At 50.6% G+C, this 143,072-nt stretch overlaps 1 protein-coding gene across 5 annotated transcripts; it reads left to right on the plus strand.

Annotated features, from left to right (window-relative positions):
- The first annotated feature begins 17,805 nt into the window (after positions 1 to 17,805).
- Positions 17,806 to 95,698, plus strand: Sipa1l2 (signal induced proliferation associated 1 like 2). 5 transcript variants are annotated; one of them, XM_042686217.1, is made up of 22 exons: positions 17,806 to 19,493; positions 29,268 to 29,401; positions 30,296 to 30,484; positions 32,337 to 32,511; positions 33,680 to 33,783; positions 39,008 to 39,165; positions 40,797 to 41,373; positions 45,248 to 45,522; positions 55,519 to 55,776; positions 57,158 to 57,241; positions 58,823 to 58,923; positions 59,601 to 59,704; positions 61,461 to 61,849; positions 67,439 to 67,663; positions 71,080 to 71,233; positions 72,945 to 73,164; positions 76,703 to 76,834; positions 84,577 to 84,630; positions 85,125 to 85,242; positions 85,761 to 85,842; positions 87,396 to 87,561; positions 95,687 to 95,698. In XM_042686217.1, the coding sequence occupies exons 1-21, from the start codon at positions 18,017 to 18,019 to the stop codon at positions 87,540 to 87,542; spliced, it is 5,157 nt and encodes a 1,718-aa protein (XP_042542151.1). In that variant the 5' UTR covers positions 17,806 to 18,016; the 3' UTR covers positions 87,543 to 87,561; positions 95,687 to 95,698. The 5 variants fall into 5 exon arrangements, with proteins under 5 accessions (XP_042542151.1, XP_042542150.1, XP_042542152.1 ...); XM_042686216.1 differs by lacking the exon at positions 95,687 to 95,698 and having other exon boundaries at positions 87,396 to 88,044; XM_042686218.1 differs by lacking the exon at positions 95,687 to 95,698 and having other exon boundaries at positions 71,083 to 71,233; positions 87,396 to 88,044.
- The last annotated feature ends 47,374 nt before the right edge of the window (positions 95,699 to 143,072 follow it).

Consider the following 143,072-nt stretch of genomic DNA (forward strand, 5'->3'; position numbering starts at 1 on the left):
ATTATTATTTTTAATGATGATCTTCCTGTGTTGCCCAGGCTGGCCTGGAAATCAGTTGTGATCCTCCTTTCTCAGCCTCCATGTGCTAGGATTACAGGTATGTGCCACCATGCCTAGCTCTTAAGTGTGCTGGATGTGAAAATGGCTGTTTCCTCTTTGTGATATGTGCATCCCCAGCCCGTAAGTATTCTAGTGTATTGGTGTAACGAAGCTGTATGTGAGTGACACCAAGAGAAAGAAGAAAAGGAAGTCTCACAGTACAGTTTACACGGTAGTGGGGCCTAGCGGCTCTGTCCTATGGCTCCAGCCCCCCAGGAAGTTACGATGTAGTTTAAAGTAATGGTGGGGCTTCACTGATTGTCAAGGAGTGAAAACATAGATTTAGTAACTCAGGAGAAAAAAGAAGTATTGGATCCTTCATTACTGCTAAGTTGTAAATACCTAGACAATTACATGGGCATTAAGAAACAGGGGCTGTATATCAAACTACTAATCCTAGTTAAGCTTTTCTGTTTCCTGCATTGTTCACTTTTTTAAAATTTATTTTTTATTGGCTTACATTGGTTATGAGGGGGAGGGAGTTATTATATTTCCACACACAGTCTTCCAGTCTCACTGCTATCCTACTCCTCCCCACCCCACCCCCCAACTCCCCACAGCCTCCCCAGCAGGTTTCCTTGTTTTGGTTTCACAGTTGCAAAAAATCTATTTTGATAGATAATAGTTAAACTCCTTTATCCTCCCTGCTAGCCCTGTTTGACTTTTTAAGTTAGGTTATATATCAGAATAAAGAGAAGTATGTTTTTTTCAGTTGTTAATTTAGCCTGAAGCACAATCCAAGGATAAGAGGTTAGCGGGGTAGGTATAGAAAACCACAGCTCCAGCTGGGCACTGGTGGCTCACACTTGTAATACTAGCTACTCAGGAGGCTGGGATCAGAGGATTGCAGTTCAAAGCCAGCCTGGAAAGTCCATGAGACTCTTACCTCCAATAAACCACTAGAAAACCAGAAGTGGCGCTGTGGCTCAAGTGGTAGAGCGCTCACCTTGAGCTGAAGAGCTGAGGGACAGCACCCAAGCCCAGAGTTCAAGCCCCATGACCAACAAAAAAAAGAAAGAAAGAAAGAAAAAAAATCACAGCTCCTGTGAGGTGGTTGTAGTATAGAATCTCCACCAACTCTTCCACAGTTCCCCACTGGGGAACTCAGCTCCCAAGTTCCTAATCGTAGATCAGGTGTCGGAGGCAGGTCTAAGATGTATGTAATGGACATTAGAAGTGATGGCCAGGAGAGCTGGTTGTCAGTGGCCAGGCTTCCGCCCCAGGGATGTTGAAGTTCCTCCTTCAGCATTCTCCTGCATGGATGAGCAGTGCCCATGCCCAGTGAACCATTGAGGCCCTGAGATGGTCAAAAGAGTAGCTATGTGCTGGTGGCTCACACCTGTAATCCTAGCTACTCAGGAGGCTAAGATCTGAGAGGATCGTGGTTCAAAGCCAGAGCACTAGCCTAGAGCAACAAAGCTCAGGGACTGCACTCAGGCCCCAAGTTCAAGCCCATTACCAGCCAAAAAGAAGATCATGAAGACAAACAAGAGTTGCCGTCAGGCTGTGGTCATCTTAGCATTACTGCGCTGATGTTTCTGAGAGCATCAGCCTACTCGGCTGATGTCCCTCTGTCCTGAGTCTGTATGGTGTTTCCAGGGGACCGATCCCACCACTTCTTGAAGGAGCCCACGTGTTCAGCTCTGAGTGCGGGGTCCCCACCTTGGAGAAAGGATGCTCTGTTTTGGAGCTGCTCTGGTTGAGATCATCATGATGGAATTTTCAGCATTTTGGGCTTGTTTCCTGTCGATGAGTGGAGATGTTCCCTGGTGCTCAGATAACTCACTGTGCATGAGGAAGCATGCAAGGACAGAGGCGCTTCATGCAGCCTTGGTATTGGTTTCCTCTCGCACCCCTTTGTTTGCTGCTCAGCTTGTGACCAGGCATGCCACCTACTCTTAGGAGGAAGTTGGGATCCTCATTGTTCCTCCACCTCTTTGTGGTAGGAAATCTTTACAACTCTCAGGTTATGTGGAACCTCCTGCCTGAGGTACCCCAGCCTGTGGAAGCGATGTGATTGTTCTTTATATACAAAAACAGAAGTTAATTTTTATTCAGAGGAAAGTATTGTGTTGATTATATAAAGGCATGCATGATCCTTAGTGTGTCCTGTGTGCATGTCCCTGTTGAAAACACTTGCTGTGAAAATGCTCATTTTAGAATTTGTTCTTCTGAAAGGTTGTTCCATGACAGATGTGGAAATTACTCAGATTGTTTGCACAGGACCTAGTTTTCTCTTATGAGAGGCAGGGGGACAACCTAGCAGGGACATGGAGGCCTCTTTCTGTCCCCTCTGTTAGCAGTGTGTTGCAGCTATGGGCTGGCCTTTCGAAAGCCTTTTTTTTTTTTGTCGATCATGGGGCTTGAACTCTGGGCTTGGGCGCTATCCCTCTGCTCTTCAGCTCAAGGTGAGCGCTCTACCACTTGAGCCACAGCGCCACTTCCGGTTCTAGTGGTTTATTGGAGATAAGAGTCTCATGGACTTTCCTGCCTGGGCTGGCTTTGAACCGTGATCCTCAGATATCAGCCTCCTGAGTAGCTAGGATTACAGGCGTGAGCCACCGGCGCCCAGCTGGGCTGGCCTTTGGATAGCTGGAACATTGGTTGGCTGGACAGAGGTACAGCGCAGCACACGTCACATCTCTTCTAGTACATACTGAGCCTCACAGAGGAGCATAACTCACAGTGTTCACTCAAAATAGCTCCTTACACATTCTTGGAAAACACTGCATTTCTGAATCTGAGCAAAGTGGGTGGTGGCAAAGCCTGATTTGTGTCACCCTGGCTCCCGGTGAGTACACACATGGCCTGCTCCATTCATAGGTATAGATGAGCCCAAAAGAGGTTCAGCTCTTCTTGGGGCCCAGCCAGTCCTGGGCGAAGCAGACCCTTATCACCAGGACTATAGAGAGGGGACCTAGGACACACCTGCTCCTTGTCAGTACCGAGGCTGGGCAGGCCCAGAGGAGGGCATTTTTTGCCCATCACAGGGTGAGGTTTGGCCTGAATTCCTTTGACTTGGTGCTTGGCCCTCCCCATCAGTGTGGAATAGAGAGCTGGGGCAGGTACCAGCAGGCTCTGCTTGCCACGCTGAGATCTGGGTTCTGTTCATTGGCAGGGGAATAGAAGCATGGGGAAGGTTCAGAACTACCTAATACAGCTAGATGTGCATGTAGGAAGGCTATCTGGTACCGAGTGGTGTGGTGCTTTAGAGTGCTGTGCAATACATCATTGTATGATTGGACCTTTTAGAGGAAGGGTAATTTCTGATCAGTGAAATATGCACATCTTTAACCATGGCAGAAATACAGCTCTGTCTGTAGGCAGCTTTCCATTACTTTAATAAATACCTGAGGTGATCAGCTTATAAAGAGAAAAGGTTTGTTTGGGCTCACAGTTTTGATAATTCCAGTCCATGATCGGTTGGCCTCTTAAATTCCTTCCAGAAGAGCCAAAATGGGGACCAAGGCTTTAAGCACAGAGGCCTCTGGGGGACAGCCAGCATTCACACCATAGTACTTACATGTACATAATGGTAAGACAAGTGGGTGCTAAGCCTGACCTTGGCAGTCCCAAAGGTCAGACAGCCTGCCCCTGTCACAGGGTCTGCCTGCAAGTGGAGCGGTGATGGGACCTCACTGCTGACCACTGCCCACCCCTGTCACAGGGTGTGATGGGACCTCACTGCTGACCTCTGCCCACCTGTCACAGCGTGTGATGGGACCTCACTGCTGACCTCTGCCCACCCGTCACAGGGTGTGATTGGACCTCACTGCTGACCACTGTCCACCCCTGTCACAGGGTGTGATGGGACCTCACTACTGACCTCTGCCCACCCGTCACAGGGTGTAATGGGACCTCACTGCTGACCACTGCCCACCCGCCACAGGGTGTGATCGGGCCTCACTGCTGACCGCTGCCCACCCTCACTGTTGACCTCTGCCCACCTCTGTCACAGGGTATGATGGGACCTCACTGCTGATTGCTGCCCACCCGTCACAGGGTGTGATGGGACCTCACTGCTGACCTCTGCCCACCCCTGTCACAGGGTGTGATGGGACCTCACTGCTGACCTCTGCCCACCCGTCACAGAGTGTGTTGGGACCTCACTGCTGACCTCTGCCCACCCTGTCACAGGGCGTGATGGGACCTCACTGCTGACCACTGCCCACCTGTCACAGGGTGTGATCAGACCTCACTGCTGACCACTGCCCACTCATCACAGGGTGTGATGGGACCTCACTGCTGACCACTGCCCACCCGTCACAGGGTGTGATGGGACCTCACTGCTGACCACTGCCCACCTGTCACAGGGTGTGATCAGACCTCACTGCTGACCACTGCCCACTCATCACAGGGTGTGATCAGACCTCACTGCTGACCACTGCCCACCCGTCACAGGGTGTGATGGGACCTCACTGCTGACCACTGCCCACCCGTCACAGGGTGTGATGGGACCTCACTGCTGACCACTGCCCACCCATCACAGGGTGTGATGGGACCTCACTGCTGATCACTGCCCACCCATCACAGGGTGTGATGGGACCTCACTGCTCACCACTGCCCACCTGTCACAGGGTGTGATCAGACCTCTCTGCTGACTGCTGCCCACTCTTGTCGCAGTGGAGCTGTGATCAGACCTCATGCCTGTGAGGGAGCTGTGCTGGGAGCTATCACCAAACTTGTCTCCTGCCAAAGAGGCACAGCATCAGACTTCGAGGGATTTTCAGTTAATTAAAATTTAAGATATGGCACTTTCCAAGGCACTCTATTACCCCATGTTTCAGATCTGTGCATTTTGGCACAAGACTAATGTGCAAACTGGAGATTGTTGCTAGGACTCTCCTTCCATAGCTCTGGGGCTTTGCTTTGTGCTGTGGGTTTGATGATGTCATTGTCAACATATGAGTAGTTCTTACTTCCATTGGTCAGAATAGGACTTGTCCCAAGAAATTTCGTATTTGTTAATTCCTTGGACTGCCAAATTAGTTCCTAATTTAATTATTATGCACTGTGCGATAAAACTGTAGTATAAAGTAATTGTCTCAATTTAAAGTATGTTATTTGAGCTAAAACATTCTATCAGTGTCATCCCAGTATAGTAGGCCATGCCTGTAATCCTAGCTACCTAGGAACCAAAAATTGACAGCATCATGGTTTGAGCCGTCGGACACCCGCCCCCCCATCTCAATGGCTGAGAGTAGTAACACATGCCCATGTAGTAACACATGTTCAGGATGCATACATATGACCACTCTTGGGACAGGACAGGACAGGCAAAAACACAAGCCCCTTTACAAAAACAACTAAATATAAAGGGGCTGGAGAATGGCTCAAGTGGTGAAACACCTGCCTCACAAGCACAAAGCCTTGAAATTCAGATCTCTAGTACTACCAAACAACAGCAGCAGCAGCAAAAATACTTCAAGCTATTAGATGTCTCAGGTGTTTGGATTCAAGAAATTGGTGCCTCATGTTTCTATATCATCTCAAGCTCTTCCTCCTGTCACAGACGTTTTGGGTATAAGGGTTTTGTTCACTGTTTCAAGTGAGCTTGTTGGCACTGCACACATGCTCTCTCAGCCTCAGCCTTGGGTAAGTTGTTTCATCAGTCTGTGTATAAATTTGCAATGTGGTGAGGCCTGGGCTGTCTTTTAGCTCAGTTTCTAGCCTGCTTTCTCTGGCCCCGAGGCTCGGCAAGGCTGAGGTCAGATACTCTCTGAAGCTAGTGAGAGGAAAAAGCTCCTAGTAGCATTGACCCAAGAGTCCTGGGCAGCTGTGTTTCATCCTTGAAGCTAATTGTATCCTTGGACTCCTCAGGGGTGTGTGGTACATGAATGATGTGCATGTAGAGAATATGGGAAAGAACATTCTGCTTCCTGGCTATGGGGACACAGCTGTGTGGCCTGTGAGGGACAAGGAGGAGGAGGCACACTTGCAGGCTAAACTGGCCTAGTGTAGTCTGAATTCCCCTGCTCTATCTACAACCTGCCAGCACGTGCTCAGGCCCATCTGATTCTAGTACCCTGACTCTGGGCACCAGGCCTCCTGCTGTCATTAGAATCTAGTATCCCCAAGTCCCCTTGCAACTGCTGCAGAAAGCACATCGCTAGAGAGAAAGTAGTCACTTGTGACAACAGCATTTACAACTTTTATGTGGAGCAAGTCTCATGCATGTGTGTTCCATTGTGTCTAAAAGCTATAGAGCTGATAAAAATGATTACTAGTAAGTTTTCTCTGCCTTTCAACATTTTTGATTTTGAAAGGGTAACAAGCTATGGTACAGTTTCTCCTGTGAGGTCTAAACCATCTGATGAAATTGTCATGACTGGTACTTGCTCACAGGTGACCTGGGCTGGCACGTGGATACAGTGGATACGTGGACATGGATTGGCATGTGGACACAGGCAAGCACATGGATGGGTTCACGCATAGATGTGGGCTGGCACATGGACGGGGGTTCTCACATAAACGTGGGCTGGCACATGGATGGGTTCACGCGTAGACGTGGGCTGGCACATAGATTGAGGTTCATGCATGCAGACGTGGGCTGGCACATGGACGGGGGTTCACGCATAGACGTGGGCTGGCACATGGACGGGGGTTCACGCATAGACGCGGGCTGGCACATGGACGGGAGTTCACGCATAGACGTGGGATGGCAAATGGACGGGGGTTCACGCATAGACGTGGGCTGGCACATGGACGGGGGTTCACGCATAGACGTGGGCTGGCACATGGACGGGGGTTCACGCATAGACGTGGGCTCACAGTGCGCTGCCATGGTGGAGGCAGAGTTGGATTTTGTCCTCACAGATGTGTAGTGGTTGATGCAAGTAAAAAGGCAGCAGAAAGTTAAGTTCCTTTTAGAACCTGAAGTACAAAATTTGTAACTGAAGAATGTTCTATAGAATTTTATTTTTCGTCTTTTGCCCACTCTCAGGTGTTTGGCTTGCAGAAAACTGCAATTTTGGTTTTTGTAGAGACTCCCTCTTACCAGTGAAGAGCATTAAAGTTTAGCTTTGGCTTGTGTCATTTCATACTACAGATGTTTTACAACCAAACCAGGGAAATGTGAAAAGAGAGATTTATAATGGAAATGTTGATTCAATTTGAGCTGAAGCCAGACGTTCACAAGGGAAAATTAGATTAAACAGTAGATATTTAGAGAGACTTTAAATTGTGACAGCTTTGCAAAAGCACATGTGTGGCTGCTTCCCAGGCTAAGAGTCTAGCTCTTTGACATTCCAGCCACTTATTAATTTCTCCTTTATCTGTCTGTGCATTAGCAGACCCCAACTGTCTACCATGGAGTCTGGTGACTGGAGCTATATCTTACACATTACTGTGGGATCAAAACCTGGTTCTGGCAATGGATGAGATTCTTTCCTGTCACACTGCATTATATTTATGACCATAAATTGCCATTTTAGATTAGGAGTGTACAGCTACCAGTTACCGCTGATCTATTCCATTTGTCAAGCCCTGACATACTAATTTATTTTCATAGACTGTTCAGATGTGGGAGGCTGTGAGGCATTGGGATCTGTGGACTTAAAGGCTGGAACGGTGAGTCTTAGACATTCAGTATTACAGGACTCTACCTTGCAGGCACCAGCTGGGCCTCAGGGTGGAGATGACCTACAAGTCTGTGTGGGCATTGAGACCAGCCAGATGTGGCCTTCTGTTGAATCTGAAGCTCACCTGTATCAGACACAAATTGTCCTCCCACTGCATGGCTGCCTGCTCACTTTGCTGATAGAGCCCTTGGGTGTGTAGAAGTTGTTAATTTTGGTGAAGTCCAATTTCTCCAATTGTTCTGTTGTTTGTGTTTTTGGTGTCATATCTAAGAAGTTAACACCATGTCCAGTGTCATGAAGCTTTCTCTAGTGTTTTCTTTTAAGGTTTTGAAGTTTGAGCTCTTTATTTTGACTTACTTTTTGTATACTGTATTAGGTAAAGATCTAACTTCATTCTTTCACACGTGGATGGCCATCTAGTTTCCCAAATACCATTTGTTGTAAAGATTGTCCTTTTGCTGTTGAATGATTTTAGCAACCATATTGAGAACAGGTTGGTTGAGAACATATGCGAGGGTTTATTTCTGGGCCCTCTGTTCCATTTGTCTGTGGTTCTGTTACATTGCTATTGCTATGTGGTTTTTATTACTGTTGTTTTGTAATACATTTTGAACTTAGGAAGCCTACACCCATCCACTATCTTTCTTCCAATTGCTTTGGCTGTTCAAGCTTCTTTAAGATTCTGTCTGGATGATAGGATTGATTTTCTTTTTCTATTTTCACAAAACACTAGGATTTTGAAAGCTTATATTAGATTTTTAGTGCTTTAGACAGAATACACATCTTCACAGCATTCAGTCTTGCATGTACTCAGAGTATCTTCCATTTATTTGTGTGCATATCTTTATACAGCCTGTCTTCCTCAACAGGGAGAGGGCAGAGGTGGTGTTGCCACCACCTCTCACCCTTGGCCCTCTCATTGTTTGACTTAGATAAGAGTCTTGAGTGCTGAGAATGTTGTTATATTAGGCATCAAGATCTGGCAGCGGTTGTGTGACATCTGTTCTTTGTGGCCCTCCGGCTACCTTGGATGTGGGAACATGGATTGGAGGGTCCTCCGATTTGCCTGGCACATTGCCTGCTGGCTCTTCTATTTTTAGATGGAACACGAGCCCTGGAACACCAGCCCTGATGGACCTTCTTTCCATTGTCTGTCTCCATTTGCTCATCTCAGACTCCTGGTCTGGTTTTAGGCCAGTGCCCCTGGCTCTCTGTCTGGACTCTGCCCAGCTGAGCTCTTCAGACTGTGTTCCTGCAAAGCCTGCATCCAGGAGATTCACGCAGATTCAGGAAAATCTGCCTTCATAGAAAGTCCACACAGGACAACCTCAGGGCAACCTATCTCTAGCACTGCTTTGGAATTAATGGCTTAATTTTTATATTATTTTTTAAAATATTTTCCTGCTTCCAAAATCTCAATGAATCAGCACAGGTGTTTCACCTGAGCAACTTGTTTAAAATGGTGTGGGTGCCCCCACACCCAAGCTCATGAGTCAGGATTCCTGGAAGAGAGACTGAGAAGCACGTAGACAGTTTTGGAAGCTAAGTTTTTTGTTTTAGTTTTCATCCCTGTCACCCCTTTGAAATCTGTGCAGAAATGCAGGCAAGTTGGCTTATTGCATGTCTGTCCGAATGCCTGAGAGTAGGGCTGAGTGTAGAGTTGAGTGTGGTGTGCGGTGTTACTTGTGTGTTGCAGGTTTGAACTTTGGCCTGGAGTGGTGAGGCCAGCCTTTTCCTGCTGGGAGCCCTGACCTCCCAGTCCCTCCCTACCTGCTTCCCAGCTGGCCACCACCTATCTCTCCTGTCCTCCTGAGGAGCTGTCCTTTCGTCAGTGTCCTCACTGCCTCCCCTACTCTCCCAGCCTAGGTGACTGCTGACCACACTCTGCCCCTCATCCAGCTTTCTGTCCTCATCATGGCAGATGGGGCTGCTAAACCTAACTGAGACCTCTTTCTCCGCTCAGAACCATCCAGAATGAAAGCCAAAGCCTTCCTTGGTCCTCTGTGAATTTGGGTCTGCTGCCTTTCTGTGCTCCCGAATTCAGTATAGTTCCTACACTTCTGTCTGTCTGTCTGTCTGTCTGTCTGGGTTCTGTCTTTGACTTTCTCCAAGCTCTTTCCTGGGTTACCTAACTTGTTGACAGCCCCACACCCTACTCCCAGGCTGACTTTCGTGCTCCTTTATGGCCCCTCTCCTTAGCAGGTTGCATACTATGTGTTCCTCTTTCTTCCATGGCTTCTACCTGAAGTAAGTCCTATATCCTCTCAAGTAGGACCTTTGGCACATCAACTACCTCTCCAGATGCCCCAAGGGTAGATCATGTGAAAGTTCTGTTGCAGAAACGTTACAATGATGAAACTGGTACTGGGGATTGGGACACAGGATGGATGGCCAGGCCAGATGTGAACTGGGACTGATGTTTGAGTCTGTGCGCTTTCCATCACGGAGGAGCTACGGTTGTTGGCGGAAGGACATCCATGCAGCAATGTCCAAGAAGAATGTCGCAAGGTGAAAGGAATGGTGCATTTTGGAGATGAGAGGACCCTGGAGGTGTTCTTGCGTCTTGTCTGGCCAGTTGAACAGGTAGATGGGAACTAGATCTGCATAGAGCCTTCCATGCCTATTAGGGCTCAGAATTTTGCTGTATCTTGAAGCAGTAGTTTTAACACATAAGGCTATTGGAGTTCAAAGACTTGGAAAGTGCTTGCAAAGTACTTGGCACACAGAAAGTGCCCAATAAGGCTTGTAGTTTAGAGTGGTCACCATAGGAGAAACTCTGGTGTTTCGGACTCATGCCAGAGGTTTCTAGAGCTTTCCAGCATTTGATTTCATTTCTTCAAAACTAAGTAGGAATATTGTGAATTAATAAATGGCCTGACATTCATCTATTTAGTCCAAGTGGAAAATAGCTCAGTAACTGAGAAAGAGGAGAACAGAAAGGCTTTAGATCCATGCATTAGCTTTACTCTTTTACCTTTTGGAATTGTATTTCAGTCCCACCTGATGCCTGAGCATCACTGGCTTAGCTAAGTCCCAGGAGATCTCCACGTGCTGCCACTGTGGAGTGCAAAGGAAAAAAACGTGGCCCGAGAGGAGGGGGATGGTAGGTCACAGCGGCTCCAGAGGCAGGGATTCCTGTTCTTCATGATGAAGCTCTGGCTAGACAGGAACCTTCAGGAGTAACAGGTCTGTCTACCTCAGTGACAGGGCGCAGAATCGCTGTGAATCATCACTGACCAAACCTTCATTTCTCCCAGACCCTGGGTGCTGTGAGCAGCCAGACTTGGTGTGCTCATGATGCATGCCGTGCAGGGGCCAGGCCACTGCCGGAGTACAGCAGCCACAACTACCCTGTCTTCTGCAGCTTGAGCTTGCCTGCTTTCAGTCAGAGTCAGCCACACCTTTTCCTCCTGAGACACAAAACTGCTTTCTCCTGAGGCAGAGAAAGATATCTTGTTCTCCTTCCAATTTGGTGTCTCCTGCTAATTCTCTGGCTTCGCACACATGCCGGCTTCTAATCTTGCAGTAGGAAGCCAGAGCAGCAGCAGAAGGTCCTTAGAGGATGGCCGTCCTTCATCCTGACTGTGCTCTGAAACCCTCAGCTCAGGCTCAGCAGCTTCATTTCACCACAGAAGCCTACATCGAGCCACTCATCCTCTGGTGAGACTGGTCTTTGATAAGTTGGTACTTTGATGGGTAAAACTTTATAACTTTAGTTTCTTTTTTTGTTGTTGCTTTTTTTTTTTTTTTGTGCCAGTCAAAGAGCTTGAGCTCAGGGCCTAGGCCCTGTCCTTGAGCTTCTTTTGCTTAAGGCTGGTACTCTGCCTCTTGAGCCACAGTTGTACTTCTGGGTTTTTTGTTTTTGCTTTTTTTTTTGAGTAGTTTATTGGAGAAATTCCTGCTAGTGCTGGCTGCAGACCACCATCCTCAGATCTTAGCCTTCTGAGTAGCTAGAATTACAGTTGTGAGCCACCAGCACCCCACAACTTCATTTAGCTTTAAATTTCGCTCTTTTCATAACATAAGTCCCAGTGTCATTGATGGTCTTTAAAAATGGGGCAGAGACTTGGAAATAGTTAACTTTGGTGATGCTAGAGTGGATACCTTGTACTTTTGACCCACTGCTATTTTTTTTTTCTTGGGTAAACACATTAGCTATAGCGTTTACTGAAGCTCCTGAGGCAGTTTCTCAATACCTCTTACCTCATAGGTGTTCAGAGAGTGAGTCCACTTTGCATCACTTGTAGAGTGTAAAGTGTAGCACTTTGAGGGTCCCACACTAGACCCTTGTGGCCTGGGTTGTGTATGTGCAAGGCAGGCCCAGGTGACACTCTCAGAACTCAGAGCCATACGGACCAGAAGTGGTGTCACAGTGTGCCAATTTTGCATCTCCCCGCTGGGTCCCTGTGTGTGCAGTGGTCAGTGCAGAGCTGGTTCATTAGGATAGGCATGTCACTGATCCTTGTTGGGATTTATAGTGGAAGCATCTTAAATCTCAAATCAGGCTCCAGCTCACCTAGTTTTATTAGGACCTGCTTCAAGTTCCCTTCTTAGCTACCCTGTATCAGTAAGCTTTTAAGTAGTGTTTTTATGTTTTTAAATGAAAATTACAAGACCCACAGTAGATGGTATATAACAGAACTTTTTTTCTTGCATTGCTCATTTCATCATATACAAGTTCTTCAGCTTAAGTTGGATTGAAGTGAACTGCTTGTTCTGATTCACCTGGAACCCAGGGCCATACTGCTGAAGACACTGTTCACTGAGACGGGTGGCATCAGTAGATTTTGTGGGAAGCAGCTAATAACCCAGTGCTCTTCCTGTGTCTCTTTCTACTACTCCATGACTATCATTGTCTATTTAAACACTCAGATCTTCTGTTTTCTGATCCAGGCAGTGGCACCTGAATGCACATGACTACCAAGGTTGACTCTTATGTTACAGACATTCTACAGTATTCAAATGTCTGAGGACTAAATCTCCAGGCCAGTTCTACCACAAACATACCCAATCATTTTACTGCCGAGCTTCCATTACTGTTTAGTGACAGCCCATATGTCACACTGCCCCCTGGCCTCCTGCCTCACTGTCAGTGGTCTGTTCAGTGTGAATGAAGATTGTGGGCTGATTGTAGCTCCTTAGTCATAGCGAACTTCGCCAAAAGTCAAGCCCAATGCAATTGGCTGTGGCTTAGGCAATTGGACCCCAATGTGGTCACCCCTTGTCTCCCAAGGGGACAAATGGGTCATTCGCTGCTTCCTTGTACTCTGACATGTTGGGATTGGGGTCCGTGGGGTATGGTTGTGACAAGCATTCACTAGTTCACTCAGGTTATGAATGTGTTACATAATTCTAACCAGTTTTTCACACTAGTTCACTTGGGTTATGAATGTGTTAGGTAATTCTAACCAGTTTTTCACACTAGTTCACTTCGGTTATGAATGTCCTATGTAATTCTAACCAGTTTTTCCTTGAATGAAACTTATAAGGTGGGCATTTTGTCATTTCTTTTTTTTTTTTTTTTTTTGGTCTCTCGTGGGGCCTGAACTCTGGGCCTGGGCGCTGTCCTTCAGCTCTTCATCTCAAGGCCAGCATTCTACCACCTGAGCCACAGTGCCACTTCTGATTTTCTGAGTGGTTTATTGGAGATAAGAGTCTCATGGACTTCCCTGTCCAGGCTGGCTTTGAACCATGATCCTTAGATCTCAGCCTCCTGAGTAGCTAGCTAGGATTGCAGGTGTGAGCCACCGGTGCCCGGCACATTTTGTCAGTTCTAATCCATTTGAGGACAATTATGCTTAAATATCATGTGTTCTCCATTGCTGCCCTGTCCCTTTGCACATGACTAACGGGACCATCAGCCTGCAGACCAACCCTTCCCTCAAGCTCTCACCGACTCCCTTCTGTTGTTGGGCCCTTCCATCCCAGCTCCTCATTGCAGTCATGTATTCCTCACGAGGCCTGTGACACAGCTTATTTGTTAAGTGCTCACCAAGGGCCTGTCACATGTTCATTTTTACTGGGGAAGAAAAGCCACAGAAATTGAAAACAGCAAGAAAAATTGAAAACTACTGGGGACAGTGCCCTTGACATTAAAAATCCTTTCATGAGAGGGAAAGATAATTCTACAGCACCCTTCTAGTAATCCCTGTTGGTGTGGGGTTGTTCTTAGGTAAAACTGTTTCCTCCACTCCCATGCTGCAGGGGTTGGGTCTGGGGAGTCCAGAGCACAGGATGTGCCTGATGCTGGTGAGACAGTCGCCTCACTGCAACTCACTGCACCTCACAGTCCTTCACTGACTCCACTGGGCTTGTCCATGCCCTGCAATTTGTTTTATTTTTAATATTCTTACTACTTCAGCAAACCAACTCGTTTTTTGTTGGGTCTTCGTCCATCCCACGAAAGAGGGACGGGGTCCGAGGAAAGGTGTCTCAGAGATGTGAAGCTGGGGCCCCCCAGGCACCTGATCCTGTATATATACCTTTCTCTATGACAGCCAGAACTGGAGTGCCCTCACTCGATGGTTCCTTCATCCAGAACCAGGGAGCCTCTGAGGAGAACAGGCTGCGTGGTCTGCTGCTGTGCCAGCCTAGGTTAGGACACCATTAGAAGAAGGGACACGGAAGACCAAAAAAATCCATAGCTTTCCACCAAAGCCGATGCTCTCATTCCCAAATGTGTTAAAAGCACAGTAGATGATTTACAGATTTCTTTGGGAAAGCATTTGCTATAGTTGCTAGCAAACCTAATTAAAATTCAGCACAAATTTACCTATTTTAATCTATTTTTAAGTTTTATGTTTTAAAATAATCTTTGATTTTGTCTCATATTGGTGTGCTTTCCTTTTTTAAAGGAATCAATATGTGGAATATTGTACTTTTAATATTAACTGGTAAGTAATAGCAAAGCTATAAAGCACAGAGACATGAAAATTTAGAAGGTTAATTTCCAAGTAAAAGTCTTGAAACCCCTAAGAAATTTATCTTCTTTGTGAGTGGCAGATCTGTGAGTATGGTGTGGATTCAAAGCTTCCCCTGGAATATGGCGAGGCTTACGTGCTCAGCTTTGAAGGGGAGTGGAGGAAGGGAACCGGAGGCGGGGATGGGGGGGGGGGGGGCGGGGGGACAGGGACAGTCTCCTCACTGTGCTTCTGTCCTCATCCTCCCTTGCTTTGCCTCCATGTGGAAAAGACAGGCAGGCAGGGCCTGCCCTAAGGTTTTTAGATAGCATTTATTTCATGAATGGGAGAGTAAGGAGTTTCAGAGCACCATTAAGGTGGCTCTTGACATTTCTTGTATGTTATATCGTTCGTCGTTAGAAATTGATTGTATTTGTTTACTTCATTGGTAATGAAGCTATTCAGATTTTTCATTCTCTGGGTCAGTTTGGGGAATTTTCATTTTCTGGGTAATTACTAGTTTCCTCTGAGTTTTCAAGCTTGCCACTGTATAGACAGTTGTTTCTGCTATATTTATTTTATATTTATTTTAATGTCTTTTTCATATATGTTCATATCATCTATCTCATTTTTAAACCTGTATATTATTAGTTCTAACTAGTTCACTTGTTGTGGGTTTGAGAAAGGCATATCTCCGTGTGTGTGTCTGCTATGTCTGTCTGTTTCTGTGTGTCTGTGTTGGTGTCAGTGTGAGTGTCAGTGTGTCTGTCCTGAGGCTTAAACTCAGGGCCTGGGTAATTGCTTGTGTGCTCATGGCTAGTACTCTACCCCTTGAGCCACAGCTCCACTTCTGGCCTTTTGGGGTTAATCATAGAATCAGAGATAAGAGACTCACAGATTTTCTTGCCCAGGCTGGCATTTGAACTGCGATTCTCAGATCTCAGCTTCCAGAGTAGCTAAAATTACAGGTACAATTATTTTTAAAGTAGATTATCGATTTATTTATCCATTATACTTTTTAAACCACTAATTTCTGGTTTTCTTTGGTACATTTAGTTATTCTCTTTATAATTTCTTAGTAGTGAGCACTGAATTCCTGCTTATATTTCCATCAAATACACAGTTCTGAAGGTTGAACTAGGTGCTAGTTAGGACCAGATTATGTACATAGAATATCTACAAATTAGGGCTGGGAAGATGGCTTAGTGGTAGAATTCTTCCCTCGCATGCATGAGGCCCTGGGTTTGATTCCTCAGCACCACATAAGCAGAAAAAGCTGGAAGTGGAGCTGTGGCTCAAGTGGTAGAGCGCTAGCCTTGAGCTGAAGAGTGCAGGGACAGTGCCCAGGCCCAAAGTTCAGGCCCCACGACTGACCGAAACAAACAAAAAGAATATCTACAAATTAGTGCTGTGTAACTAAAATTGAGGTTTATGTTGATGCCTTTTGAGAATTCCTGTAGCTCTGTTCTGACTGTTGGAGGTAATTTTAAGTTTAAACTTTTGTTGTTGTTCCATAAGTGGCAATTATCTCTAGAACCAATAAATTCAGACGAGATCGGACGTGTTCAGGGTGGTATGGCCATAGACAAGAACCAATAAATTCAATAGAAGCCACTCCCTCCCACCCAACCCCATAGTGAATCAACAAAATTTAATAGATGAGGGACGAGCCTCTGTTACTTTCTCAGTATCCTGGGACAGATTTGAGAATAGAATAATTTGTATAGGAAATAACTGTAATTCATAAGTCCTTTGAAACATAATAACCCTAAGCAGAATGGTTAAGTGCCATCACTCACTTGTAGTCTGAGTGAGCAAGGGTTTCTGGTCCATCCCTGCATCTGATTATCTTACCCTCCTGTATGTGCCTCATCATGACGACCGTGTTTCCTCAGTTGTGAGAACACTCTCAGTCAGCAGCGTACTCTGTCTACAAGGATAGGTAGTAATAGGGAGAGGAGTGATTGACATTGTAGGGAATCTCTGCTCTTCCAAGAGATGTCCAGTTGTAGCCCCTTACCTCTGGAGTAGGAAAGTGTCCTGTGAACTGGTTGGATTTTAGCATTTTTCGTTGTGTTTGCATCCTGTATGGTTGAAGAGTATAGAAGATGGGCCTTATTATCCTTTTTCACCATCCTACTTGGCAGAAGAAGTTGGACAGGGAACCAATGACTCATGCCTATACGCCTAGCTCCTTAAGAGGCTGCAATCTGTAGGACCATGGTTCAAAACCAGGCAAGGCAAAAAGAAAATGGAAAAAGTCCATGGGACTGCAACTCCAGTTAACCAGTAAAAAGCTGGACTGGAGATGTGACTTAAGTGGTAGAGCACTAGCCATGAGCAAGAAGGCACGTACAAGGCACTGAGTTCAAGCCTTAGTACAGGGTTGGGAAGGTGAAGGGCAATGGGTTATTCATAGGTCAGTGAATAAGATATTCAACCTGTCATGAGCTGGGGAAATATGTTTTTAATCTAAGACTACTGAGATGAAAGAAACATTCGCAGCTGAGGAGTTGAGATCAATCAGGTCATGTTTCTCATTAGCTACCTGTTTTTTTGTCTCTGGTGCCTTTAGTTAATAATAATACATATCATTGATGAGTACACTTGTGGCATAGTCAGAAAGCTGCTCTTCCAGCCACCAAGTCCTTGAGAGCCTTACCTCCCTCAGAGGTCTGTGAGGTCCACCATGGTTGTGAACATTGCTGATGCTTGGCGTTGTTCCTCTGCTGTGGGACACTTGCGCTACTTTGGAAGTGTAACTGTAGTACATTGCACACTGTACTCATGTCACCCTTGTAGCATGGCTATGTAAGGTTACTATTGGCACACAGCTGAAGATCAAGGCTCCTGGCTACTGGGAGCTTTTGTGGGACAATGATCAGTGTTCAGCTGTGGTAAGATGCCAGTGCTCCATGGCTATGGAGGAAGTCTGCTGGGCTCAGAGGGGATGGGGTCAAGAGTGCCAGGCTCAGAGGTAGATGGAGTTGGAGACAGTCTTGCAATGTTGCTTGGTTCCACGTGTGAGCAGTAGCCAGCCCTGCACAGAGGAAGACCCGAGCTCCAGTGTGGTGACTGGTGCAGCAGAGACAGGAAGCTTCCTGCTAGCTTGGGGAAGCGGAGAACACAACACAGACTGTAAAACATCCACCTTGAACTGTAGCATTGCTAATGGTTTTATTAACTATTTCATGTCTTTTCACTCAGGTGAGGAAGTATTCCTAACCAGATGTCTCAAGGAAAAGAACAGAGGATGAGTTGTGGGGATGAGTGAGCAGTGCCGTGACTTTGGAGAGGTTGCATCTGTGGTTGCCGTGTCTGCGGTTGGCTCTGCACTGCAGACCACAGCACTCTGTGTGCTTATTCTATGCTGTGAGTGACACTGGAACTAGTTTTGTACCAGTCTTTCTGGTGAAATGACTTTTTGCCTTTGTGGACATGAGTGACTCAAGACAGTTGCAAACAGAGAAGCACAAACGTGGCAGAACTTCCACCAAGCTCAAGGACACTCCTGGAATCATGCAGTCAGATGATTATTTTGCTCGAAAATTTAAAGCCATTAATGGCAACATCGGACCTGCCACATCCTTAAATATTTCCAGTCCCAGTGAGGGGGGTGGTCCGGCCAATGGTACTCCAGCTGTGCCCAAGATGGGCGTGAGGGCCAGAGTGTCCGAATGGCCTCCCAAAAAGGACTGCTCCAAGGATCTGTCCTGCAAGACACTGTGGGAAAACCGGTCCCAGTCCAGCTATGAAAGCGTCACCTCCATGCTCCAGAATGGTCAGAATGACCAGGGCGATGCCCAGCATGAGGAGCAGCTAGATCTGGACTTGGTGGAGGCCAAGTACACCATTGGAGACCTCTTTGTCCATTCTTCCCAGAGAGGACTCCACCCCATCCGGCAGAGAAGCAACAGTGATGTCACCATTAGTGACATTGATGCTGAGGATGTGCTGGACCAGCGTGCAGTGAACCCCAACACAGGGGCCGCCCTGCACAGGGAATATGGGAGCACATCATCCATCGACAGGCAGGGCCTGTCAGGAGAGAACTTTTTTGCGATGCTCCGAGGGTATCGGGTGGAGAATTACGACCCCAAAACAGTGAGCCCCTTCGGATTCCCTGAGTTCTTCCCCTGCAACCCTGCCATCTCCCCCAGCCTCCATGCCGCAGCGCAGATTGCTAGGGGAGAGTTGGTCCGCATCTCAGGACTGGACTACATGGATAGTGCCCTCCTGATGGGGAGGGATAGGGACAAACCTTTCAAACGCAGATTAAAATCAGAGTCAGTGGAGACATCGCTCTTCCGAAAGCTGCGGACTGTTAAAAGTGAGCACGAGACCTTCAGGTTCACATCTGACCTGGAGGAGGGCCGCCTGGAGCGGGGGGTTCGCCCTTGGAGTTGTCAGCGCTGCTTTGCGCACTATGATGTCCAAAGCATCCTGTTCAACATCAATGAAGCCATGGCCACCAGGGCCAGCATGGGGAAGAGGAAAAACATCACCACAGGGGCTTCTGCTGCATCACAGACCCCAGTGGCTGCCAGCCCAGCGGGTGGCTGCGAGTCCCCTCTGGGCAGCAAGGAAGACCTCAACTCGAAGGAGAACCTGGACGCCGATGAGGGTGATGGCAAGAGCAACGAGCTGGTCCTGAGCTGCCCTTACTTCCGCAATGAGACTGGTGGGGAGGGTGACCGGCGCATCGCGCTCTCCCGGGCCAACTCTGCCTCCTTCAGTGCTGGCGAGAGCTGCTCCTTCGAGTCCTCCCTCAGTTCCCACTGCACCAATGCAGGTGTCTCAGTGCTGGAGGTGCCCAGAGAAAGCCAGCCGGTTCACAGGGAGAAGGTCAAGCGCTACATAATAGAGCACATCGACCTGGGGGCTTACTACTACCGCAAATTCTTCTATGGGAAAGGTGAGCCTGGCCACCACGGCCTCCTCAGGCCCTTGTACCCTCACGGTGTTAGAGCAAGTTCTCAGGCCTGGCTGGTCACATTACTTACCCTTACTGCTGTTTGTTACAAACCTGTACCTTGTCTTGTTTGTGGAAATGTGTCTCTCGTCTCTTTCTGCCTATCTCTTGTCTATATATGTCTGCTAATTTGTGGGCATCACAAATTTAGACTTCTGCCCCTTCTGCTAAGCCTCCCTGATTGGCTCTGTCCCTGCTTTGCTGGTTGTTCCTCTCAGTAATCTCTGAGTTGATCTTAGCCTCACCACTTCACAAGCTAAATATGCCAAATCCTGGCTAAAAGAATATATGAATTGCTATAATAGGCAAACACCATTTCTTTGTGGTTTGTAAATTGGATTACATGTGAAGGTACACCTAATTGTTTAGTGTTATTTCATAGTTCTTCAGTCCTACATAAAATAATTTGCTGTAGTTTCTTTCTTCAGGCTCTGAAGGGTACAGTCTTCAAGTCAGCCTTTAGATCTATGTAGTTGTTTATTCTGCAAAAGTCATTCTGTGTCTGAGACCTGCAGAAAAATAGATTCCACATTGGTCAGGAACATATACTAATCATACGTAGTGTTTCACTGTTGTCTTGGTGCCTTGGTCCCTTCCTTTAGGTGCAGCTTACTTTCCAAGTTTTCCTCTGGGTTTAATTCTATCCTCCACCCTATTTCCCACCCCTAGAGACAACCTGACAGCACCACATGTCGGGGTAGCCTGACCAGGCCCCTCCTCCTGCCCCTTAGTGGTGAACTGCCCTGCCCTCCTATCTCTGAGTGCTTGCCTGCAGTTCTGGTCTGGTGTGGAGTGGCCAGGACTTCAGGAGGTCACTGTGTCCACTTAGGTTGTCCATAGACTTACTGCCACCACGAAGCCACCTCATTACCTTTGCCTATGGACTGCACACATGAAGGAAGTCATTGGCCAGACTAATGTCAATTATTAAATTAATTCCCTTTTCTCTGTTTTGGCATGAATCCAGGTTCTACCCAGCACTCATATGACTCCAGGGAGTCATGTAAGTCAGGGTATTATGATACTGGACAGCAGTAAAGCCCAGTAAGTGCCTGCCTCCACCAGGACTGTACTCACTGTTCTTGTTTCCTGGCTCTCCAGTCTCATGGCAGGGTTTTCCATTTCCTAGCTCTCCTGTCTCCTGCCACGTTTTCCGTTCCCTGGCTCTCCAGTCCTGTGGCAGGGTGGCTGAACCAACTTTGTCAGCAGGTCTTAGTTCCCAGTGGTGCCCTCTTCCCTCCCCCGAATCCCCACCACTCTCTGCCCCCAGCCACCGCCCTGGCTTGGGGTGTGCATCCCTGTCCCTCTAGGAGTTGGGTCTTTCAGTACTGCCATCCAGGAAGTTTGGCTTGTGTTTCAGTCCGTACTGTGAGCTGACTGAGACCCTCTCAAGGGCTGCGGCCATCCAGGGCAGCCTTATCAGACATGCTCTGGGCTGCTCACAGTAGAGGAATAGGCTTCTTCATTAAGATTGCTTACATGGATGGACTTGGCTTCCACCGCTAGCCATGAAACAAAGTCTCTTAGATTTATTACACACTAAAATCCTCTAGTGAGTATTCTGGCTGGCTGAGTTTTATATAGTTTTTGGTTCATCCTTTAAAGTATCAGAATATAAAGGTTACTTATGTTCCTTTGTTTTGCACATGCTTAGTGTTAGTGTCCCACCCAGACTGCATGCATCAGAGGTGTCTTTGATGGAGGGGATGATGCCACCTGCCCCAAGTTACCACCAGTGGAGTCGTCAGGGCCTGAGGTCTTCTCTAGGAGGTGGTTTCTGGTACAGTCCGGAATTCTCATCTGTCACTTCCCTATAGTTTTGCAAACTTCTCTGCAGGTGACTTATTTCCCCTGGCTTTTCTGATTTGCCACTTAGGATTTTGAGGGCATTGGAAATGAAATCATTGGACTGGTCAGATTGAGTATCCAAAACAGTAAGCACCATGGAAGAATCTGTATGGATGCCCACCGGGACGCATGGTGAATGTAGACATGGGGAGGTAGGGGGCAGGCATCAGCTCCAGCTCTGGCATAGGGCTTGGCAGAGGCAGGGCTGAGTACGAAGCCTCCAGCACCAGGGTACGGCATTCCCCCAAGCTTACCTCATCTTCAGCATTCTGGGTTGAGTGTTGGAGAAGGACTCAGAGTTCCGGGGTAGCAGGAGAGGACCAGGCCAGCCCTGCCTTTCATGCCACTGCAGCTCTGGACATACCCTGCCTCTCCTTTGCCTGAGGCCCTTTGTGACTTGAAAGTGCATTTATTGCCACTGACGGTCATTCTGTAGAGCTTTAGGGACCAGGGCAGTGGCCTGGGGCACTGAGTTTCTGGATGCTGGCTCAGCCCCAGCCCAGTGACTGGACTTGCTATGGTGTACAAGTGCCTCACCAGCCATGGGAACATTGTTTGAAAAAAGGCAGGCACTGAATGGCCCAGATGCCACTCTGCAAATAGTGTCTCTGCACCCGTTTCTCTTCTCCCTTCCAAGTCCTTCTCTGTGGAAGCTTTTGAGGATCTCGGGACACCTGCTGGAGCAGTCTCTTTCTGTTCTGTGTTCTGTGTGAAACTTGGCTCCCAGTCATTGGGAAAACTTTAAAGTACAAGCTTTATAAAGCAGCTCTTTACTAGTCAGTTATATAAAAAAGTGTGTTTGTAACACAGTCCCTGAAAGGCCTTTTAATGGCCCTGTAAATGGATCATCAAGGAGTGGCTGCCACCATAGACTAGCAGTGACGCTCATCCAGCCTCCAGCGATACAACTTGTTTGGGGGTGTTAACAGAGGCAGGCGCAACTGGTGCACAGTAGCATCCCTCTGCTGGCTGGCACTAACCGGGGAGTCTGTGTCATTTCTCCTTGGCTCTCCTCTCCTGAACAGACCAGGCACTTCGAAGTGCCATGGATGGAAGCTGCCCTGTGCTGGGCCCCACACCAGTCCAGCAGGTACCTGCTGCTCAGTTATCCTCACTTTGTTCAAATCCCGCTGGGCCAGAAGCCCCAGGGTTCCCTCCGAGTCTCGTTCTTAGCCTTGATTGAGGATGTGGATGGTGAGGTTTAGAACTTACTTACTCAAAGATGTTCCCCCTTGCCCTTCCCTAAGACCTGATGAGGGGCTGTGAGATGTAAGGCAGTGTTGCCCAACCCTGAATTCAGCCTTCCTGCTAACCTTGCCTGGGGGTTTTCTGACAGATGCAAGGAAAGAATCACGAATAGTTGAGGAGGTGAGGAGGGAGCTTGAAATGTGGGTGGAAATTTAGTTTGACCCTGATGTTTTCTGTCCCTGCTGCCTAGTGCCCTAGGATCCTGGTATGTGTGACTCCGCCCTTCCTCTGGGAGTTTTTTTCTTACACACCCATGTGCCATCGGGGACTCTGATCTTTCCTTGCTGTTTAGTGTCATAAATCCTTTGGAGTAGGAGCACTTTGGGATTTTTTTTTTTTTGCGGGAATTTTTCAGAAAGAAGAATGTCTAGCTACTTCTAAGTAAAATGGGGTTCCTACGAGACCCATGCCAGGTCATAGTGTAGCATATGAGACTGGTCACCACAGCAGCCTTTCTGCCCAAATGCCAGCCTTGGGATTTGCAGACCTATCCACCATGTCATTGGTACTAGAGTGTGTCCTGTCATGGTATCTTTGTTGGCCAGGGGCTCTTTCTACAGCCTCCTGTCTGAATTTTGCATCTGTTTTCTTTATTTCTAGCAACTGCTCTTACCCAGCTCTTTGCATACCCCTTACTCCAGTGTTAGACTTTTCATTAGATATGAACTGGAGCACAATAGACATGTCTGCTAGATAATCCAGTAAAGTGAAAAGAGTTCCATAAAATGTGTATAACAGTCCCCTCGCCAACTTAAATGTTGTGGCTAAGAAGTCCTTTTGCCATTCAGTGGAAATACCCACTACAGCAACCTTGGAAGCTCACTCTTTTCATCAGAGGCCTCTGGATGGGGACAAGGTAGGACATACCTGGATTCACATTCCACTCACATTTAGGACAAATCCTTGAACTTCCTGGTGCCCCAGAATGCCCCAGAAAGCCCCCCAAAATGGGCTTAAAACATCATTTAAGGATTTCTTACAAAAGAACATAGGACATTTCTTTCTAGAAAAACAGCCTGGTCTACGCCGAGGTGCAGCATCCAAAGGGCAGCATTGGGCTTCAGTGGCTAAGAGGTTGGAGCGAGGCAGAGAGGCCATGTATCTGAGGCCAAGGAAGGCATCTGGTGAAGCTCTGCACTGCATTCTGCTCATATTCACCACTAACACAGAGGTGCAGGCAGAGTCTGCCTCTGCATAACAGATGAGCCCACTGCTAGTGTCCCATGGCTGCCTTTGCTTTGAATTTCATGCCTGGTTTTTTTTCTTCTTGTTTTATACAGTCATTGGCAAAAATTAATAGGGAATTGGACACTATTAAGTTAATACCGATGAGAAGAGCACTATCTAACAATGGCGCTATTCTAAGGGAAAAATCTCCCCCCCTCCCCCGTCCCTCCTCCCCCAAGGACATAGTGAACTCTGTGCTCAGCCTTTCTCCCTGGCCTGAATGGCTGCCACAAACAGAGGTCTCATTGAGTCCTTGGAGCTCCTCAGGGATGGCCTTCCCAGCTGCGCCCAGAACCCACCACCAGGGGACATTGCCCCCTCTGTTCTGGGGGGGTGGCCTGTAAGGTGTAATGAGCAGAGGGACACTAGGCACCTCCTGTAGCATGTGGGACCCACCTCCCAAGGGCGGCTGCCATGCCATCATACTGACCCTTTACCCCAGCAGGCCGTGGCTCTGTTGTGGAGGAAGAGGAGCCAGTGTCCTGTTGTGCTCCAAGAAGAGGAATGGAGCCTGTTTTCTGTGTAGGTCAACTCACAGGCTGACGAACGAGGGGCTGTAGCTTGTCCTGCTCCAGCACAGGAAGTTGGAAATGAGGGTCTTGGAAATGGAAGTCTCAGGACAGGGAGCTTAGCTAACCCTGCCTTGTGTTAATTCACTTGCAGCTGAAAAGTGACTGAAAAGCTGACCAGCTGCCCCTCACCCAAGTCCTCACCTGCCACATCCTTTCACACTCCAAGTTCCCTTCCACCTTCAAGCACATGCTGCCTGACATTACAGATTAGTAAAGGAGGCCTTGTGGTGTCATCTTGTTTTCCTTCATGTCATACCTTTGAAAATACCATCCTCGGGTTCAGGGTAGGCTGGTCCCTCTCTGCCAGCTGTATTTTCTTCCCTGCATTGCTTGCTTTAGAAAAAAACTGTGGCCCCTAAGTTGTCAGCTTGGTAACATCTGACCCACTGCAAGAAAACACCCGTAAGTTACCTCTGCTCTTTATGAGGCAGAGTCTAGAGGATGATTCGGAGCAGGCAGCCTTGCTGCCTTTGCAGATGTGCCGTAGCACTGTTGCTAATGACATGGTAGAGCTGCCTGACCTTTCACCCCTCATCCTGGGGTGCAGAGTGCTGTCCCTGCCAAATACATCTCCTTTGTACACTTCAGAGACTAGAGCCAGCCTTGGGCCAGTGTCCCCAGGTACCTGCCACCTGCTTTCCCTCTTTGTACTTCAGATTGTTTCTTTGTTTTGTTTCTTCTTCAGTGAGCAGCCAGAATGTACCACAGAGAGGCATTGAATCTCATTTCCCACACTGCAGTCTTGTTAAGCATTTTTTTAAAATCTTGTCCTGTGGTATTCACACGATATGTGGAATTTCATTCAGCTTCTCAACAGTCTCTTCACAGCTTCTTTTCTGCCAGAGAACAATTTCATTTGCTTCACCCTCAAAGCAATTTTATGGAAATCATCAGCTCAGAAATAAGACCAGGCTATTGGGTGGTAGGGGGAGATCAGGATGCACTTGGCTCCCAGGGTCTGCTCTGTCTTCTATTTAGGGTGGTGGGACCTTCCTGGGTCAGATTAAAACATAAGATCTTTTGTAAAAGGAATGTATGTACCCCTTGAAAGAGTTTGTCCTCTCTGCAGACGTGGAAAGGGGCATGGTTTCTGTGTCTTCGTGGGTTCCTATATAGGAGCTAGACAGCATTGTTCCTTATTGAGAAGATTTTAATCTCTTTAGAAACATACACAGGCTTTCTCATGCATTCCTGGTTGGAACCAAAAGGCATGGCAAGTTCCACTGGCCAAGAATAAGAAAGCATAAAAGCTGAGCATCCTGCACAGCAGTGTCTCCTGCATAACGCCTGGACAGCAGGAACCTCCCCTCTCGCTTGCATTCAGAAGTAGGTCGTGTCCAGAGACAAGCATGGAAGAAAGCCACGGCTAGACATGATCAGAGAGGAAGACTTGAAGGGCAAACCTAACTTTCACCAGTTGCTTATTATTTTTGGTAATGGGTAATACACAAATTAGGGCTCTCTACTTTTTAAGTATAATGACTGATGACAGTTATTTAGTGAAATATTGTAGATACCCATGAAAACTGGCCTCGAACCTCTCTCAAAGCCATTAAAAGTAAAAATCCACCACTAATGTTACTGAAACTAGTTTCTACTTCATACATATTTTTTTTGCAATTTTTCTTCCACAGTTAGATCCTCATTAAAATAAATAAATAAAAGTGAAAGTCATCTTTGGACTAACTTGGAACCACATTGGACTTTTGAGCTCAGAAGCAAAATGCTCACAGTATCTTTCTCATGCACCCTCTATTTTTGTTTTGATTTAGCTTTTCTGGCAGGAACCTGCTTGCTTTTCCAGGCCAATGGTGACAGTGCTGGTGTGAATGTATTTTAGTTTAGGCTCAATACTGAGATTAAGGAAACTAAACCACAGTTAATGGATGTTGGAGACAAGCCCACATTCAAAGCCAAAAGCAGGCATCTTAGAATTGTAGGTATTTACTGTGACGTCAGTGGGGTTGGCCTGCTAGTTCACTGTGTGAATCAAAAGCATGTGTTCTTTCTCCTCCTGCTAAGTGCCACTAACATGACTAGCAAAGGAGACTTCCCAAGATGGAAGAGGTCAGGGTCAGCAAGGAGGAGCAGCCCTCAGTGTCAGGATCCAGGAGGATGGAGGAGGAGGTCAAGGCCAGCAAGGGGGAGAACCCTCCGTGTCAGGATCCAGGAGGATGATGGAGGTTCAGGGCCAGCAAGGAGGAGCAGTCCACAGTCTGGCTCCAGCATAGGACAGCAGGGTCCAGGCTGGAAGGTAGAAGTTGACTTATGAGCACAGAGTTCTACTGGCCTTGACCAGAGCACTGCTATAAAGAAAATTTGTGGAATGAGATTAAGTGGTGATTTTTGCAAGTGAGGTGTGAGAAACAGTGATGACCTGGGCAACAGGTGAGGTCTCCCCAGAATGGAGTCATCCGATGGTCTCTGTGGCCAGAAAGATCACGATTTAGTTTTGGAAGATCCCTTCCAACCTCAGGGCCCACCTGCTCTTTCTGTGCTCTCTCCTCCCTGCTTGTCAGAATGAAAGTGTACTTCACGTACAGCAGAGCTTGCCCTTCTCAGTGTGTGGCTCTGAGAATCCAGCCTGGCACTACCCCTCAGTAATGATGTCGCCCAGCCCTCACACCCTCCAGAGTCCCTCCCATTCCGCTGTCCCTACCCTCCCCTCCACCAGCCTGGGTGATGACAGACCTGTTTTCTGTCCCTGCGTCACACCGACAGTGGCATAGTTTGCGTGGAGGGGTGCACTAAGATGTGAGGGGTCAGGTGTACGGGGAGGGGAGTCAGTTTTTCTCACTCCAGCAGTCTTGAAGCTCTTTAGGTAACTTGTGCAGAGCCCATCAAGTCACGTAATGTGGAGCTGCTGTGGCTGGAGGTGTGTTCTAAGGAGGAAGTGCATGCCTGGCCCCTGGCTATGTGTCCAGGTACCTCAGGAGCCGTTTCCTCAGGGGATTGGGCAGTGATAGAAAAGGCAGAAGTTCTTGTCTGGAGAGTGAACTGAGACTAGGAAAGTTCTAAACTGTCTTGGCATTGAGTTAAAGATGTGATCTATAGGGTCCTGTGTAATGCCATCATTGATGCCAGCTTCAGGAAATGATAAAATGATGCTGTTAGAAGCTGCTGTTTTCTGAGTATTTTGTGGCTGTTGATTAAGCTCACAAATGCCTATTCCTGGCTTAGCTCTTAGACCTGTATTGGGTGTTTAGTTTCACAAGAGTTAGGTCTGTTAACACTTATCTTGCCTGCCATCAACATATACCATACCTGAGGGAGGTATTTATCACTTAAGAACCATTAACTCAGTCAGTAATTCACCTTTCAGCCTATCACAGCCTCCCTGCTGCTGCAGCCCTGGCCGGCTGAGAGGAAGAATAAGGTATCGATCTCACCTGGTATCCAGGCAGTAGGGCAGTGTTTGCCTTTCAGCACCTGAGGAATGCATGTGCATGGGCTTGTGTTGTTTTCTCTGAGTGGAGCAGGACCACTGTCCTGACACTCCCCCACCTTACTATCTCAGAAACTCTTCTGCCCCTGTAAAAAAGTGTCAAGAAAGAAATGTGAGCATAGCTAAAAGCCCTCAGAGAGCTCAGAATGTGCCCTACATCATGTTTCCTTGTAGCTAAGAGCCAAGAGTGAGGCAAGTCACCCCACCTATACTCTGACATTGAAAATGGACAACTGGCGTGTTTTGCACGCACATAGGGTGAAAGTCCGTGCTACGACTATGCCCTGAACTGTTCACCAAGAGGTGAAGGAGCGGTGTGTGTCTGAGGGTGTGTCTGCAGCTCTGCTGCCAGAAGCAGGGACCAGCAATGTCAGGGCTGCTCCAAGCAGGAAGGTATCTAAGCTGCCTTGGTGGACGTGTGGGTAATTGCTCCCTGTTTTGCATGGTTGGACTGCGTCTGCAATGCTCTTTGGGCCATTTCTAAGGAAATAAAGTTTGGAGGTTGCAGTGAAGCATTTGACAACTCTAGTGAGCACACTGGCAGGAAAGGTGTGTGGTGGTCCCAGGGTTGCCCACAGAGCAGGGGTTTCTATCACTGTAAGGGCTCTGCCTAGATTAGCGTCATGAGCAGAGATGCTTTCAAGAAGGTTCTCGTGTCCCTACTGCCAAAAGTCCTTGCATATAGTTACTGCATAGGTGAGGCAGAGGCCAAAGTGAGTCCTGTGGGATCCAGCGCGTGGTGACCAGCACGCCCCAGCATCCCCTCTGCGGGACTGCATGAGTCCAGATCTCTGTCAAGGACCAGTGATTTATGGGAAAGAAAAGATGGCCCATAGCCTCGTTGGGGAGTCATTGGATTGGTAGGTATAATTCAACCTCAGCATCCTAGCCCTCTGTGCCTCCTGCTGCTGATTTTGCTGTGGCCATTCTAGAGATACAATGTGAGGGTGTCACCTTTGCCCCTGCTCTGATAGCCAAGATTGCATTGGCCTTCAGTCCCAGTGGCTCCTGTGGCTAACAAGGCAACCTCTGGAGCCCTTCCTGAAGACCCAGGGGGAAGATGCCGGTTCCTTCTGAACAGCTAGCCTGGATGGCAGCCCCCTTTCCCAGGGTGCTATTCTCGGAAGAGCCAAGTGGCACATTGTTTTGGTAGAAACCCCTCCCTCCTCCCCCTGCTGGGAAAGCAGGACAAGAGTAGGGTGGGCTGGGGGGAGGTGAAGTGAGGCAGAAAGCACATCTGAACTGGAAACAAAACCACCTGTGGGAGAGGGGAGCGCGTGAGCCTTGGCCCTTTCCAGAGACCGCCGACTGGAGGCATCCACACTGCTCTTCATTGCTCTCTCCCTCGTCTGATGCCTCTGTTCTTTCACATTATAGAACACCAGAACTACTTTGGAATAGATGAAAACCTAGGCCCCGTGGCAGTCAGCATCCGGAGGGAGAAGGTGGAAGAGGCCAAGGAGAAGGAAGGACCCCAATTCAACTACAGGGTGGCTTTCAGGACCAGCGAGGTAACAGAATGTCTCCATTTTGACTGTCCTGGTAGAACTCTGAATACCACTAAAACTTCTATTAGGGGGCATTGGCATTGTGTTTATTAGTTAATGTTAATTATCAAACACTGAAGGTCATTGGAAAGCGTCTGAAGAATTTTATTCCAAGTGAAGGATTTGCAAACCTGTCATGGGAAGTTCCATGACCTGTCATAGAAAGCTACCACCTTTCCTGTCAGGAAGAGTAACGTGACAAAAACAGAAAGGCCTGGGCTGAAGCACAGGAGACACAGTTCACTTCAGCTTGAAATCAGTTGTAGACCTAATATGGAGTCCAAAAGCTTGGGACCGGGCCCATGTCTGACTAGTGAGTCTCCCAGTTGGGCAGTGCTAAGCACCACACTGCACAACCCTGGCTGGTCTTGCTATGCATGAGAAGTGAGATTATTCCACAGATGGTACAGTGTGGCAGGAAGAATTAGATCCCATCTACGATGTGTTTTGTTCTTTCAGCCTGTTGAATCTCAGTTAGCACTGTGGGTTTGTTCCTGCAGCCCACCATATCTGGCATATTTTCTGTTTTGGTCAACTGCTTCCAGAACAGAGAGAACAAGAGCTTTCCCCAGTGTCCTGCAGGTCGCCTGAGCACATAAGCACATATGACCCTATGCTGAGACACAGGTGTGTACCCTGGTATGTGCAGAGCTTCCTGTGGCCTGGGCTTGATGCTGGGTGTGCATAGATGAGATGAGCCCTCTTTCAGAGTGAGCCAGTTCAAGTTATAGACTAATACTGTCTGGTGCTAGTAGCCACAGGTGGCTGAAATTCACCCACTTAGGAAGCAAACAATTAATTGCTCCCCATGTAGGCAGCCAAGAACAGGCCCTAACCAAGTCTGCTGTTTGCCTGCAGCTGACCACCCTGCGAGGAGCCATCTTGGAGGATGCAGTGCCCTCCACGGCCCGGCATGGCACTGCGCGGGGCCTCCCCCTCAAGGAGGTGCTGGAGTTCGTCATCCCGGAGCTGAGCATCCAGTGCCTGCGGCAGGCCTCCAGCTCCCCCAAGGTCCCAGAGCAGCTGCTCAAGCTGGACGAGCAAGGGGTGCGTGCAGTGTGAAGGGTGGAGTGCGTGAACCTGTGTCTTGCTTCTCCAAGTATGGAAACGCCCATCCGTCTTGCTTTTAAGCCCACTTATTGAGCATTTTTTTGGCCTAGTTTTTCCAGAATGCACCTGACTTGTAGCTTAGAGAGTCAGGGTGTCTTCTGCCAAGTTGTGGCTTGTTTCTTTCCCACCATGGCTTCTGTTTGTCTCACACATGATTTGCAGAGGCTGATGGCAGCTTTGTGCAGGGTTTACAGATCTCACTTTGGCCCTCCCATCTACTCTTGCTGAGGTCCTGTCAGGGTCACACTGGCAAGTGTATGCCCAGGGTGGGAGAATTAGACTCCAGCGGACCAGGACCTAGTCCTTAGGGATATCCTATGGGACACTTGTGGCTGTGTTGTGGCTGTATCACTGATTCCAGTGGTCACTGTCACCAGTGTCAGTGGTGACTGTGAAAGACCCTGCACTGTCTCCTGAGCCATTCACAAGTGACCACTGGTTCTAACGAATTCATAGGAGGAGCTTTCTTGTACTTAGTGTATGTTTGGAAATGATGGTCACTACTGAGGAAATACTTGACTACAGCCATTAACACTGGGAACAAAGTATGGGACCTGCACATGGTCTCACAGTCTACTCAGGTCAGAACCATTGTCTTCACTGTGTTGATGGAGCCCCGGGGCCCAGGCTCTCTACACACCTGGCACCAGTCAGCTTAGGAAGCTGTTTGCCTCATGTTGTGAGCAGGGGCAGGTTTCTTCATGGTCCTTAGAGCACCCAGGACACAAAAGGCTTATGGAGGTCACCCTGGCAGGCACTGAGCATCACACACCTCTTACACGACGTGCTCTTGGGTCATGGGAGAGACCGAGCTCATTGTGTTGCTGCTCATGGAACTTAAGTATCATTTTGCCTTAGTTTTCTGCCATAGTCAGATACCGGTTTTTATTAGAGGCTATATGTGAGTGATAAAAATGAACAGTGGCATTATGGATTGATGCCTTTAAGGATCTGTGATGACTGAGGATCTGTCAGTCTTTGAGGCTCATATTACTTGCAGTGAGATGAAGAGCTCTGATTGCATGAGTGAGAAGTCATTGTTCCTTGTAAAATGAGAGCCTGTAAGTGAGATTTGGTTTCTCTCTCACCTGGGGAGGAACCCCTGCCTCCCAGCATGGCATATCTACACAGCATGTCCCCAGCCAAGGTGGGCTTACTGCAGGAACTCTTCAGCTGCTACTAAGACCCTGTGTGGCACATTGTATCTTTAGCAGATGTTTTCTTTACAAACTAATAAGAAATGTGAGAAATGATTGTTATTGTACAATCAAAGTTACTTTTATGGAAACAAAACATTGTTCTGTTTATAGATGACATATATCACAATTTCCACAAGATTCTTGCCTTTATAGACCTTGATTTGATTTCTTTTTTTCTTTATAGTATTATATATTCTCATGAATGTTCAAATAGATTATAGAAGAAAAATGCACTAGAACCTGGGAGGGGAAACTTTTTTTCTTAGTCACTTTGGAAGATATTTCCAGCCATTAGTGTAGCATATTAGATTAAATATGTACACAGTGGGCATAAGGAGATGCTTGTACCGGACTGTCTGCCTTTGCTGAAACCATGAAGCTCTGGCCACTATTCTCTTCCACAGGGTTTCTACCTCCAACTCCAGCTGTGTGGGGTGTGGGTTTGGTTCTGGTTTGTAACAGCCTATGTGGGAACAATGCTTATGGGAACAGTTCGGACTTGCTTTTCTGGGAACAGAGTTCTAAACTTCTATACTTGTAATTTTGCTGAAAGTTAGTATGTCTACTCTTAACATTCCTTCCCATTTCAGCTGAGCTTTCAGCACAAGATTGGAGTCCTTTACTGCAAAGCAGGCCAGAGCACAGAGGAGGAGATGTACAATAACGAGACTGCTGGACCAGCCTTTGACGAGTTTCTTGACCTGCTTGGCCAGAGAGTAAGGCTAAAAGGGTTCAGCAAGTACCGGGCCCAGCTGGACAATAAAAGTGAGCTCTGTGTGTGTGTGCATGTTTGTGTATATCTGCATACATGTGTGTATGTGTGTACTGTGTGTAGCTATCTGTGTGTATGTACTGTGTGCATGTGTCTATATGTATTTGTTTGCTCTGTATATATGTGTTCTGGGGGGGCATGTGCACCTGTCTATGTATGTGTGTGCACTGCATACACTGTATGTGCACAAATCTATTTATACTTGTGTGCACTGCATGTATTTGTATTGTGGGCGCTATGTGTGCATGTGTATGTGTACATACACAATATGGGACATAAGTCTCCGATGCTGGGCACAGGAGCACATTCTCCAGACCCAAGTGTGTCACATTCAGAACTAAAAAGGTCAGGCCTTTTCTTTGTAACTAGTAGATTCCTTCAGTGTCTTTCTTCATATCTCTGTGATCTGAGAGATGACATCATCCAGAGACTCTGCTGAATTCTGACCCTCCTAAGCAGAGGACGCCCAGGGGTATCAGTGCTTGAGGTCCTACCATACATAACGTAGATGGATTGTGAATTTGTCAAGAATTGTTCTGCTTTTCCAAAAGATGACTGACTAGCTCCATGGTGAGCAGAGTTCAAGAGTCGCCATTTCTTAATGTGTGCTGATGTGGAAGACTCAGTGAGAGTGCCATCCGTTAACGTGCGGCGGGGCACTCCTGCATGTGGCTGATGAAAAAGGAACTTACCATCTTCAAGGGAAGAACTTTTTAAAATAATAGTTTCATCTTCATTCTCAAAGTCAGTCAACCCAGTTGCACATTCCTGTGTTCTAGTGCCCCAAAATGACTACAGATAACTGACTGCTCATGTGAGGGTGCTGCCAGACTGTAGGCTGCTCTACGCCCTTCTGATACTTGTGCCTAAAACCGCTGGCCGCTCTCCACCAGGCCAGCTCCACCAATGCTTCCTGAGTGGAGAGCAGAAGGGAGTGGCAGAGACCACGTGCTTAGCTGAAAGTTCATGAGGAAGACCGAGCAAGGATGTTGGATGGGAGCTGCTAGAAGCTGACTGTGGGGAATGCAGGACAGACCCTGTCCAGGCTCTGCTGGTTTGCAATTTGGTGTGATAGTCTCAACTCAAGCACCTTTTATAACCTTCTGTGTCAGAGCTCATATTCCAGACTTGCCTGACTTGCTTTGTCATCTTTATTTTCAGCTGATTCCACAGGAACGCACTCCCTGTACACCACATACAAAGACTATGAGCTCATGTTCCATGTGTCAACCCTGCTTCCGTACATGCCAAGCAACAGGCAGCAGGTACGTCCTCACAGCCTCCCACTCCCACTCGCAGTCTGCAGACAACAGTAGTGTTTTCTTGACTACACTGACCTTCTCTTGCTCTCTTATCCATTGCAAATATTTAAGCCTTGGTGTGAGTGTTGCTGTTCTTTCTTGTAAGGAAACACAATTCTGGGCTTACCTCTATTGCTTGCTGTACAGAATCTTAAGAGCAATGTGTCAGCTTCATTAATTACAAAAAGGACAGACCTAGGTTTCCTCATGTGGCTGAAAACTGACTTGCAGAAATACTACTTCTAGTTGCTAGTGATATTTTCTTCTGTCTTGATTGATTTCCTTTGTTTTAATTAGGTTGATTGACCTCAATGTGTTAACCCTTTTAGAGAAGAGAAACCATTACCTTCGAATGCTGTCTGTAAGAATGAAGAAAACTTGGGGCTAGGAAGGTGGCTCAGTGGTAGAGCGCTTGCCTTGCATACCTGAAGCCCTGGGTTCTATTCCTCAGCACCACATAAGCAAAAAAGAAAAAAGCCAGAAGTGGCACTATGGCTCAAGTGGTAGAGTGCTAGCCTTGAACTGAAGAGCTGAGGGACAGTGCCCAGGCCCAGAGTTCAGGCCCCACGACCGCACCCAAAAAAAAAAAAAAGAATGAAGAAAACTTAAACAATGTATAAAACATCATTGAACAGTTAGCTGACTTTGGAAGTGTAGATAAAAAATGGGTGGAGCTGGTTGTTTTGCAAACCTTGCTAGAAGTGCTGGAAAGGCAGTGAGTGTCCAGACTGCAAGACTGAGGACCCCTGGGCAGGAGCCACCTTTCCACCTCATATGGAGTCCCTGGGCTCTGCCAGTGAGCACAGGGGCACTGAGAGCAGAGCTGCCTGAGCTCTGCAGAGATCTGCTGGGCAGTATATCTCCAGATGCTGCCTAGCTGCTTGTCTGATGGACTGAAGCACCAAGACCAGTTAATCTTTCTAGTAAATGAAACCTATTGTTTCAGATTCTTTTCCTGTTTCTTTTTTTTTTTTTAAACACACACACACACACACACACACACACACACACGGAATCCATGAATAGAGTCAAAATTTGCACTTTTTTCTCTCCAAAAAATGGGACCAGCCACCTCCCTCCCCTCCCCATCACTGTGTAAGCAGCACCTTAGATCTTACCTTACCACTGGGGTAAGAACTTGGGCCCCAACTGTTCAGATTCTTCACAAGAGGGAACGAAAGCTCTGCTGTTCCTTTTTTTCTTGTGGTGATTGCTAACTGGGTTTTATTGTGTTCTGTCTAACACTCAACCCTGTGTCCTTCTTGGATTTTCTATTATGTTTTCTACTATCTTTTTTCCTACAGCCTTCAGAGTTGCTAGGTTCTATATCTCTGGTTTTGCATTACAGCCACTAGATCACCTATGTGTTTTGTGGAGTTTGGTTTGTTTGCTTTATAATAACTGGGGCTTGATCTCAGGGCCTCATGCATACTTCAGCAGGCAGGCACAAATTTGTGTGTGCTTTAAGAATGTTTGCTCTTTAAAAAAACTGATTTCCCACTATGCTGAACAGATTCAGTAGGCATTAAAGAGGCTGATTTAGACCAGGCCAGTTGTCCTGTAAGCCCAACAGTCGTTAAGCCTTGAGAGGTGTGCTCAGACACAGAGAGGGTCTGCAGGCCATCAGAGTGAGCAGAGTGGGAATGAGGCCAGTCTCACCACGTTGGCGAGCTCTTATGGTACTTGAGCCACTGGACTCAGCTAGTCCAGCCTTCCTTTTGCACACAGCATCTCCAGAGTCTTGGAGTCCCTTACTGTTTCTAGAACTCAGAACTGACTCCTAGAGTGTTTTGTTCTGTGGCAGTTCTGTGGCCTGCCTATAACTTACCTTCACTCTACATACAAAAGGCTAGAGAGTCTGGAGTTAGCATATTGGTGGGGCTCATCATAGTAGGTAGATGTGTTAAATTTCCCAAGCTAGAGATCCAAAGAGAAGTTGCCATGTATCAACAACAAACGATGTGACCTAAAGACCTATCTAGTTAAAACGTTTGGCTTCTGACTTCAGGGGATTCCATGGTGGCAACTGTGAGAGGCTGGCGGATGGAGTGGGCTGGGACACAGAGTAAATCATTTGCTCTGATGCTTACCTCACTTACGTCCCGTGGGACAGTCTTTATTAACTCACCATCACAGATGAATCCTGTAAGGTGGTTCTCTTGGTAGCACTAAAGTATTGTCTCTAGCTACCTGTCTGGAAAGAAATTAGCCCAGGAGACATCATTCATTAATTCTCCAAACAATGCTTCCTGCCCCAGTGGGCTGTGTCTGCTTGAAGCCACGCTCCTCCCCTTCCCTTCCATCATAGAGTAGTGAGAAAAACACACAAACTAAATACTAAGGAAAACATTCATTTTTACAAGGCTCATGAAGTATCATGTTTGACTAATGTACCTGCTAACTTCCAGGATGTCTGATTTCTTTCATCTCTAAAGTGGAGAATCCTGTGAAAGGACAGAGCTTGTTTCCTCGTTTCTCCTTTGAAGAGCTTCGGAGTTTACTCTTATTACTCCATTGGCTTATAACCCCTGCCACCACTTTACACATTTTCTTGCATTGATGTGCACCGATAGAACCATGATCATATTCTCTAGACTTTAAAAACATTTGTGGATCCATTTTACAAAGCAAAGAGCTTATGTTCAGAAAAGGACAGAGGCAGTGGGCTTGTTGCCAGAGTAACTAGACACAAGTTCTCTTAACCTGTGTTCTACATATTCCTGTGATGAAGTGTAAAATAGTCCTCCGGGGAGGGATGATGGCAAGCACACATGTACAGTAAGCCATTGGGTGACCACAGATACAGGGCACGTGGCCGTGGCCATGACACAGTGGGCACAGCCACGGAGCACCAGACATAGCCATGGAGCATGCGGAGCTGAGGGGCACTGGGTAAGTCCTGCCCTCTACATGTTAATGGAAAGCCCTCAGGCACAGAAGTGCAGCACAGCGATCACTTCAGGAGGAGGTGGTGCAGTACAGAGCCCTTTCCTGGCTTCTGCCTCTCTGAGCCGTCTTCTTGTGACCGCGTGATGTGCAGTATGGGCCACTGTCCTGTGAGCTACACATGGACTATGACTTCATTTCAATTAATGGAGAGAGAAGAAAGAATTCTTCTTTTTGCCTAGTACATAGGATTAGGCAATCAGTTTTTAACTTAAATACTCATTTGAATGCTATATTTTACTTAGGCTAGGAATGTTTTTTTAAAGCTGTAGACTAAGGCAAGGTGGTTCATTGGTTCTGTATTCCAGTATAGTGATGTTTGTAGCTATACCTGAAATAAAATGAGAATCTCCACAACACAAATCAGTGATTGCACTGGCCTGCAGAGAACTCTGAGGGAACAAGCTACATAAATCACAACTGAGGGACTAGCAATGAAATCCTTTTTGTATCTGGGTTGAAAAGGTTTTTAAAGTTGAACTTGATGCTCTTTACAGTGAAATACGCTCTGTAGGTGCCAAATAAACTCAAGGTGAGGTCACTGCCTTTGTGGTTGCTGGTTAAAGAGTATACTGCACTAGCATCAGGCTCCTGGGAGGAGGATCACAGTGTTGAGTACCATTCTGTGTCCTTGCTTGTGTCCGCATACAGAGTTCCTCACCTATTAATGCATTAGCCTGTGTTCACAGAGAGGCAGTGATCACAACTTTCCTGTGTGTGTCCTAGCTCAGTAAAGTAGATTTACATGGCTTATATATTTGTTTATCAAATGCGCACTGGGTGCCTGTTCTCCAACAGGCTTACCAGTAGAAGCCTGGAAACCAGGTCAGCAGGGCATGTCCCTCACTATCCTCAGGGAGGCTGGGACCCAATGTAGGAGAAGTGAGAGAGTATAGCCCCTAGGGAAGAATCAGGCCTGGTATGCAGAGAGCCACAGTGTGGTTCCACTGGCCTGTGAATCTGCTTGTCATTGCTCTGACAAAATATCTGGGAAAGTCAACCTAGAGAAGGAGAGGTTGATTTGGCTTGTATTTCAGAAATTTCTGTCCATGGTCAGTTGTGGTGAGGTGGAAGGACATAGTGAAGGGAGGCTGCTTGCCTCACATCAGCCAGGCAGGGAGAGGGGCAGAGAGACCCACCAGACATAGTCCTGGCTGACCTGTGCCCTCCAACCAAGTTCTACCTCCTGAAATTCCTCCACTTCAGTAATGCTCAATCATTGGATGAAACCTCTGATGAGTCCCTCCCAGGCCCCTCCCACTCCAGGGCCCCAATCCAGTCAGCCCTCATGCCCCTCCCACTCCTACAAGTGCCTTCAACACAGGGTCTTCTAGGGGCCATTTCACACCCAAATTACAGCATCAGGGAAGAGCGGAAATTTCTTCAGGATCCTTCTCTCCTGTAGATGTTGCAGTTTCTGAGATTATACAGGATGGGATTTTCTGGCTACCAAGCTAGTCGAATTCTGTGCTTCTAGATGGCATTAGGTAAACAAATGAAGAGAGGAAGGGGAAGAGAATGCAGTCATAAAATTCAATGCATATCCTACAAAATTAAGAAAATTGAGGGAAGGAGATCGGAAGGGTGTGGGGGAATTGGTGAAAGGGTTGACACTGATCAAGATGCATAGCATTCATAAACTGCTTCTCTGAATGGCAGCTTTTTCCTACAAGTGTTTAAAGATAACAAAAAAAGCCAAGTTTCAGTCATTAGTTTTGATACGTTAGCCACCAGAGATGGTTTGCAGTTTTGTTTGAGAAGTGCCCATCAGTCAGGACTGCTATGCCAGCCGAGGCCTGCGTGCAGCCGTGCAGACCCTTCAGCAGATGCACCCTCCCCCACATCACTCACATCTTCAGGTTGAAGTGAATGTGCTGTTTTAAGATCAGAGGAAATAGACACAGAAATTAGGGATAAACTTGAGTATTTAGGATTTGCTTTCCCAGGGTCTCCCGCACACAACCCGCTTTGCTGTATCTATGCCACCTTGAGCTCTCGCTTCCTGGGACCAGCTCTGATTTTCCTCATCTCTGTCTCATTGGGTAATGAGAGCTCCTGTGTGTTCTTTTTTTTTTTTTTGTCAGTCATGGGGCTTGAACACTGGGCCTGGGCGCTGTCCCTCGGCTCTTCAGCTCAAGGCTAGTGCTCTACCACTTGAGCTACAGCGCCACTTCCTCCTTGTTCTTGTGGGTTGTGTTGAAGGAGGTCTGCTCACCACTGTGCGTTCATATCCTTCCTGCAGCTTCTACGGAAGAGGCACATTGGGAATGACATCGTCACCATCGTCTTCCAGGAGCCTGGGGCGCTTCCCTTCACGCCCAAGAACATCCGCTCCCACTTTCAGCACGTCTTTGTCATAGTAAAAGTGCACAACCCCTGCACGGAGAATGTATGCTACAGGTGAGCCCACTGCTTCTCTGTCCCTCCCCAGCAGGCCTCTGGACACATCTTCAGCTTGGGGTTATTTGTCCACACCTGCAGACTTACTATTTCCCACTTTATCTCTCTGCTACCTGTTCTGTCCCCTTGTAAAAGAGAAAGAGAGGCCTGGTCACTTCAAAGGGTAGATAGTGCTTTCCCTCAGCTCCCTGAAAAACTCCACCTTGCCAGGCCCCCACAATATGTTGGTTCTGGCCTCTGGGCTATGTTATGCGGCCATTAAGTTTGCCTCTCCTTGAGTACATGAGTCCTTCAAGCCTTCCCCACCCTGCTGAGACCAGGAAGCCATCCTTGCTTTGGTGACCTGGATCTGAAGTCTTGTGTATGACTTGGCTCCTGAGTGCATCCTGGCCAGGCTTCTTTAGCTCTTGGCCTGGTCTTGGGCTCTGAGCTGTACATGTTGGCAGGTATGCACTTGCCATCATAGTTTGAATCCAGCTCTCTGCTTGGCCTGGGCAGGTACTTCGTTTTTCTTATCCTTCCTAAAATTGAGAATTATATGTCTCTACTTTATGATGTGGTTACACAGAAGACATAGCTTACATGGAAACAAACCAGGAGAGTTTCTGGCATTTGCCCTAAGTTGTTTTTGTTTTATGATCTCAAAGCAGTCATTGCTAATTGAGCCAACTAGGATCAGGCCACACATGCCCAGAGTCCTTGTGGAGAATGCAGACCTGTGAACCTGCAGAGCTCTGTCCACAGGCAGGAAGACCAGTCTATGCTTCAGACATTGCTGGCCTGCACCTAGCCCATCTGAAAAGAGCAGACTGAAAACTACTAACCACTGGACCACTTTGTCCTCCTAGTTGTTTATCAGCCAAACAGGGTCCTGACCTGCTATGCATTGCCTACTGAAATAGGCCTAGAAGTAGACATGAGGCCACGTTTTCCTTGCACGGGGTTCTTACATATCTCTATGCTTGGGCTATTGGCCCAAGTGCTCAAACCTACTTTAAGAAAATCATAGCCTATGTTCTGTACAAGCACTGTGCCTAATAGACAGTCCTGGTGCAAACATAGTAAGCTGGCTGCTTCTGAGATCTTACCCCACAGGCTGTACCTATACAGAATGTTCTAAAATGCACCTTCCTCATAGATTGGAAACCTATGCCTAAAGTTTATTGTATTTGGTACTATATTTTTTGGCTTCTTACTGTTTTTAGGTCAAAACAAGTATTTTTAATTATTTTCTATCTTTATGGCTATATCATGAGCTCATTAGCAAAACGCAAAATGTGAAGGTCATAACTTATTCTCATTTAAAGTTTTCTGGTTCTAATTAAATTGCTACTGAAAGAATGTATGTTAAAACCAGCATATATCTGCCACAGAATAAAGAGTGCAGTGCTTTATCTTTGCCATGGCAGAAGACAGCATATGCAGTCCTTCCGAGCGGGCCAGTGGCTTGTGAGGAGCCACACTGGTGGTGAGATACACGTGAAAGTAGTGCCTTAGCTATGGCCTCTCACCTGCACCCACCAGGCCTGAGGCTGGAGAACAGCCCTACAAGTTCGCGGGTCATCTTGACACTGGGCCTTTGGAAGGGGAATGTTGCTCCTCTCATCTTCTTGTCCTGTTTTCTTCCTCAGTGTTGGAGTTTCCAGATCAAAGGATGTGCCATCATTTGGCCCCCCAATCCCTAAAGGTGTGACTTTTCCAAAGTCAGCAGTGTTTCGGGACTTCCTTCTAGCCAAAGTAATCAATGCAGAAAATGCAGCCCATAAATCAGAAAAATTCCGAGCAATGGCCACCCGAACCAGGCAGGAGTACTTGAAGGACCTGGCTGAGAACTTTGTCACAACTGCCACAGTAGACAGCTCTGCAAAATTCAGCTTCATCACCCTGGGCGCAAAGAAGAAGGAGAGGGTGAAGCCCAGGAAGGATGCCCATCTGTTCAGCATCGGGGCTATCATGTGGCACGTGGTAGCCCGGGACTTTGGCCAGTCTGCAGACATCGAGTGCCTTTTGGGGATTTCTAACGAGTTCATCATGCTGATAGAAAAGGACTCCAAGAACGTGGTCTTCAACTGTTCCAGCAGGGATGTTATTGGGTGGACGTCTGGACTAGTGAGTATCAAGGTGTTCTACGAGAGGGGAGAGTGTATCCTGCTGTCTTCAGTGGACAACCGTGCAGAAGACATACGAGAAATTGTCCAGCGACTAGTCGTAAGTACCTGGTCTGTGTCTTTCACCATCCTTGTGTTTCACTCCCAGATTCCCAGTAGGTGCCATTGGGGACACTCTTCTATATTTGCAATGCATGGGGAATCACCTGCTGCTTCCAAGGTGTAGAGTCTATGGGAGTCACTGAGCAAATACAGTACCTGTCCTAAAGGGATTAAAAAATTGCTCCAACTTTGAAAAGAACACTGAGATGTATTTACTGTCATGTGATGGAGAGCCAGAAGCGTGTGGGTGTTCTCCCTGTCTGTGTTCACTGACCTGACACACCTGCCCAGGTAACCGGTGGATAGAGTCTCTGCCTATCTGAATGCCCGGATCTCTGTTCACTGCCCACACTACGTGTTTACACAGGGCAGTTCTTTCATTGCTAACCAGATCAAGTGATATTAATCTCCCTGCCACGGAGTCTAAGGATATTTTGCAGAAATAGCCATTTAGTTAAAACAATTTAAGGTACAAGAAATCCAACTTAAAAGAGGTTTTTTGTTTTGTTTTTTTGGGTCCAGTCGTGGAGCCTGAACTCTGGGCCTGGGCGCTGTCTCTCAGCTCTTCACCTCAAGGCTAGCGCCCTACCACTTGAGCCACAGCGCCACTTCCGGCTTTTTTCTTTTTGCTTATGTGGTGCTGAGGAATCGAACCCAGGGCCTCATGTATGCAAAGCAAGCCACTCTACCACTGAGCCACCTTCCCAGCCCCTTGGTTTTTTTTTAGATGTGATTTTTAGTCCAAAACCCCAACATTGATCTCTCCCTAGTTTTAACAGTCACATTCCTGCTCCTGATTTTTACAAAGCAAAATTTAGATTTTAGTTTGAGTATATGCAGTAGAAGCAGCATGAATATATCCAGCTATTTCAAGTTTTTAACTATTTGATATATGAAGGTGATATAAGACGAAAACATGCTTTGACTATAAAATGTCTCCTTTGTACTTCAAGGAGGATATATTATTATTTTAATTAGAAAATATTTAGTCACTATGAATCATTTTAAAAGGAGAAATTACACACCCACTCTGGTCCCCTTTCCTCCCACTGTTAAAAATCTCCATCTGTTATTAGAAGATGCTGTTTTATTAAAATCAGTGTCTTGTCAGCCTTGGGGAGACAGTCTCCTTCTTTTTTTTTTTTTTTTTTTTTTGTGGAATATTTTTTTTTTATTTAATTTAATTTTATTTGTGAACATACTGTACAGAGGGGTTGCAATTACATGGGCAGGATAATGCGTACATTTCTTACCAAGCATTGCAGCCTCCTCCTTTGTTTACCCTTCACATCCCTTCCCAGCCTCCCCCCCCCCAATCCCAATCCTTCTCCTTCCCCCCCCCCCCCCCCCCCGCCCCCCGACAGTCTCCTTCTTGAATGAAACTATCCACAGTAAAGGACCAGTCAGCATGTGCAGACTAAACTGTGAGTGCATGCGGGCAGGGTCTGAGGTGTCAAGGACTCCTGTGAACCTTGGGCTGCCCTGAGGTTTGGGTGATTTTAGATTTCTTTGTTTTAGCACATCCACTGCATAACCACAGTTGTCCTTCTGAAAATGCAACATATATGCTACTTCTCTGACCACCAAAACACGCCTGCCATAGATGTTCACACCTAGGTTTATTTGCTTTCCACTCCGTGGGCCCACCCTGCCCCGTCCCTGATTGCCTAAGCTGCCAGAGGTCAAGAATAAACCCTACTCCAGCGGAGGGTGACTCATAACCTGACACACTGGAAACAAACCAACCCCACACATGAAGGGAGAGGAACGAAGGACTAGAGCAGCGTGGCAGCAATGACCCCCATAGAGGATGCACAGAGATCTGGCAGTTGCCTTCTATGTCCATGTAGATAAGACTCAGGGGAGGACAACTGAAGGGCCCCCCTGGGGTCCACCTGAGTCCACGAGGCCCCACTCAAAGAGCCGTGCTCTTCAACCATGATGAATTTCTTAATAACTCTTGGATCAGGCCCCTGCATTTTATTGTGCACCAAAACCTGTGAATGTGTTCTATACAGTCCTGAGCACAAGAACAGAAAGAAGACTGCTTCCAGTGGTGATAGGATCTCCAGAAAGGTAGAGAGCATACCTTTCAGACTTTTAGGCTGTTCAGAAGCAAAGAATGATACATAAAACTGAAGTAGAGGAGACAGCAGGTGGGCAATTGGAAGAGGTCAGAAGAAGAGGCAGAGCCAGAAGAACTCAGAAACAGCCAATGATGGCTGTTGTAATATATGAATGTTAAATCTCACCTGACAATCTCATTGACATTTGAAAGAAGAAAAAAAGGCAGGATACATTGTGAAGATGTCATCTTTTGGTAGGATTGTGTCAAACAAAATTGAAAAAGAAGTGAGGGAAAGCTTCATCCGTGCTTTACATACTCTGAAAGTGCTTTTTCAGCAGTGTTCTTTTTACAGTTCATAACTTGGAAAATGTGAATGTTTTCAAAACTTTATATCCCCAACTAACACTTGTAGTACCTTCTTTCATTGTGCTACATCCAGAATGTCATGCTTGTCTGAGAGAAGCAATCATTATGTGGCTTTGGGTAACCATGGAAACAGGATGCTGATGGGGGCAGCCATTCCCGCCCCACAGCTGTCCTCACAGCCCAGGGCTCATTAAACAGGTATCTGTGTGTTCAGAGCATGGTTCATAGAAGGGGAGCATTTATTAAACTGAAACTTCTATCCCGCCCCAGGCCTTTGGAGATGGGCTATGATACCTCCCAGCTTGAAATTTCCCTCAGAAAAGTGATGTCAGAGTCCTCAAACGGTGTTTAATGAGCCATGTTTTCCTTTCATGGCGTTGCACTTAGCGCTTAGTCAGCGCCTCTGAGGGCTACGTGGTCTAATTACTGAGCTTGGAGCCCCAGGAGGGTGAAACCAGCTCTCCTCTCATGCTCTGCCCGGGGCACTGCACAGATTCCTACTCTTCAGGATGCACACTGGAGCTGCTTCTTCCTGGGGTTGTCTTTGGCCCCCGGAGATAGGCAGAAGCGGGAGAGACTGCAGAGCAGGGAGAGGTCGCAAAAGGGGGAAAGATGACAGAGGAGGGACAGATGGCAGAGGGGGAGAAGAGATAGAAGGGGAGGGGCACCAGAAGAGAGGGGGAGGGGGAGAGGTGACAGAGGGGGACAGGTGGCAGCAGAGGGGGAGAGGCAGCAGAGGGGGAGAGGTGGCTGCAGGCACAGGTGCACCCACTGTCACTACACACTCTGGCCTGTTTAGTGCCCCATTAACAGAGGGCCATGCTCCTGGCTAGTAGTACAGGCAGTCCCTTCAGAAGAGAGGCTTGAGGGGACAGAGCAGGATTGGGCAGGCAGGGTGCTACGCAGAGAGCCTTGTCAGCTTGGCCATCTGACCTCGCTGGGCTCCTGCCTGAGTCCAGAAGCGACTTGGAGAAGGCACTTTGGGCCCCATTATTTTTTAAGTGAAATAAAATTGTCCACTTGGTTTTAGTGTTTGATGGTTGAGACTTACATGGTCTTGAAAGTGTTTTAAACATTCTCTCCACTGCTGTAATCTGAAGTGACATTTACATCAGCTAACCAAAGAAGGAAGCGGAGGGAGTAAAGCTAAGAAGGTCCCAGGCAAAAGTGTTCAAGCAAGGGCAGGACTCACATGAGGAATCTGAGCCTTTGGGGAATGGAGCCAGCGTGGTGCTTTGGTTAACTCCCTTGCACCTACTGCCCAGTCCCCTGTGGCAGGCCCCAGATTTAAGTGTCCCTGACTTGCTACCTTGGCAGTCAGCTGGCCTGGCACACCCAGGGGAGAGCTGGGGTGGAGTCTGTCTGTGTCTCAGGCAGTCCCCAGAGCAGCAGCTAAGGCCTGAGCATGAGGGCATCTCACCATCTGCTTTCCCCATAGATCGTGACGAGAGGCTGTGAGACTGTGGAAATGACCCTGCGGAGGAACGGGCTGGGCCAGCTCGGTTTCCATGTGAACTTCGAGGGCATTGTGGCTGATGTGGAGCCCTTTGGCTTTGCCTGGAAGGCAGGCCTGCGCCAGGGCAGCCGCCTCGTAGAGATCTGCAAAGTGGCCGTGGCCACACTGACTCACGAGCAGATGATAGACCTGCTGCGGACTTCCGTGACTGTCAAGGTGGTCATCATCCAGCCCCACGATGACGGCTCACCTCGGAGGTAAGCACAGGGAAGCTGGGAAGGAGTAGCAGACTCTCAGAAGGGGTGGTCAGACCCGCTGCCCATGTGACCTAGCGTCAGCCATTGGAAAATGGTGGAGAAAGGTTGGAAAGCTGGTTACTATGTGGTAAGTGACAAGTTCTAACCTTGGTAAGACACTAGCTTTGTAAAGTTAGAGTAAGTATGGACCACAGGGAAGGAATGACACCAGCTGGCTGTCTCAGCCCAGAGACTTGTGCCTGCAAGGAGACAGCTACAGCACAGCCTTCAGGCTACACCCCTCTGCACAGTCACTTCTTTGTGTACCAGGAAGTCAGCCATGAGTAACAACACACTCAAGGCAATAGCTCCCTATGTCTAAAGAAGTGGTGACAGCTCCTACTCATTCGAGGTGTTAGCAACAGGCTTGTTTCTCACAATGGAAAGCAGTCCTGTTCTGTTGCTAACAAAAAATAATAATGCTCAGCATCAAGAAAGTGCTAGGCCAGAGATGAGGGGTGAGGGTTAAGAGCATGCCACCCTGTGCACAGGGCCATGTGGGCCGAAGTCCCATGGTAAAATCCCCAGCTTGCCCTTTGCCTCTCCCAGGGGGTCCTTGCAGGCAGCCTCCAGAATGCTGGCTTTGGAAGAGTGGGAGTGGCTAGGTGTCTCAGCCTGGCTATGTGGCCCTGGCAACTCCTGTGTTCTCTCAAAGCCCCCTTCACCATCTGGAAGATGGGGCCAGGGTGCTGCCTACTTCTTGCAGTTTTTATGTTAAATAAGATGATGTCATAAGTACTTAAACCCTTCCAGCAGAATCAGGGCTCCCTTAGTAGTTTAGAGAAAAGAAAACTCTAAGATAACCATTTCAATTTCCTTCACATTAAAGAGGAAATTCTTCCCATCAACTGTGGACCACTGTGCCCACTTTCTGGCTTCCATGCCATGCTTGTCCTTCCTCTCTCTCCCCCTTCCTCTAGCCGGTGCTGTCCAGGGGCTCATTCATGCTCTACATCCGCGCCTGAGCCATGTATGGCTGTCCTGTACTTGCAACAATAGCTGCTTTTCATTTTCATTTTTATATTTAATTAACCACTTATAGATAGTGGCTTCTCTAGTGGATGGGTCAGCTCTAAACAATGATCTCTTAAAAAAAAAAACAAGCTAGGGCTAAGCACTGGTGGTCCATGCCTATTATCCTAGCTACTCAGGAGGCCGAGATCTAAGGATCTTAGCTCAAAGCCAGCCTGGTCAAGAAAGTCCATGGAACTCTTATGTCTAGTTAACCACCAGAAAACCAGAAGTGGAGCTGTGACTCAAAGTAGTAGAGTGCTAGCCTTGAGTAAAAGAGCCCAGGATCAGTACCCAGGCCCTGAGTTCAAGTCCCATGACCAACAACAACAAGAGTGAGTCTTATATTATCTTGGTCCATGGGTAACACACAAAATTTCTCAAAAGCCTCTTCTATTATTAATCTACCACTTAAATTACCATTATCAAAAGAAAGCCACTCTGGGCTTGACTTGTCTTGTTTTGCTTTGAGCTTGTGTTGGCTTTTTCAGTGAGTCCTAGGTTTTGTGTCTGCTGGGGAAGCCCTCTACCACTGTGCTACACTCCAGCCACAACCTGGCCATGTGTCCTGTATTTGTCCAGTGTGGTTATCAGTGCAGCTTAGTTAACAGGCTGACCTGCCATTGAGTTCATTCTTGTGTCTGACTCTGCCCTGTGAAATCCTTCACTCTCAGTATTGTATGGATCACACTTAGCACTTAGTACAAAGAAGATGAAGATGAAAAAAATGAGACTTGAAATAACTAAAGACAATTATTTTATGCCTTAGAAGTTCAGAGGCTGTGTAAGTGAAAAATCTTTCACAGTGAATTTTAAGCCAGCTACTAGAAATGTTTATGGATAGTAAGGTTCTTCTTCCATGCTAGAAACATAGATGTATGACTGTTGAGAATCAAGTCTTGTCTGTAATATAGTCTGATAACTTTGTAGTTGAGAAAAGTGTTTCCAGGTCCTTCCTTTGGGTTAAAAAGAACATTACTTGCCTGTTTTTTTAGGTTTGGTCTACTGTTGTTCAATAAGAAATTCTCTATGTACTCAATAGATCTGGGTAATACAAATAATTAGGTTACCATTTTGTCTGGCATTTAGAATATGTAATGTAAAGGAATAGAATTTCCAAAGAATTTCCAAAAATAAATAAAAAGTACAGTGTGAAAGTTCTGGGTATTACCTTTTTTGGAGAACCTATTTTCCCTCCTAAAGAGAAAAGAAGCCATTTACCTGTCTTTATACATAATTATTTGTTTTATATGTATACATTATTGAAAATAGCCAAGTGTATTTACTTAGCGATTTCACCTCTATTTCTTAAAACTCTCATTAATGTCATCCCCTGAGTTACATGGGATTTCCTCTCCCAGTCTTCCAGATTCTAACCTAGCCTGCAGGGCTGTTTGGTGTGCCATAAAGGTCTTTAATCTTCCATGTATTGTTTATATGTCCTTCAGCTTAGTGTCATGTGATTTGCTATGAATCTAAATTTTTTAATTTCTTCAGTCCATGTTTGTGTTAGTCCTAGGTGTGATTTCTACCAGTGACTGTAGGCCTGGCACTGCTGCTGTGGTCAGAGCCTTCACAGAAACAGGTCCCCTGCAGCCCAGCCCTGGGCTGCAGCCTCAGTACGCAGAGAGGTATTTTTATTCACAGCCAGGTCCTTAGCAGTGGCACACTTTCTGAGGCTTTTGTTTTATGGTTTCTCTTTCTGCCTTCTGGAGAGGAACCCAGGCCTCAGGAATGCTAGACAAGCACCCTACCACTGAGCACCATAGTTAGGCCTCAGGAAACGGTGAAGTAGGCTAATAGGGGAAATGGGTAGCTCTTAATTCCCACAATGGGGAACAAAACTTTAAAGGAATCTTATTTAATTACAGTAGTTCTACAGCAATGCATACAAGGACCTGGGTCAAGCTAAAGCCACATATTTGATTTGTGATATGGAAAATTACCTCCATCTTATCTCATAAATTGCCTTTTAATTATCAGGGAGGGAGGAAAATTCATTTTAAATGACCAGGTATTTGCATTTGTGTGTATATATGGTTTTTTCCCTATGAAATTGGACTTCATGTAATTACAGAGGACTAAAAAAACAAGATATTTTAACTTTCATAAATACTGTGGAAAAACATTTCTCTTTATTTTTACATTTATCAACTTGGTATTCGTCTTGCAGTGAGGAAATAATTTGACTTGGAGCCCCTCTTCTCTACCAGCAGCCCAAGAAGCCTCTCACATACTAGCTAGTTTCTGGTTTTCCTGACCCTGGTTATAACTCAGATGCTGCTGCATTAAGTGAAGCCTGTCTTAGGGAAATTATTTATGGCACAACAAAAACACACATTTTGAAATCCCCTTCTTTTCCAGCTCAGGGCAAGACCTGTCCAGCTGTTCCAAGCTTGAAAGGAAATCAGAGCCATTTTTAGCCTTTCCTGGAGGAGTTCCAGGGAGCACCAGGCTGGGAGGACCCCTGGGAATGCTTATTAAAGGGACCCCTGCTGGGGATGGAAGCCTAAGTGAATGTGTGCAGGCTGGCAGTGAGTGGCTGGGCAGCTTGGGAATTGTACTCTTCAGATGGAAATGAACTTCTGAAGGGTAGAGGAGGCCACCGAGCAGCCCTCTCTGTGGCAGGCAGGAAGAGGAGTTGTGCTGCCTCTCACCCAAGGTGCTTAGTTAAGATCTCAATTCTGCCAGGGGTAGCTTAGCCTTCAGCCCCAGAGGTGGCTGACATTACGAGGTTGGTAACTAAAGGAAGTAACAGCTCATCAGAATTATGCATGAGCCATTCCACAATGCTAGTGAGTTATAGAAATACGTCCAATAAAAATGGAAATGAAATTCCTTGCTGTGGTGCATCTGTTTTCTGTGATTTTTCATGCTTCGTTGACGTATTACCCAAGATATATTTTACTATATAATGCAAAACCATGGACATTTCCTTAGGTGGTCCTAAGTCTAAATGGGTGCCTTCTCATCATTGTGTAAAATTAACTATGTTCTTGTTGACTGTTTCCTGACTGCTCAATGCCCTCCGGTACACAAGAAGGATGTAGAAATAGCAATAGGAAGGAAAACTGATAGAATCCTGCCAGATTGCAGCTGTGTTAAGGGTGGGGGGGAATAATGGTGAGTTGAAATCTAGACTCAAGTGAGTTTTTAGATTAGAATTTTCCAGCTAACTTGTATGGATAATAGGGAAATGACATTCTGATACTATTTTACAGACTTTTTGGTAATGAATTTTCACATAAAGCATGGAAATGATATGGTTTTACTTTTGAGAGTACTTTTATGATGGCTGTTCTGTGTCTTCAGTCCAATTCTGCCAGCACATGGCTCAGGTATTCCAGCCCTGCAGTGGACTCCCTGACTCAGTTTACTTTTTAATCCATCAGTTACTTGGAAACTGGCCTGCTTACTGAGGTCATGAGCAGGACAGGCATGATTTTTACTTCTCTGGGTTTCTTGTAGTCTATCCAACATTCAAAACAGAATTTCTTACTCACATCTTGGGTACTTGAAACCTATTTTCTGAAACTCATGTAACAGTTTATTGCTTGACCATACAGATCTCAAACTAATGCCTAAGATGTGGTTGCCTTCTCCCATTAACCTTCTTACTCTACTGCCCATGTTCCAAATCCATCTCTCTGTACTCTACTGCCCGTGCCCCAACTCTCCCTCTGCACTCTACTGCCCGTGTTCCACTCGGTACTATACTGCCCGTGCTCCAACTCCATCCCTCTGCACTCTATTGCCCGTGCTCCACTCTACCTGCACTCTACTGCCCCTGCTTTTCCATACTTTACATTGGGACGGTTAGCACCTCTAGCTGGAAAGCAGAGGGTGGCCTGCAGCAGAAGCCATAGGCCATTTCCTCATGGACATACACTCACCAGAAATCAAGCATCAAATAGGTAAGACTGGAATCTTCACTGTATGATACCATATTATTTAAGTACAGTAAAACTTTATTGCTGCTTTCAAGCTTTTGAAGAAAAGCAAAAGGAAGTGGTTGGTTTCAGCAAGAACCTTCCAAGCCTTTGTAACTCTGGAGATAGAGCATTCACCCTGAGCCCAGCCAGGAGGGAAGAGAGGCTGTTGATGGCTTCACTTTCCATATCACAGGACACTCAGACTTTCTCCCAAGGCCTGGGTCAGGTGGCTTTGTGAACTAAGTGTCTCTTCCTCTACTGTCTAGTTATGTCTCTCTTGCTATCTGTGAATTAATAAGGAAGTCTGTTGAGACATGAATTGCTATTTCGTGTCGTGCCAGGTTCAGGTCTAGCTTGCCGTCATCTTTACAGAGAGTTCTGCTACATGGTTGTGTCCAGCAGAAAACTTTAGGCTTTCTGGGTACCAGAGCAAGTCTGTGGCTGAGTACACGGGCATGAGTTAACCCATCAACCTATGAGATGATTTGGAAGGAGTCTGATTAAAATACCAGGGATTAGTTCAATCCCAAGGGCTGTGAAGGAGTTCTTTTATAAAATGAATGGTACTGAAAAATAAGATAATTCACTTTATTTTATTTTTTTTACTTTATTGTTTCTGAGATTCTCTTAGAAATGATGACATAACATGAGGTACATTAACTATTTCTTGGTAGCTTTCTAAAACAAATGACCATGTGTTTTGGCAAGCGCACTGGCCTTGGAGTCCAAAGTACTGTATTCTAGTTATTTCTAGCATTCTTTCCCCTGAATCTCCTTGACCTTTTGTCCTAACAGTGGAGATTTTCTTCCTACTTTCTCATGTGGGAGACTAGGTGCTGCTTGAGGCAGGTCTAGAGGGAAGAGCCTTGTAGCCTGCACCACTTGTGGTGATAGGTTCCAGTGAGGATCGGGCAGCGCAGTACTCCATGCAGTTTTACGTCTGGGGACCCCAGTTAAGTTTGGGTGATTAAGCATAGCCTGTGATTTACCTGGTTCGGTTAATTTGCTCAGTCAGCTGACTTTTCTTTACTTGTAGCAGTATGCATTCCTCCTTTGAACTTGCTCAGTTCTTCGGGTGTTTCCTCCTTACTTTTTAAGTAGATTAATACAAAGTAGTAAGTCCTACTTTTGCATAAGATGAAAAGAATAAGATAATAATGACAAGTCCTTCTATAATGAATACCAATAAAGGAAAATTTGCAGCTCTGAAGCTTCTTAAGTTTTTAAGTTACCCCAGGTTACCCTACTCCAGACAGGTCAGCAGCACCCCTACCCCAGGTATCTGAGTGGTGGATGTAAATGGAGGCTCTTCCCAGACGCAGAAGTGCCACTGGAGGGAATGGGTACTTGATGCCCTGGTGAGGACCTTCCTGGGTCTCTGGCAATACTGTGCGTGGCAACCCAGTGTAGGTATCTGCCGGCTGTGAGTCAGAGGGGACCCCACGTACTGCTGGATGTGCCCCCCAAACAGGAAGGAGGGCAGCCCCACCCCTCAGGGGAGAGCAGGGGGCAGGTACAGGGGTGCAGCAGCAGTCAGTTTACTCCTATCCTTTGTGCAGGATGAAGTCATCAGGGCCGTCTATGGTGGTGAGTTCAGTGAGACAGACGTACTATGAACTCCTGGGAGATTCCAGCCCATGAGTGCCACATTTGCAGCTAGTAGCTCATGAATGACCTGCTGGGTCTGTGCAGTGTTAGGAGACGAGCACCCAAAGTTTCTGCCTGCATAAGAAGTGTTAAGATTGTGTTCCTTTTAACTGAAAGCTGAGTTCTGTTGACCCCTACATAGCATGGTGATCAGCCATGAAATTGATGATGGGTGTGGTGTTGGTTGCCGAGCAGAGAGGAAGTCAATGTCCACATTTGCAGGGATTGCATCTTTTTTTCCCCACTGTCAGAAAATTGAAAAATGTGTCCCCCTCCCTTGACTCAGTGTGAGAGGGAAACCAAGCATGTGTCCTTGACACATATGATTTTGTACTGTACAGGAAAATAGCATGTCTTTTCTTGATACATGTTTCTGTTCCACACAAGATTGGCAGCTAGTTTTTTCAGTACTATCTTCTATGAGGTCTTATCCATCTGTCGGGGTCTCTGCTGGCCTCCCTTGCTGGTCAGCAGTACTTGTCATGTGTCCTCTATAACAGGGTGTTCGTGAGAGGAACGAGGTATTCTGCCTGGAGTCTCATGTGAGTGCCAGCCAAGGAGAGGGTGGTACCCAGTAGGTTTATCTCTGCAGACCTCAGAGCCACTCTGCAGGCCATGGGCAGTTCTGACACCACTGCCTGCACCTCTAAAACCCAGTTCTATCCTTCAAAAAGCTTCTTGTAGATATGGAGAACACACTTTGCAAATTGGGTCTGGGGTTTTCAGTGGGATTGGTATCTTACTGTTGAGGAAAAGCAGATTCCAGCTCCTCTGAGCACTGCTGGCAGAGTGTTCGGATTTGACAACAGGCATTTTAAGATGCAGCCATTCTCTTGAGAAGAGTAAATTTTGTTAGAACAAAACAAGGCTGAATTTTAGTATTTGAAAGATAAGAGGCGGAGAGAGAACTCCCCTCTGACCTTTCCTCCATTGATGCATGGCACAGGTTTTTGCCAAATCTGTCTCAAATGTAAGCCATGATTTGGCATTCACATGTTTTTCCTTCCAAGATGCAAGCGAAATTGTAGTGTCCTGTTGAGGACACCAGTCTGTGAGCATGAATTAAGCAGACCATTACACTGAGCCATCTACCTTCCCTTTGCTTCTTCCTCCTCCTAAGCAAAGCAGATTGCCTTTTAGACTTCTGGGCTGGCAACCCCTGTTCCTATTATTCCCATTGTAACCATAGGCCTGCTCCTGTCATTCCCATTGTAACCCCAGGCACTTGAGTTTTGGTAGGGTCAGTTGCGGTCTCCCTGGTTCACCCTCTCAGGTACATGGCCCTGAGGACCCCAGCCACCTGCACATCCAGGCTTGCCCCCAGTACAGGTGAAATGGGAGTGAGCTCTTGGGTGCTTTGGTATGGTTCTGCTAGGATTTTCTGTTGGGAAGAATCAGTAGACCCAGCAGATGTGACATTGTAAATGAGAAGCATTAAAACAGTTCAAGTCTAGGAGTAATCTGTAGAGCTTCGTGGCATTTTAGAAAAGAAATACTACCCAATGTAAGCCTGGTCTTGTGGGCATTTGACCCTAAGGAACTATCCAGCTCAGAAAATCCAGAGAAGAGTAAACTAATAAGAAAGAAGTGAAGTTTGCTTTGTGGTAATGAAGTAGAAGTGAAATAAAACGTAAGAACTGAAATTCACTGGAGTGCAGAGATCTTCCTTAACCTCTAGTGGAAGTGGTTTTCATCCAACCTCAGAAGACAGCACCGCCACCTCACTTTCCCAAAGTACAAATCAGGACATTGCTTTTTTTCCTCTGTCCTTGAGCCAAATACTGTGGAGAGATTAGAAATAAGTTTTAGGCCACCCATAGTGATTCATACCTATAATCTCAGTTGGAGGCTGAGACCAAAGGATCACAATTCTTGGCTAGCTCAGGCTAAAGTTAGACTCTATCTCAAAAACAAACTAGGTGTGATAGCTCACACCTATAATTCCATTTACTGGGAACACAGAGGTAAGAGGAGTCTGAGGCCTCCTAGGCAAAATTAGCTGGAGACCCTCTCTCCAAAGGACTAGGGGAGTGGCTCAAGTAATAGTGTACCTGCCCAGAAGCCCTGGTTCAACCTTGCAGCATGGCTGCAGAGGGCAGAGCTCCTGCCTGGTCCTTTGGTCTCTTCTGAGCTTAAGATGAAATCACTGTCTTCTCTCCACCTCACCCACATCTTCAGTGTTCCATGCCTAAGCAAGTACTGGCCATCACTAGGCAGCCTCACAACCCTAGAGGATTGTGGGAAAGTCAGTGTCAGGCAGAGTCCTGTTAAGGTGACCCAGCAACTGTGCGGAGGCGATAGCAGAAAGTGAATCTCCTGGGCTGGGAAGGTGGCTCAGTGGTAGAGCGCTTGCCTTGCATGCATGAGACCCTGGGTTTGATTCCTCAGCACCACATAAGCAGAAAAAAAAAAAAAAAAAAAAAGCTGGAAGTGGCACTGTGGCTCAAGTGGTAAAGCACTAGCCTTGAGCTGAAGAGCTGAGGGACAGCGCCCAGGTCCAGAGTTCAGGCCCATGACCAGACCCCACCCCCCCCCCCCCCGCCCCCAAAAAAGTGAATCTCCTGTGGAACTGCAGCCAGGGAAAGACAGAAAAAGGAGGTAGGACCCTACCGGCCCAGCATGCTAGATGCTTTGTGCCAAGTGAGTTCTCAGAGCCTGTGGTCCCTGCACAGAGGGACCTGGATGCACCTGACCTACGCTTTGGTACAGCACAAGGAGTCTAATTAAAGGAAGCTGTTTTGACCTGACTGGTAAGGGTCTCTTACACCCTGATTATTAGCATGTGGTAAATGACACGTGGACAGCAGGATAGCTTGGTCACCACACAAGAAAGGTGTTTACAGGTTTCTGCCTCTATAGGCAGGACTGTGGAGCCTGATTCAGGCTCTTGCTGTGTGATTTTGAGCAGGTGTTCTTTGTCACTGGGCTCTGGCTTCCCATGAGAGTAGGTGGCACTTGTTTTCTCCAGAAGTAGAGGCATTAAACCACACACAGTATGTACAGTATCCGGGAGGCCTCTCATGCCAGGGGCAAATCTCTCTGTTGGAGCAGTAGCTCCTTTGTAGGGAGTGGAGCATCTCAGGGCCCACATGGTCACCACAGCCAGGCAGTATCTCAGCATCCGCACAGTCACACCAGCAACATCGTGGGGCCTGTGGGGTCACTCTGGCAGTGGCCCCACCTCCTCACCTGCAGAGTTGCTCCCTTTTATTGTCTGATGTGCCATTTCTGGCAGAGACTCTGAACGGCAGGAGGCATTTAGGGATGTTAATATTACTGTGGGTAATGTGCTCCCTAGGGCAATGTCTGTGCTGTCAGGTGGAGCTGCAGGTGTCTGTGGCTCCACCCTGTCTTCTTGGCCCACCAGGGGGTGTTCAGAGCTCTGCCGGATCCCCATGGTAGAATATAAGCTGGACAGCGAGGGCGCACCCTGCGAGTACAAGACCCCATTCAGGCGGAACACCACATGGCACCGTGTGCCCACACCCGCCCTACAGCCTGTCTCCAGAGCCTCCCCTGTGCCTGGCACGCCTGACCGCCTGCAGTGCCAGCCACTGCTCCCACAGGCCCAGGCCGCCATTCCCCGAAGCACCTCCTTCGACAGGAAGCTGCCTGACGGCACCAGGTAAGACCATGCTCTTCCTCAGAGGATCCTGCCAAGTGGGTCAGAGCTCAGAGGGTAGAAGAGGCTTTTGCGTGTAGCTTGTTCTGAACAGTTAAACAGGCCTTTGGCACTTTGCTCAGAACAAGCAGAGTGAGCTCCGTCTAAATGACTGTTTTCTCAGTAAAGGAATTCACTCCTCAAAGTAAACTCCAATCCCACAAGAAGTGGGTAAGAATTTCTTACTAACTTGTGTAACTATGTCCCGAGAACAAAATAGCGGTGTGGAAGTTCATGCCCATTCCTTTCGTGTTGATTTTCACATGTTTTATGACCTCAGAAATGTGGTAGGTTTCCTGAGGCTGGCTTATCTGGGTCTCTTCTGATAGCATTGTTAGCATGGACTGGAAACCAGGCTACCTAGACTCAGACCTAACTCCAACATTCCTGATGTGCTGGGCCTGGGCCTGTCACTTGTTGCTGACCTGCAGTTTCCTCGCCTGGGAAATAAACACAGCGATAATATAGCCCTCATCAGGGCATCGGAGGACTGAATGAGCAATTTGGTAAAATACATGGCCCAGCCCACATTATGTCTACACAGTGCTTAGCAGAATAGTCATCTGAAAAATGTGGCCATCCTCTACCTTCTCTAGTTAGTTCCCCTGGAGCAATTCCTCTTGAGAGCAATGTTCTCACTTAACTTGGCTCCAGGCCTCCTTATATGAGAATCAGCTGGGTCTGTGAGCTCCCTGAGTTCAGAGGTGAATGCAGATAGCTGTGGGACAAGAGGCTGCCTCAGCCAGCCACATCTGAAGGAGAGGTCTGCAGAACCTAACATAATTAGATAGTCTAGGGAATTACAGAGAAAACCAGCACTCCAGAAGACAGAGGGGAGCCTAGCATGCAAATCTTACAAACAGGCCTCCTTTTTGTATGTCTGCAGATGGAAAAAGATTGCATTTGGTAGCTGCATGGAAATAATGTTCACCAGATTTCAGCTTTCTGCACTGCATAGGTTTTACATACAGAGCCAAAGCAGGGCTTGCATTGTTTCACGTAACCTGATTTCACAGCGGCTTCATAATTTATGTTCTCCAGGGCTGTGTTCCTGCATTTCCATCTTTCACCAAGAGGGATCATTATCTGTGCTTTAAATCTTTAGATAGCCAGTGTCTGTCCCACCACATCTCATTCCTATGACAAACTGCCAACTATAAGCCACTGATACCTTGGGGTGTCACAGATGCTTAGTTTGTCTATGATTCAGCCTGTTGACACCATTGCAGGGTTTTCTTGCTTCTTTTTGTCATTCATACATAGTCAAAGTGAGTTTGTTAGAATTATCAGTAGACGCCTGGCAACTGGCCTGATCCACTGATAATAACTCCAGTCTACTTTTCAGAAGCTCTCCCAGCAACCAGTCCTCCTCCAGTGACCCTGGACCCGGTGGCAGCGGACCCTGGAGACCACAAGTGGGCTACGACGGGTACTGCTCCTTGCCTTCTCCTTTCCTGCCTTCTTGCCTTCCTACCTCTGTCCCTCCTTTCTACTTTTCATGCTACCTTTATTTCTGGTTTTCTTCCTTTCAACCTCTCTCTCTCTCTCTCTCTCTCTCCCTCTCCTCTCTCCATCTCTCCCTTTCTCTCTCTCTCCCTCTCCCTCTCCTAGCAGCACTGGGACTTGGGTTCAGGGCCTCAAATTCTTGCTTGGTTTTCCATAGACCTCTAGTGTCCTACCACTTGAGCCATGCCTCCATTGGCAATTAGAATCTTTTAGATTATGGATTTTTCTTTCTAGTCTGACTTGGAACCTCCACTCTCAGATCTCAGCTTCCTGAGTGGCTAGGAGTTTAGGTGGGAGCCACCAGTGCTTGTTTCCTTTCTACCCTTCTGGAACTGTGACTCATTCAACAGCATTCACAGTTCACAGGTGGCACTTGAGGCCATTTGGGGAACATGGAAACTCCCAGGCAAGCATTTGATGTATGACTGGCCGGGGTCAGATAGCACCATTTCTGGGGGATGGTGCTCACTGGTCTGTGATTGGAGCCTATTTTTTTTTTCATTTTGATAAGGAAAGGACTTCCACAAGGAAGTTGTGTTTGTGAACTCTTGGACGGAGGCCCTTGGGAGCTTCTCCCTTATTTAAAATGCCACTGAGGATGGGAGAAACTGGGTAGCATTGAGGCATCTGCTTTCTCTGGGAGGAGTCATGATGGCTGCCTTTGCACATAGCTTGGTTTTGCATGCTAATCTTGGGGATCCAGCAGCTCAGACATAGCCTGAGGATGCTGAGCACTGAGATACCATGGTCACTGGGGGCAAAGCTGCTGGGAGGAGAGGGGGAGTTGTGCTGGAAGGCAGGGGTGGGGGGATAGCTTTTCCAAGAGACTAGATTCCAGACTGTGGTCGTGAGGGAAGCTGAGGCATCATCTCCCAGGTGCAGGGCAGAGCTTACCCCTGCATCTCCCGGGTAGTGGCACAGCTCACCCCCTGCATCCAGTCTTCTGGGTGGGGCTTGGAATAGGTATTTGTAGTCTGATGTACATACCTTCCTCACCTTAGGAAAATCAGTTCCTTAAAGTTGTTAAGTAATTTTTCTAAATTAAGTTACATATTAAACATAGAAGGGTGGTGGCTTTTGTTGCAGTTGTTTTGAGATGTGGGGGTTTTGTTGTTGTTGTTTCATATAAATAGAGAAGCTTCTCTGGCTTTTTCTGTAACTGTGATCTGTAATCCAGACTCTGATGGCAGGCACACCCCAGCAATGAGCTCCCCAGGAGGGCAGGGCTATATCTGACCCTGGATAGCCCTTCAGTCTCCTGGCCTGGGCCAAGCTGCTTCCATTGTGAAAAGCTGCCATCTCAGTGCACAGTCAACCCCATGGTGGAACCAGAGCTCCTGGTTCTAATGCCTCTTCAGCTTCTCTGGTGAGGTGTCCAAGATTCTTTGTTTCCATCTTCCAGAAAACCTTTCTGGCCAGGGTTCCCCTTGCACAACCCCTGTAGAAGCCACTTCTGTCAGCAAGTGGTACGGCAAGAGGGAACAGCCCGCACCTTCCTTCTTAGGTGTCCATCCCCTCTGCTGATTGAGCACCAGGGCCCAGGTGCTTTGGAATGCGATGGATCCAGAGAGCATGAGGATGCCATGGAAGGAGGCAGGCACCCAGGTAACGCAGGGAAACACAGGTAACCCAGGGGAACGCCGCCACTGCTCCTCCCCTTGTCCTCCCCTGGGCATTGGGCCAAGGTGATCAGTCTCCCAACACAGGAGTGGGCAGCTGTGGGAGGCCATAGGTGCCTATGGCCTGGAGAGACTGGTTGGTTGTCAGCTGGCTGTGGATAGAAGTGGTTGGCTCTGATTGGTGATGTCATGACTGATGGCTTGCCTGTGGTTAGCTGTGGGCAGCTGTGACTGGTTGCAGTTGGCAGTTGGTGACTATGGTTGGGGTTGTTTGACTGGGTGGCTCTGGTAGCTATGGCTGATTGTGGTAGGCTGTGGTGGCTTGGCAGTGGTTGGCTGTGAATTACTATGTGTAGCGTTGGTTGGTTGTGGAGTGGTTGTGGATAGCTATGGTTGGCCATAAGTGGCTATTTGGTTGTCTGTGGCAGCAGTGGTTGATGTGGTATGGCTGTGGTTGGCTGTGTTTGGTGTGGTTGACTTGCTCTAGTTGTCCATGAATGGCTGTGGTTGTGTTGGTTGATCTGTATTCTTGTGACATATACATTAGTAACAACTATAAGTTCTAGAATCATAGTCTGGTTCATCTGTTGGACTGATAGTTTTCTTTACTCTTTTGGTAATACTGGAAATTGATGATTAAGCTCTCCTCTCTTTATGTGACAGAAACAAAGTGGCACGGCCCACCTTCCAAAGTCTTGAGTTCCTATAAAGAAAGAGCTCTGCAGAAAGATGGAAGCTGCAAAGACTCTCCCAATAAGCTTTGTCATGTAAGTCCTTTTTCAGCCTGGATCCTCAGCCAGGACCTGGTGACACATCTGGGCCGCCTGTTTGCTGGCCAGGAACTGCTCAGGAACCTGTGGTTCACCACACAGAACTTTTTGAGGAGAGGTTAAAAGGGGGGAAATGATGGGCTGGGAATGTAGCTTAGCAATGGAGTGCTTGCCTTGTATGCACAAAGCCCTGGGTTCGATTCCTCAGCACCACATAAACAGAAAAAGCCAGAAATGGCACTATGGCTCAAGTGGTAGTGTTAACCTTGAGCAAAAGAAGCTCAAGGACTATCCCCAGGCCCTGAGTTCAAGCCCCAGGACTGGCAGGGAAAAAAAAAGAGGGGGGAATAAGTTAGGGGATTTTTATTGTTGTTGTTACCCCTAATTTATGAGATGACTGCTAAAGCCCAGATCAGAGTGCAACTTCTAAGCCTCTATGTCCAGGGTGGGAGTTAGGAAATCCTGTCCCAACATCTCATCTTTTACCACTCACCCGCAGTGTGATGAGAATCGGAGCGTGCAGCAGTCCATGTGGCCCAGAACTGTGTGGTCACAGCCATGGCCACAGACCACTGAAGCACACAGTGTGTGGGCCATGCCACAGGCCACTTCCCCATTTGAGGGCTGTGTGTAGAGTGTGGTGAAGCCCCCAGGGAGACTGGGCTTTGGGGAACACAATTTCCCCTTCAGTGTAGAGGCATCTGTGTTGGCTCATGCCTAATAAAACTAACGTGTTAAATAGGTTGGGAAATGTGCAAGTGGAGGTAATTCACGTGCTCAGATCAAGTTCTTACCTCTTCCTCAGAGTGAACTTGGAGATTGTGCAGTTTTCAGAAAACAGACGTAGTGCTTCTTCCTGTCACTGTGCTCGTGGCCTGATTAACTGTGGCCACTCACATCCACCCCTGTGGCTCTCACATAGTGCTCCCAACAAAGGGCGCAGAGCCCTGGGTACAGGCCAGTCATCAGCCAGAAACTGCTGAGGGTGTGCTGGGATGGAGTTCAGGGAGGAGGGAGCAAGCTGCTCTGAAACCACCCTGGGTGAGACTCCTTCTCCTGGCTCCAAAGCCTATGGGTACCCAGGTCCCGCTAGTCTGCCTGGCTGTGGCCAGGACCACATCTGATTCAAGCACGCTGGACAGGACCTTTATTCTGTCCTCTTGGCTTTTGTCCTCCAGAGACCCCCAAGGTACCAAGTGTCTTTAGTGTACTCTAAAGAGAGTCCTGTCTCTGTAGCCCTTGCAGTGTTGTGTGGGGCAGGCTCCCGGAGTGGGCAGACACACTTGTGCTTACTGAGTGTTTCCCCCCATGCAATGCTTGTTGCACTCCAGTCTGCACAGAAGCCTCATGGCACTGGAAGCACTAGAAGGGTCAAATGACCTGCCTTGATGTCCTGCTGTGAAGACTCGCACCTGACTCTTCTGCCTCAGGTCGGGAGGAGGAAAGAGGGGGCCTCCATCTTTTGTCATAGGATCATTTTTTGGATAAGTGGCCTCCCTCTTCCACAGATATACTTTCCTGTGTATCTTCCCAGTCTGTTGAACCCTTGTTGATGCTTTATCCACCAACAAGTAAACAGAGGCTTAAAGACAAGGAACCCATTTCACTGAGTTATGAGGCAGGGTGAAAAAAAGGAAAATCTGTCTCTGTCCACACTGAGGCGGGCGTGGAGAGCTCCTGTGAGGCCTAGGCCACAGCTCTGTATCAGGCAAGAGGCAGTGAGTTTGGGCTTCTGCTTTTCTCTCCTCTCCAGATGGGAGATAAAGGCTGCTCCAGCCCCTCCAGCAGTAACACACTGTCCAGTAACACATCCAGCAATAGCGAGGACAAGCACTTTGGGTCAGGGGATCTGATGGACCCCGAGTTGCTGGGTCTGACTTATATCAAAGGGGCTTCCACTGACAGCGGCATTGACACGACCCCCTGCCTGTCAACCACCATCCTCGGTCCTGTGCACCTGGCAAGCAGCCGATCCCTGATCCACAGCCGGGCTGAACAGTGGGTCGATGCAGTGGACATCTCTGGGCCTGACGATGAGCCAGCCAAGATGTATGCCATACACGGTTACCCTGCTGCCATCTCTGCCAGCAGTGCTGCCGACGGGAGCATGGGCGACCTCAGCGAGATATCCTCTCACTCCAGGTGAGCCGCCTCACACCCACGACACTGGCTCTGGGGACCTTCCTTCTAGGCCCAACTTCAAAAGTTCTTATTTCTGAAATCTGGTGGTTAAGGTGTGTATGTGAAATCTTATGTTGGTGATTTTGTGTTCCCCCTTTGTCTGAGTTTGAAAATTTAAGGACAGCTGTGTGGAATCAGATACCCCACCACACACACACACACACAGAGACAATCCTTTAGGACCAGTGCCCTGTGGGAGTCTGTCCTGCATGGTGGCAGACCTCTGTGCTCCTTGCTTCTTATTTACAGAGTCCTCTCTGTCCTCCCTTGCCAGAGCTCAGGGACACTGAATGTCATCGTTGTCATTGTGTTTCTAGTCGGAAGGGACATCACTCATAGCTGAAGTGACCTTAACTCATATAGCCAAACAATCCAGAATGATCACCGTTCTGCTTGACCAGCAGCCCAGAACTGAGCCCCTTATCCTTAAGCTCAACATGGCAGTCCCCAGTTTGTCAGTATTTCCTTTGTGGCTGAAATCACCGTGCCACATGCCAGGCTCAGGCCCATCTGAAAGACTGATCACTTCACAGAAGAGATGGGTCCCTTCTCCTCAGTACCCCCTCCTCAGATTTCTCATGCATTACTGCTGTGGTTAAGGGTAGAATCATTAAGGGCAGCCAAGGTCTGTGCTAGCTCAACCAGGAACTGAGCAATGCCCAGGAGAGAGGACCCCGGCAGCACATCTGTAGTGTCCACAGGAGTCTCGTTTGCTGACTGCCTGGACAGGACAGTAGGATGTGGAGACTGTAAATATTCCTGGTTTGTTTGTTTGTTTAAAAAACAGTTTTGTTCAATTTAAAGAAATACAGTACTGAAACAGTGTTCAAGAATTCTGACTTCAGTGAATTTATGCAGTGAAATTATTCCTGTCTAGTTTGAGGAACAGTTAAGAACTGGGCATTCTGTAAAAGCCATCTTGGATTCTGCATAGTTCTAGCCCTATATTCAAAGTTCAGAACACTTGGAGACTACGGCTTCACACTGCCTTCTTTGTCATAATTGGTGTCCTAGATAGTGTTACTGCTGTCAAGTTTCCTGGGAAACTGCCTTCGGGGCACATTCACTAATTTGATGGGTTGAACATGAAAGTGCTGGGCCTAGTTTTCGATTGACCCTGTGTTTTCCACCATGTTAAACTGAGGGAGGATACACACTGCTGACGTGGACATGGTCGGCACTGTGGGAGCAGATCCCAGACCACTTGGCTATTTTAGATGCACTCATTAGCCAACAGTCTTTGAAGCAAGCACATTTCCATGTGGAATGTGGCTTCTGCCCAGTACAGAAGTGGAGTATTCGTGGTCCTCCTCTAGTTCAGTCTGCACCGAAGATGGGGCAGGCATGAGACCTACCCTACTGCCTGGTTTTCTGTGTATACTGCCTCACTTGAGCCCTGCTGCTCAAGGCTGGGAAAACATGTATTTCCTGTATTTCTGTCCATCTCAGGCCAGCGTGTGGTCCCTGGGGAACTGTGGCCCACTGCTGCCCCTAGTAGTAGCCCAAGTAGTGAGGAGCAAAGTGTCCTCATTCAAGGCCAGGGTCAGCAGCCACCCTAACGAGCTTACCTCTGCCCAGACACACCTCCCCTCACATGCTCCTGTCCTCCCCGTAACTACCCCCTGCTGAACTGGCACCTGGAGTCACTGCCTTCTCCCATGTTATGGTGATGACATGGAAAGTATCATGGGGACATGGCCTGTTGTGCCACTGTGTCACCGTGGGATCAAGTCATGCATGTGGGGAGGCACCCAGGCACCTAAGTGAAGATGGGAAGAAGAGCACTCGCTGCTCCAGCCAGTGGAGTATAGCAAGGGATGTCTGAGTGTGGGTCAAGCCTCCAGGCGGTGCTGTCACTTCAAGTCCTCTCAGCTCTCCTTCTGATTCTCACTAGCTGACTGATTCCCACTGCTGACATTACACATAGGGTCCCTGCCCCGCAATGGCCAGGAGGACGGAAGTGGACAGGAGATTTGTGTACATACAGTATTGAATCTAGGTCTGATTCCAGAGTTGTGGTGTGGGGAGAGATAAGCTGTGCTCACATGAGGAATGGCAGGAGAAGCACCTTGCTCTGGCAGCCCACTCACCCACCTTAGCACGTACAGGACACAGTGCTCAGCTGAGAGGCCAAGATACAGCCTAGATAGCCCACTCATCTACCTTAGCACGCACAGGGCAAGGTGCTCAGCTGAGAGGCCAAGATACAGCCTAGATAGCCCACTCATCCACCTTAGCACGCACAGGGCAAGGTGCTCAGCTAAGAGACCAAGATACAGCCTAGGCAGCCCACTCATCCACCTTAGCACGCACAGGGCACAGTGCTCAGCTGAGAGGCCAAGATACAGCCTAGGCAGCCCACTCATCCACCTTAGCACGCACAGGGCAAGGTGCTCAGCTGAGAGGCCAAGATACAGCCTAGATAGCCCACTCATCCACCTTAGCACGCACAGGGCACAGTGCTTAGCTGAGAGGCCAAGATACAGCCTAGATAGCCCACTCATCCACCTTAGCATGCACAGGGCAAGGTGCTCAGCTGAGAGGCCAAGATACAGCCTAGATAGCCCACTCACCCACCTTAGCACGCACAGGGCACAGTGCTCAGCTGAGAGGCCAAGATACAGCCTAGGCAGCCCACTCATCCACCTTAGCACGCACAGGACACAGTGCTCAGCTGAGAGACCAAGATACAGCCTAGATAGCCCACTCATCCACCTTAGCACGCACAGGACACAGTGCTCAGCTGAGAGGCCAAGATACAGCCTAGATAGCCCACTCATCCACCTTAGCACGCACAGGGCAAGGTGCTCAGCTAAGAGGCCAAGATACAGCCTAGGCAGCCCACTCATCCACCTTAGCACGCACAGGGCAAGGTGCTCAGCTGAGAGGCCAAGATACAGCCTAGATAGCCCACTCATCCACCTTAGCACGCACAGGGCACAGTGCTCAGCTGAGAGGCCAAGATACAGCCTAGGCAGCCCACTCATCCACCTTAGCATGCACAGGGCACAGTGCTCAGCTGAGAGGCCAAGATACAGCCTAGGCAGCCCACTCATCCACCTTAGCACGCACAGGGCAAGGTGCTCAGCTAAGAGGCCAAGATACAGCCTAGGCAGCCCACTCATCCACCTTAGCATGCACAGGGCACAGTGCTCAGCTGAGAGGCCAAGATACAGCCTAGATAGCCCACTCATCCACCTTAGCACGCACAGGACACAGTGCTCAGCTGAGAGGCCAAGATACAGCCTAGATAGCCCACTCATCCACCTTAGCACGCACAGGGCAAGGTGCTCAGCTAAGAGGCCAAGATACAGCCTAGGCAGCCCACTCATCCACCTTAGCATGCACAGGGCACAGTGCTCAGCTGAGAGGCCAAGATACAGCCTAGGCAGCCCACTCATCCACCTTAGCACGCACAGGGCAAGGTGCTCAGCTAAGAGGCCAAGATACAGCCTAGGCAGCCCACTCATCCACCTTAGCATGCACAGGACACAGTGCTCAGCTGAGAGGCCAAGATACAGCCTAGATAGCCCACTCATCCACCTTAGCACGCACAGGGCAAGGTGCTCAGCTAAGAGGCCAAGATACAGCCTAGGCAGCCCACTCATCCACCTTAGCATGCACAGGGCACAGTGCTCAGCTGAGAGGCCAAGATACAGCCTAGGCAGCCCACTCATCCACCTTAGCACGCACAGGGCAAGGTGCTCAGCTGAGAGGCCAAGATACAGCCTAGATAGCCCACTCATCCACCTTAGCACGCACAGGGCAAGGTGCTCAGCTAAGAGGCCAAGATACAGCCTAGGCAGCCCACTCACCCACCTTAGCACGCACAGGACACAGTGCTCAGCTGAGAGGCCAAGATACAGCCTAGATAGCCCACTCATCCACCTTAGCACGCACAGGGCAAGGTGCTCAGCTAAGAGGCCAAGATACAGCCTAGGCAGCCCTCTCATCCACCTTAGCACGCACAGGACACAGTGCTCAGCTGAGAGGCCAAGATACAGCCTAGATAGCCCACTCATCCACCTTAGCACGCACAGGGCAAGGTGCTCAGCTAAGAGGCCAAGATACAGCCTAGGCAGCCCACTCCTCCACCTTAGCATGCACAGGGCACAGTGCTCAGCTGAGAGGCCAAGATACAGCCTAGGCAGCCCACTCATCCACCTTAGCACGCACAGGGCAAGGTGCTCAGCTGAGAGGCCAAGATACAGCCTAGGCAGAATTTTACAAACTGAAATAAACCTACTTCAGAAAAGAACACACACACACACATATGTTGTGCGTGTACGCACACACGCGTGCACACACACACACACACACACACACACATACAGAACAGCCCACGTGATATTCTGTTTGAGTGAACCCTCCCTATAGAGGATCAGAACTTAACAGGGGGACTCTAACCTAGGAACTTGAGTCCACAGGAAGCTCTGTGCCAGCATGTTCCGACATTTGTCAGCTGCTGAGAAACGCTTTATAATGCTTTTTAGGGGGGCCTTGAACTTAGGGCCTGGGCATAGTCCCTGAGCTTCTTTTGCTAAAGGCTAGCAGTCTGTCACTTGAGCCACAGCGCCACTTCCAGCTTTTTCTGTTTATGTGGTGCTAAGGAATTGAACCCAGGGCTTCATGCATGCGAGGCAAGCACTCTACCCCTAAGCCACCTTCCCAGCCCTTTAAATGTTTTTACAGCAACCATTTTACTGAGTAGGTGGACTCAGTTACATCTGTTCTAGAGGTAACTTCAAATATCTTAGTATTGAAATAAAAGATAAGTCTAAATTAGAAAAATGCCGTTTATAAAACAAATGGAAAATGTGAAGGGGTTACCAAGCATGTACATGTGCGGTGGGGTCATGGGTCGTATGCTCTGCAGGTGTGCCCTGTAGGTTTGCCTTGTGGGTGATATGGTAATTATGAAGTGCTCTGTAGGTGTGCTCTCGGGGTGTGGTATGCAGGTGCGTACCATTGTGAGTTTGCTGCTGTTGTGGATCACATGCTCTGCAGGTGTGTCCTGCAGGTGTGTTCTCCAGGTGTGCCTTGCAGGTGTGCACCATCATGGATGATGTGGCTGTTATGGATCATGCACGCTGCAGGTGTGCCCTGCAGGTGTGTTCCACAGGTGTCCTCATTGTGGATGAGGCAGCTTTTGTGCATACCTTCCACTGGGACCTCCACTGTAGTCCTGGCCAATCCAGATCAATGACTGTTGTCAGGTGTTCTTTGCTGCTTGCTTGGAGAGTGTATACAGGCCTTACCCTGATGGATACTGAGCCTGAGCACCAGCTTTATGTTCTGGAACCTCCTTAAACAAGTGCACCTGGTTCCCATCTTGCCGTAAGATTTCTCCAGTCACATGTGTATCCTCCTTTCTGCCACAGATGTACAGTGTGTATGTGGGCATTACATGCCCTTCCCAAAAGGAAGGAAGGCTGCCCTGCCTCAGAGCCCCGTCCTGCCTCCAGGGAAGACTGAGACCAGCGCTGGTCACTGCACACCAGGCTGCCGAGTCTGACAGTAGTTCTTCCTCTCTTGTCTGTTTCTCCTCAGTGGTTCTCACCATTCAGGAAGCCCGTCAGCTCACTGTTCCAAAAGCAGTGGGTCTCTGGATTCCTCCAAAGTCTACATTGTGTCGCACAGCAGTGGTCAGCAGGCTCCTGGCTCCATGTCCAAGGCCTACCACAGGCAAGGTGCGGCAAACACGTATGTCATTGGCTGGAAGAAATCAGAAGGCAGCCCACCACCCGAGGAGCCTGAAGTGACCGAATGTCCCCGGTAAGAAGGCTGCCAATCTCTGGACAGCATTGTACGTTTTTGGGAAGCAAATGTATTTCCCTACAGAGGAAAAACAGTTTCCAGAAAGACAGTCTAGAATTATCCTTCATTTTTCTTTCTTTGTTGTTGTCGTTTTTCTGCCATTCCTGAGACTTGAACTCAGGAACTGTGTGCTGTCCCTAAGCTTTTTGCTCAAGGCTAGCACTCTACCACTTGAGCCACAGCTTCACTTCTGGCTTTTTGGTGGTTAACTGGAGATAAAGAATCTCACAGACTTTCCTGCCTGGATTGGTTTCCAACCTTGATCCTCTGATCTCACCTCCTGAGTAGGTAAGATTACAGGTGTGAGCCACCAGTACCTGCCCCCTTTTATGTAAAAGAAAAAATGGTCTTTGTTTTATATCATTGCAGTGGCAAGGTCATTGTAAGATACTGTCAGTGTTGAAGGTAGCCTAAGAATTGAAAATAGGTTAAGAACAGGTCAGAGCACCTGTGCTCCCGTCAGCACACAAAAGCAAAAGCATTTGTTCTGCCTGGTTTAGTGGTGGGGACATTAGGTTCTTGGGACGAGGAGGAAGGTTTGTATCTGTTTGAATAGGGAAAACCCTGATCGCCCATGTTGCAGAGAACACCTGTAAACATGGTGGCACTGCTGTCTCTGAGGGAGCAGGGAGAGCAGTCAGAGCAAGGTTGTTTCTAGTTCTCAGCTCATGGCTTGCCTGTTTTCCTTAGAAGTGTGGGACACCGTGGGCACCACACTGCCAGGTCATATGCTGTGCTGCCCTGTGCTGTGTAGGCATGGAACCCCTTGGCAGGCATCCGGCCATGCGCCTAACTTCCAGGGTGTGTGATGACTCTTCAGAGAGTCCCTCTAGTTTAAGCTTGGTCTGTGGACTAACATCCCAGCTTTGTTTCTAACTGATGACTGTCAAAATACAGCTGTCATGACGTTGCTTTCTAAAATTAAAAATCTCTTTATTGCTTAATTGAATATGGAATCTTTTGTTTAAGAAACTGTATCAGTTATTGCAAATGAGCTATTAAGGAAAGAATTTTATTCCAAATGCAAATGTTAGAATAATGTGCATGAAGGTTTTTCCATCTAATAAGTTCTTTAAGTGGTTCACAGGAATTTATTCCAAGCCTTATTTTAAGTTCTCAAAAGCACTGCTGGAAGCCTTTGGGACATCCCAGGTCTGTGTGTGGCCACACTCTGGTCCACAGCCCTGCCTTCTAGGGACAGGCAGCAAGGAGGACTATGAGGAAGGGTTGGCGTCCATGGGGAAGTCTGTGTGCACAGCTCTGATGGCCCTATGTGTCCCCTCCACAGCCTCTCATCTTAGAGTCTGGCTGCATCCCAGTGCACATCCTCAGGCACTGTTTGGGTGGAGCGGTAGAGGTCCTTCCTGTCCTCATTCCCTGGGGAGAAATGAGCCTAGATCCACGGTCTCCTCCTCATCCAGGGTTAGTATAGGACTCTGTGTACTCACTCGCCTATCAAGTATCCCAGGAGTCCCCACAGCGCATTGTGTCCCCAGCCAGACCTGCGGGCCTATGTTCTCTGTTTGCTGGCGTTTTGTGAAGCCTTGCCTGCCAGCTCATGGAGGCATTGCTGGGGAGCCATCTGCCACCCCATAGCAGCACCACTGAGACCTTGAGGATTCACCAGCCCCCCAGTCCTGACTCTTAGTGCACAAAACCTAGTGTCAGTTTGTGCCCTCTGGGAGAAAGCCACATGACTCAGAAATCACCAGTCACATCTTTAATAATCACACTGTGGAGCCCTCATCAGTTATTTCTCATAGTAATGCCTTATGAAATAATGTAAGCAAGCGAGCAGTTCTGCTTCTAGCCTCGTTTCCACCCATACTGCTCCTCCAAGTTCCCAAGCCCATTAGCGTCTCCCAAGGGGGCTCTCCATGGCTTCAGCCGAGCACTACCTGCTACTTGCTTGGTCCCCGATTGCAATATACACACGTATACGTGCGCATGCGCACACGGACACACCCCAGTCAGGGTCCTTCAAGGGCACCATGTTCTGTACCCACAGTGTCTGGCACCAGAGTAAAGTCTCAGCATATTTATGACACAGCATTGGACATATTTTTTATGTTTTGTTTTTAACTAGCTGAGCAGAGGATGTTAGCAATCTTTATTCAGATCTGTATGGAAACTAGGATGATGCCCTGCAGTTGTAGCTATAGAACTGTAGCCACAGTCATTTTAGCTATAGCGGCTACTGATAGGACCAGGGGTCGTCCCACGTATCTTCTCTAAAGCAGAAAGGCCAGGAGCTCCTGAGCACCTCCCAGCACACATTAGGCACTTGCTGGGTGCACACTTCATAAAAGCAGCACTATACTGCTACTGTGCCCTGGCTTCCCCAGGAGGGTCCCACCCCCATGTCACACTGGCTCACAAAGCAGCCCCCCTCGGCAATGTCCTGAAATTGTGGAGAACTGTCTTCCCAGCTCTTTGTCAGCATTACCTCTGCTCTGAGATCTGCCCCATTGCAGGGACAAAGCAAAAGCCAAGCTGTTCAAATATACCCTTCCTAATGCAAGCAGGTCTCATTTCCGAGTGGGCTGAAATAGGCATCTCGGTGGCAGGTGACAGTGGCGTGGAGGCTGCCTGTGGAGCTCACCATTGTAGGCAGAAAGTTCCCGTTGCCTTGCCTTGCAGAGCACATGACAGACCATCTACCTCCTCCACCAATCCAACAGCCCGTGGTTAGCCTGGGTTCTCGGGAATAACTGAGATTACCTCTCCACAGTGCATCTTCTCAAAGTGACTTCCTGTTTGCTCCCTGGGAAGAACTGAAAACAGTAATTCAGCTTGGCAGTCTTTCGTGGCCCACAAATACATTTTTATATCCTGATAATTAAGGGAGACAGCTGCTTTATTTATCCAAACAGCTTTGTGAAAGGCCTGGCAATGGAACATGCTTTGGTGCATGCCTGGACTGATTACTCTGAAGACCCAGCCTCCCTTGGTGACCTTCCCTCTGCTGTGCGAGTCCCCGGGGTTCTAGCTCTGTACCTCAGGAGGGGGCCCTCCAGCCTGTGAGGGCCCAGCACCGCTTGAACAGGCAACCACGCCTGATAAATTATTGAAACTGTTTGCTGACACAGTTTAGGAAAGGAATAACAGAGCTGTATTTTAAAGTTGGTGTATTTTTTCTCATCTGGGCTTTGGGGATCTGGTTTGTTTCTGAATTATTCAGAAGTCTCACTGCAGTCACACTCCTTTCACAGATGTGAGATGGGGTAAGGCCTGGCGCACGTGCAGCTGCAGTGAGCAGCTCTCCCACTAGGACCCTCAGGCCCACACAGGGCCTAGTTACTGGATTCTCGCTGTACTGCCCCATCACTCAAACATGCCCCCCCCCCCTGAGTCTCTGCCCCCATCTGTTCCAGAAGGATGTACAGTGAGATGCACGACCTGACCCCAGCTCCACACCAGGCTGTGGTGGGAGACCCAGCCTCGGAAACTCAGCATGTCCTCTCCAAAGAAGACTTCTTGAAGCTGATGCTTCCAGAGAGCCCCTCGGTGGGAGAGGGGAGAAGGAAGGTGAGTACCCTCCATGGGGTGAGGGAACAAGTCAACAGCAAGTGCCCTCCACTTCTCTTACGACCCTCCCGCTCCATGTGCAGGGCCACTGCCAACATCGGCCCTCAGCAGGCGGCAGCCCACAAGGCTCTGTGGTTCGCACAGAAAGCCAGGCCAGCCACCTCCAGAACCTGCTCCCAGTTAACTTTTATGTAGTGCGTCCCCTGGGAATAATGACCCGGATGACAGGAAGTGGCACACACAGCATGTGAACCCAGCACAGCCTAGAGCATGGCTGGTAAGGAAACAGTGGCTCCAGCTCATACATACATGGCCTTCCAGAGGGCCTGACCTGGCCTCATGGGCCTCGTCAGGGCCACGGTTAAGGCAGCCTTCTTCATCCACAGCAGAGGAGCCCCTGGGAAATGTTAGTTTTAGCCTCATTTTTATTGTAGTCTTCAAAGCCACTTTATAAAATAATACAGAGTATTGGAGATGTGGCCAGACACTGAAAACCCAGCTGATTGGAAGATGTTAATCAGGTGGATCATGGTTTGAGAGCAACCTGAGAAAAAAGTGAGATCCCCCGGTCCCTCAGTAAACAAGCCAAGTGTGGTGGCATGCATCTGTAATCTCAGCTGCTAAGGAGGTATACATAGAAGGATCACAGTCCCAGGCAAAAATGTGAGACCCTACATGAAGCAGAGCCAAAGCAGAAGGGCTGGGGTATAGGCCGGAGGCCCTGACTTCACACCGTCTGACTGCTAATGAGCCTTTTTTAAAGCATGTCAAATCATAGGGATGGGACTGTGGGAGCTTGGGCACCAGGGCCACTGACTGTGCAGAACTGTGACTGCCTGTAGTGGAGTGGACATCTCCTAAAACAAGTCACCCTCCCCTGATCCTAGGTCCAAACGTAGCATTGTAGAGTGCACACTGTGGTGTCCTTCACCAGTGGAGAAGGGGAAACGGGGGAGGGGAGGAGTCCTTGGGCCACCTATGGACATGGAAACAGCCATTTTCTGTACTTGCTCACCACTATGCACGTACACAAGAGGCTTGGAAATGCAGATTAGATCTCTCCTTTCCCAAGCATTTGACTATTTGCCCTAGTCAGACTCTTCCTTGCCCTCTCTAGTTTTTAACACACACAGTCATGCTGATGGTTTCCTTCAGTCTGATTTTGCTCTTTTTCTGTAACTCTGTTTCTGATAACTGGAAGCAGACTGTTGGAAATAATCCTCTGAAGAGGACAGCAGCCTTGTACTGGACTGAAACGATTTTTCCTGAGTCTTTTGTGTGGCTTAGAAATGTCAGCATTCAGAATTAGTTGTCTTACTTAGATTAGATTGAGCTTTGGATGTCATTGATTGATACAAAAATGGCCTGGTATTAAAAATGTAGTCATTTCCAATTAAAATCAAGCCAGGACAGCTCAGCTTGAAGGAACTGCTGAAATGGCAGCAAGAGCTCTTACAACTATAAAGTTATAGGACTTCCATTTAATATCTCAGAATTAATAAAGCTTTGCATGTCTAATTTGTGGTAATATACCACAGAATGTCAGAGGTGGAAACATTAAAATCCAATAACAGCACCGGAGCCCTGATACATGGGCCTGACGGCTGTACCTGAGCCTGACTCTGCGGTCAGAGCTGTCTCTGGCTAGTCAGGCCTACTCCATGCAGCTGTGCTTTGTCTGAGCCCCTCCATGTGTCCTGTATCCCCCTAGTTCTTGTTCTACGGGAACCTGTCTCCCCGGAGGTCACTGTACCGCACACTATCTGACGAGAGCGTCTGCAGCAATCGGAGGGGGTCATCCTTTGGGGGCTCCCGGAGCTCCATCCTTGACCAGGCCCTGCCCAATGACATCCTGTTCAGCACTACCCCACCCTACCACAGCACGCTGCCTCCAAGAACCCAGCCTGCACCCAGCATGGGGAACCTGCGCAGTAAGTGCACCCCTCACTATTGAGGATCTAGCTGTTTTACTCTAAAGGAAGCAAAGTCTCAATATGGTCTTCTGAAAGAGAGTCAGGACTGAGTGGGCATGGGCCAGGAAGGGCCAGGCACGGACACCTCCCTTGGAGGCCCTGGGACCCAGGTTCACAGCCTAAGCAGGGCCAAATGTCCCAGCTTCCCCTGGGCACTGAGGACAGGTCAGTTTGATGATCTTCCTTCTGGTGATACCTTAAAAATTAGGACTTTCAATTTGTACCAATCCTTCATAAATTATTTTAATCACAGAAATCATGTTGGTTTTAAAAGGCAGTTTTTATGTTTATTTCCATTTTCCCTAGCTTCTGTGGCATGGAAAGGATGGAAGCTTAATCAGGAATATATTATGAGTTGAGGTGTTTTTTTTTTTTTAATTCCATCATAGAAAGCATTAACTTTAAGCCAATTTTAACTTCCTTAACACATGTAGATGTTCCTAACTAAGTGAAATAAAATTTATAATGGTAGTGAGCACAATTGAATGATCCTAATCTCACACAGTGCTTATGAATGTTTCTTTAAGTCATACAATACCTTGCCTGGTACAAAGGGTCTACTTGCCTTAACTGCAAAAACCTTGAAAGGTGAAAGGTCCCAGCGACCTTCTGACCCCCCAGTGGTTCTCCAAAAAGCTTCCCTTTAAATAGGAACCTTCCATAGGCCCCAGTCTGAAAACTTCTGTGACATGGAAAGTTCTGTTTTATGCCGTGTTACTTTTCTCGTCGATTGTGCGTGAGGTGCAGTGGTGTTCCCAGGTGTGGGCTTTGCACAGGCTCCCTCTGCAACATGATAGATGCCATAGTTTTTCCACTCTCACTTTTTAGAAAATTAACGTTACTTTTTAGAGCCGTTTGAGGTTCACATCAGAATCCAGCAGAAAGCCTTGATTTCTGATACACCCCGGCACCCTTCCCCACCCCCCACCCCGCACACTCCCCAGACAGCTCAACCACCAGGAGACCTGTGTTCACCCCTTGTGCTCCCTCCTGTCCTCAGCAAGCCAGAGTTCTGAGAGGCTGATGTACTGCCTGGCAGATTGGGGCGGGGGGAGCAAAAGTCTTCCTATTAGCTGTTCTCAGTTTCCAGCTTTGTGTTAAAATTTGGAGTTTAGGTTGATCTTCACAAATCTTCTAGTGACAGTGGTTTCAGATAGAAATGCAAAAGGCACTGAACTCTTCTGTTAGGCACAATGCAGGAGCACCCCACACCAGCTCCCGTGGGAGAACCTTCCATACCGATTTCACGGATTTCAGCAAAAAAGAGGCCCTATCTGCAGGGGAGCACTGGAGAACCCTGTCTCTGCGCCTATCCACCTGTAACTATGACAGTCACATCCTCTCTTTCAGATATTTTTAGTTTTTAAAAGTCCCAGGTTCCCACCTGTCTCAGAATGTTCTTTTAAGACCAAGATCTTAATCCACCTGGTGAGACCGACCCTTGCCAGACCCCAGACTCTTGGCAGCTGTGACTTAGCCATGACTCAAACTTCCTGTGCCATCTGGAGCATGCCAGGTCTTCATCTTCTCCACAAGTGTCACCTAGTCAGGCCACTGGTGCTTGCTCTGAACTGTCCTGCATTGTTTCAAGGCCATTGTTTTCATCACCCGTGGTCTGCTGAAGAAAGCTCCTCAGTGGAAAACAAAAAGAGGGACCGTCCTTGGACCCAGCTCATGTCCCTGCATTAGCAGCCTCCTCTGCTCCTGGCAGTGGGACCCTGCATTGTCAGTGCAGTCTCAAGCACTGCCAGGTACATAGCAAGTCTAAGGAGAATTCCTAACTGTTCATGGAAAAGATCAGAACTCTCCAAGAAAGGGGGAAATCTCTTTGTGAGGATCGGCTCAGTGAGCTGTCTCTCCTCAAGTCCAGTATAACTGTTTCCAATACAACATGGCTTCAAAGTGAAAGAAAAGTTTAGAATAAATGAGAGCTAATATTTTAGATGCCCTGGTACTCCCAGGTGGCTACTGTCCCTGGATTGCACTGATGGCCCTAAGTCACTGGGTGAAAGGCCTCTCTGCTCAGAGAGGAGTCCTCGCCTGGCCGGCACTGCTCCTGGTGTGGTAGCCTACTCCACCTGCCCCACTGGCCTCCGAGGGTGCTGGAGAGGCCTCAGGCATCTGATCCCTGGGACACTCCCGTCTCCTCCATGTTGACAGTGACAGCATCATGTGGTTTCCGTGGCTTCAAGTCTCGGAAACAGAAAGTCATACAATCTATGTCTGTGGCTGGAAAACAGCCTGCGTAGGCTGCAGGGTCTGGCCACCATCCAGCCCTCAAACCACAGCAGGCCCACGTCAGGTCCATGTGCCACGGGGGTGGGTGGTGAGAAGCATGAACAGAATCACCCAGATAAAGTAGACAAGTGTCTGCCTGTACCCAGAAGCACTTTCAGGCATCCTCCCACCCGTCCATCTCCCAGAGATCCCAGCGTGTTGCAGGCATAAACTGACACCAGTCCCAGGCTCTGTCTGTCCTCCTGGGCCACCTGTCTTTATGGGCCTGCAACTAGCACAGACTGCTCGGGAGGCCATCAGCCTCCCATGCTGTTTTGTGCACTAGCACAACCACTGTCACTCCTTGCTCATGGCCTCTATCCCTCTTGTCCAATCATATTTGTTCTTTACCTGGGTGCTGTCAGAGCCAGCGAGGATGCAGCTGTTGGTCACATTGGAGAGAACAGTCAGCACACAAGATAGAGAGCAGTTTGAGTTTAGTGTCAGAAGCTGGCGTGGAAAAATGTTTCTTTATAAAGGCAAAGGAAATCCACAAGTTGGTATTTCTTAGTAAAACACAGTCCAGGAATGCACTTTCTGTGTGTCCCTGCCTTCTAGCTGTGAAGGTGTGTGACAGAGAAGGGGTTGCCCAGTACACAGGACCCTCTTGCTTCCCTCTCTGCTTGATGGGGGACCTTGAACTGTGGCTGCCGATGACCTGAGAGCTAGCTCAGCCAGCATGCACCCCACATGGAGATGGCCTCCCTCATTTCCAGAGAAGGCCTAAGAGGAAGCACCTAGAGCTGAAGGTCCTCCCAGTTTCAGCTCCAGCTTACCCCACAGCAGGGACCCAGCACACAGAGGACACGTGAGTCACTGTTACTATCCCACTGAAGACACGGCAGGGACCCATCACACACAGGACGTATGTGCCACTGTTATTTCACAGATGGACAGGGAGACAATGACAGAATGGATTCCTCTCCTCCCCTAGAGGAGACTGGACACACTCTAGACATTGCCGTGTCTCTGTGTCCGCATCTATGTGGCTGCCATGGGAAGAGGTCTGCTGAGCTGTCTGTGGATGTGAACAGGCCAGGTACCCCTCAAGGCCACATTTACAATCAATGTTTCTCCCAGGTCCTTTTTCCAATTCTGATGTGCTTCTTAACAGGAAATGTTTGTAAAAAAAAAAGCAAAACAAAAACCTTGCTAGCTGTGATAGTGGATGGTGTGAGAGGCGGTGACTGGCTGACACTTTGCTTGTGTTTCTGTTTAGATGAGTTCTGGTTCTCTGACGGGTCATTATCAGATAAGTCCAAGGGCACAGATCCGGGCCTGATGCCCCTCCCCGACACAGCCACAGGATTAGATTGGTCCCACCTCGTGGACGCTGCACGGGCATTTGAAGGTAAAGACTTAGCATCCCTGGGCCCCTCTGTGTAACTCAGGGCACACATTCCTGCAGGGTCTGGGTGGCAGCTTGGAGCATGTCTGTGTGCCAATTTTGTGGCTAAAGTCAAGGTGAAAGGCAGAGAGAAGGCTTAGGCCTGCTGTGGTTATTGGTGGCCACCACCTATAGTATCAGCCTAGGAAACAAAGTCAGACCTTTTCCCAAGAGGGCTTCAGGCTGCAGAAGGCCGAAGTCTGCTTCTGAACCCCTCCACGGCAACAGCTGGCCTCTAGAGCCCAGCCTGTCCACTCACCAGAGCCTCCGGGCTGTGCTTCCCAAATGGACTGAAGGCACTATGGCAGGGAGGACCCCCTTGGGAGCCAGGAGCCACTTGTCCCCTTCTCCCCAGGGCACATCCAGACTCCCCTCTCCTGCCTATGCACAGTGCTTACTCCCTGCAAAGTCTCAAACTTCATTGTAACAAACTGTTAAGACCATGTAGAAGGCCTCATTGAGCTCTGACCCTGTGCCAGTATTATGGCATAATCAGCGCTTCTGAAAACAGCTTTATAAATACGGTTCGTCTGCCTGCTGGAGGCACCGTGAGATGCACAGGGTAATCCCTCCCTGCAGACTTGCCTCCTTTTACCACAATCAGGATGCAGGCTTTACCTGGACATGCTCACGGTGCTAGACATCCATATTGGGTTGGATTGTTCAAGAATGGGCAGAGGCACCAAGTTAACCCACCCAAATATAGCTGCTCAACTGTACTTAACACACTCCAAGTGGCCAAAGCCAAGTTGCCAGGTGCAGGCCTGCAGCCTTCCGCTTGCCCTCTAGAGAGCCACAGCCTCCCCACGCTACTGCTGACCATGAGACAGAGAAAGCAAAACAAGAAAGACAGAAGCAAAGCATAAGAGGCCCCAGGCTTTGGGGAGATTTTAGATATAACTACAATAATGACTCCACTGGGAAGAATTAAAGCCACAATGGGAGTGTGTGTGTGTGTGTGTGTGTGTGTGTGTGTGTGTGTGTGTGTGTGTGTGTGTGTGTGTGTGTGTGTACAATAATGACTCCACTGGGAAGAATTAAAGCCACAATGGGAGTGTGTGTGTGTGTGTGTGTGTGTGTGTGTGTGTGTATGTGTGTGTGTGCGTGCGCACGCATGCGTGGGGGAAGAAAGGCCTGAGCTACAGACAGCAGCTCTCAAAAGAAAAATATGCTTCAGAAACATTTAGGTGGAAAAAACCTGAAAATTAACTGCACTTGAAAAAGATGCCACAAAAAATGAGAAAAATCAGAAGAAAAGGATTTAAAACAAAGCTGGCAAATGAAATGTCAGTGCGTTTTATGAATATCAGTCATCAGAGTCATCAGTTTTCTTTGAATATTTGATAAGTGTTAAAATGTTCAAATTAGCAAATATGACCCAAGGGAAGTGCAAAGAACAAAGTTGGGAAGGAGATGAAACCGGGCATGGTAGTGGATACCTTGTAATCCAGCACTGTGAAAGCAGAAGCAGGACGATTTGCTATTTGAAGCCAGCCTGGATTACACAAAGGGACTCTGCCTTTGGAAATAAAAAGTGAGAAGAAAGGAAATGAATGTAGAGGCCAGTGAGCTATAGATGGTATAGGATCTGTGTTCTTCTCACCCAGACCCGCTGCGGAGACCAGCTACCACCTCCACCTTGGAGCCCTTCCCTGGCCTGCATTGGTGGGGCCTCAAAGGCCTTTGGAGAAAGCAGATCTGGTCTTGAGCCTCTGACCCCAGTCAATCCAAGGCTGCCCTGACTCAAGAACTTGGCTTTCTATAGAATTTGGTACTCAAATGTCCATGCTATGACCTAACTGGAGGCCTGAAGTACCCTACCAGCAAGCAGCCTAGAGACAGGTTTTCTGCAGCACCCCACCTTGCCTTGGCCCCCATTGTGGGGGGAGGCACAGGAAGGTCACTGGACAACATGCCCAAACCCCAAATACCACTGGAAACTAGTGTGTTTACAGTTCATTGTTCTCAGATGTTCAAAGGATAAAGAAGGCCTTGTGTAAGTTTCTCAAGCAGCTTTTTTTGCACAATGAGATTCTTTCCTGATTAGACAGCCATAAAAAAGGACCGTGTGACAAGCTAAATCTTTCATATTGATGTGGAAAGCCTAAATGAAATTCATAGATTGACAGGATAATTCATGGTTACCACCAAGAACTTAACTAGTTGAAAATAGAAAAACTTTAACTGTAAGAAATGATAGTAGCTGGAGTAACTAAAATTGATCACATCAATTAATTCTATGTGATATAATTAAGACCTATTTTTAAAGAAGTTAGGATTTAAGAGACATTGGCAAAGATTAACAAGGACTACTTGATTCCAAATGATTACCTAATATGATATGAAAAGTGTTTATATATAGAAAAACTTTTATATGATATGATATGAAAAAATGTATAAGCAGATCTCCTAAGTCCAGTAAACACCCTTTGAGGCCCTGCCCTTTACATTTTTACTGGAATCCTTAAGTAGTGAGGCATCATTTCATGCTGTTGTTTTCAGTTTAATAAACCACCCCACCACCTATGGCCTCAGCTACAGTGTGATTTCCTAGGATGGTATGAGTCAAACAGGCTCTCCAAGGGACTCTTGCCACAGTCAGTACCGCAGCCAGAGCCCCACATGCCCAGGGCCCTTTACCCTGTCCATGTGGAACCACTGTCCCTAGCAGGGAGCTGTGTGTTTTCATTGTAGTTTGGAGAATCAGGAGAGGACAAAAGCAGGCCCTGGTCCCAAGAGCCGTGATATTATCTCCACTACTTTCTGTGGGTCATCCAGATGGCAGGGGTGTGAGGTGGACTTCACCTCTCCTCATGTGAGCGAGAATGAGGTGACTGCACATCATTTTCTCTGCAGCCACCTTAAAAGGACAGACACAGGAGACAACTGCATGTTCCTCAGGATTAAGCCATCTGTAGAATTACAAGATAAACACTGACACACTTTAGTATAAGTAAAAGCAGGAACGGATAGAAGGCTTTAGAGAAAACAACCGTTTCTTACTTCATTTGTAAAGTAATACAATTTCAATTCAGCTATCTAAAAATATGCTAAAGCACTTAATTGCATCCATTTGGAAAATAGAAGAACAAAACCTAAAAAGCATTATAAATTGATAATAATTAAAATAGCATAATAATGATTCAAAATAGATTAAGTCCTTCTGAAGAAAAAGAAGACACAGAAATCCAAATATATTTAAGAGTTAAATGGGAAAGATACATGCATGTCATTTGGGCCCAGAACCTGGAGAGCTCAGTGATAAGAAAGGAAGGTTGCCTTCCAAGGGATGGCCGTTGTGCTGCTGGTCAGTGGAGACACAACGCATGCTAGGACTGTGTAAGCACCTGAACAAGCCCAGAGAGAAAATTTAGACAAGAAAATGTGGAACTGTAGGTCAGGGTTTGTGATAAATGTCCTTAATAAAAGCAAGGTATCTAAAGCAGGAGCCTAGCATAAAGGACCAATTCCACGATAAACAATGAGGTGCTGTCCACAGAAGAACCCCAATGGATAAGCAAGTGCACCATGCCTGCCACACTTAAGCCATGGTAAGCCGCCAGTGCTGCACCTTGAGAATATGACAAATAAGACACCCACTCTGGAAAGCGTGGAAGAACACGGCTGTTCCTCATCAGAGTATAAACCGATCCATGTTGCTCAAACCTTTTCAAGCTCTATGATTACATATGGCAAGAGCCAGAAAAATATTCCCCTCTTTGATTTCCAAGTATTGACTAAGAAATCATTAGATAGCAAAAGGTGTTTACTTTTTAAAATAAAAAAATGTTATGTAGCATTATCAAAAAAAAAAAAAAACAAGAAACAAAAAACAGGTGAATAACCAAATTCCATGGGAACGTGAAAAACAATGGAGAGGTCTCATTGGTCCAGGAAGGGTGGGCAGTCCAGGTGCTATGACAGTCAGGTCCAGACCTGGCCAGGTCATGTGTCAGGATGCTGTATGTCCAGTTCCTTTGCCTGGTGGACACAGCAGTGCCCCTTGCCCGGCAATTCTCCTGCATGAAACTCCAGTATATCTATACAAGAGTAGTGCTATGACAGTCAGGTCCAGACCTGGCCAGGTCATGTGTCAGGATACTGTGTATCCAGTTCCTTTGCCTGGTGGACACAGCAGTGCCCCTTGCCCAGCAATTCTCCTGCATGAAACTCCAGTATATCTATACAAGAGTATTGCCATCCACCAGCACAGTTCTTGGCACCTTCACTGTGTGTAGTGACGCATGTGTGGACAGTCCTGGGTGCCAGTCCCCAGCACAGAAGTCTTTGAGGCCTTCTCTGTGTACTGGCCGCATGCATGGACCATTGCTGGTAGTGACTGCACAACCTGTGGAAAGCACACTTGGATTTTGGATGCAGTCCCGTCCTCCTGCCAGGCCTCGCGGCAGCAGCAAACAGCAGCTCTGCCAGACCCCAGCTTCAGAGGACAAGTAGCCGATACTCTGAGGGGTGCTGGGTTGCTGAGCCCTGACGCTCAGTAGGCTACATGCCAGTGTTTGGCTTTACAGTATTTTCACCTTTTTCTTTAATTGGGATGTGGGTAGGGCCTGTGGCTCTGCCCCTCTCAACCTGGTGACCAGAACAAAGCCAACTTGAAAACCTGGCAGTGAGTCCAGCTGAGTCAGGGAAGGACAGTGCCATGTTTAAACCACACCTCATTTAGTGAAATATTTGAAGGAGGTAATTGATGGCTTCTTGAACATTGACTACATAGATGATGATATTTGAGAGAAAACAGTTGGAAAGGTCAAATGACATGGCAGCCACAGGAGGCCCAGCTCCAGCCAAGAAGACCTGTCCTCAGGGCCTCTCTGCTTCCCTGAGGCCGTGGTGAGAGGAATATGTGCCTCACGTAACCCGCTGTTAATCTGGGCCAGGCACAGACACAGTGGCCACGTGAGCGTGTTCTCAAAGCATTGTCTGCTGCACACTATATACACCCGTGATTCTCAAACAGCATCATAAACAGAAACCTTTGTGATGAGAACCTTGGCAGCCTTCGCTCAAAGTTGATCAAGTTACGGTGTTTGAGTGTGTATGTAACATGACATACCAAGAGCCTCCAAATGCTGTCATACTGGTGAAAAAAGAAAATAAGGCCATCCAGAGATGCAGAATACAGAGCCAAGTTTATAGCAAATCAGATTATCTCAAAAGCTAATTACAAGTGTTTCAGGCCAAGACAGCAGTTGTGTTTGAGTAAAGAACAGTTTCAGAACTCTTCGTTACTGGTCACTCAGTAGAGTCTGCGTTATCTCTCAACACCCCCTGTGTTTTGTGCAGAAAGCCCCAGGTGGCCTTTCCTCTTTCCCAGCAGCCGCCTGAGTCCGCTTCTTCCCACACGGGAACTCCAGTGTCAGTCCAGAGCCTCACAATCGGACGCAGAGCAGCAACATCCCAGCCTGTCTGGAGTTGTGGTTTTAACAAAGACAGATGCAAGCAGCTCTGTCTGTGGGAAGTGTATGTATTTATTCTGCACCTCACCCCATGGGTAGACTTGGTGCTCTTGCTTACCTGGCAGTACCCAACTAGTGTCCTCAGCATTGTCCTGCTCAAATAGCAACACATGGCCGGCTGTTGTCAGCGGTGTCCTGCTCACCTTCTAGCCAGCTCTGCAGGCAAGAGCACATGAGGTGATTGATGGTCCCTGCCTTGCCATCTTAGCCCTAAATTGATAAACAAAAGCTTGATGGCTGACCTTCCTCTTGTTAGTGTTCAATGCAGTAAATCTTTTTTAACTGGCGTTGAAGTAAGTTTCTGGCCACTTAAAAGGGTGGATTGTTTCTTACATAAGCCATGCCTCGTGTGCTCTGTGGCTGTGTCTGCTCAGCGTGGAAGTACCTGGAGGGCTGAGAGCAGTGGGCACGCAGAACCCAGATCTGGGCTGTGCCTGCCTGCCAAGTCCGTACCTGAGTACATCCTTTTCTATGCTGGTGTTGGGGCCATGCGGTTCCAGGTCAGTAGTCACCTGATGGCCAAGCATTTGTCATCACAGAAAGAAGCTATAGAAGCAGAATCTTTGGCCGGAAACTGTCAGGACGATAGCTGTGTTTGTTGTAAAGCAGGCTGAGCTTGGTGGAGCAGTGTCAGTGCCCCCAGCCTCCCGAGCCCATGGCCCACACCTGCCTCTGCCGCTGAAATCTGCTCTGGCTTCTTCCCCTGACCTCAGGCTGCAGCTCTGAGGAGAAGGGCTGCCAGTGGCAGGTGCCGTCCTGTCCCCTTGGGACTTTTATCCGTTCAGATAGAAACAGATGGAACCTACATTCCCAGCCAGGCTTGACCATCAGAGCCACTGTAGTGAGAAAGAGAATCATGGCTGTGCTGTTGCATTTGCACACAGTGATGGTAAGTCTTTGGGATCTTACCCATTTTTTTCTGACATCCTTTGTTGTCAGTAGTTCACTGTGGAATACAGCACTTTCCCTCCTGTTTTTTTACACAAGATGGAAGAACAGGGCTGTGTGGAACTCCACAGCTGCCCGGACCTTCCCCTCTCTCCACAGCTTGCCACACACAGTAGACCCTGTGCGGGCATGGGTAGTGTCCCCTGTGTGCAGTGCATCTTAATTGAGTTACAGATTATCTCATCATACACAGAAATCCTAGTTCTTAGTTCTAAGTTGATAATATAATTGTCTTGGGACTACAGAGTGCTGTATCTTCGTATAGGTTGGATTTTGGGGGGGGGGGGGGGGGGGGGAATGGCCCTCCACAGAAAGGCTGGTTAAAGATGATTTGTATGCTTGTAGCAGATATCAGGAAGGGACCACAGTTTGGCGAACACTGCTGTGGTGCACTGCAGATGGCCTAGCAGGCTTTTCCTCCATGTAATGTTGGCAGCTTCTGCATTGCTGTCTCCATCCTTTTCATTAACAACCAGGCATGCAGGGGCCTCATGAGGAAGCCCCAAGAGCAGGCAGGAGACCTAAGATGATTGCACCCCTGGGGACCCCCATGCAGTCTCTCCCCATTAGTCATATGGTGTGAGCCAGGCCTCTGCAGCCCTCGGATTCCTGCTGCAGTAAAGGTGTATGCTCACAGACCAGACCAGGGAAGGTGGGGCTGGGACAGCAGTGGGTCCCACTTCCACAAGCTGCAGAGACCAACCTTCTGTGCCCTTGAGTATGTCCACCATGTTCTCGGTCAGAACTCTGGTGGCCATGGTGAACACCACCAAGGCCATGCTCTGCCCTTTCCTGTCCAGCTCTCCCAGCATTGAACGCTAAGTTGCTCACCCCAGGATGGAAATAGCCTTGTACCGAGAAGCCTTTGCACCCAGCTGGCCGTGGGTACTACTGCTAGAGAGGTGGGGTTTCTGCCCCACTGACCACCCGCACCATCACCCTTTTGATTCTGGAAGTGGGTCCTGCCCATGGTTTCACAGTGTGGGTGTGACATTTGCCTTTGTGGTGCACTGCCACCCTGCGTGCTTCCAGGTGGAACAATGAGCCTGAAACGCGTTCCCTCTCCCATGCTGGTCGCTACCAGCCACGCTGGCTCTCACAGCCTCTCCTGATTCCACACACACACACACCTGTGCTTCTCATGCTGCTCACACATGCATGCACGTACGTGCACGGACATACTACTTCACATAACTTGGTTGCTTGAGCCGTCTAAGGAGCCTGGAGATTTTCAGGTTCAGAGAGAGTCCTGTTCACAGGAGATTCTGACTCTTATTTCAGGTCTTGACTCAGAGGAAGATCTTGGGCTGCTCTGTCACCACGCGTCCTGTCTAGGTGATTGTCTCGCTGTTCCACAGCCTGCTCTGTATCTGCCATGTGTCTGCACGTCTGTCTGCATGGGGTGGATGCCCGGGGGACGTGGGCTCTGGCTGTCCTGCCTCAGGACTGATCTTGGGTTCAGGAGAGCCTGGATCAGGCCATCTCCCTGGTTCTTTCAGCTGGCCTGCCGAGTCATCAGCTTGTTTCCTCATGCTCAGTGGGTAGCTTTGGCATTTCTTGGGATGTGGAAGGAAGGAAGCAGATGGCTCTGGCCTATCCAGGATCTGTTAGCTGTTCCTGTGGCTGCCATGTGTATGTCCTACAGCCTGACAGGACAGTTGTTCACCATGCTTTCTCACCAGCAGCCTGCCTGAGTTTCTTTTTCTTAGTTTTGTTTCAGAACAAGGCTATTGGAGGGGCGACATTTCGTTTAGCCACTGTGCACACCCCTGTGAAGTCAACACTAGCAGCTGTCACTGACCTTGTTTTCTGTGCTTCCCTGTCCCCAGACCAGAGGGTAGCATCTTTCTGCACCCTGACAGACCTGCAGCACGGGCAGGACCTCGAAGAGGCCCCAGAGCTTACCCTGTGTGTGGACAGCGGCAAAGAGTTCATGGACACAGCTGGGTATGTAGCCCTCCCATCCCCCATCCCAGACCAGAGGTTTGAGGGGCACCAAACTGAGTCAGCCCCCTGTCCTGAGGGCAAGGATGGCACTGGCTGTGTAGTCCCAGAGCCTGGTCCTCGAGCAGGCCTCACACCCTGATGACGTGTGTGTGATGCATCACCTGTGTCCTCATTCCAAACTCTGCTTCCCGTGAACTGAGCTACTCTTAGTGGGCTCGTTCTTGCTATTGAACTCCATGATACTTCGTGACAGGCCAATTAGGGTGATTTGGTCTTCTTTGTCTCGATTTAAATACCGTCTTTATCTTGCCAACCTACAAGTGCTACAGTCCAAAGCTCTCGGAAGTCAGCCCACAAAGCCACAACAGGCACCTAACACAAGATGGTATGCGGCTGTGCGGATCACTGCTCCAAGCACACAGGATAATTTGAGTGAACATTTTCCCAGCAAAGTCCCCAAGGTTAACATCGTGACTCTTGAGTCCCTTCAGCCATCCTAATGGCTCTCTGTTTGCTAGGGAGCGCTCTCCGTCCACACTGACTGGGAAAGTCAACCAGCTGGAGTTGATCCTGCGACAGCTGCAGACGGACCTTCGGAAGGTAATGCCATTACCAAGGGCGAACAATCACAACTGCATGCTTGGCCCCTGTAACTACTAGGAGAAACTCAAACTGCATGGAAACAGAACTGCCCAGAACAAAGGCCAGCAGACCCGCCCCATGCGGTCTTCCCACCACTAGGCCATGTGCTTCCTTGTAGGGGTGCATGGCCCCAGTGATGATGACTTGAGGGGGCCTCCACACACCAGGCCTTAGAGTCAGCCCCCCCCCCACATCCTCATAAAAGCCAGGTCGGTCCTTCCAGAAGCATCTCTGCCAGACTCCTGCATAACCACTGTCCACTCTGCTGGCTGCCCTTTGCAACCCAAGGAAGCAGAATACAGCGCCACGGATGAGATTCCAGAAGCTTCTGTCCTAGCTCTGGAAGGAGAGGGACCCAGAGGGCTGCCCTTGGGAGCACGTGGTAGGGGATGGTGGCTGTCCTTAGGAGATATGGGGAGGGATAGGGACTGTCCTTGGGGGGATGTGGAGGGGATGGGGGCTGTCCTTGGGAGCCCTTGGTGGAGGATGGGCACTGTCCTTGGGGAGATATGGGGGGGATGAGGACTGTCCTTGAGGGAACATGGTAGGGGCCCAGGCGTCTACCAGACCTCCAGTGGATTCTCAGCACTCACCTCATGGAAGTGTTGGTGTGGGAGCAGGAAGGCATGGGAGCCAGGCTTTGAAGTCTCAGTGTGTGTTGGGAGTGATCTGACTGGTCACCTGAGTGCGGACCATACTATCTGCTGCCCTGACCTCCTGAGAGTGGCTGGACCAGCCCCAGGGGAGAGCCAGCATGAGAGGAATTGGAGGAGAGTGCAGAGCAGAGTGCAGAGCCCAGGACTTACTGATAGACGCAAGTCCCGGGGTTCACTGGGACGGGGTACAGGATCATAGGAAAGTAGTGGGGGACAGGGTCTTCTGAACCCAGATAGGAGACTTGGGAAAGTGAGGTCTCAGAGGTGAAGCCAGGCCCAGCCCCCACTCCAGACTCTTGGGATAGAGGTGAGAAAAGGGGGACTGAGGAGAGCATGGCAAAGGATGGGGAGCAGGAGGACACTGGGTAGCAGGGGTACTGACGGGACAGCTTGTGATGACTGTCCCCCCAACACACACACACAACACCCCTGGCTGGCACAGAGAGTCACTTGGGTCCCCCTAGAAACACCAGTTGTTCCATCAGACAGGGACCCTTTTGTGGGCAAGTTGTGGGAATCCGGTTGGTAGAATGATCTTGACAGAGGTCTGGAATGGCAGACCTTCCAGGTCACAGAACTGGGGCTGGCTTACGGGTTGGTTGTGGTGGGAGCAAACCCAGCAAACACCTTGATGCTGGTTTCCTTGGCAAGGGAGCAGCTGGGCAGGCTGAGCCTTATTCTAGCCAGGGTTGTACGGACTCGTGCAGCCTTCCTTGCACAGCTGCCCTGGGAAGTTCATGGAGACTCCGGCTGGTTCCCTGCCCTTCCTCCCACGGGCCCTACCACCTGCAGGCCCCAGGGAGGTGATCTGGGAGGTGAGGCTGGACGTATGACCTGTCTGTGTCCACTCTGCAGGAGAAGCAGGACAAGGCCGTCCTGCAGGCAGAGGTACAGCACCTGCGCCAAGACAACCTGCGGCTGCAGGAGGAGTCGCAGACAGCAACTGCCCAGCTGCGCAAGTTCACCGAGTGGTTCTTCAGCACCATGGACAAGAAGGCCTGACCTGCCTGCACGCTCCTGCGTCTCACGCGGCTTACGTACGCTTCTGCCATCCGTAGACATGTTGCTGTTCCATTCTTTGTCACCCATTCACCAAGCAGGACGGCTGGGAGCACAGTGGAGCCGCATGTGGAAGATGAATGTAACTCCGAGTGGAGCCAGTGCCAGCCAAGCTGTGGGGCCGGCGACCCTCCCGGAGAGCGCACGTCCCCGCCGTGCAGGGGCCTGTGGGAAGCCAGACAGTGTAGCATAGCGGCTTCGGCATTGTAAAATAAGTGTGGAGACATACTCAGACATGTACTTTAATGTTAAAGGTGCTCTATTTTTTTGGATGTACATATAGTAGTTTATTTCCACATTATCATAGCAATAAGAAGGGAGGCGTTAGGAGCAGTGGAAAGCTGGGCCCGCCGGTGGATTTGATACTAGATTGAATGCTATTACAGTAGAGATTTATTTATTTGCAGGAACAAATGGTGCCTGAATATTAACAGTGTTCTGACTTTTTTTAAAAGAAAAAGATATGTCTGCCTCATAAACAGCTCAACCGTCAGCAGCCGCTCGGCCTGGCTCGCTGTCTGCTTGTCCTGCTTGCTCTCCAGAGCTCCCGCTGCCAGGCTGGCGGACCGCACCAGGCAGATTTATCTATCACTGTACAGAAGCTCCAATGAAGTGTCTTGTATTTAACACCCTTATTTAAGCTTATTTAACCTGAAATTGTTAATTTTGTAAGATTTGGCTTTACCTGCGCTAGGATGAGGGTGGCTGACGGCAGCTGAAGCTGGCCAGACAGACGGAAGCCGGGGGAGGCTCTGAGGCTCATGCTCTTTGTACTGCTTCGCCGTTTTTAACTGTTAAATTTGAGATGGACGTACATCTTGCTTTTTTAATAAATGTTAAAAAAAAAAGTCCACGCAGGCAGCGGTAACTTGAGCAGCCCGCCAGCATCTGCGAATGCACACACTAAGTGCTGTTCAGTGCCTTAGAGTATTTGTAAGCTGCTGCCACCTGTCAACATTCTCTGAGCTTCTCCTAGTCCCCTTTAATCCCAGCAATACCCTTGGTGGGGAGGTATGAGGACCCCATTTTACAACCAGGTAAACCATGCCTCAGGTTAAATGATTTACCCAGTGTTTTTTTTGACAGAATTGCTATGTAGCCCAGGCTGGCCTGAAACTCAGTCCTCTGTCAACCTCTGGGAAGCTGGGATTACAAGCAGGACCCACACCTTACTCCTTTAGCATCTCACTCAAAGAATTTGGTTTTGCTTACAAGACCATACATACATAAAGCAGGAATGTGAAAAATTAGGAAGTGGTCAGTGGATTGAGTGTAAGCCAAAAGACACAGCACATGGACTCTGTGGGCCGAGGAGCACTCCAGTGCTCCATCTCAGCCACCTGTGAAGCAGAGTGATCCAGACTTGACCCTAAGATGGGATTTCTTCTGGGTTCCTGTGGGCAGCGCTGTGTGCAGTGCACTTACGGTTCCTGTGGGAGGTGCAGTGGCTCGTGGCTGCCCATGGCCCCATTCTGAGGGAGACCCGGGCCTCAGTGCTCCTCACAGCCACAGCATTGTGAATCCAGTAGATCTTGTGTCATCCTCCCGCCTGTCCTCTGCTCTCACTGTGCCAGGCACTGGAGACCTGGATCCGGGCCCTCTCTAAAGTGCCTGGTCTAACATGGTGAGAAGGAAAAGATGGAAAGTAAGGGAGAGGGTGGTTAGGTGCTGACATGGTTGGACAGGCCACCTGGTACTGTCTGAGCTCTCTCTGCTGCAGAACAGGCCCCATGAGGCAGGGCTGTGGTCAGACCCCCTGCACATGGCTCTGAGGCTGTGTAGAATTTGGGTTCTGAAGAACAGTGGAAGGAAAGAGGCATGTTCAGAGATGGGCAGAGCCATGGCACAGGGCTGCTGGTGGCTGTGGGTGCCGAGAGTCCTGGGTTCTGAGAGGAGAGCGGCCTCGTAGGGCTGCAGACTGTTCAGGGCAGATTGCAAACATTTTCGGCTTTGGGAAGTCACACGTTGGCTGTTGTGTTTAAATGTTTCTGTTTACTAGTCCTTAAAGATGGTTTTTTGGCTTGCAAAGCCATCATCGCTTTGTGAACCCTGGGTTTAAGACCATGGCAAGCCGTGGGGAAGCAGTGTGGGAGCGGACGGTGGAAGCGGGCTAGGGATGTCCAGCCCTTGGCTCTGGGCAGCAGTGACTTTAGAGAACAAGGACATCTTGCCAAGCCCCGGCTGGGGAGGGAGGAAGTGGTCTGTCCGTACAGTGTAGCCACATTTCGGTCTGATTTTGGCCCAAGGGTGGTTTCCAACTAACATCCAGGCTGTGGGCCCCATCCCTGTGCATTCCCACGGGGCCACGGCCCCGCCCCTGCACGTTCCCATGCCCCTCCCCCTCGCCCCTCCGCGTTCCCACGGGGCCACCGCCCCGCCCCTCCATGTTCCCACGGGGCCATGGTCCCCGCTCCGCATGTCCACAAGGCTGCAGGCCCCACCCTTCCGCATTCCCGCAGTGCCACGAGGCCCCTCCCCTCCACGTTCCCACAGTGCCACGGGCCCTGCCCCATCCTCGTTCCCATGGTGCCACGGAACGCCCCCTGCATGTTCCCATGGTGCCATGGGACCCCTCCCTCTCCTCCATTCCCCTTAGTGCCTGTGTTCTGAGCAACCAGGCCTGCAGTAACCACCATCCTTAAAATACCCTGCAACACCTAAACCTGTCCTGCTACCAGGACTTGCTGCTACAAACCAAATATTGGAATGCACCCGCTAAAAGCAATGTCTTTATTGTAGGGTGATTAAGCAGGTGTGTTTTCTCATCCTGTGAAATGAACGATTATGTATCAAGGCCGCTGTAATACACAGCAGCTGGAGTTAATTACCCTATTATTCCTGCCCTTTTCTGTCAAGGGGATGACTTATTAAAAAATAGAAGTTACTGAGCTGAATGTGGGTGGCTCATCCCTGTCATCCTAGCTACTCAGGAGGCTGAGATCTGAGGCTCAGGATTCAAAGCCAGCCTGGGCAGGAAACTCTATGAGACCCTAAACTCCAATTAACTACTCAAAAAAAAAAAAAAAAAGCCAGAAGTGGTGCTATGTCTAAAGTGGTAGAGTGCTAGCCTTGAGCAAAAGAAGCTCAGGAACAGCGCCCAGGCCCTGAATTCAAGCCCCAGGACCCGTACCAAAAATAAATAAATATAGAAGTGCTACTCTGCTGGGCTGCTCAGAGCTTTCTTGTGTGATGCCAGGACACCATGGTCCCCCAGTCCCCGGAAGACAAAATCAGGCTGCCCACACTCTCGGAGAGTGATCCTTGGGCGTATGGACCTGGAGCCATGGCGCCTGCTTCACAAGCAGAGGCAACTCTGGCCACACAGTGGGCGAGTGCTGACCCGTTGCCCAGGCCTGGGGAGGAGAGAGGGATTCACTTATCTTGGGTCCCTGCCATGGAGGGCACATCTTAAAGAGCTAACCATGATGGAGGACTGGCTCCAAGTCTCAGGTCAGAAGCCACCACCTGTCGAAGCCTGCCCCCACCACAAAAGTTACCACTCATCCACCACCAGTCCACCTGCCCCTACCACAAGTTAACACCCACCCACCACCAGTCCACCTGCCCCTACCACAAGTTAACACCCACCCACCACCAGTCCACCTGCATGGACCTCAAAAGGTACCACCAAGTCACATGTGGTCTCTGAAGACTGTAAAGTGGTCCAGAGTCCAAAAAACAAGCCAGGGGAGGGTACCTCGATGTCCCCAGGGGGAAGGCAGGGAAAGCAGAAGAGAGAGGAGGAGGTGGAGCTCCCAGGCAGACAGACACTGTGGGAACCTAGTGATTTTGCTCTTCTTTGTCATCTTACCGGCTCAGGACGCACGTGTGCTAGCACAGGCCTTGCACTCGGCTCATAAGACAAGGGTGGGAGGAGGAGCGCAGCAGCCCCTCTGAGCACACCGTACCCAGGGCTCTGCCAGCTCCATGGCTCCCGTCCCCTGGGAAGGCCAGAGGAACGCTGGTCACTGGTAAGGAGCATCCCTTACGCCCCCCAAGGAGGATGAAGACAGTGTGCATTTGAATCCCAAATCATCATACGCAACACCTGTACTCTTGCAAATGAAGGAATCAACGGATTTATTTGGAGAAACACAACCTTCCATAATTCTTGACTGTATTTTCTGGTTTCTGTGCAGCCCAGTTTGAGAACTACCATGGTGAAATCAAAGTCCTACTAAAAGGAACAACATGCCAGGTTCCTGTGTCTGCTTCCTCCCCATGAAATGTGGACAGGGACAGCATCCCCCTGGTAAAACACTGCAGAGTGAGTTCCTATATTCAAAATACATAGAAGGTAAGCTGGGGTTGCCCTAAGTGGAGAAGCAGGCCCAAGGCCCTGGGCTCTGGCCCCACTGCGGCAAAAAAACAAAAATGAGTCAAGTGTGAATAACCACACCTGGTATAAAGTTAAGGAAATGTGGTTTGGTGTTAGTGTATAAACATTGAGCCAAATGCAGACACAAAAATCAAGCTGTTGTTATAAGCTAATGGGTGGATAGCTAGGCAGATTGTTATGGTGCTAGCAAATCACAGTATAAAAGTTTTATAAAACAATGCATCCTCATGCATCTAGACCCCAGATAACATATACCCACAGGCTAGCAAAAAAAATTCCTGCAAAAAAACACAGTCTTGTTGCAATATCAAGTGAACCTTGCTCTTCACTTGTGCTATTAATTGTGAGGCATGCACAATTTACATCCTCTTTTTTATGACTGTGAAAACCATTCTAAAGGGAACTAGGCCATCTGGGGAACACGACAGACAACTGTGCGCGCCTGTAATTAGTCAATTGATTGGGGATTGCTGACTATTTGCAGACATGAGCTCCAGCTCAGCCCTGACAAGAATCCACAACCCAAGGGAAAGCCTGGCTCCTGGGCCAGCGTTAGATGCTGTGCTCAATCCCGTGCCTCTCACTGCAGTCCTGGATCCCAAATTCTTTCCCAGGCAAATGTTCAAGTTCTTTGCCACCAATGTTATGCACGCTGTGCTACTGAGACCAGAAGCAAAAAGCATCTTGTCCCCAACCCCCTAGGATAAATCATGCTTCTAGAACAAAGGAGAAGATATGGAGAGGAAAGAAGCCCTGCCTCGTGCTTCCCCTCAGAAGCAAGCAGCTTCCGTGGCCTTCCGTGGCAGTCAGCTCCCTGGCCCAGACTTCTGCTACCAAATGCATACAGAAGTGCTGGAGAGCATGGAGAATGTTCTGAGGCTTGTGGATGAAAGGGGCAAAGCTGGAGCAAACATGAGGCAGACGACAGAGAGCAGAAGCCCATGGTGGCCGTGGAAGAGCCCCTGGTCCCCTCGAGTCTCCCCATCGTGAGCTAGTGGTGGGGACACAGGAGGTCCCGGGAACCCCAGTGGTGTGGTCACCATACAGTAAGATGTCATTCAGCAAGCCCATGTTTTCCCCCAAGGCTGAGGCCAAATGGTTTGCTTGGAGAAACAGAAAGTGAGGCCTGGCTCGGCCCTGCATCCATACTTTCCCCCAGACCTTTGGGAAGGTTCTGCTCTTTCTGCCCTCTAAGACATCTGTGACACATTCAGAAATGATGCCAGCGACCACAGTGGGCCAATCAGAGCATATGACAAACAAGGACACCCGGCACTGTCATCCTGGCCGCCTCTGTCCTCCCAGTCCTGAACGTGCCGCCTCCTCCACCCTCATCCCAACCTCACGTAAGCTTGAGGCTCACAGCCCCTCCCCAACACCCACCAGCTCTCCCCACCATCCCCAAGATTTCAAAGCCATCCCGCACCACGTCCAGCATTCTGTCCTCACTGGGGACCCTGTCCTCTTGTGCCTCCACTGTCCATGCCACACCATGGCACCAACTACAGCACCTACAGAGCACACTTGCCACCATCCCAACCTCCAAACACACCTCCCACCTCTGCTGTTCACATCCGGCTCTCCTGTTCCCTTCCTCCGGTTCCCTGAGCTCCTAATGTGGCCAGTGACGAAGCAGACTGGTCATAAGTGGCACTTCACGCCAGTTACTGCCCCCAGATCCTGGAAACTTCCCTGAGCTCTGTGCCCCAGTGCCTTTGGAAGCAGTCTCATGAGATCTCTATCCCAGCGGCCCCTCACCACCTCCCCCAAGCCCCACAGAGGGTGGGCCTCTCCACCAGCCCCCCACAGAGGGCAGGCCCTCTACCGCTGCGGACCCCCAATGCCAGCCTGCTGGGACTGGACCACCCCCTTGGGCCCAAGTGGTACACTTCACCACCACGAGAATTCTCTTCCCAGGGAGACCAGCCCCATTCTTGGCAGGGTGAACTGACCTTTGGATCAAGACTTCTTCCTGGTTCTGTGTTGAAGGCAGTCCCGTTAAACAGACGGCGTTTCCATTCAACTGAAGGTGTCTCCATTCAACAGAAGGCATTTCTACTAAATTGAAGGTGTTTCCATTCAACAGAAGCCATTTCCACTAAACTGAAGGTGTCTCCATTCAACTAAAGGCATTTCTACTAAACTGAAGGTGTTTCCACTAAACTGAAGGTGTTTCCGCTAAACTGAAGGTGTTTCCACTAAACTGAAGGTGTCTCCATTAAACTGAAGGTGTCTCCATTCTACTGAAGGTGTCTCCATTCAACGGAAGGTGTTTCATTAAATGGGCACCAATGCAGCTCAGAAGTGAAGCTCCTACTTCAAGGTGGGGAGGTTTCCTGAGCACCCACAAGGGGAGAAGGCATCCTTGGGAGTTGACATTCAAGTGTCCTTTGCAAAGCCCCAGCAGGACATGGACCTGCCCCGCTCCCTCCTGAGCCAGGAGAGGAGGAAGGTTCTCCTTGGCTCCACCCCATGAATCCCACAGAGAACTTGGTTGGGTGAGGTCTGGCCACCTGACCAGAAGCCAGTGAATCAGATGCCTTCCCTGAGACATGTGGCTAAAAAGAAACAGCCAGTCCTGTGGCTGGCAGAAGGGTGAGGAAGGGAGTTAGTCTAGGCTTTGACCTTTGACCTCTAGAAGAAGCTTGTTTCCAGAATAAGAGTGGAAACCCTAAACAATGAGGTGAGAAATAGAAACTCATTCACCTGGGTCCCCTGGCTCCTATAATGACCCCTCTCCCAGCATTCTTCCCACACTCCCCTGTTCCATCTTAAAGCAGAAGCCATACCATCTGAGATTCATGTCACTTTGGCTGTGCACGCATGGTCTTACTTTACCCTCCCCACAGTCCCAGGGAGTAGGCATCACTACCTCCATTTTGAAAATAATCCAAACAAGGCCCAGAGAGACTCAGTACCCACTTCCAATCTTGACAAGGCCAAATTCAGGCCCCCGTGGAGGGAAGTTCCCGAACTCAGCAGTGACCGCAGTGCAGCCACCCTGCCACATCTGGGGCTGTCCAGCCTGAGGCCAAGGAGCAGACTGAGCCGGAATGGCCTCCAAGGGGCGTGAGTGTGGGCAGGACGGCCTCTTCCCTCAGCCTCACACACAGAAGCCTTCCGCCAGCACCTGCTCAGCCTGTAATTTGTTAGCTCCACTGCAGAGGGGCCAGCCTTGTCCGAGGGACTCACCTGCTCCTGAGCGTCTGTGCCCAGCCGCCTGCTCGGCTGACTTCGATGCTGGATGAATTACACCCCATCCACCCAGTGCCACCACCCCCAGCAGCATCCTCTCGAAGATCACAGCTCTGCCAACTCCTCCCTGGGCCTGGATGCCCTTCCCAGTGCTCAGACTCAGCCAGAGGCTCTCAGTATCGTATTCTGTTCCAAGTTTGCCACAGGAAGGCCAGAGGCCCAGCTGCTGCCTCCCCGATGCGGGTCCCGCCCCACACGGCAGGAGCCATGGTGGTAGCAGACACACATGCAGCACAGCCCGCTGTCCCTTTCCTGCAGGCCTTTGGTGATGGAAGAGAAACTTTGGGAACAGGTGGCAGAGCCTTCCTGCCGTGAACGAGGCCATTGGAAAGAGCCTGCCCGTCCTTCCGTCTTCCCTCCCTTCCTCCTGCCTTCTCTCTGGGAGCCTGGCAGCCACCCAGGCCAAAACTCATTGGCTTTGCTATTCTGGATCCTTCAGAGCCAGCCATTGGCATGGCTGTGCTTCACTCAGCCCACGACAAGAAAAATCCAGATCTTATACATGAAATCTTTTACCAAACTCCATGTGGAAAAAAACAAGGATTAAATGTAAGTATTTGAGTGGATGCAAGTCTAGGGAAACAAGGAAAGGAGAAATCTCTGGGTGGCCCTGTCTCGTCAGGGCTCCTTCCCCAGGGGGGCTCTGGGTCTCCCAAGTCCTGTCAGGGGCTCTGGGGAGGGGCCATCCTACCTTGCTTTGCAGGTGTATACTCCAGGACTTGCATCCAGAGCAACTTAGCAGGAAGGCAGTGGTAGGAACCTTGCCCAGGGATGGACCGGTGTGTGTCTGTCCTTGCATAGAAACATGGATGGTGATGAGCTCTTGATAACACTGAGACAGGAATGCCCATGGGGTCTAGGCAGGTGCCCAGCCACTTGAGCCGCACCCCCCTTTATGTTTATTATGTCTGGTCCCGCAGCAAGACAGTTCTCTGATTTTTGCCACATAGTCATATGGTTGAATATGTGTAGAGAAAGGGCACGTGTCCATCAGAGAGCAGTGTTCTTGTTGTCTGGCTCCATCCAAAGCAAATGGGGTACCGGCTGGTTCCAGAACACAGCTCAAAATCACAGTCGGGCTGTCACCATGCAGCACCCGGGGGGCGGGACCACCTTTCGTGGACACATGCAAAGCCAAGAAGTCATTCGCCACACAACGATTGGCAGGAAGCCAAGTAAGCTGTGATCCAGGCATCCTCAGCCCCTGGACAATGCTGCATCTCCTGCTGGACCTGCTGGGCTTCCCTGGGTGATGGGCGCTTGGAGCTTCCCTCTTCTGACTCCTCACAAGCACAGTGAGACCCCCAAGCTTCCATACACGCGACCTCTCGTGGTGCAGACAGTGCCGTCCAGTCTTGGCTGCAATAAAAAAAAAAATGAGTGGGAAAGAAGCGAGTGGTTTTATTACAGGAGAAAGAAAGACACCATGACGTCGGCCATGTGGCCGCCTGCTCTAGCTCGAGGGGGCTGTGTCAAGTCCCACAGGTCAGATGAGGAAGCAGGGAGGGAGTTGTTCTTTAGTGAAGCCAGGGCACCCATCATAATAAGTACAAACACGTTTGCTCAAGTTGGGCCTCGAGTTGGGCCTACAGCTGTGAAGCCGCTGCAGATGGCTCCTCCGGGCACGCGTGCCTGAGTAGTGACTTTCTCTACAGACAACCACGCAGACGGGTCCCTGAATGAGTCCACCAACTAGAAATGAGTCCAGCCAGGCAATTGTCTGCCCTGTCCCATGTCCCGCTCTGCCCCCGAGCCCTCCTCAGCTGGAGATGTTCACATGGACACTCGAGGGGTGAGGGTGTGGGCAGGCAGGGATGCAGGGTGAGGGTGGGGCCTGGACAAGTTGGGGAAAGGCCTGGAGACCCTTGGACAAGGGTGGAGCCCCTTGGACAAGGGTGGAGAAGAAGGAAGAGTCAGGGCACCATCTGAGGAGCAGGTGAGAGGGACAGGGTGGTCTGGAGAAGGACCAACTCCACTGACCCTCAGATGCTTCTAGAAACAATTCCCCAGGAGGAAGGTTGCTGGGGACAGCGAGGTGCTGAGCAGGCTCTCGTAAGACCTTCGCTTTGAGTTCAGCATGAGCGCCCTCCAGCTTCGCAGGAAAGAGCTGATCACTCTCAGAGACTCCTAGAACCTCTTGGTTTTTGTTAAGAGACTCAGAAGGAAAATTTGAAGGAAAGCAGCAAAGTGACGAGACAAATCCCAGGGCCAAACCCATGTCTTCGATTGAGGGACAGAGTTTCCCAGCCATCCCTGTCCATGCCTTGCCCCTGCGGGGCTGCCTGTGTTTCTGCGCACACTTGGGGTGCACCGTGACTGAGCTAAGGACCCCCCTTTCAGAAGATCCAAACAAGGCAGCATACCTGACTGTCTAGGAATTTATAACGTATGCAGTGTTTCTACTTAGTTCTAGAACAGTCTGTCTGTCCCGCCAACCAGAATATATAATTGAGTATCACCACTGAGCAAGCAAGCACACCTGGGGCTCCCTGAGCTGGCTCAGCTCCCCACCCATGCCAGCCCCAAGACAGGACTCGAGAGGCAGCGGGAGAGATGCAGACTTGCCCCTCCTCTCTGGACGGCCCCTCCCTTCGGTGGAGCCCACTCAGTACCCTGCTTCGAGTGGAGACTCGGGCCTGCTGTGAGGCCTGCTGTGGGAAGGACCCTCCCACTGTGTCTGCCCAAGTGGGGGCCAGCAGCCTGCCTCATAGCCTCTGCCACTGCCGAGGCTGGCTTGGCCCCTGACTCACCCACAGACAGGGGAAGAGTCAGGACTCCTGTGAGGCTGGTCAGAGAGATAGGAGGCCATGAAAAATCATCTGCAGGAGGCTACGTGGACACAGAGTGCAGGAGCAGAGCCTGGCAAACCTCTCCTGCAGGAGACAGGAAGAGGAAGCCAGGGAGGAGGACAGCACAGGGCACGTGACAGGAAGAGGAGGCCAGGGAGGAGGACAGCGCAGACCAGGTGACAGGGAGAGGAGGCCAGGGAGGAGGACAGCGCAGACCAGGTGACAGGGAGAGGAGGCCAGGGAGGAGGACAGCGCAGACCAGGTGACAGCCCCAGTCATAGGTGAACAGAACATGTCTCTCTGAGAACCTTCGTGAGCTGCAGGCAGTGCCTCTGTGGCCAGGTGGTACTCAGATTTCCTCGGTCTCCCTGTGCTTTATGACCCCCACTGCACGCAGGAGGGGTCCTCGGGAGACAGCAGCCTGCCTAGCACGAGCTGACCACAGCGCTTCCTGGACCACGCAGTTCTGCCCTGCCATCGGCCGTGTCCCCAGTCCTCAGGTACACACCAGGGCTGAGTGTCCACAGCCTGCTAGTGCAGCAGAACTATCGCCAGCCCCACCGCCACACAAGACTGGGCAGCCTCCTTCCTCCCAGGGTTGTGCTTCCACCCAAGAGCAAGTGTCCCCTGTCCCCTGAGACTGCACGCAGGGACAAGGACAAGGTCCTGCCCTCTGCATGCGCAGCACGTGGAGGGAAGCACGCTGCCAGGAAAGACGTGGGGAAGGGCGTGCTGGACGTCTGTTAGGAGGACACTTTCGGGTGACGGCCGGTGCTGCCTGGCCTCTGTATGGTGTCATCGCTCGCTCTCTCACATTCACCGCCCAGGAGACAGTCGGGCTGGTGGCAGGGATTCCCCCACTCTCCAAGAAGAATTAGGCTACAGAACCTGGGCATAGCCGCCCTGTGCCCCACCCCAAGGTCACCTTGACTTCTCCTGCCGGGTCGGGATCTTTGCCAAAGGGGCTTACCAGCGAGCTCCTGGGTGCTGAAAAGCTCATGGTTTCTCCTTTCCCATGACCAATGCCGCGGGGGCCAGGGAGCCTCACCCTACCTTGCGCCTGCTTCTCCATCAGCAAAGGCAGCAACCGTGGCTCCCACACCAGGAGCCATGCAGAAACACATGCAAATGTGCCAGGCTCCCACTGTCATTTGCATCTTAATGCTCCCAACCAACAATCATCAGCCTTGTGACAAAATAAAGAAGAATTTGCAGAAATTTGGGCTAATTCTAAACCTTGATGAATTATACCTAACTATAGAAGCTTCCTGATGAGGCTTAAAAAAAAAAACAACTATAAACTGAAATCAATTTACCTCTGAAAAAGGTGCCAGATGGGAACGGAACCAAATACGGATCAAAAAGGACAAGAAAAGACACCTGCCTCCCACAGAAGCCTGGGCCTTCCCTCCACTCTGGATTGCACACCGATGTGCACCCCACCCCAAAGGCTCACCAAGGCCCGCCATGGGAGGCCGCTGGAACCCTTTACAGGTTGGGTGCGAGCTCCAGGCCTGGGCCTATAAGTCCACTCTATTCTCAAGGACACAACTGGACACCCACTTGTGGGCTCCAAGCTCCACAGGAGCAGGGAGCCGCCGGGCCCCACATCCTCGGTACCCCGCACACCTGCCCACAGCCACGCTCGCACACCTCCTTTCCCCAAGCCGCTCTTTGTGAGGGCGGTCCATATGAATCCATGGAGCTGGGGTTGGGGGTGGAGAGCACCTTCTAGTACCTTCTGTTCTTGTGGTCACTGACTCCTGCCTCTTAGACGCTGGTGGAGTGATGGCATGCCTGTGCCAAGTCTCTCCTGCCCTCTGAGAGGCACGAGCCCCTGTCTGAGCCCAGCTTGTTCATTGTTCTGCCCTTACTTGAGCTCTCTTCCTGGGTCCCCTCCGGATGGACAGCTGACCGCCCCAGGTCCCGGAAGGCCCTCTGAGCGTCCACAGCTGCCCACCCCAGAGGCTCCATCTGTCTTCAGGACACCGGACTCTCTCGCCACACGTGACCCACTGGTCTGATAACACCCCTGGGGGCCTGGCCTTCGACACCCCAGGCAGAGCAATTTGTTCCACTGCCCAGGGGGTGAATGGAGGCCTAGCAGTGTTACCTGCGGGCCAAGTTCAAGGAGGAGCAGCACACGGGCTTCCACCTCGTGGAAGCTGTCATCTTTCCTCCAAGCTAAACAAAAAGCCTGGCAGGACATCTGCACACACTTGGAGTTCAGGCATGCAGCAAACACCCTTCGTGTACGTGTGCCCACACACGGGTGTGAACACTCAATTGTACTTATTTGTCTGAAATTCAAATGTAGCCAGGGGCTGAGTTCCTCACCAGTCCCTCACCCTGCTGCCTCACACCCCGCGGTCTGATCCTGTCTTCTTAGTAATCGCCGCCTTCCACACAGAACTACCTTCATGCTGAAGGAAGCCAGCACAGGGATGATACCGGCGCTTTAGACTAAAGACAGCTCCAACACAGCTACATGTCCCTTTGATGTTTCCGCCGCTAGGAACACAGATTGCCTCCCTCTCTCCTTGGCTCAGCAGAAGATAAGTTCATTCTTCCCTGCCAAGATATTGTTTCTGAGTTGCCCTCCTCACCTCTGTGTTTAGTGGAATGAGACACTAGTTCTAGCAGGAGCTGATCCTCACTATCAGAGACAGAGCGCCACTGCTGTGCACAGCACTGCTAACACACATCGTGGACACACAGCCCCAAGTCTGCTTCCAAGAGAGGCATCTGAAAGCAAGCCCAGGAAGCTGGGCACGGGAGCGGGTCAGGCTGTCTTTCCAGCCAGGGGTCCTCAGAGCTGGGTTTGTCACTGAGAGCTGATGGTGGACAGCAGCAGCTGGGGTATGGGGTGTACACCTGGCTTAGCCACCAGGACCAACCATGCCCTGGACTGGTAGCCACGGCTCTCCGTGTGGGTCTTGTGGGCCATCATTTCTCACAGGTTCTGTCTGTTTCTGGTCGCTTTGGCTCTCTGAGTAGCGTCCCTGAGCTTGGACATCTCTGAAGCAGGCTGTCCCAGGTAGTTTCGGGACTGCCAGCCCAGTGCACAAACGCAGAGATAATTGGGGACAGCAGCCACAAGCATCTGCTTCTACAGAAAGCAGCCACCTAGGCTGAGTGTTAGAATGGTTTGGCCACGGCCAAGAGTTCTTTCATTTGAACCATGCCTCCAGCCCTTGTAGTATGTTGTTTGGATAGGGTCTCAAATTACCCTCATCCAGGCCAGCATTGGACCATAATCCTCCTACCGCCTTTTCTCAGGTTGCTGGGATTACAGGCATGTAATGTGCCACTCCACTCAGCCTTTCTTCTCTTTCTGGATGATAAATTGGTAGTGGTTATATGTCAAAAAAATTCAGAACTATGACTTGCTCTTTATTATTTGTAGGGTCAAGTTTGTCTTCCTGACAGTGAAAAGTAATTTCCCTGGGAAACTGAAGAGTCCCTGGGCAACGTTTGCCTGGCCGTCCAACTGGAGGCTGGAGGGGGGGTAGGTGGGGCGCGGCTCCCCGGGAAGAAGTCGGCTTTGGAGGATGGCTTCGGTGGTCACACTGACTCCGTATTTCAGAGAACAGGGAAGACGGGGCCAGAAACCTTTCCTGGGATTGTCCTTAGCAGTGCACTGCCCAGGGCACGCCACTGCCCGCCGGGTGAGGTGAGGGCTCTATCCCAGCGAGCGACCTTGCTCGGGGAGTGCAGCGCATCTGATGCCGTGAGTCTCAGAGAGCACCGCGACGGGAGCCTTCACAGCAAATGGTTCTGTCTGGATCACTACCTCAGCCCTCCTCGGAGGCTGGTGGGGAACAGCACGGGGAGGTGGGGATTGCTGCCCATGTGCTGTGAGCTCGCTCACAGGACCCCTTACCTTGGGATGCAGGTTGAGCTCCCCTCCCTGTCTGCCCTGGGAACAAACACGGGCTTGGGAAGCCAGAGTCCCTGGGTCCTGCAGAGCCGGTGACACAGGAGGGTCAGGTAGAAACCGGCTCACACCGTCAGTCTTCTGGCCTTATGGTCTCCATCTATTCTACAGAATCTTCTGAAAATGGGGGAGTGAAGGCACAGGCGGGGGTGCAGAGACTGGAGCCAGACCGATGGATGGGCCAACGGGGCTGAGCTCTCAAAGATGTTAGCATACATAAAAGCTCATGGGGAGGGCTAATTACACCCCACCCCCAGCCTCTCATTCTCTTGGACACGAGAAAGAAGGAGAAGATGAACGCATTCCTCACATTCCCGAGCATGTTATTATTTCTTGCTTACACAAAAATTACACACAAGCCATCACTTGGGATCGGGGAGGAAATGACATATACTAGACTTAGATAAAAGCTCCACCAAAACAGAAAAGCAATCTGGTGTGGCTGACAATATTGTCACAAAAAATATTCCATCTTATGAAGGGAATTTCTCAGAATTCAATAACATGTTTAGCAGCTAAATGGAGCCGTTTGCATATTGCCAAGAAGTGAAAATACTCTAATCTCATTTTTAATAGGATTTCCTGGGGCATCCTCTCTGCCGTCATGCCCTCCCTGCACACCTGTTTGTCTCCATCAGTCTTTCCTCCTTTTCTCCCTTTCTGCTCTTCTTTATTTCCATCATTCTTCCGCACCCCGGCTTTTATTTCACTCTCTCCATCAGTTTCTTATTTCCTAATATACCCAGGCTGCCTGCAATTAGCAGATTCTTGGATGTGAGCAGAGAAAACACATGACTCTCATCCCTTTCCCTCTAGCGGTGGCATCATTGTCCTCGCTCCCATTATTGTATTTTCCCTGCCATCTCCTTCCAGCCCAGGCTAGAGAACCATGGTCTGAGTCATCACTCACCAAATAAAATCCCACCAGATTCTGAGAGAGGATGTTTCAGCTGCTGACATCTGTGTGTGTGTGTGTGTGTGTGTGTGTGTGTGTGTGTGTGTGTGTGTGTGTGTGTGTGTGTGTGTGTGTTTATGTGATTGCCCACGCATGCGCACGGGTGCATGCTTTTATGCTTGCACATCTGCCACTTGCTCAGCTATTAAAACCTGTCGCTGGACCTCTCTGGCATAGACTCCTCATTTCTCAGTGACTCTTGTGTTTGGTCCTGCCCTGTACTTCTCGTCACCACCTCACACACAACTGGAAGGAGACCCAGACAGGCCACAACCACCCCCCAGACAGACCACGGCCTCCAGCCCCCCCAGACAGGCCATAGCCTCCACCCCAGACAGGCCATGGCCTCTACCTCCTAGACAGGCCATGGCCTCCATCTCCCAGTCAGGCCACAGCCTCCATCCCCCCAGACAGGCCACAGCCTCCACCTCCTAGACAGGCCACGGCCTTCACCCCCAGATAGGCCACAGCCTCCACCTCTAGACAGACCATGGCCTCCAGCTCCCCCAGACAGGTCACACACAGCCTCCACCCCCAGACAGGCTGCGCCTCCATCTCCCAGTCAGGCCACAGCCTCCATTCCCCCAGACAAGCCATGGCCTTCACCCCCAGACAGGCCACAGCCTCCACCTCCAGACAGGCCATGGCCTCCACCTCCCAGATAGGGGAGGAAGGGGAACCTGTCAGGTCAGCCTGGGGCCCAGCTCCATCAGAAAGGTCCTTCCTGTGAGGGCAGCTCTAACATCAGGCCTAATAGCAGAGCCTGGAGTTTTCTTGAAGGCGAAGGGTGTAGTTCAGTGGTAGAATGCTTGCCCAGCTAGCATGCATGAGGCCCTGGGTTTGATCCTGGGCATGGGCCGGCGAGGGGGGGTGGGGGGAGGGGCTGGTGGCACACACCTGTAATCCTAGCTACTCAGAAAGCTGAGATCTGAGGATTGCAGTTGAAACCAGGATGAAAGTCTACAAGACTCTTAGCTCCAATAAACTACAAAAAAAAAAAAAAAAGCCAGGAGTGAAGCTCTGGCTCAAGTGAAACAGCTCTAGCTGTGAGCAGAAAGAAGCCCAGGGACAGCACCCAGGCTCTGAGTTCAAAACCCAAGACAGGCGTGCACACACACGTGCGTGTGCACACACACACTCACACAGAGTTTTGTTTTTCAGTTTGCATATGCAAAGTCAGCTCTCACAAAGGCACTCTGCCCAGAATGGCAGACTTGAGGAAGTTCCGGTCACTGGCTTCTCTTTGCAAGGTTCAACACCAACCCGGGCCTTTAGCCAGACATAGTGTGTTCAGCTCATACTGAACTTGTTTTCTTGTCCAGTCCTGCTGTGGTCTGACCAGATGCTCCTTGGCTGCCATTCCTTGACCACCTGGCTGCCCACTGCCTCCTCTTCCTCGTCCCTGCTCTTGTTGTTCCTGCTCCCATTGTCTGTCCATTCTTTAATGATCAGGTGCAGATCTGAGACTCCTGTGTGTTTTACATACCAGATTACCAGCTCTAGCCCTGGGCAGGGAGGAAGCATGGCAGCTGTGAAGAAACCAGGGGCCATTCCCTTCTCTGCTGGACTGGCTGGATGGGAGCCGTGGTCCTTTGGGACCGAGGTAGGGGTGGGGCAAGGGGGCTCAGGAGGAAGAGGCACAGGAGAGAGGAGCTGCCGGCCAGGGTAGGCTGCTGGAGCGCCTCCTATGCTCTGTGGCACCCACGCAGTTCTTCTCAAGACCCCATCTCTCCCAGGCTCATGGAGTAAATCTGGTCTCCTAGGAACCTGGGATTCCAAGCTCCTTTGTTTGGTCAAAGGAGAAAAGTCCTGCCTTCCTGTGACAGAGAGAACTGCAAACCAGTCCTGGCCTCCAAGTGGGTAGGGAACAAAAGGAAACAAGGTCACTGGCTGCAGACCAGCCGGCCAAAGCAGCCACGCCTGAGAGTTCTCAGTGCTGCCCGCATCCTCACCCCACATGCAGAGGAACGCCGGAAGAGGGGCAGTCCGGCCCTCCGGCCCCTGCCCAAGGGTGCAGCCCGGTCCCCTGGCCATGGCTCAAGTGTCCAAAGGGACCACAGGGCTGTGCAGCCCTTCTCCCTCGGCCTGTGCACCTCTGCAAGTTTCCAGGAGGACCCCTGCTCTCTGCTGGAAGCCACGGCTGCTTGATGTTGATTCTCTCCCTGGGGCCAGGAAGTTGGCACGTGCTGCGTCCACTCAAGGCGCCCCTGCTGACCTTTGCACCTACACCGGGAGAGTCCTTCCTCCAGTGATGCTGACCTTCGCACCCACGCCAGGTGGCTGCCATATAGTAGTAAGTGCCAGTGCTGATCTGTCCTCCAAGGACCTGGTCAGCCAGAGGGAGAGGAAGCTCCCCAGCCCCCGCACCCTCCTAAGAGGAGGGAGGTAGCCCTGAGCCCCTGCTCGGCCCTGCGAGCAGAGAAGGAGCCCCAGAGGCCCTCAAACATGGGCCTGGGCTCCAGGCAGGAGCTGGGGGAGAGGCAGGCCAGCCCGGCACAGGCACATCCTGCCCCATGTCTGGAGGCCAGCAAACAGCCAACGCTACCGAATCACAAACCCACACAGCCTCCCTGGCCGCTAGCTCAAGGAGATGGTCGTCAACCCCTGGGAACCGCTCTCTGAGCCTGCTGCAGCGTGATCCCAAAAGAAGCATCTGAGGTCAGGGCCCGGAGTGCACACGGCTCCGAAGCACAGAGAACTTGGCTCTGTACAGGGCACGGCTGCCCCCTCGCCTCAGCAAGCTCATGCCGGACATTGAGGCACCGGGGGGGGGGGGGGCCGGAGGGAGGAGAGGGGGGCAGCAGGCAGGCACAGAGTGAACACAGTGCTTCTAGAAAGCAGAGACATGCAGGTGACGTAGCAGACACCGGCAGGGAGCTGGGGGCTTGCACGCTTACAGCCCCTGAGACGGCTCCCCAACCCCAGCATTACTTCCACTGACTTACCTTCTAGCCCAGTCCTCCACCCCACCGCCGTCCTCCCTCCTCCACCCCATCTGGTCCCGGTCTCTCACACACATTCTGTCTGGTCCATTCCCCCCGTGGACCAGAGTCAGCTTTCCTTAGGCTCAACATCACCACTGCCCATGCCAGCCTCCGGGGGACACGGGGAGCAGCACGTTCTGGGGCAGGAGTGTGGAGAGGGGGACAGGAGGGAGGGCACACCACCACCAGGTGCCTCCCGGCTCAGCGCCTGTCCCAGCACGGTGCCTCCTCCAGCCCTGACCTCCATTCTCTCCCCCACGCCACATCCACTGGCAAAAGTCCGGCCCCTCTGTGAGCCCCAGTGTCTGTGCCGAGGGTGAGCTGGTTTGTATCCAGAGAACACGGGCCTCCAACCAGGACCTCCCAACCCAGGGCTTCTGACACGGTGAAGCTCGCTACAGACTCCACGATCCTGAGGGCTGCATCTTCAACACTGGGGGCACGATCAGATTTAGCAGTTCAAGCCTGCAGTGTCAGCTGTTCAAGAAGCACAGGGAAGAAGGTGACGGCCCCACCCCAGGGGATGGAGAAGGGGGGAGAATGGGGGATGGGTAGAGGCCATCCAGCAAAAAGGCAGCAAGAAGCAAGCCTGGAGCTCTCCGTCCAAGCGGACCCTGGGCAAGAAGCCACCAATGTTATCTGAAAAGCGAGTACAGCGCGAAGGGCGGGAGGGCCAGCTCCAGCGGCAGCACACCGGGCACTCCAGCCCCCGGCTCTTCCTCACGCACACTCATGCGCAGGGCGATGTCTGAGGTCAGGCACTGAGGGATGCGCTGGCAGCCACCGCCCTCTGTTCCGCCACTCTCCCGCCCAACTCCTGTCCATCTCCAGGCGGCACACTCCCTACAAGGGCCGCCGCCCCTGGGTTTAGGGCCCCCCCACTTCAGTATGACCTCATCTTCACTCATGACTTCTGCCAAGAGCCCCATTCCCAAACAAGGCAATCTCCCGGGGCTCCCAGCACCCAGCTGCCTGAGTTTATCTGCTTCAGTGTCTGAGACGGACGGAGCCGTGTCCGGTGGCCGGCGGCAGCCAGGAGGGCTGGCTTCAGAACCCGCTTTCCTTGAGAGCATTCCAGAGCCCCAGCCCGCACGCCCGGCACCCAGCCAGCCCTGTCTGCTCAGGGCTGCACTTGAATTATTAGCTCCAAACACTTAGCATCCCAGGTACGGGGAATTGTTTTATCCAGTTGCCCCAAAACAGGTTGCTCACCTCAGCCCTGGGTTCCAGAGTTGGGACTGGAGGCCGGGAGCAGCCACCCCTCCCCGCCAGCAACGTGGTGTGGGTTTGATGTTTATCACCATGGCAGATGAAACGAGAGGCCGGTCACGCGTCACCAACTGCCTCCTGTGCAACACACCCACCACGCACGGAGCAGCCCCGAGGAGACGGATGGATTTCCTTCTTTTCTTCCTTCCCCCTCGTCCTCCCTCCTTCTCTCCTTTACTTCCTCCTTCCCTCCTTCCTCTCTCCTTCCCTTCCTTCCTTCCTTCCCTTCTTCCTTCCCTCCCTCTCTCTCTCTTCCTTCCTTCCCTCCCTCTCTCTCCCTTCCCTCCCTCTCTCTCCCTTCCCTCCCTTCCCACCTTCCCTTCCCTCCCTCCCTCCCTCCCTTCCTTGCTCCTTCCTTCCCTCCTTTCCTCCCTTCCTTGCTCCTTTTTCCTTCCTTCCTTCCTTCCTGCCTTCCTTCCCTCCTTCCTTCCTTTCTTTGTACTGGATTACAGTCATGAGCCATTATCCCTGGCTCAAAGGTGCTTTTCAACCTCATTCCACCCCTATAATTTAGGAAGACACAATCAGTCAGGTGGCCTAAGGGCTGATTTCCCATATCTTGGTGTTCGTGCTGCTGGCGTGGATGGGTTTGGATGGCTGCCCTGACATAGATAAGGGGAAAGCAACCAGGAGGCCAACCTGCCCCTATCCTGGAACTGCTATTTCTTAACCTCTAGATTCTGGGGGTTGTGCTGTGTAATTGACTTCTAGAGTATATGGGTGGCGTTATGGGGTGTGGGGTATGGGTTGTGTTGTGGGGTGTGGGTGGTATTGTGGGGTGTGGGTGGTGTTGTGGGGTGTGGGTTGTGTTATGGGTGTGGGTTGTATTGTGGGGTGTGTTATGGGTGTGTGGTATTGTGGGGTATGGGTTGTGTTGTGAGGTATGGATGGTATTGTGGGGTATGGGTTGTGTTGTGGGGGTGTGGGTGGTATTATAGGAGTGTGGGTTGTATTCTGGAAGTGTGATTGTGTTGTGGGGTGTGGGTTATATTGTGGGGTATGGGTTGTACTGTGGGGTTTGGGTTGTATTGTGGGGTGTGGGGTATGTTGGGGGGTGTGGGTAGTGTTGGGGGGTATAGGTGATATTGTAGGGTGTGGGTTGTGTTGTGAGGTGTGGGTGGTATTTGTGGGGTATGGATTGTGTTATGGGTATGGGTTGTGTTGTGGGGTGTGGGTGGTATTGTGGGGTGTGGGTAGTATTGTGGGTGTGGATGGTGTTGTGGGGGTGTAGGCTATGTTGTGGGGTGGGGTGTGTCATGGGGTGTGAGTGGTGGTGTGGGGTGTGGGTTGTGTTATGGGTGTGGGCTGTATTGTTGGGTGTGGGGTATGTTGTGGGTGTGTGGTGTTGTGGGGTATGGGTTGTATTGTGAGGTGTGAGTGGTATTGTGGGGTATGGGTGGTGGTATGGGGTGTGGGTTGTGTTGTGGGGTGTGGAGTGTATTCTGGGGTATGGTTGTGTTGTGGGGTGTGGGTGGTGTTATGGGGTATGGTTGTGCTGTGGGGGTGGGGGTTGTGTGGTGGGGTGTGGGTTGTGTTGTGGGGTGTGGGTTGTGTTGTGGGGTGTGGTTGTGCTGTGGGGGTGTGGGTTGTGTGGTGGGGTGTGGGTTGTGTGGTGGGGTGTGGGGTGTGTGGTGGGGGTGTGGGTGGTGCTGTGGGGTGTGGGTTGTGTTGTGGGGTGTGGAGTGTATTCTGGGGTGTGGTTGTGTTGTGGGGTATGGGTGGTATTATGGGGTATGGTTGTGCTGTGGGGGTGTGGGTTGTGTGGTGGGGTATGGGTTGTGTGGTGGGGGTGGGGGTGGTATTGTGGGGTGTGGGTAGTATTGTGGGTGTGGGTAGTGTTGTGGGGGTGTAGGCTATGTTGTGGGGTGGGGTGTGTCATGGGGTGTGAGTGGTGGTGTGGGGTGTGGGTTGTGTTATGGGTGTGGGCTGTATTGTTGGGTGTGGGGTATGTTGTGGGTGTGTGGTGTTGTGGGGTATGGGTTGTATTGTGAGGTGTGAGTGGTATTGTGGGGTATGGGTGGGTGGTGTGGGGTGTGGGTTGTGTTGTGGGGTGTGGAGTGTATTCTGGGGTGTGGTTTGTTGTGGGGTGTGGGTGGTGTTATGGGGTATGGTTGTGCTGTGGGGGTGGGGGTTGTGTGGTGGGGTGTGGGTTGTGTTGTGGGGTGTGGGTTGTGTTGTGGGGTGTGGTTGTGCTGTGGGGGTGTGGGTTGTGTGGTGGGGTGTGGGTTGTGTGGTGGGGTGTGGGGTGTGTGGTGGGGGTGTGGGTGGTGCTGTGGGGTGTGGGTTGTGTGGTGGGGTGTGGGGTGTGTGGTGGGGGTGTGGGTGGTGCTGTGGGGTGTGGGTTGTGTGGTGGGGTGTGGAGTGTGTGGTGGGGGTGTGGGTGGTGCTGTGGGGTGTGGGTTGTGTGGTGGGGTGTGGAGTGTATTCTGGGGTGTGGTTGTGTTGTGGGGTATGGGTGGTATTATGGGGTATGGTTGTGCTGTGGGGGTGTGGGTTGTGTGGTGGGGTACGGGTTGTGTGGTGGGGGTGGGGGTGGTATTGTGGGGTGTGGGTAGTATTGTGGGTGTGGGTGGTGTTGTGGGGGTGTAGGTTATGTTGTGGGGTTGGGTGTGTCATGGGGTGTGAGTGGTGGTGTGGGGTGTGGGTTGTGTTATGGGTGTGGGTTGTATTGTTGGGTGTGGGGTATGTTGTGGGTGTGTGGTGTTGTGGGGTATGGGTTGTGTTGTGAGGTGTGAGTGGTATTGTGGGGTGTGGGTGGTGCTGTGGGGTGTGGGTTGTGCTGTGGGGGTATGGGTGCAATTGTGGGATGTGGGTGCTGTTGTGGGATGTGGGTTGTATTATGGGGTGTGGGTGGTGCTGTGGGGGTGTGGGTTGTATTCTGGGGGTGTGGGTTGTGTGGTGGGGGTGTAGGTGTTGCTGTGGGATTTCATGGGTTGTGCTGGGGGATTGTTGTCCTGGGGGAAGATGAACAGAGGACTTCACGGTCACTTTGAGGTTTTGTTCACATACAGCAGGTAAACCTGTCTTTGAGCGCTTCAGCTGTTCTGCAAGGTAGCAGTTTTTGAGGATAAACAGAACCTACTCTTCCTTGAATGAATCTGAAATAACTCCCAGGGGGGGGCAGGAGATTCTAAGCAGAATCCTCTCACGGAAAGCTGAAGAAAATAAAACATGCTTGGCAATTGTGATGACTGGTGGAAAATGTGAGTTCGTTCCTCCATCTGTCGCCATTCTGCAGAGATTTAATTAACCTCTAGCAGCATGCGCCCCTTCGTCCGAGGGCTGGCGGTTCACCTGCCGTGACCTGGGGCAGGCCATGGGTATGCACAGTGCTCGGTAGAGGCCCTATCCAGGGTCCCTCTACGGTCTGACTGCCGCCCTCTGTGCCTGTGTCCACGCTACAGCCCACCTCCGCCTCCCAGATCGGCACCTTTCTTCTGGCCTCGCAGTAGATGGGAAGCCGGGTGGGAGGCGGGATGGGGTGGAGTAAAAACACAGCCCCTGCTTACATTGTGAGTGACAGTCCAGCAACACCTGGAACTTCTCGCCTTCTTCACACCTGTTGGACACAGCTCTCCTCTGAGTCCACTAAAGGGCTTTGTGGCTTCCTTTTCCACATATCTTTTATAGCTCAAAATCATGGGGCCACCCATATTTTCTAGGCTGGAATTAAAGTGTTACAAATGTGCATAGCCTAAATGTCCATTCTATGCATACTGAACAGCACACACTACCAATTCATCATGTAGAAAATAAACGGCATCTCACCCCTCACTCCCAAATCAATGCATATTTTTAAAAGCATTCCTATGTTCAAGACATTTTCAGCTTTTTCCATTGTCTTAAACATCCGTTTAGCTTATCTCCCTGTTTCCGCTGTCAACATTCACTAAATAATATGGTTTATTTTAGTAACTGATTATAGAAAACCTCATCTGTCTGCTAAAGGACGTTTTAAATCACATCTTCTTTTCAACTTTGAGGAGCCAAGTGATGTATCACCTGGGCAGGAGGCAGCGCCCCTGGAGGATGTTATCTGTGTCTCCTTCATCAGAAGCTGCTTATCTGGCAAGGGAAGTTTACAATCACAGCCAGAGAATCAATAGCTAGGGAACAAATGGCGGTCAAGTTCCCCACCTAAAATGCATCTCAAACAATCTAATCTTGTAAACCTCTTTCCAGAAAGCGTGTGGAGGATGAGATTTCCCATGAGCAGCAGAGGGGCTGGAAGCAGGGTGGCACTGTCTTCGGTGCTTGCTCTTTTCTGTCAGCCTAGGCTCCTAGTCTATTCCTTTTTGGACCCTATTAGGTTTGGGGGTTGTTGTTGTTTTCCCTTATTTTTTTAAAATCCCAGTGAGCTCAAAGCCTGTGTTGTTTAAGATCGTCCCTGGTGGCTGACTGCTTTGGTCAGAAGCTTGAAACCATAATGCAGGGGTCCAGTCTTTCCTGTCTCACAGGGAAGGGGCCCAGGCAGCCCAGCTGACGAGGCTGCCACCCAGAGCCTAGTCCAACTTCACCTCCACCACCAACTGCCCTGCTCCACCCAAGCCTAGGGCTCGACTACTGGAGCCACAGCTCCACTTCTGGCTTTTTGTGGCTTATTGGAGAGAAGAGTCCCATGGACTTCCCTGCCCAGGCTGGTTTTGAACCACGATCCATGGATCTCAGCCTCCTTAGTGTCTAGAATTACAGGCCTGAGCCACTGCTATCTGTCTTGTTATCTTACTTTTGACCCCCAAATTTTTACCTTAATGAAAGATGATCATGTGACTTGTCTGCTTGTTGGAAATTAAATTTTCTAGCCCTGAATGAGCCCAGGGACCTGCAGGTTGCTTTGGAGGCTGTTTTTCTTTGTTGCTCTTCCCCATGTGTGAGCTCGCCTGGGACTGGGATGAGAAGGGGAGCCAGTCCTGGCAAGAAAGTAGAAGGGTGGAGGATGCGCAGGTGTGGCTCAAATGATAGAGCGCCAGCCTTGAACAAAAAAGCCGTGAGAGAGCAAAGTCCCAAGTTCAAGTCCCAGTCCCAGCACATACACACCATACATACACACACACACACACACATGCACGCACGCATACATGTGTATACAAACACACAGAGACACACACACACAGAGGAATTAAGCACCAAGGAATTTAACCTCCCAGAACCAAACACATCCTAAGATGGGCACTCCAAAGCCTTTAATCCGGGAAGGGATCTGGGAAGGGCACTGGGAAGGGCACCAGGGAGGGCCAGCCAGGCTCCGCCTTGTCCTGCTCTGCCCTCTGAGGAACCTTTCCACATCCTCCCCAGGCCTGGGCCCTCTGTGTCCCTGGACCCCAGGAGGACTCCTGAGATGGGTGGTCGGGCCCTGGAGGTCAGAGACAGAGATGGGTCCCCTCTGAGAAGGGTTCTCCCTTCCAGAAGTAGGCAGGCCAGAGCAGGCAAGACATTGTGTGACGCGGAGCTCAGAGGCACTGAGGAAAATCACAGCTGACAGTATGTGGCCGCCAGAGCTTGGCCTGTGGGCTTTGTGGAGGGACTTTCCAGACTGAAACCCTGGGCCAGGCTTCCACCTACAGCTTTTGCTAGAGGGGTCACGAGGGGGTGATAGAGGCCCCTCCTCACTTCCTTTGCTGACTCTGAAGAGTGTGGGTGAGTCAGACTTTGAGATAAATTATCACACCTATACCAGCATATTAGCATCTGAAAATAAATAAAAAAAAACCTATTGTATTGCTATGCAAGTTTTATGACTAATCATATCCCTGTAATGTGTTTTAGCTAAAATGTAATAACTCATCATCAGGATGGCACCCCAGGGCATTAGGCTACCATGGCAACAGCTTTTAATAAGAGACAGCCTTTCATTTCCTCTCCGGGCATCATCGCACCCGGCGTCGGTGTCTCAGAGTCGTAGCAGAGCAGGCAAGGTGAGTACTGGGAAGTGGGGATGCAGTCACACCTCTGAGTGGGTGGGCAAGTTCCTGGTCCTGTGCTATTGCTGTACCCTGGGCCTGAAGTCAGGCCGTGCACATGTGGCCCAAGGTCAGGGCAGGCCAGGGAGCCCGGTGCAGGCATTGGCGCTGCCCAGAACCCAGGGCGGGCATCAGCGCTGCCCGGGGGAGGGCTCAGCTTGCACGGTGCACAGCAGAGGCGTCACGTGACAAGACAGAGCAAGTCGGCCAGAGAAAGATGCTTCCATAGCAAAGCCATTCCCGCAGGGCCCAGGCGCCCCATGAGGTAGGACCTCAGACTCAGCCGCCACCCAAAGTTCCTACTGCTCCCACTGCTACAGGAAGGGCCAGGCTTGTTGCCTGTGAGTGCCAGGACACACACACACACACACACACACACACACACACACACACAACCAGTCCATCCAACCAATAAAGAGGCTAGAGACATCACAGAATGGTCAGTAAACATGAGGAAATGCTCAATGTCCCTGGCCATGAAGGAAATGGAAATCAAAACAACTCAGATTTCATCTTACCTCAGAAGGATCGGCCAACATCGTAAATTCAAACAGTAACAAATACTGGCAGGGATGTGAAGAAAGGAGCTCTATTGTGCTGCTGGTGGGAATGTAGACTGGTATAATCACTCTGGAGAGCAGTCTGGAGGGTCCTCAAAACACTAAACACAGACCTTCTCTACAACCCAGCCATACCACTCCTGGGCATCTACCCTGAACCTCACAAGCCAGGAGACCAGAAAGACACCTGCACACCCATGCTTACTGCTGCATTATTCACAACAGCCTAGCCTTGGAAACAGCCCAGATGTCTCACAATAGATGAGTGGATCAAGAAAACGTGATACCTACACACAATGGAATTTTACTCATCCATTAGAAAGAATACTATGTCATTTGTAGGGAAATGGATGGACCTAGAAATAATTAAGTGAAGTAAACCAGGCTCAGAGAGACAAGTGGCGTGTGTTTTCTCTCATAAGCAGAAGCTAGATCTAAAATACAACTAGGCATGATAACATCCACAGGGCTCAATGCATTTACACATGGATAACAATGCATTTACACATGGATAAATTGACTAAAGGAGGGTGTACTTAGGGGAGAAATCCAAAGGCGAGACTCCTCTAAACAAGTAAAGCACTATTTATCAAAATGGAAGTAGAAACATGGTTTTTAGGGAGGGACAAAGAGGGGGTACAGAAGTGGAGGGAGGGAAGGTAAGCAAATGCAGTCACAGAATTCAGTGTACACCATGTGAAAAATGAGCCATGCCCTGGTGGGTAGGGGTGGGAGGGGAGATGGGAGAAGGATGTAAGGGTGACATGGACCAAGAAGCACTGTGCTTGTAACCTGACTCCTGGAGTTGTGGCCTCTTGTACAACTCCTTAGTAACAACAAAAATACCTCCTGCTACAATTACTTATGCTTTCTTTTCTTAGTGTGCACTTTTCAGTTAAGAAAGTACAACCCAACATAAAAAGGCACGGGATAGAAGCACCACCCCCCTGGGCTTACTTGGGGAAGTCCTTCATTGATGCAATCGCAGGTGTTTAACTAGTTCACGCTTGGGGAGCAGGGATTCCACACAGTCAGAGTAGTGTCCCAGGGCTGCTGGGTCCCTGAGGCTGAGCTGAGCTTGGATTCCTGCAGGGCCGGTGAGTATTTGGCAGTCAAAGGACAGAGGAGAGCAAGGAAGCGACTTTCTACCTTGAAATCTGACTGTTAGCCCGTGCCAGGGCGCTGGAGCTTTGTTGGTGTAAAGGCTGTTCTGCCAGATGAAAATCTGCTCTGTGCTTAGGTTTCTCCTCCACGCCACCGTGGGAGACAGGGTGAACCCAGTCAGCTGCCCACTCTGTGGGCTGATCCCTGAGAGCAAAGAGGGCCCCTGAAACGCTCGCGCTTCCTGACCTGTCTCCCCTGTCTCCTGGTCACAGAGTCTGCCTCTGCTGGGCTGAAGGTGGAAGGCCGAGGAACCAAGCTGCTTCTGCGCCTGACTACATCCTCAGACTTCATAGGAACCGGACTCCAGTTCCAGAGGAGGAGAAATACGACTCGATGTGCCACAGGCGGCTCCAGAGAGATTATGGAGCCTGAAGGAGAGTTTAAGGACCCTATAAATGTGGAAGCAGCTGCCCTGGGCAGCTGCTGGTGTGTGCACACATATGTTCGTGCATGTGTTTATATCCTGCACCTGAAACCAGACATAAGTGTTACAACGTACATGTGGAGCACCTGCATGCTTCCCCCACATAAAAGTTTATGGATACCTTCAGGGAATCAGAATCCTTATGTTCTATGGCCACCGCTACAAAGAGGCTTTCTTGGAAAAGTCCTGTTTTCTGCCATGTTTACTGATTGGCTTGTAATCTCTCCTACTCTGTTGGGGGCGAAGCACCAAGTTCACGAGCTTGGCTGGAAGCCGGGTTGACTGAGGTCACTAACACTGTACACCATGGTGCCTGGTAAGGGCCTACAGGTCACCATAAATGGTGTCCTGTCCACATGGGTGCCGCTGGCACACAGCGATCAGAGGAAGCAATTCGAAAACGTCTGTTCTCCAGGAGCTTCATTCATGGCATGGAAGGAAACACCCACTCTATCACCACACTCTGGGTCAATGTCACCTGTGGCTCGAGGCTTGCAAGAAGAGCAGCGTATCTGCAGACAGGCAGGCTTCGGGCTTCTCATGGGAAACATTCCCAGCATCTACTGTTGGCACTGTTAGATTTTGTTTCAAAGGGAGCCTGGTCCACCCGGGAGCTGTCTGTGTCCTCTGGAGCTTGCAAGCAGTCCCAGGTTCAAATCAAGCCGCTGCCTGCCGACTAGGTGAGTTATTTCCGCCGGGCCTGGCTTTGCTCACCCACAGGGGCAGGAGGAGGGAGAAGGACATCGGCCTCACGAGGTGCCGCCGGCAGCTGTTGCTTCGGAGATCATTCAGACTGCATGGGAGTTACTACTGATGTTTCTTTCTGAAAACGTTTCCTTCTCTGAGCAAGTTCTTGTGAAAGTTCCAGCGTGCGGCGTCAGAACCGCCCCTCTTCGTTTTGCTACATGTGCTGGTGACCGCATGCGCACACATCGAGGTGACTTCTAATTGGGATTGTTTGGGCAGTGACCAAATGGTCTTTCCTGGTGCCCTCTTCTGGGTCAGCATCTTAGAAATTTCCCTGCCCTGGAATCTAGAGGAAAGACAACGGAGCCGAGGCGTGAGCGCCCCATGCGGCACCCAGAACAGTGATGAACCTGGACCAGAGCCCGGCCTGTTCTAACGAGGAGATGAGGGCCCTCGAGAGCCCTTGACAGGCTTCGAGATGCTCTTGAACATCAGAGGGGCTCATCCAGATGAGGCCCGCCCTGCACCAATTAGCCCGCAAGGCATGTGCTCTGTGTGGGGTACTGGTACATGTTCCACCCTGAGCCCTCAAGACACAGACAGCTGCAGTACCAACATCTTCATCCTTGTACCCTAAAAATGTATACATATATAGCACAGGGAAGGCAGAGGGACACATGATCTGGGAACATTTGCGTGTGTATGCACACGTATGAGTGCGCATGTTTCCTGACCAGTGATGGGAGCATGTTTAGTTCCCTGACTTCCTTGTGGAAGTAGAAATGTCACGTCTGAATTTTCAGACAGAGACAGACTGTAACTCCCCCTTTTCCCTCCCTCCCCCCGCCCCCCACCTCTCAAAGGTGCCCTGGGAGAGGATCCCCAGGGCCTCCCCGCGCGGAAATGGCCGGCCTCCCATGGGTCTCATGTGCATGTGGCAGGCAGGCAGGCTGGGTGTGTGGACAGCTCACGGGTCCGTGTGCACATGGCAGGCAGGCTGAGTGTGTGGACAGCTCGCAGGTCTGTGTGTACATGGCAGGCAGGCTGGCTGGGCGTGCGGACAGCTCTCAGGACACTGCTGCATCTGCATGGAGCAGCCTCGGCTCCACTTAGCCCTGTGCTGCTGCCCCTGCTGCCTTCCATCTCAGACCTGAGCTCTTATTATTATTTTTGAATTGTAAAAATACCATACAGAGGGGTTACAATTACATGGGCAAGATAATGAGTACATTTTTTATCAAGCGTCGTTGCCTCCTCCTTTGTTCCCCCTTCCCATCCTTTCCCATCGCCCTTCCCCCCCACCAAAGCTGTAAAGTTTGTTTTCAACATAACGTCTTGTACATCTCATTGTTACAGTGGGTCCACTTGTATACCTATTTAAATGATTTGTTTTTTTCCTTTCCCTCCACAAATTATGCCAACATCAAATACAGTGAAAACAAGGGTTATACCGTGAGGGAGGGACATACAAAGCAACAAAGAAATCATCTTATAAATGTGTTAGAAACAATCACAAGAAAGAAAAACCCTTTGAGTCCTTATCTTGGGGTTCATTTCACCTAATATCAACTTATCTGACCTTTTCTGCTTGTCTCAGACATATACTAGTTTTTGCAAATAAGGGAAACCATGAGGCCTATGTTTCTTTGGGCCTGTCTTACTTCACTTAATATAATTTTTTCCAAGTCTTTCCATTTCCTAACAAATGGGGCAATGTCATTCTTTCTGATGGAGGCATAGAATTCCATTGTGTATATATACACATTTTCTTGATCCATTCATCTACTGAGGGGCATCTGGGCTGGTTCCATATCTTAGCTATGGTAAATAAGAGGAGTCCTCTTGAGCTTTTCCCCAGCAAACTACTGCAGCCACAGACACACCAACTGCCAGTGCTTGGGCCAGGAGTGGGGCCAACCGAGGGTCTTCCTGACCCCCCCCCCCCCCCAGTGAGGTCAGGCTTGCAGCCCTGCAATGCCCCAGCCAGCAGATCTGAGCCTTGGCCCTGTACACCATCCTGGGACTGAGGGATCCAGAGTAAAAATTGAAGCGAGAGAAATGGAGGCTGGGATGGACAAAATGGGTTTTAAAATGGAAAAGCGAACCGAAGACCAAGAGGCAGAAACAGCAGCACAAAACCCCGGAGGAGCTGAGTCCAGCAGAGAGCACAGGGGTCAGGACTGAGAACCGGAAGCCAGTGCATCATGGAGGTGGGCAGGAGAGGTGGAGAGGTAAACAGAAAATCTGCCCTGCACTCCAGCCAGCCACCTCCTTCCTTCCTCCCCCAGCACCTCGCTCTCGCTCTTACTTCACTCAGATGATTGTGAAAAAAGTTTGCAGTGATTTCCCACCACTGGTCCACCTCCCCCCCCCCCCCCTTGGTCTTTCATCCCTCCCTCCTACTCTCCCTCCTTCATTCCCCTTCCTTTATTTCCTCCCTCCTTTCCACCCTCCTCCCTCCCCTCTCTCACATCACATGCTATGCATGCAGTTGATCTTGAGCCTCTGTCTTCTCTCCAGGACCGCAGCTACTTGGCAACCATGTGGCTCCACAGGACCAACCCAAGGTAGCCAGCCTGGGCTCCAGAGGGCCGGGTACCCGCTGTCCGCCTGCTCCGGGCTCCTTGGCTCGGCACACAGTTGGCACAAGGCTGATTCTGGCTGGCCTTCCATCTCTGTCCATCTGCCATGAGGCCCCTCCCGCTGCCGCCCTTTCTCCTGCCTGGTGCTATGCCTGAGGCTGCTGTCCAACAGGACCCGAAGAACAGAGGTTGGCTTCAGGCACTAGGTACAGCCTCTGGCAATGGCCCAGCCTTCCCGAACATCTGCCTCAGCTCCCACACGCCCCGCCGCTGCCGCCAGCCAAACGGGCTCCTGCAGCCCTAAGAGAACACACCTGAGCTCTGGATGAGCCACAGAAATCCTGCCAGGAGGCCTTTCGTGGGTTCACCGGTCGTCCATGCCACCGCCTGTTGTATGACTGCGTGGATAAATGTTGACGTTGTCAGGACAGGAGGTGCAGGACCACTGGGCAAAAAAGCAAGAGGGCTCCACTGCGAAGGAACATAATCAACATATAAGTGGATGTACTTTCACGTTCACTGGCCATGGTAGCTTTCTAGACTGTTCTGTGCCTCTGTTTCTTCATCTGTAAAGCAGAGAACTTCATAGGATTATTGTGAGGATCACTCAGAGCATGTAGTCGTTGACTGATAAGTTGTTGCTGTCATTGTTTGTTGTTGTCTTGGCTTTATTGAAGCAGAGCTCACCAGGAAGCCCCGGCTGGCTTTGAACTCAGGGTCCTCCTCCTGCTGCCTCCTGAGTGATGGGATGACACACCCAGGCCCTCACAGTTGCAGAAGAAATGCTGAGAAGCTGCAGCAGCCTGCCAGGCGGAAGGGCCCATGGGACACGGGGAGAGCCAGGCAGACTGGAGGACCATCCAACAGGAGCCCAGGGTAATGGGGTATGGAGCACGTGATTAACCATAGACTCCAGGCTTTATAGCTGGGATGGGGTTGGGCATCTCTATAGTATAAGCAGCACAGCAGGGACATAATCCTGTCTTTCTGCGTCAGGAGACGACCATGTGTCTTATTTTGTTCATGTGTAACTTGGGAAGAGTGAATGGATGTCCCTGGGAGATGGGGCTTTGGAGCTCACAGGCTCCATCTGTGAGTCACACACCAGCAGTGTGGACACTGTCTGGGAACAAGGCCCTGCTAGAAAGAGTACAGTGAGAGGAAGATCACCCCAGACAAAGCCTTGAGGAGCACAAGCACCAGTGAGCAACCACGTTACGTGTGGAGGGATTTGGGGCAATTAGGAAAGGTCTCCGGTAACCAGCCTGGAGGACATAGCAGCAGCCATCCAAAGATCCCACCAGGGCTCTCGGCCCGTGCGGCCACTGAGTGCTGGGCCTTTAACGTGACAGCGATCAGGTCCTTTCTCCCAGGAGGAGATGAACCCCTCCCCGCCATGGTGGGCATAGGCACTGTCGGAGGATGCTGCCTGGCCTCCTTTCCCCAGCCCAGATGCAGCTAGCACGAAGGCTGGACGAGCTCTGCAGCTTCCTCTGCAAGGACTGGACCAAGAGCCAGGCAGATGACACAGCTGTGAGGTCAGAACTCCACAGTCTCGCTCCTTGGTCCTCTCTAAGGACAGAGAGGACACCGGGTTCTGTGGTCCCTGGGCAATCTCCACCTGCAGTGCTTGAAAAATGGGTTCTTCCCCCTCATCAGTGAATCTCACAGGTAACTATGGGTACTTCTGGAGGCCCAGGGAGCCAGTGTAGTGCCCACGTGGGGCCATCTGGTGAGGAAGTTTCTAACAGGATGAAGGAGCTGCGGGTATGGGAACTGACCCAGTCCGAAGTGGACTTGGGGTCCAGCTCTTTGCAGAAACGACCCTGAGGCTCCTGCTCATCCTCTCTTGGAGCCTAGAGAGACAAAGCATGGCTGGCCCATCTTTATTGCGACCACAACGTGCCTCTTCAGGCGAATTGCACGGTGTAGATTGTTCGTTTCTACATTCAGGAGGACGGCGCTGCCGGCACTGACAGGCTGAGATCACACAGAGGTGCAGTTAGCATCGGCCAGTGTGCTGCCAGACGGGAGTCAACGAAGTCTGCCAGGCGGCCTTGCTGCACTCTCCACCCCACAGGGCCCCTCGTCTTCCTGCTGGGAAAGTTCGGTGAGGTCTAAGTGTCTCTCCTGAGGACCAGAACGCAGCACTGCGCTTTGAGTTAGGACTGTGCACCCAGCAGGCGTTTGTTTCCTTCTTGTGTTCTGAAGTGCATATGAAGTCACAGTGGAAGAAAGCCCTGAGATCAAGCCATCTGTGCCGTGTCCTCTTAGGAACGGGAAACAGGGCCAATGGTCTGCTGTCGGTCATCAGGCACTGTGGGTATACCCAAACCATGTCCCAGTAATGGACTGTGAACCTTCCTGTTCAGGCAAGGGTGGGGGAGGTGGTACAGGGGACAGGGCCCAGGCCGTGGCAGGGACTGTGGCACCTGACCAGGTAACCCAACGTCTGCCCAGTTAGTCAGAACTCTTGTCTTTTGTAGATGAACACAGAGAACTTCAAGAGAGTGCTTCATGGGACAAAGCCCAAATAAAGTTTGAGAAGTCATTTTGGTAGCAGGAAGTAAACAGCCATAGCACACTGAAGTTATCCATGAGGTGTTTCATATTCAGAGTCCTAGGCTGGAGGTCCAGCCATGTGGGTTCAAATGGACCAGGCTCAGCCACCAGCCCCACCTCAACAACCAAGACCCTTGAGTAGAGCAAGAAAGGAACTGGTCCCCGTGTGGCTGGGCTGACAGGGGACAGAGGTCAGTGTCCTAAGAGCTCTGTGTTATGTGAGAAGAAGCCACGGCCGGGGCGGGGCTGGCACCCCTGGCATCGCGGTCCGGCCCTGTCCCTGCCTGGTGTCATCTCAGGGTGGGTGTGTGCCGTCTGCCACATGAAAGCTTGCCGCCTGGGCAGGGGCAGCATCCACACCAGTCACAGGTGTTGGCCCATACAGTCCAAGGTGACCCCAGACAGAACAGCTCAGAGAAAGAGCACATCGGCAGGCAAGATGGAGTTGGAGCGGTCAATGCTCAGTCTTTCTTCAAGCGCAGGACCCAGATGGAGACTTCCAGGCTCTGCCAGGGGAAGCCAGTGTCAGGAAAGCCAGAGGCTGAGCCTCCAGAGTGCTCCTTCCCCACCAGACTCAATCCCTGTCCTGGTATGTCCAGCCTTGCATGGGCAGGAAGAGACAGGATACATCACAGCTAACACGAGTAGTCCTTAAATGACTCACAGGCCTGGTGCCTGTGAGTCCAGGGAGTGTAAACAAAGGAGACAGATGCAGAGTGAAGGCCTCAATACCAAGCTTCCCTCTTGCGTTCCTGATTCCTGAGATCCGCCGGCCCCCAGGGTCAGCATCTGTAGTACAAGCAGCCTCCACATCCCTGCTACAGTTTTACCTCCTACACCACATTTGGCAACGAAACGACTCAACGCTTCTCACACATCTTTGAGTGAAGGAATACCGCTCCCCTCTCTGCTCCAGATGAGAGCTCCAGGCGGGGACAGGAAGCCAGGCGCTGCCCACCCAAGGGTGACAGGCCACTGGGCTATCTCCTCAGCGAAAATCACCTGAGATTTTTTTTTTGACAAGTCCCTGTGGACTTGACACGTGCCGAAGGAAGTGAGTGACTGTCATCTCAGAGAGACTAATGATGCCCACACTTTGCTTTCAAGCCTTGGAGCAGTGGAATAAACAGCCCCTTTTACAACAGCCCCTCTCTTAAAGCGGTTCTCTGAAGTCTCCACTGACTCAATTACAGCCAGGCTGGCACCGCCTGACAGACAGCCCCGACAAGGCCAGGGCTTGGAGCCACACAGAGCAGGGAGCTGCAGATCAAAGAAAATCTACACACAATTTTTCAGCATCAGGATCTTTAAGAGAAGGAATGTAGATCCATGGTGGCTGCATCTCAGAAGCAATTAACCTCGCACAGACAAACCTTTTCCTTACAGGCAGGAATGTGAACACATGCCCAATGCTGCCTGTTTACAAAAATGCGTGTGACGCATCCCATATGCAAACATGCATACACACATACACACATACACATGCACACTTCAGTGCCATCCCTTAAGGAAATGTATCTGTTTGCACCTATGAACTATTTCTTGCCAATTTTTGGGGGGTGGGGGCAGAGAAAAGGCTTCCTAAGTAGACTTCAGGAAAGGAATACAAGTGAAGATGATTGTAACTGAGTTTAATTGCTCAGCTTTTCTTCCTAGGAGCTGGGATGACATAAAAGGCCGTCTCCTTGTCTGCAGAAGGGGCCTCTGTACACCCCTTCCAGGCCAGCCCATGCACTTCCTCAAGGGGTTGAAGAAACGTCAGGGAAGAGTGACAGTTCACAACACTTCAAAGTTGTCTGAAAGTCAAATTGAAGTTTCCGCAAATAAAGGTTCTCTGACATGCAGCCTGGCGTTCAGGTCTCAATGGCTGAATCTGTGGGAGAAGCATGGGGTTATGGGGAGATCACAGAGGGCAGAAAGACTAAATATTGACTCTCTGGCTCCTAATGCTTTGCCAGCCCTGTCCTTGAGCATTTTCCTGTATTGCTGCTGGTTGTTCCAGGGTCCTAGGTTTCTGCTTAAAGAAAGCATGTACATTGTGGGCTGCTGTGACAAAATGATTTTCTCCTATGATAGGCTTCCTACCCATTTGTGGGTAAATATCACTTTATGAATCACATTGGACCACACTGTGTATATAATGAGGACTATCCAATGCTATTGGAAAATAAAGTCTCACCATCTAATTTTGAAACCAGAGTTTTAGGGTTTAGGACCCAAAATGCTGTCCATCTGCATGTGAGGTGCAGCCACTCACCCCTGTACCCCAAATAAAGGGGCATTGAAGGACACAGAGAGAGGTTTATTACCTAGCAGGGCAGCCAGAGAAAGACTGCGCTTCAGTTCATTTTCAGGGCCTCAGGGCTACTGACATGAGCTGTGGGTTTAAACAGACAGAGAACTAGGGGAGCAGGAAGAGGCAATCATAATTACTAAGCTGTCCAAGCCTGACTGTGGCCTGGTTTTGTGTTTAATTTCACATTTTTATCTACATTTTTAGCATCCGTTTGTTGCACAAGGGGGTCTCATCTTGATACGTCTGTGTCCACACAGGGACCTTGATCAGACTCAGCCCCTCAGGCCCCTCCCTCAGGCCCGCTCTCCTCGGGCTGATCATCATGCCAGTTCTCGTGGGGAGAAAGGTTCCGGAGAAGCTGCCATTGCTGCTGTGGGTCAGGATAAGCAAGTCATCGCTGCTCGTGGGGGAGGGCAGTCTGTGGGGGAGGGTCATCCATGGGAGAGGGCTACCTGTGGGGGAGGGCTGTCTGTGCTAGAGGTCTGTGGGAGGGGAGGGGCAGAGGGCTGCCTGGGTTGGAGGACTGCCTGAGGGGGAGGGCTGCCTGTGGGGGAGGGTTGTCTGTGGGGGAGGGCTGTCTGTGGGGGAGAGCTGTCTGTGGGGGAGGGCTGCCCGTGGGGGAGGGCTGTATGTGGGGGAGGACTGTCTGTGGGAGAGGGTCATCCATGGGAGAGGGGGGAGGGCTGTCTGTGGGAGGGCTGCCCATGAAGGAGGGCTGTCTGGGGGGGGCTGTCCTGAAGATGCTCTGTCATTCCTCCGGCAGAGTGTCAGCCCCTTGTCATAAAGATGTTGCTCAGGCTTGGCTGGGATACGAGCAGGTGCCATGCGTCTTCGGGTGGCTTCTGAGATCTCTGCATGAAGCACACCATGGTCCCTCTCCGTGGAGAGCCCCACCTCCCGCAAGTCTCCCAACCTGCTTCATCACCACGCGGGCCACAGGGCGCTAGCCACCACCACTTCCCTCATGTTACCAGATCAAAGTCTCCCCCGTGCCCCCATTAACATCCTACAGTACTGGCTGCTGAAAAAATGTATACTAAAGACCCCATCTCTCCTGCCCCAAAGTATTAGATTTCCAACTAAAATCCTGAATTATTAAGACATTGTGGCCTGAAGCAGAAACTCTGGGGCGCTGCGCACTGAGAACGCTCCACCGCAGGCTGTGGCTCCCATCAGTTTCCCTACATAGCTTTGATCCATGAAGCATTCTGGCGAAGGGCTTGGAATTTGGGGCCCCAGCAACCAGCTTAAGACGGGTTCGCTTCACTGACCCAGAGCCTCGGCCTCTTCTAACGATATTCCACATCGCTCAGACAGGCCTGCATGCTGCAGTGTCTCCGGCAGCCAGACCAACCGCGGTGCCGAGTGCCGAGGATAGTTCTGGGATGCATGGAGCAGGTCAGCAGAGCTCCCAGGGTCACAGAATGAACTGTGCAAGCAGCAAACACAATGTCCCCTCTGCCTCTGAACTCACAGGCCTGGCCCTGCCAAGCTGGCCAGCATCTTGGATTGATGTTAACTCCCAAGGCTCTGAGCAAGAATGGTGACCTTTCTGACCATGGTCAGAGGGGGCCCCATCTTAGAGGAGGGAGCCCCAGAGCTGAGCTGAGCTGGGGAGATGCTGAGATGGTACAAGCATGGGGCCTCCCAGGCTCAGTGTCCGCCCTAGGCCCTGCTCCCTCCCTGTGCTATCGCTCTGGGGACCTGGTGCCCAGAGCACCATGGAAGCCTCTGGAAAGTAGCTGTAGAACAATAGCTCCCTGGCTGGGATGTCCCTGTGTTTTAGTATGAAGAAAGATGGAGCCGTGTGTGAGAAACATGTGTGTCACCGTCACAAAGTGACTGCCGTGCCAGTGCTGGCGTCTGCTCGTGTCAGAACCTTGGATCTGCTCCCTGGCCTGTGTCCACACCAACGACGGGCCACGGGCGCCCAGCCGGAGCCGGATGAGTCGGGAGTGAATGGAGGCCTACCGCCCCAGGCTCTCTGCGGAGCCTGTCACTGACATTTGGTTTGCGCTCTGCCTCCTGGGTGATTGCATATTTTATGAATGACACTTTCCAAGAGCGGCTGGCCCGCGCGGTGCCCGCCTGCCTCCCTGACATCCGGACGCGCTCTCTGGGAGCGCTCCTTGCTGCGCGGCTCCAGATGGTCCTGGCTCTCCACGCACCGCGCCGTCACAGGTCCCCAGCCAGGCGGGCGTCCCGAGCCAGGCACACGTGCCTTTCTGACCTCGTGGAAGTGAGAGCGATCAGGCATTTCCCCTCCCCACAGACGCGCACAGCCCCTCCAGTCAGGACAGGCTCTGTGGGTGCCAGGCAGCTGGGACCCTGGGGTCCTCAAAAGCACTTCTGGTGGCCCTAGGGAAACTTCCCAGGCCTTGGGGTTACAGAGCTCTGTTCTGATGTCAGCACTGATGCCAGCGCTCCAGGGAGCAGCCCTGGAGAGAAGAGGGGCATGGGGCTGTCTCCTGGGAAGGGGCTCCCATCGGTCCCCCGGGGAGGGCTCCTGGCTTCTGACAGGGCCAGGCCCTCCCCTGTTCCCTTCCTCATCTGCAGAGTGACCCTGACAAAGACTGTCACCTGTAAGATGGTGTGGGATGAAATGGAGCAGGCATAAACACTAGTTGTTCAGGTCTGAGTGGAAGCTGACACACCTGGCAGCCCCACGCCCAGATGACGTCTCCAACACACCTCTATTCTTTCCTTTTCTTTTCTTTCTTTCTTTTTTTTTTTTTTTTTTTTGTTGGTTGTGGGGCTTGAACTCTGGGCTTGGGCGCTGTCCCTGCGCTCTTCAGCTCAAGGCGAGTGCTCTACCACATGAGCTACAGTGCCTCTTCTGGTTTTCTAGTGGTTTATTGGAGATAAGAGTCTCACGGACTTTCCTGCCCCAGCTGGCTTTAAACCACAATCCTCAAATCTCAGCCTCCTGAGTAGCTAGGATTACAGGCGTGAGCCACCGGTGCCCGGCTAAATGCACCTCTTTTCTACCCACCTCCATCTCCAGGTCCGGGGCCCTAGTTAACATAGACCATGTGAAGAGAGGCCCTGCTCAGAGCTCTCTATTCCGTCCATGGCTTGTCCTGAAGAACCCAGGTGTCACCTGCTAGCTGTACCTCCCAGGCCTGCTGTCTGGTCCCACCTTGTCCCTGGGTGTGGCCTTACAGTGGCGGTGTGTGCAGGCAGCTGTATGGGTCAGGTAGATGGTTCCCAGGAGCCCAGGTTGGGCACCGCGCCTGGGCATGTCACGGGTGGTTTTCAATGAGGTTGCAATCAGTGGAGTTTGAAGCAGATCTCTTCCCCCAGGGAGGTGGCCATGGCCTGATTCACTGGGGGCTGTGAAGAACTTAAGGCAGCTTGTACCTTCTCCCTGTCTCCTTGTGGGGGGCCAGAGTCCCACTGGGATTCCCCAGGAGGGTGGGCTCCCACCACCCCACATTACACACCTCCCACTGGCTCTGCTTCACACCAGACCTGGACAGATGCAGTCGGCCCTGAGGACCCCTGGGTTCTGAGGGGTCTACCATGTCTGTCCTGCTGCTCTGCTGGGACATCACCCGGCCCAGAGCAGGCAGGACCACTGCGGGGCTCTGTGGGGGGGCCATGTGGTCAGGTAGAGCTGCTGGAGGGCAGATGTCCCCTGGGCCAGGCCCAGGTGAAATAATTGCAGGTTTTCCCAGTCCCTGCCACTTCCCAAGCAGCAGCGTGATCTGTGAGTGAGATCCAATGTCTCCTGGAGTAGTTAGGGGTCAGAAGCATCACTTCTCATCACTGAAGACTGCAAAATTCCTGCTGTGATTTGGAGATGTACAGAAAAGAACTGCAAACAGAAGAAAACCATGTTTGACTCGTGGGTACTTGACAAGATAAAGCTGGCAAAAAAAAAAGGCTGGAGAAATTGAGAGTTCTCTACCAATGCTTAGGATAAAGAAGATACTGAAGTGAAACACGTCCAATAATAAATCAGGCCAGGCACCAAATGAATGATTGGTCTGAAATGGCTGAGATATTGGACTCATTCTTCAAGCCCTGTTCTGTGGTTGTTGGCAAGAGAAATGAACAGGAAAGGCAGAACAGGAAGCTTTGGAGAACACTCAGCAGCCGACAGAAGGTCTCAGAGCCTCGGGAGCGGTGCATGGGCCCCCGGGGCTGATTTGCCTTTGCTGGACAACAGGCGGGGCTGCGAGTTGGCCTTAAGGGTGTGCTGAACAGGGAGATGGCCAGTATTATTGGTTAGATGCTGACGGGAAGGGGAAACAGAGTTCAGACAAGGTTGTCCCTGCTCATTCGGCCAGGCTGATCGCCCGGGCAGCAGTGACCCACGCCGAGAGGTGTCTTCGTGCTGAAAGGTGGGATCTCCTGTGAAGGTGACCTCGTTTCCCTCTCTCCCTCCCCGGGGCCTCTCTGCTAACCTGGCCTAGTCACATCCATGGCATGTCTCTGTCCAAACAGAGTCCAGTGGCTGGAAGTCCTCCGTAGCTTTCCCCCACCTCCCCACGGGAATCTGGGACGAATGGTGTGGTACCATCGACAGCCCCGAGCCCTGGACCAGGACCACTCAGGGCATGGACCATTCTCCTCCCTCCTCTCGGTCTCTCTCTGCACCTGAGCCACATGCAGGCACAGTTATGACTCTCTGCTTCACCCAACCCCTCCAATTACCTCCGAACCTCCTAGCGGAGCCTTCTCCCCCAACCCTGGCCATGTTACTGATCCTAGCTCCTGAGCTGGGCTGCTCTTCAGATGACAGATACCACACATGGCTGTGCCCGGGGCGGACTGTGAATTTGGTCGGGGGCCATGAGTGCCTACAGCGGAAACACAGAGAGGATGCCTGACTGGGGGTCTCTTGCAAGCCCTGCAGCTCAGAAAAGGGGGAGCCATGGCGGCCAGCTGAGCTCCCCAGGAATTCCTAGTCCCAGTCACCCCAGATCCCCAGGCAGTTGGCAACATTTGATTATTTGGCCATAAACAGTGGGGTGGTGGTTGCTAAGGCATAATTGAGTATGACGAAATCCATACATATGCTACACCTTCCTAGACTGCTCAGGATTATCACAGGCAATAGGTATTCTCTTGAAAACTGACACACTCATAAATGCAGACTGTCTTCATGTACACCAAGGGAAACTGACATTTAAGGAAAGCCTGACAACGTCTATGTAGAAAGAGCTTCATGAGGTGATCAATCACATATATATTCAGAATCTACAGAGGATCTGTTGCTTATCACACAGCCTGCTTAAACGCGCACAGTGTAAACTCCAACTGCCTAGCTATATACATGTATCTTTTTTTTTTTTTTTTTTGTCAGTCCTGGGGCCTGAACTCTGGGCCTGAGAACTGTCCCTCAGCTCTTCAGCTCAAGGCTAGTGCTCTACCACTTGAGCCACAGCGCCACTTCTGGCTTTTTCTGCTTATGTGGTGCTGAGGAATCGAATCCATGCATGTATAAGGCAAGCGCTCTACCACTGAGCCACCTTCCCAGCCCCTATGTGCATGTATCCTATGTGGCGTGTGTCAGTCAGTGTCCCATTGTTGTGACTGGGAAGAGGTATTTGGGCTCATCGTTCCTGAGGCTTAGGCATCGACAGTCAACAAAATCATGGCAGAGGAGGCAAAAGAGTGAGAGAGAACAGGGCTGGGGTCCCCACATCCCCTTTCGAGACCCGTCCCAGTGACCACAGCTCCCCTCACCCAGGCTCACGTACCACCTCCCAGGAACGAAGGCTGGGACAGAACCCTCAGGCCCGGGCCCTGGGGAAGGTTCAAGGTCGGAACAGGAGCCTAGAGGCGGCCACATGCACTAACGCCAGCATTTCTATTCTGGTTCCAGTCTGCAGCTGTGAGCAGTGGGCTCCACAGAAGCCCAGGTCGTTGGCCCGCCAGCTCCTTCCGTGAGAAGGCGCCCATGGGGCCGCGTCAGGCCCGCCAATGTAGGATGACAGCACGTGAAGGTTACTCTGAGCAAACAGGACTCTGCACACTGAACGCTTTCTTACATTTCCTTCTCTGTAAATTGCTTTTCTTACTTTGCTTCCAATTTTGTCTGGGGCCAGGGAGACCCGAACGAACTGCATTACGTGGAATTGCTGGTGGTTCAGCTTGGTGGGGAGAAAGGGAGGTGGCTGACCTCATCGGGCTGACTGCAATTTCCTGCTCAGCTTCCTGAGCAGCGCCTTCAGATCCTGTTGGCGCGGTTATTTATTGCCCGACCCAGTCCTCTTGGAGGTCACTGGCCATTACATTATTATTTTTTGCTATTTTTATAAGCAAGTCCAAACACTTCCAGTCTTAAAAATGTGGAACAATTACAGCTGTAATTTCTGAGTTGCTTGCAACTACCATAAAAGAACGTGTTTTAGGAATGTTTCTCACATAGAAGTAAGACGTTTAATTTACAGAAAAGGCTCTGTGAACATCACAAAGTCCGAGGAGGAGAAGGGAACCGGCCAATTCTATTCTTAGATATTTCCTTTTATTTCTCTTTGGACTTAATGCTAATATTTTGGCAATAGCCTTTGGCTTTCTTCTGGGTCCATAAAATATACTTTTCTCTTCCTCTCCCTCCCCTGCTCCCATGGAGCCACGGGTGAGGTCAGCTTGCTGTCTGCAGCTGTCTGCAGCTGCAAGGATGGTCACAAGGACCCAGCTCTGACGGATTCTGTCTGGAGCAGTACTGGGATTTGGGCACAGTGCTCTGTGCTCATGGGTAGGTGTTCCACCATTTGAGCCATGCCTCTACTAGTTTTTACTGTAATCATCTTCCAATGAGTTTCGTGTTTGCCGCAGAGCTGGCCTCGGAGGCAGCCTCCTCTCTCATACTTCCCGCAGAGCTGGGATGATGGGCAGGTGGTAGCATTGTCACCTCTTTCACTGAAATTGAGTTGTGCTTACCTTTTTGCCCAGACCAGCTTCAAGCCATGAACCTCCTAATCTCTGCCTCCTGAGTAGCTGGGGGCAAGCTCCCAGACCACCCTTTTAAAAACACTCTGGGACAGACTCGAGGCTATGTGCCCCTCTGCTCCTAGGGTGGAAATGCAAGTCCAGTATCTGTTCATAAACTGTTGAATTGGTGCATGCGCTTATATGACAGAGCTAAAATGTTAACGGCATTTCGTGGCCTTTGTGTTTCTGGGGTCTCCTTCCAGCTCAGGGAAGTCCTGGTACCAAAAGGACAAGTGTGAGTATGGACTGTGGATTGAGCCTGAGCCGGGCACCAGTGGCTCACTGGTAACCCTAGCTACTTGAGAGGCTGAGATCTGATGATTGCAGTTGGAAGCCTGACCTGGGGACAAAAACCCAAGAGACTTATCTCCAAATAAACAGCAAAAACCTAGAAGTAGAGGTGTGGCTGTAGTGGTAGAACGCCAATCTTGAGCTAAGTGGGAACACAAGGCCCTGGGTTCAAGCCCCAGTCTTCCAGATACCTGACAGCACCCCGCCATGCCCCGTGGCACAGGAGACCCAGCAGTAGGGCTGACAGAGCACCGGGCAATGGGCAAATGTCCCTGACATCCTTTACCAGGACCTGGGAGCACTGGAAAAGAGAGTTGTCAGGCTACAGTGAGAACAAGCACAGTCAGGAGGACTCACAGGCAAGCAGAAACTGGAACTGTTCTCAAAGGCGGCTAAGGTTTTCAGGAGAAAGTCAGCAAGTGTCAGGCACCAAACCAAAACTGCCTGATCTGTGCAAGGCGGGAACCGCGGCGCCCCCTGCAGGCAGCCTGGGTTGGCTGTCTCCAGGTGTGGACCAGAACCTTGTAGTTCTGAAATCTGAAAAGAGGATGCCACCCAGGCTTCAGGGGGTGTTTTCCAGCGTGGTGTTTGGCATCGGCAGCTGACTCCATCAATCTGCTTCTATTACACAGTGCTCTCTGATGAAGGCAACAATTCTGCAATTAGCCTTTTCAGGAAAAGATGAATTATTCAATAAATGACGCTGAGATTTGGGGGAGAAGAGCTGAGCACTGGGGGGCGGGGGTGGGGATGACATTCCTCACTGTGGATGGCTGAAAGAAATTCCTGGAGAATTCAAGATGTAAGTAAGGGGAAAAAAAGGCAGATGAAAGAGATGGTTTTGGATTATTTCTGGAGACAAAGTTTGCTATCTCCAACTTACAAGGCCTGTGTCCGTGAAGGAGGAATTGTCTAGGGAAGAAAGCAACAATGAGCAAAGGAACGAAGGACACAAACTGGCCAGACAAAAAGCGCTGGAGCTTGTAAAACTGTCCAAGGAAATGGCGACAGACACACTGATACCAGCAGCTAGCTACGTGCACCACGTTGGCTGGTTTTGAACAACACGGTGGGGGTAAAGGCCCCAAGTAGGCATGAGTCCCTTCAGAATGTGATGTTCTTCAGGTTGTGCTGGGTTTGGGGGGAGCTCACGTTTGGGGAGCACTTGCCTGGAACATGAATGTCTCGGATGTAGACCAGCAACTCAGAGTCGCACGATTCACCACATGTGCCTTGCACATGTCTGTCACCCTAGGGCCCAGTCTGGCCCCTCCCCACAGGGCCTGTGCCCCCCTACCCCTGTGTCCCCATCCTTCCATGTCCCCTCATCCCCATCCTCCCATCTCCCCCATGCCCCTGGGCCCCAGAGCTACTGAAAGTACTCAAAACTGTGCCTCCGAAGCCTCCTTACTTGGCCACACCTGCTCTTTACTGCAGAACCACGGCAAAATGCCCTTGCCTACCCATCCCTGGGCCTCTGTTACCGCCCAGGCCCTATGTCCCATGTATGTCCTCTGCCCCAGCACATTTCTCTCCCCTCTGGAAGAGGCCCGGCCCGGCGCACAGAGCCGGATGCTGCTCTGAAGAGCAGGTCTCGGAAATCAGAAAAGAACGGGATGGACCTGGGGCCCCGCACAGGCCCTCTCCCCTGGGCCTCCTGCTTCTTTTGTATCGATGTGTCCCTGGCGGCTGCTGAGACGAGCCATACTCTCCTTCAGGGCTGGGCCAGTCCTCCCTGGGCCTGCGATATCTTCCTCCCCAGCGAGCTGAGGGACCTCCATGAGGTGAGGGGGAACGCATCACCAATGGCCTCCAAAGAGGCCATTTGAGGGAGATGATGTTCTAGAAGGATCTGGACCAAGGTCACTTTCATACCGGTAGGGTTAGCCAGTCCCTCCTCTGCCTTTCCCACCCAGCCTGACCCAGGCTCTCTGATGTGTGTGTGTGGCAAAAATGCCAGACACTGAAAGGTGAAGAAACAAGCCTCCACCTCCTTAAATCCCATGCCGCATGAGTGTGGAGGGGGTCTGGAGAGACGGCCCTTCGCGTGGAGCAGGTCTCACACAAAGCAGAGCCTGCAGTCCCCGGGGCCGGCCTGAGACAGTTTTTCCTGGAGTTCTGGACCCTGGCTGCTCTCGCTAACCTCTGCCACTGCTGCCAGGCACCAGGCTCCTGGTCCCCATGCTCCCCCCCTCCACCCCTGCTGACCCTGCTGAAGGTGGCCAGCAGCCGAGGAGCCCAGCATCGCTGCCTCCATCCCCCTCACCTCCTTCTGAGCTCCAGAAACTGAACCCGAATGTCATTGCTATTTATGTTTTATCAATAGTAATGCCACCATGTGTCCAGTACCCTGAAAAACAAACATTTAACGGCAACAACGCGTCCCTCTAATGTAAATGTTAAATGCACAGTGAATAAGGTGACACACATGCCCTTAATTTCTCACAATTGTTTGAGAGGGAAATCACAGGAAAGTATTAATGCTCTGCATCATGATCTTTACACTTGAGGGAAGCAGGAAGCCTGGGTTTCCTCCTAGGCTATCATTTGTCCCAAGTCAATGAAACAAATTCAATTAAGAGACCCTCAGGCGGTTCTGAAAACCACTATTCTACCCAACATTTAGGGCTCAGATAGCATTTCTAAGCTTTCCTGTGGATTGGTGGAGTTTCTGAGCAGGAAATAACTTTCCCTGTCCCTGTGAGTAATGGCTGCTCCCGGTGAGGCCCAGGCACCGCCCAGGTCCATGGTGAGGCTCAGGCACGGCCCCAGGTCCATGATGAGCCACCAGCACCACCCACAGCCCCCAGCAGGGCTGCCAGGGCGGTGCTGTGCATTTTAAGGGAAAACGTACAGAGAATATTTCCCAGTGTACGTGTCCTCAAGATTTCGGCAATCCAACAGAGTTCTGTGAGTGCGTGGGCCTGAGCCAGGGCTGCCCTCGGCCCCGGCGGCAGTACTCAGTGCCATCTGACCTCATGACCCCTCACTACACTCCAACTCTGGCCAGACAACAGCCCGGCCCGGTGCAGGTCTACACACAGGGTTCTTCCAGGGAGAAAATACGCAGGTCTCCTATGCTTTGTGTCTCACAGCCTGCATCACAGGACGCACCAAGGTGCCAGGTAGCCAAGGAGGCACCTCTGGCTGGGGCAGCTGCCCAGTGACCCACCAGGGGTCGTAAGAACTCAGACACCATTCCTCCACCTGCCTGCCTCTCCTCCTGCCTCCCTGGTGTGTGGCCAGGATAGTGACTCAACAAGAGGCCCTGCACTGAGTGCTCACATCAATGTACTGTTCTGAGTGCTCACCATGCACAGCCCTGAGTGCTCACCATGTACAGATCTGAGTGCTCACCATGCACAGCCCTGAGTGCTCACCATGCACAGCTCTGAGTGCTCACCATACACAGACCTGAGTGCTCACATCAATGCACAGCTCTGAGTGCTCAACATGCACAGCCCTGAGTGCTCACATCAATGCACAGCCCTGAATGCTCACCATGCACAGCTCTGAGTGCTCACCATACACAGCCCTGAGTGCTCACCATGCACAGCCCTGAGTGCTCACCATGCACAGCTCTGAGTGCTCACTATGCACAGCTCTGAGTGCTCACATCAATGCACAGCTCTGAGTGCTCACATCAATGCACAGCTCTGAGTGCTCACCATGCAAAGCTCTGAGCGCTCACCATACACAGCCCTGAGTGCTCACCATGCACAGCTCTGAGTGTTGATCATGCACAGCTCTGAGTGCTCACATCAATGCACAGCTCTAAGTGCTCACTATGCACAGCCCTGAGTGCTCACCATGTACAGCTCTGAGTGCTCACCATGCACAGATCTGAGTGCTCACTATGCAGAGCGCTGAGTGCTCACCACGCACAGCTCTGAGTGCTCACCATGCACAGCTCTGAGTGCTCACCATACACAGCCCTGAGTGCTCACCATGCACAGCCCTGAGTGCTCACTATGCACAGCCCTGAGTGCTCAACATGCACAGCTCTGAGTGCTCACATCAATGCACAGCTCTGAGTGCTCACCATGTACAGCTCTGAGTGCTCACCATGCACAGCTCTGAGTGCTCAACATGCACAGCCCTGAGTGCTCACCATGCATAGCTCTGAGTGCTCACCATACACAGCTCTGAGTGCTCACATCAATGCACAGCTCTGAGTGCTCACCATACACAGCCCTGAGTGCTCACTATGCACAGCCCTGAGTGCTCACCATGCACAGCTCTGAGTGCTCACCATGCACAGCCCTGAGCGCTCACCATACACAGCCCTGAGTGCTCACGATGCACAGCTCTGAGTGCTCACCATACACAGCCCTGAGTGCTCACCATGCACAGGCCTGAGTGCTCACCATGTACAGCTCTGACTGCTCACCATGCACAGCTCTGAGTGCTCACCATGCACAGCCCTGAGTGCTCACCATGCACAGCCCTGAGCGCTCACCATACACAGCCCTGAGTGTTCACCATGCACAGCCCTGAGTGCTCACCATGCACAGCCCTGAGTGCTCACCATGCACAGCTCTGAGTGCTCACTATGCAGAACTCTGAGTGCTCACCATACACAGCCCTGAGTGCTCACCATGCACAGCTCTGAGTGCTCACTATGCACAGCCCTGAGTGCTCACCATGTACAGCTCTGAGTGCTCAACATGCACAGCCCTGAGTGCTCACCATGCACAGCTCTGAGTGCTCACCATGCACAACCATGAGTGCTCACCATGCACAGCCCTGAGTGCTCACCATGTACAGCCCTGAGTGCTCAACATGTACAGCCCTGAGTGCTCACCACGCACAGCTCTGAGTGCTCACCATGCACAGCTCTGAGTGTTCACCATGCACAGCCCTGAGTGCTCACCATGCACAGCCCTGAGTGCTCACCATGCACAGCCCTGAGTGCTCACCATGCACCGCTCTGAGTGCTCACATCAATGCACAGCTCTGAGTGCTCACATCAATGCACAGCTCTGAGTGCTCACCATGCACAGCTCTGAGTGCTCACCATGCACAGCTCTGAGTGTTCACCATACACAGCCCTGAGTGCTCACCATGCACAGCTCTGAGTGCTCACCATGCATAGCTCTGAGTGCTCACCATGCACAGCTCTGAGTGCTCACTATGCACAGCTCTGAGTGTTCACCATACACAGCCCTGAGTGCTCACCATGCACAGCCCTGAGTGCTCACCATACACAGCCCTGAGTGCTCACCATGCACAGCCCTGAGTGCTCACCATGCACAGCCCTGAGTGTTCACCATACACAGCCCTGAGTGCTCACCACGCACAGCTCGGAGTGCTCACCATGCACAGTTCTGAGTGCTCACCATACACAGCCCGGAGTGCTCACCATGCACAGCCCTGAGTGCTCACTATGCACAGCCCTGAGTGCTCAACATGCACAGCTCTGAGTGCTCACGTCAATGCACAGCTCTGAGTGCTCACCATGTACAGCTCTGAGTGCTCACCATGCACAGCTCTGAGTGCTCACCATGCACAGCCCTGAGTGCTCACCATGCATAGCTCTGAGTGCTCACCATACACAGCTCTGAGTGCTCACATCAATGCACAGCTCTGAGTGCTCACCATACACAGCCCTGAGTGCTCACCATGCACAGCCCTGAGTGCTCACTATGCACAGCCCTGAGTTCTCACCATGCACAGCCCTGAGTGCTCACCATGCACAGCTCTGAGTGCTCACCATGCACAGCCCTGAGTGCTCACCATACACAGCCCTGAGTGCTCACATCAATGCACAGCTCTGAGTGCTCACTATGCACAGCCCTGAGTGCTCACCATGCACAGCCCTGAGTGCTCACCATACACAGCCCTGAGTGCTCACCATGCACAGCCCTGAGTGCTCACATCAATGCACAGCTCTGAGTGCTCACCATGCACAGCTCTGAGTGCTCACCATGCACAGCTCTGAGTGCTCACCACACACAGCTCTGAGTGCTCACCATACACAGCTCTGAGTGCTCACCATGCACAGCTCTGAGTGCTCACCATGCACAGCCCTGAGTGCTCACCATGCACAGCTCTGAGTGCTCACCATGCACAGCTCTGAGTGCTCACCATGCACAGCCCTGAGTGCTCACCATGCACAGCCCTGAGTGCTCACCATGCACAGCTCTGAGTGCTCACCATGCACAGCTCTGAGTGCTCAGCATGCACAGCCCTGAGTGCTCACCATGTACAGCTCTGAGTGCTCAACATGCACAGCTCTGAGTGCTCACCATGCACAGCTTTGAGGGCTCACCATGTACAGCTCTGAGTGCTCACCATGCACAGCCCTGAGTGCTCACCATGCACAGCTCTGAGTGCTCACCATACACACTTCTGAGTGCTCACCATGCACAGCCCTGAGTGCTCACCATGCACAGCCCTGAGCGCTCACCATACACAGCCCTGAGTGCTCACCATGTACAGCTCTGAGTGCTCACCATGCACAGCCCTGAGTGCTCACCATGCACAGCTCTGAGTGCTCACCATGCATAGCTCTGAGTGCTCACCATGCACAGCTCTGAGTGCTCACCATGCATATCTCTGAGTGCTCACCATGCATAGCTCTGAGTGCTCACCATGCATAGCTCTGAGTGCTCACCATGCACAGCTCTGAGTGCTCACCATACACAGCTCTGAGTGTTCACCATGCACAGCCCTGAGTGCTCACCATACACAGCCCTGAGTGCCCACATCAATGCACAGCTCGGCGTGCTCACATCAATACACAGCCCTGAGTGCTCACCATGCACAGCCCTGAGTGCTCACCATGTACAACTCTGAGTGCTCACCATACACAGCTCTGAGTGCTCACAATGCACAGCCCTGAGTGCTCACCATACACAGCCCTGAGTGCTCACCATGCACAGCTCTGAGTGCTCACATCAATGCACAGCCCTGAGTGCTCACCATGTACAGCTCTGAGTGCTCACATCAATGCACAGCCCTGAGTGCTCACCATGTACAGCTCTGAGTGCTCACCATGCACAGCTCTGAGTGCTCACCATTCACAGCTCTGAGTGCTCACCATGCACAGCCCTGAGTGCTCACCATGCACAGCTCTGAGTGCTCACCATGTACAGCCCTGAGTGGTCACCATACACAGCCCTGAGTGTCACCATACACAGCTCTGAGTGCTCACAATGCACAGCTCTGAGTGTTCACCATGCACAGCTCTGAGTGTTCACCATGTACAGCCCTGAGTGCTCACCATACACAGCCCTGAGTGCTCACATCAATGCACAGCCCTGAGTGCTCACCATGCACAGCCCTGAGTGATCACCATGCACAGCTCTGGGTGCTCACCATGCATAGCTCTGAGTGCTCATCATGCACAGCCCTGAGTGCTCACCATGCACAGCTCTGAGTGTTCACCATGCCTAGCCCTGAGTGCTCACCATGCACAGCCCTGAGTACTCACCATGCACAGCCCTGAGCGCTCACCATACACAGCCCTGAGTGCTCACCATGTACAGCTCTGAGTGCTCACCATGCACAGCCCTGAGTGCTCACCATGCACAGCTCTGAGTGCTCACCATGCACAGCCCTGAGTGCTCACCATGCACAGTTCTGAGTGCTCACTATGCAGAACTCTGAGTGCTCACCATACACAGCCCTGAGTGCTCACCATGCACAGCTGAGTGCTCACTATGCACAGCCCTGAGTGCTCACCATGTACAGCTCTTAGTGCTCAACATGCACAGCCCTGAGTGCTCACCATGCACAGCTCTGAGTGCTCACCATGCACAACCCTGAGTGCTCACCATGCACAGCCCTGAGTGCTCACCATGTACAGCCCTGGGTGCTCACCATGTACAGCCCTGAGTGCTCACCACGCACAGCTCTGAGTGCTCACCATGCACAGCTCTGAGTGTTCACCATACACAGCCCTGAGGGCTCACCATGCACAGCCCTGAGTGCTCACCATGCACAGCCCTGAGTGCTCACCATGCACAGCTCTGAGTGCTCACATCAATGCACAGCTCTGAGTGCTCACCATGCACAGCTCTGAGTGCTCACCATGCACAGCTCTGAGTGTTCACCATACACAGTCCTGAGTGCTCACCATGCACAGCTCTGAGTGCTCACCATGCATAGCCCTGAGTGCTCACCATGCACAGCTCTGAGTGCTCACTATGCACAGGTCTGAGTGTTCACAATACACAGCCCTGAGTGCTCACCATGCACAGCCCTGAGTTCTCACCATGCACAGCCCTGAGTGCTCACCATGCACAGCCCTGAGTGCTCAAGATGCACAGCTCTGAGTGTTCACCATACACAGCCCTGAGTGCTCACCACGCACAGCTCTGAGTGCTCACCATGCACAGCTCTGAGTGCTCAGCATACACAGCCCTGAGTGCTCACCATGCACAGCCCTGAGTGCTCACCATGCACAGCTCTGAGTGCTCACTATGCAGAACTCTGAGTGCTCACCATACACAGCCCTGAGTGCTCACCATGCACAGCTCTGAGTGCTCACTATGCACAGCCCTGAGTGCTCACCATGTACAGCTCTGAGTGCTCAACATGCACAGCCCTGAGTGCTCACCATGCACAGCTCTGAGTGCTCACCATGCACAACCCTGAGTGCTCACCATGCACAGCCCTAAGTGCTCACCATGTACAGCTCTGAGTGCTCACCATGCACAGCTCTGAGTGCTCAACATGCACAGCCCTGAGTGCTCACCATGCATAGCTCTGAGTGCTCACCATACACAGCTCTGAGTGCTCACATCAATGCACAGCTCTGAGTGCTCACCATACACAGCCCTGAGTGCTCACTATGCACAGCCCTGAGTGCTTACCATGCACAGCTCTGAGTGTTCACCATGCACAGCCCTGAGCGCTCACCATACACAGCCCTGAGTGCTCACGATACACAGCTCTGAGTGCTCACCATACACAGCCCTGAGTGCTCACCATGCACAGGCCTGAGTGCTCACCATGTACAGCTCTGACTGCTCACCATGCACAGCTCTGAGTGCTCACCATGCACAGCCCTGAGTGCTCACCATGCACAGCCCTGAGCGCTCACCATACACAGCTCTGAGTGCTCAGCGTGTACAGCTCTGAGTGCTCACCATGCACAGCCCTGAGTGCTCACCATGCACAGCTCTGAGTGCTCACCATGAATAGCCCTGAGTGCTCACCATGCACAGCTCTGAGTGCTCACTATGCAGAACTCTGAGTGCTCACCATACACAGCCCTGAGTGCTCACCATGCACAGCTCTGAGTGCTCACTATGCACACCCCTGAGTGCTCACCATGTACAGCTCTGAGTGCTCAACATGCACAGCCCTGAGTGCTCACCATGCACAGCTCTGAGTGCTCACCATGCACAACCCTGAGTGCTCACCATGCACAGCCCTAAGTGCTCACCATGTACAGCCCTGTGTGCTTACCATGTACAGCCCTGAGTGCTCACCACGCACACCTCTGAGTGCTCACCATGCACAGCTCTGAGTGTTCACCTTACACAGCCCTGAGTGCTCACCATGCATAGCCCGGAGTGCTCACCATGCACAGCCCTGAGTGCTCAACATGCACCGCTCTGAGTGCTCACATCAATGCACAGCTCTGAGTGCTCACATCAATGCACAGCTCTGAGTGCTCACCATGTACAGCTCTGAGTGCTCACCATGCACAGCTCTGAGTGTTCACCATACACAGCCCTGAGTGCTCACCATGCACAGCTCTGAGTGCTCACCATGCATAGCTCTGAGTGCTCACCATGCACAGCTCTGAGTGCTCACTATGCACAGCTCTGAGTGTTCACCATACACAGCCCTGAATGCTCACCATGCACAGCCCTGAGTGCTCACCATACACAGCCCTGAGTGCTCACCATGCACAGCCCTGAGTGCTCACCATGCACAGCCCTGAGTGTTCACCATACACAGCCCTGAGTGCTCACCACGCACAGCTCGGAGTGCTCACCATGCACAGCTCTGAGTGCTCACCATACACAGCCCAGAGTGCTCACCATGCACAGCCCTGAGTGCTCACTATGCACAGCCCTGAGTGCTCAACATGCACAGCTCTGAGTGCGCACGTCAATGCACAGCTCTGAGTGCTCACCATGTACAGCTCTGAGTGCTCACCATGCACAGCTCTGAGTGCTCACCACGCACAGCCCTGAGTGCTCACCATGCATAGCTCTGAGTGCTCACCATACACAGCTCTGAGTGCTCACATCAATGCACAGCTCTGAGTGCTCACCATACACAGCCCTGAGTGCTCACCATGCACAGCCCTGAGTGCTCACTATGCACAGCCCTGAGTTCTCACCATGCACAGCCCTGAGTGCTCACCATGCACAGCTCTGAGTGCTCACCATGCACAGCCCTGAGTGCTCACCATACACAGCCCTGAGTGCTCACATCAATGCACAGCTCTGAGTGCTCACTATGCACAGCCCTGAGTGCTCACCATGCACAGCCCTGAGTGCTCACCATACACAGCCCTGAGTGCCCACCATGCACAGCCCTGAGTGCTCACATCAATGCACAGCTCTGAGTGCTCACCATGTACAGCCCTGAGTGCTCACCATGTACAGCCCTGAGTGCTCACCATGTACAGCCCTGAATGCTCACCACGCACAGCTCTGAGTGCTCACCATGCACAGCTCTGAGTGTTCACCATACACAGCCCTGAGGGCTCACCATGCACAGCCCTGAGTGCTCACCATGCACAGCCCTGAGTGCTCACCATGCACAGCTCTGAGTGCTCACATCAATGCACAGCTCTGAGTGCTCACCATGCACAGCTCTGAGTGCTCACCATGCACAGCTCTGAGTGTTCACCATACACAGCCCTGAGTGCTCACCATGCACAGCTCTGAGTGCTCACCATGCATAGCCCTGAGTGCTCACCATGCACAGCTCTGAGTGCTCACTATGCACAGGTCTGAGTGTTCACCATACACAGCCCTGAGTGCTCAGCCTGCACAGCCCTGAGTGCTCACCATACACAGCCCTGAGTGCTCACCATGCACAGCCCTGAGTGCTCACCATGCACAGCTCTGAGTGTTCACCATACACAGCCCTGAGTGCTCAAGACGCACAGCTCTGAGTGCTAACCATGCACAGCTCTGAGTGCTCACCATACACAGCCCTGAGTGCTCACCATGCACAGCCCTGAGTGCTCACCATGCACAGCTCTGAGTGCTCACTATGCAGAACTCTGAGTGCTCACCATACACAGCCCTGAGTGCTCACTATGCACAGCTCTGAGTGCTCACTATGCACAGCCCTGAGTGCTCACCATGTACAGCTCTGAGTGCTCAACATGCACAGCCCTGAGTGTTCACCATGCACAGCTCTGAGTGCTCACCATGCACAACCCTGAGTGCTCACCATGCACAGCCCTAAGTGCTCACCATGTACAGCTCTGAGTGCTCACCATGCACAGCTCTGAGTGCTCACCATGCACAGCCCTGAGTGCTCACCATGCATAGCTCTGAGTGCTCACCATACACAGCTCTGAGTGCTCACATCAATGCACAGCTCTGAGTGCTCACCATACACAGCCCTGAGTGCTCACCATGCACAGCCCTGAGTGCTCACTATGCACAGCCCTGAGTTCTCACCATGCACAGCCCTGAGTGCTCACCATGCACAGCTCTGAGTGCTCACCATGCACAGCCCTTAGTGCTCACCATACACAGCCCTGAGTGCTCACATCAATGCACAGCTCTGAGTGCTCACTATGCACAGCCCTGAGTGCTCACCATGCACAGCCCTGAGTGCTCACCATACACAGCCCTGAGTGCCCACCATGAACAGCCCTGAGTGCTCACATCAATGCACAGCTCTGAGTGCTCACCATGTACAGCCCTGAGTGCTCACCATGTACAGCCCTGAGTGCTCACCATGTACAGCCCTGAATGCTCACCACGCAGAGCTCTGAGTGCTCACCATGCACAGCTCTGAGTGTTCACCATACACAGCCCTGAGGGCTCACCATGCACAGCCCTGAGTGCTCACCATGCACAGCCCTGAGTGCTCACCATGCACAGCTCTGAGTGCTCACCATGCATAGCCCTGAGTGCTCACCATGCAGAGCTCTGAGTGCTCACTATGCAGAACTCTGAGTGCTCACCATACACAGCCCTGAGTGCTCACCATGCACAGCTCTGAGTGCTCACTATGCACACCCCTGAGTGCTCACCATGTACAGCTCTGAGTGCTCAACATGCACCGCCCTGAGTGCTCACCATGCACAGCTCTGAGTGCTCACCATGCACAACCCTGAGTGCTCACCATGCACAGCCCTAAGTGCTCACCATGTACAGCCCTGAGTGCTTACCATGTACAGCCCTGAGTGCTCACCACGCACACCTCTGAGTGCTCACCATGCACAGCTCTGAGTGTTCACCATACACAGCCCTGAGTGCTCACCATGCATAGCCCTGAGTGCTCACCATGCACAGCCCTGAGTGCTCAACATGCACAGCTCTG

The sequence above is a fragment of the Dipodomys spectabilis genome, unplaced genomic scaffold (genome assembly GCF_019054845.1).
Source record: "Dipodomys spectabilis isolate Male_0828 unplaced genomic scaffold, ASM1905484v1 ptg000096l, whole genome shotgun sequence".
Taxonomy (NCBI): domain Eukaryota; kingdom Metazoa; phylum Chordata; class Mammalia; order Rodentia; family Heteromyidae; genus Dipodomys; species Dipodomys spectabilis.

What these genes read in the sequence shown, in the direction of transcription:
- Sipa1l2 (XM_042686217.1), top strand. Translation starts at nt 18,017, where the DNA reads ATGAGTGACTCAAGACAGTTGCAAACAGAGAAGCACAAACGTGGCAGA. An exon ending in CAAATTCTTCTATGGGAAAG is followed by an intron (nt 19,494 to 29,267) that starts GTGAGCCTGGCC and finishes TTCACATTATAG; the next exon opens with AACACCAGAACTACTTTGGA. An exon ending in GATGACGGCTCACCTCGGAG is followed by an intron (nt 45,523 to 55,518) that starts GTAAGCACAGGG and finishes TTGGCCCACCAG; the next exon opens with GGGGTGTTCAGAGCTCTGCC.